General features: G+C 45.3%; 1 protein-coding gene and 1 long non-coding RNA gene across 5 annotated transcripts; one reads left to right on the top strand and one right to left on the bottom strand.

Moving 5' to 3' along the window:
• Positions 1-41993: 41993 nt before the first annotated feature.
• Positions 41994-55303, bottom strand: LOC124234765 (uncharacterized). Of its 4 annotated transcripts, XR_006887396.1 has the most exons (5): positions 53176-55303; positions 46655-46713; positions 44858-45066; positions 44566-44760; positions 41994-43103 (listed from the first exon to the last, which is right to left on the bottom strand). It is a non-coding gene; the product is annotated as an uncharacterized LOC124234765 (long non-coding RNA). The 4 variants fall into 4 exon arrangements; XR_006887395.1 differs by lacking the exons at positions 46655-46713; positions 53176-55303 and having other exon boundaries at positions 41994-42489; positions 42635-43103; positions 44858-46234; XR_006887393.1 differs by lacking the exons at positions 46655-46713; positions 53176-55303 and having other exon boundaries at positions 44858-46234.
• Positions 55304-55506: 203 nt separating this feature from the next.
• Positions 55507-132798, top strand: NID1 (nidogen 1). The gene is made up of 20 exons (XM_046652181.1): positions 55507-55892; positions 74789-75088; positions 77188-77414; positions 79813-80186; positions 82773-82922; positions 86204-86455; positions 88696-88896; positions 90933-91178; positions 92181-92324; positions 97541-97666; positions 101203-101352; positions 102417-102539; positions 116421-116648; positions 118295-118467; positions 122434-122560; positions 126249-126420; positions 127390-127547; positions 128790-128913; positions 129637-129749; positions 130732-132798. Exons 1-20 carry the CDS (start codon positions 55668-55670, stop codon positions 130851-130853), a joined length of 3735 nt encoding a protein of 1244 aa, XP_046508137.1. The 5' UTR covers positions 55507-55667; the 3' UTR covers positions 130854-132798.
• Positions 132799-144179: the final 11381 nt, after the last annotated feature.

The raw sequence follows: 144179 nt of genomic DNA, 5'->3' as shown, positions 1-144179 counted from the left end.
TTACACCCCAGGGCGCCTCTCTAGCATTACCTGCCAGTGCCCGGAGTTGTAGAGTGCGCTGAGCAGAGAGGGGCCGCCGAGCCTCCTTCTGGAAGCATTGCTAGGTAAGTAATTCAGGTAAACAAAAGAAAGGAGACCAGAATCTCCAAGCCTCCAGTAATTTCTTGTGGTTTATTTTCTCATCTTAATAGTCAACTTTGTGCTAATTGCATGTTCTTTTTCCTAAAAAGCGTCCCGCGGAGCCTGGATGCAGCCCTGCTTTTCCTCCAAATTGTTTAATGTTTACACCTTCCCGGTATATTTCTGGTGCTTTCTCAGGGCCAAGCGCGCCTTTGATGTCAAGCTCCTTTCCTAGTTCCTCTGTCCTTTCCCTCTCTCCCTATCACTTTTGAGAGAGAAAATATGCAATTGGTCTCCCCACCTCTGCTCTTGTTCCCCTCAATCAATTCTGCACAGAATGATTGAGCTGGAATGATCTTTCTAAAGAATAAATGTGACCGGGTCAATTCCATGCTCACGTTCCTTTCGCTTGCCCCTGGTTGTTCTGAGGATAAAAGTCCAAACTCCTACCCTGGCTTACCTCCCTGACTTGTCTCTTAAGAAGTGTTAAGGAGTGTTGACACCTCTTAACTCTCCTGAGCCAAGACAACTCTTTCCATCCCTTGCTGCAACAATTGGACAAATCCTATTCATCTCTAAGGGGCTTACTTCCTCCAGAAGGTCTTCCCAGACCACACCACCCACCATCCACTAAGGATTAGGTTAGGTGTATCGCCTGTGTGCTTACAGAGCCTCCTCTCATAATTGTGGATCACTCCACTTGTTTATAAGTTTCCTTAGGACAGAAACTATGCCTTGTTTGCCAGTGTCTTCCCTGTGCTTCCCTGGACGTTCAGAAAAATATCTATTTATATTTTATTATACTGAAAGAATATAGTTTATCAGCAGAGGCCCAGCTCTGATATTTCTCCTCCGCCATGTAAGACCTCTTATGATCCAAGATAGCTACTGGCTCTCCAACCTCTTCATCCACCTCCCATTAGGAGGAACAGGGGAGGACTAAACGCTATTTCTCTCCTGTTTGTGGAGCCTTCCCAGAAAGACACAGTGTGTCTACTTTCACTTCATTGGTAGAACTTAGTTACCTTACTAAGATAGTTACAAGATTGGGAAATGTAGTTTTTAATCCATATGGCAATATGCTCAGCTGAAAGTCGAGGTCCTGTTATTATGGATGAAGGGGAGGTGGATTTGGGGGGAACTAGCAGTCTCTCCCATACTTCCAAAGCAGCCCAGAAGAAGGTCAACAGTAGTCTGTCCCTTTGACTGCCCAGCATCAGATGTTTCTCACTATTCTCACAATTCTGAAAATAAAAACGATATAAAAGTGCTCCCACTTAATATAATGCAACATCCCTGTACAGTTGAAAATACCTTCACTTTCTCCCCAAAAGGGGTCACACTAAAGGATCATTTTCTGTGTCCAGCTCAAAGTCCAGGATCTCTGGATGATAGTCATTCCTCCTTTAACTCTGTCACTGTCCCATCTCAATATTCTCATCTCACAGATTAAATTGTTAAGATATCTATCACTAATTTATCCTATATAAAATAGAAGAAAATTAAAAGTAAGTGGCAATTAGTTAAAACAGGTATACATAAACAAATGACACAGCAAGGAAGAAAATATAAGTAGAAGTTAGAGTTCCTATTTTTGCAGCTGGCCACAAGGCTGTAACTGGTGTATAATTATACCAATTTATGACTCCTCTCTTCAATGTACATTACCAAATCCCCCTTTCCCTTTATCAAGCGTCTCAGCTAATCAGGGGGTAAGCTTCATGTCTGAGGGACCTGAGTAATTTTTTTCCTCCCCAAAGCCCCAGTAAATAGTTGTATATTCTAGTTGTAAGTCCTTCTAGTTCTTCTTTGTGCGCTGCTGCCACAGCATGGCTACTGACACACAAGTAGTGGTTCTGCACCCAGGAACTGAACCCAGGCTTCCAAAGCAGAGTGCACCGAACTTTAACCACTAGGCCATCAGGGCTGGCTCCGCTAATTTTCTTAATAAAAATTCTTTTCCACCGAGTAGGCCAGTAACAAGAGGCACCACCATGGATGGATTCCATCTATTGGCCTCCTTTTGCCCATGATATAACAGCAACCTTATGTCCCCTTGATTGTCACTATCATCACAGTCAACTCTATAATACGCCTTTTTGCAGTTGCACCCACTGGCATGAGGAGTCTGACATAGTCACCGTCTTAATTTCAGTCTCAAGGGTACTGTGCTTGAGTGCCCTGGTGGAAGAATTCCTTGTTGGTTGCCAAGTAAGACCTTCAAACTAGCAGAGTGCAGAGGTGAAGGGAACACAAATAAAAAACTTGCAAGTGAGTCATTGGGTGTATTAGTGAGAGACGCCTTCCTCTTGGATCCTGTAGCCATGTATCCTGGCTGCAGGAGGAACAACACCCTATACTGGCCTTGAGTCCAGAAGATATTCTCCATACTATAGGGCAGTCATACTATCTTTACAAGCGTGTCTGCCAGCAGGCGCTATAAGTCTACAACTGGGCAATCCCCCATTCTGTAAGGCCAGCCGCTACTGAGGAACAGAAATTAGCCCACCACATTTCTTCTTTTGATGTAAAGTGAGGTCCTTGGTCAGAAGTGATGTTGTGTGGGATACCATGATGATGAACAAGGCGTTCAAAAAGCCTAAGGATGAAAGTGTAGGCACAGTGGGAAAAGAAAGTACATCCAGGTTTGGAAGCATTGACTGTTCCAGTGAGGAGAAAGCGCTGATTCCCTCCATGGTTAAAGAAGTCCAGCCTATCTCATCTGCTTCCAGGTGGCTGTCTAGGACGTCCCCTGAATTTGGTACCTTTCAGAAGACTCATAGTTGTTTAGGGATGCTGGTAAGAAGCCGGGTCAGCCTTGGGAGGAGAAGTCTAGATTGTTAAAAACTATCGTCTCAGTCTCTGGCTGCGGTCACTGTGTCCATGAACCCATTGAATAAGTAGTGGCCTAGCTGGGGAGAGAAGTTGACTTGCATCCACGGGGCAGGTTAACCTGTCCTCCTGAATATTGAGTCTCACTGTAGCTGGGTCTTTTGGTGAACCTGACTTGGTGGCTTGCTGAATCAAAATAACATCCAGCTCAAGATGAGCAGCTCAGACTGCATGGTGTTCTGACTTCCTTGATCAGGCTTTCAGTCTCTTCCATGGCCCAAGAGCAAGCCAAGTCTCTCTCGAAAGGAAATAGTTATTTGACAAAGAAGGCATATATTTGCTCCACACTAATAGTTGACACTGTGATTCTTCTAACAGGGCTTGTCACAGGCACCATACACCTCTCCAATCTGCCATTGACACTTGGAACACCATTGGATCTACTGAGTCATAGGTGGCAGAACGAAATTACACTGTAGCCTGAGCCAGATGGAGAGTCTCTTCTCTCTCTGGGCCCTTCCTCAAAATTGGCACCTCTTTAAGCCACCCAGTAAGTGGGTCAGAGAAGCACACCCGAATGGGACCAATGTTGCTTCCATAGAGAGCACCTCCAAGAATTGGGTCTCCCTCTCCTGTAGGAGGTGGTGTAGGGTGCAACAGCTCATCCTTCCCCGTGGGGGAGACAGCTCAACCTAGATCACTAACCCTCCTAAGAAGCTGCCCGAAAGCCACAAGCCCCTGTTGATTCTTGAGATTTATTTCCCACACTACAATTTGCATGTTTCTCACTAACATATCTAGAACAACTACTATTCGTGCTCTTGAGGTCCTCATAGCATGATATCATCAATGTAGAAGTCACTGTGATGTCCTAAAGAATGTTGAGATGACTAAGATGTCTACAAATCATATTATGGCATGGAGTTAGAGTTGACATAACTCTGAAGCAAGATGGGAAGCCATCCTTGCCAGAATGAGACAAAGCAGCTTTTGGAGTTCTTTGTTTATTGGGAATGAGAAAAAAGCATTTTCCTCCAGAGGCTGTGTGGGTTTGCTGTATTGAAGTCACCACCTTATTAAATTTATGATAAACCATTTCCACTTTCCAAGTCCGGTCCATCTCCTGCGTTAACTGGACAGTTAAATGGGGATGTTGTAGGAATTTGCCACTTCTATAGCATTCAAGTTCAGGTCTAAGAAACGGATATGGTCACAAGATTGTCTGTTGATGACTTTAAGTCAGACCTAGAGAGTTTTTGCTTTTCTTCTGTCATGTGGATTATGTAGGGCCGTAGAAGGCTGCCCATCTATTTCAGTCTAAGGGGCTCATGACCAACTAGTTTCTACCAAGATATCTGATGTACAGACAATTCTGATTCCCAGACTGGCCCTGGGAATGGTCATGGCATGACTTCTACTGAGAAGATCTTGCCTCCTCTAGTGCTTGTGCCACCACGGGCCTCTGGTACCAGGGATCCTCATGAAGGAGCCTGACTTCAGTAGCTCTCAACGGCATCCCTGATGTACATAAAGTAGCTGTGACAATGCTTTTGAGAGGCGGTGGCACTTTCTCACCAATGTATTTCTCAATGCCTTGATGAAGGGAGCGTCTTCTGGTTCCTCTCGGGGGACAGTAAGGGATTGGTGAGTGGGTCATACACAATATATTCACACCAACATGCCTATTTCCTTGGATTCTTGCTTCAGAATTATGCCAAAGAAATTCAGATATCTCACCTTCTCTCAGTATGGGCCACTAGGTTTCATTCAACAAACCAAATGAGCAAATAGTTAGAACCAGGGAGCACATTGAGCTGGAGTCTCTTGGGAAGGAAACACCCTATTCTTACCTCCCTGGTTTAGCACCCCCAGAATTGATTCCCACATGTATTCCCAAGACTTTTACTAAGAGAAAGAGCAAAATCTTGCAATTACTGTGGTTTCTGTCTCCTCCATCCAGGTTTGGCTTTGAGACACGAGGAACATGTTGGTATCGAGCTCTGGTTTTGGTCTGAAGACAATGAGAAGAGGAGAGGTAAGAAGGGATTCTCCTTGCAAAGTGACTTCCTCAGGCAAGAACATTATAGGTCTTCAAGCATGTAAGTAACGGCGTCTTTACACAGGGAGAAGGGGTTACCTCCTGTGACAGGAGAAGCTTTGTGTTCCCTGAGTCCTCAATCCAGTCTGACTCCATTCAGAATCTCCCAATTCTCACTCTTTCTAGTCAGTCTTCTAACCGTCCATGAGAGACAAGAGGAGGCTGTGAATTTAACAATGTTGTAAATCAGGAGCCCACAGGATCTCCCTTTTGGTTTAGTTGTGGTTGCAAAAGATAAGATGTTCCTTTAGGATAGTCAGTGAAAGTCCCGGGTTTTCAGACTGCCTTGAACTAGAATTTAAGACCCTGCCATTCGCTTCTTAGGCTTTCCAGCCATTAGCATCAACCACTCCACCCCACAGTTCCTGAATTCTTTGTGCCCTTCCTACAGTTGTGCTGGCAACAACCACTTGGTTTCCCAGTGCCTTAACTTCACGGGACCTTCATTATACTGCATGACCTTCACTGCAAGTGACCACGAGTGATCATTTGTGCCACAAACTGTCTTAACACCACTTGAATTTTTGTTGTCCTTAGATCCAACCAGACCAGATAATTAATTGCAAAGTCTCTCCCATTCCCTGAGGGTATGTTGCTGCCACCACTCCTGGTGTCGATTTCTGTATTTCTCAGGGTTCTTGATTGCAAGCAACAGAAATAAACTTTGGTTAATTTTTTTTTTTTACCTTGATCTCTGCCTTCATCTTCACATGGCATTCTGTGTGTGTGTGTCCCTGTGTCCAAGGTTCCTCTTTTTGGAAGGACACCAGTTGGATTAGGACCCACCATAATAACCTCATCTTTTTTTTTTCAGTAAGGAAGATTGGCCCTGAGCTAACATCTGTTGCCGATCTTTCTCTTTTTGCTTGAGGAAGATTGTCACTGAGCTAACATCTGTGCCAATCTTCCTCTGTTTTGTATGTGGGACACCACCACAGCATGGCTTGATGAGCAGTATAGAGGTCCACACCCAGGATCTAAAGTGGTGAACCCCGGGCCACTGTAGCAGAGCACGCAAACTTAACCACTATGCCACCAGGCCAGCCCCAGATCATCTTCTTTTTTTATTAAGCCTTGGTAAATTTAAGCAGAAAAATAATGTATTAAAAGGCACAATACATAGTTCACAAAAACTTCAGGACTTCTAGAGGAGTTTGGAGGCTAATAAAGAGGAGTGACACCGAAAATAATGCTGCAGAACTGGTCCTATTACAACACTACTGCTGCCGCCACTGGCTCTCAAGTGGTAGTTTGCACCACAGACCACACCAATGCTGGACACTGGAAACTGCCCATATCGGTTAGGAATGAAGACAGTTGCAAATGACAGAAAATCTGGCTAATAATATGTTAAAAATAAATGCTTATTTTTTTCACATATCTAGATGTCAGTTGTTGCAAGGGTGGATTCAACTATCCAAAAAAATCTGCCAGGGACCCTGGCTCTTTTGATCTGCTTTACCACCCTTAGCATATTGGCTTTCGAGTTGTTCCCTCATGGTTACAAGATGGCTGCTGCAGCCCTAGATATTACATTTGCATTCAAGACAGAAATTGGGAGAAGACAGAAGGGGTGACCCCCGTATCAGGAAGGCAAGAGTTTTCCAAAAAATCTCAAGACAGGCCTCTGCCTGAATCTCCCTGGCCAGAAGTGTGCTACACAGCCATCTAGAGATTTACAGGAAGCTAGGAACTCACGTATTGGGGAGAACCAACCTCTATAGTAGGGGCAGGCAAGGGAAAGCAGTTGTAAGGGTGTTGGGTGAGTGAATCCCTCTCTAGAACAGATTATGCAGTCCATGCTTCTTTGGGTCTGGGGCAGGGCCATCTGATTGGCAGAGCCTAGACCATGTGCCCACATCCTAGCAGCAACAGTGGCTGGGAACCTGAGAATCTCTCATCTTCCACTTATGGGGTGGAAGCTTCTACTTCCTAGAGTAGGAAATTCCCCAATGTATGGAGTTCAGATGCTGAGGGGGCCAAGATGATGACAAATACCTTCCCATGTTGTTAGAGATCTTCCCAGATGATTATACGCATGTGGTTAAACATTTAGAACTAACTTTTAGGATATAACATTTGCATGGAGTTATCTTTTTTATTAACTGTCAGCTGTCCTCAGAAATTCTTTCAAATGTTTATGGGCTGAGGAGAAGGCAGGCCAAAGGAGGAATTTCTGTTTTGCCCCTAGGCTGGTTGTTGAGATCCAGCTGCCACCAAGCATCCCTCCCAGCTCTGAACTTCGTGTCTTGACCGAGCACCCAGGTGCCCAGGAGCCCTCAGCTGTGCTGCTGCCCCAGGGCTACTGTGCACAGCATTCCTATCCTCCAGACCTTTGCTGTGCCCTGACTGTGCTCCACACCAAGTTAAACGTGTCTGTCCGTGTTCCACTTCAGAGGACTAGAACTTCCAAGGTGGTGAGTAGCTCATTCCAATAAACAAATCCTTGCTGGTATTTTCCAGGGAAAGAGCCCTCTGGACTATCCGGTACTGCTGATTCCAGCTAGAGAAATGTTTGAGAGTTAGAGACAACATAACTAGTCACAGCCTGCTCAGTCTGGAATAGTAATAAAGACACCTGCAAGGGACCCACTGACCAGGAGTATCAGTCAACTAAAAAGGGCAGGCCCCCTGGACAAAGGAAACTATACTTATTCATATAAGTGGATCTAAATTGTTAGATGACACTCCTCAGCAGTTACAGTAGCCACAGTGTTATCGCTTTTTTACATTTTTTTAAATTCAGCCTCTGAAGACTTCATGTCATGTGGCCTTCAGTCTCCAGAAGCCATTCCTAAAGACTTATGTTTTGCTCTAAGCGATGACGTATCCTGCTTCACAAACCTAAAGCGATAGAAAAACGTGGTGGTCTCTTCATTTCCATGATCAGCACATCTCAAGTGTTTGATTCATTGTTGAATGAGCAGCCGATTTGCTGGCTGTAGTTTTTGTTCTTAGCCATTTAGGACAAAGTCAACTTTCCTTGTGGCTTTTGGGTCTAAACTGCAATCTTAAACTTTAAATGCTAAGGGTTTCAAAAGTTTCAGGACTGCTGAAAGATACAAGGGGGAGGAGGAGAGATAGCATAAGTGATAAGAGTTTTGCAAACTTACGATTATTCTTGTGTAAAGGATTTTGCAAACTATGATTATTCTTGTCTTCAAGTTCCTATTTCAACAAATAAATCTTACTTTTTTGAACTCGGAATGATTTATATACCTTTCTTTTTTTGTTTCATGCTTGTAATTCCTAAATTTAAAGACCATAAAGCATATCAGGTTTTTTGAGGAAGATTAGCCCTGAGCTAACATCTGCTGCGAATCCTCCTCTTTTTGCTGAGGAAGACTGGCCCTGAGCTAACATCTGTGCCCATCTTCCTCTACTTTATATGTGGGACGCCTGCCACAGCATGGCTTGACAAGTGGTGCCATGTCTGCACCCGGGATCCAAACCGGTGAACACCAGGTCACCAAAGCAGAATGTGTGCACAACCGCTGGGCCACCGGGCCGGCCCCAAAGCATATCAGGTTTTAAAACAACTTTATTGGATTGTAAAATTCACCCATTTCAAGTGTCCAATTCAGTGATTTTTAGTAGCTTCACCTAGTGGTGCAACTATCACCGTAAATGTGTGTTAGGATGTTTCATCCCCCCAGTCACAAGCATATTAGATTTTGATTCCGTCACGTGGCCTTAGTGGAGTCATTTATGACAAACTCCAAATCTAGGATGATGCTTAACCACTATCTAAGCAAACAGGGGGATGCGGCAGCCCTCCGAGGGTTGCTCAGACGTGATGATTCAAGACGGGCTTGCATCGCTTCATGTTGGGAACGGCTCCGAGAAATGCGTCTTTAGGTGCTTTCGTCGTTGTGGGAACATCCCAGAGCGCAGCTACACCCACCTGCGTGGTATAGCCCACCTCACACCTAGGCTGTGTGGTTCAGCCTGTTGCTCCTGGGCTGCACACCTGTACAGCATCTTACTGCTGAATACTGTAGGCAGTTGTAACACAGTGGTAAGTATTTGTGTATCTAAACACATCTAAACATAGAAAAGGGACAGTAAAATATGATATAAAAGGAAAAAAATGGTGCACCTGTACAGGGCACTTACCATGAATGGAACCTGCAGGCTGGCAGTTGCTCTCGGTGTGTCAGTGAGTGAGTGGTGAGGGGGTGTGAAGGTCCAGGACGTTGCCGTACACCACTGTGGACTTTATAAACACTGGACACTGAGACTACACTAAATTGATAATAAAATATTTTTCTTTCTTCAATAATAAATTAACCTTGGCTTATTGTAACTTTTTACTTTATAAACTTTAAAATTTTTTTTAACTTTTTGGCTCTTTTGTAATAACAGCTTAAAACACAAACACATTGTACAGCTGTACACAAATATTTTCTTTATATCCTTATTCTATAAGCTTTTTTCTATTAAATTTTTTTTTAACTTTTCAGACTTTTTTGTTAAAAACTAAGACACAAACACACACATTAGCCTAGACCTATGCAGGGTTAGGACCATCAATATCACTGTCTTCCACCTCCACATCTTGTCCCACTGGAATGTCTTCAGGGCAGTAACATGCATGGAGCTGTCATCCATAACAGTAACTTCTTCTGGAACACCTCCTGAAGGACCTGCCTGAGGCTCTTCTTGAGGAGTTGTCACTCTTTTCAGAAATGAGTCCATGGTGGTTCGCTTGGTTCGTTTCTTTTTTCCATCACAGATTTGCTTGTGAGCAGATAATGCACCATGAACATTCCACTCTATTAATGAAAACCTTTCAGTGTTGGGGTCGATGTTTTCAAACTTTCTAAGGAGCTTGTTGAGGTCTGCAAACGCTTCTGCTAAATCCTTCACTGTGAATTTTCTTCGGGGTTCTTCTCCTTTTTCTTCTCCTGCCATTTCCTTTTCTCTTGCCATGATGTTACAATGGCTACGATATCACTAGGCAATAGGAATTTTTCGGCTCCATTATAATCTCATGGGACCACCCACCATCATATATGTGGTCCATCGTTGACTAAGACTTTGTTATGCGGAGCATGACTGTAATCTCATGAAAACTTTGGTATTAAGTGGATCTTGGGTAAAAAAGGAACTTATTATAAATTGGGAGCCAGAGTGGTCAAGACCATGGAATATTGCTTACTTACCTGAAAACAGAATGAAGTGTTTCCCACCAATGAATCCCCAAAAGGGTGTTAACATCATCCTCTGCTCCCTGGAAGTCATTGTAAGTGGTTTGCTCAAGTTTGAGGGAGGGAAATGTAGATCCGGTTCTTTCTAGGAGTTCTTGGAAAGGCGTTGAAGCTGCCTGCTACTGCTCTAAGTCCTTCTTCTTAATAGGTTCCCATTTTCATCTCCAGAAAAAGTAGTGCTTCAAGTAGCACCTTCAAAAGAGGAAGCCCATTCCACCCACGGAACTTCATTATGTCTCAGGGCCTGAGAATGACCATGTCTTATTTTCAGGAGTGGAAGGTTCCTGCACAGCAGAGAAAATGAGCTGTTATGATCGCACCAGGTGTCTCCCTGGCTCACACATTTTAGCCACCGAGAGTCGTTGGAATCTGCAGGTCCAGAAAACTGTGCACTGATAGCCACAGGGCAGAGCAAAAGGGGTGAAGGAGAGGTGTGTGTTGACAGCTGTTCTGAGAAAGCAGTTCATGAGGCCGGGCCAGATCCAGGTTTCGTGGATCCTGAAACTTATTCGATGTCGAAGACCCTCTTTAAGGATGAAAAACAAAACTGCAAATACAAAATTAGGTACTACCGTGAATATTAATTTAGAACAACAAATTACAAATCTTAAGAGGCTACCCAGTGCTGTAAACGTCACAAAATCTGGAAGAATATTGCAATATTTTTACTCATTAATTGTCTGAGGCATCTCTAAATACCCTTTTCCCTATATTTTTTGGCTGCATATGCCTCTTCTTATAAGAATGATACTGCAGTATAATTTCCTGTAGAGAGAAGACAAAGCAAATTCTTTTCTCTGGCGCAATTGATCAAATACTGTTTTTATGATTGAAGTTCAGAACAGTTTCAGCTTCCCAGCTCGTTATGGTTAGGCATGCAGATTTTAGGATTGGTGTCAGTCTGGGAAAAACTGAATGAGCTTTTCTTTCACTTATGATCTGTAGCTTTCCGGGCATCTCGAGTTTTCTTGTGTGTGATTAATCTTCAGGTGTCTTTGAATCGATGACCCTCGTTACATGGTTTTTGGTGATGTTCATGCCGTCGTGTATTGAGAGTTTTGAGTTAGCTGCATATCTGAGGCCCAGAATGCTGAAAGGGAAAACAAAGGCAGCAGTAAGAAAAAATGCAGGCCAGCACTTGGGGCCGGGACGGCCACACCCAGAGCCTCATCTGCATTTTTCCTCTGGGAGGCGGTGCACACTGACTGCTTTGTGTCTAGAAAGGGAAGAATGAGCTCCCTGCCCGTGGTGCCAGGGAGCCGCCTCCTGCATCCTCTCCTCTGGAGACGAGGGAAAGAGGGAGAGAAAGCGGAGGCAAGAAAGGCAGACCGAGGGGCCCTGCAAGTGGGAGGGCTGGGCTCCTGGGAGTCTAGGGGCGCTGGGTGGGTGCCATTTGACCAGCAGAGGCCAAGATTCGGACAGATGCCCTGAGAACGGACCGACCCTTCTAGAGTAGATAGAGAATTTAAACTTGGTCCAAGAGCATCTAGAAGCAGACCTAAACAAAGTGCTTGCTAACTGTCCTCTCAAACTGTGAAAACAGCACCAAGGATAATATTCCAACACTAGTCATGTCTCATGTCTCATATTGGACTGAGAATAAGGAAACTCATTGTCTTAGTTTGCTAGGGCTGGCATAACAAGGTACCACAGCCTGGGGGATTAAGCAACAGAAATTTATTTTCTCAGAGTTCTGGGGGCTGGAAGTTCAAGATTAAGATGCCAGCATGGTGGGGTTCTGGTGGGGGCTCTTTTCCTGGTTTGTAGACCTGGACACACCTCTCTGTGTCCTCACATGGCAGAGAGACAGTGAGCTCTCTGGTGTCTTTTCTTACAAGGGTGCTAATCCCATGATGATGGCCCCACCCTCATGTCCTCATCTCCACCCAATTCTCTCCCAAAGGCCCCAACTCCAAACACCATCATATTAGGGGTTAGGGAGACATGATTCAGTTCATAGCACCAACCAAGCAGAGGGAAGGGGAAAGCCCAGGAAATCAGACGAGTTTGGGGAGCCAGTGGGTGGGTAAGCAGCTGCTCCCTTCTGCCCACAGTCAGAGCACAGAGCCACACCGTGGCTGCCTCAGCCGTGGCCTAACCACCATGTGCTGCCTCAGCACATCTGAGTCGTGGGAGCACTGCCAGCATTCTGCTCCTACGACCTCAACAACCAAGCTTCAAAGCAGCCTCCCATGAGAGTGCAGCGAGGGCCCCGTCAGCTCAGGGCACACAGCCTGAGCCGGGTCCCAGCAGCGAGCTGAGGAGCTGGCGGAGCTGGAGCGCGTGGGGGTCCCCGCGGAGGAGGCGGGCCACGGGCATGCCTGGTGCTAAGCCACTGCGGCAAGAAGTGGGTCGCTCTGGGCTTTGTCTGGAAGAATAAGTGCTGTGCCTCACTGATGAAAACACAGCCTTGCTGATAACCAAGGCTCTTCTTGTCCACAGCAGGTGATCCATCTCATAGGGCTGCTGTGAAAATGAATTAAAACCACACACCTGAGCGCTTAGCCCCGTTTCTGGAGGAGCCCACCAACTGGGAGCGGGGAATGGTCACCGATGGTGATGGTAGACCGTGAGCCGTCTCCACGCTGGTCGTGAGGGGTGTACGCTGGTTGTCTGTCTCCTCCTATCTCATCTTCCACTGTCACAGAAGTGACTCAGCTGCACATGGCCCTGAAACGAGCAGTCACTTAGTTGATGCGCAGTTCCCCCGCTCCAGGACTGAGTCAGGAGATTCAGATGGAAAGAGAAGGAAGTGTAGAGTGAGGGCTCACGGGACAAGTAGGAAGTAGCAGTGTGAACGGAAAAAGAAAGGCTTGGTAAATGGAAGAGTAAAGGGGTCGAGGGGTCAAATGTCCCAGGCTGCGTGGGCTGTGAGGTGGGACAGCAAGCAGATTCGGGATTATCCTGAGGAGACTGGGGTGCCGTGGGCCAGGGTCTGGAATCAGATAGGCTTGAGGGAAACCAAACAAGCAGACAAACCAACAACAATCAGCTTTAAGGTGTTAGAAGAAAACATTTGCAAGTGTAGTATTTCATTGATTCCTACGTATATCCCCATTAATTTATAATACTGTTCTCTATTGGGTGATGAAAGGCTCAGAGAGGTCAGGGGCCTTCCCTATAGGCGCACAGCTTTCTGAGGGCAGATTTGGCCCAGGAAGCCCTGTGTCTGGCTCAGAGCCACTGCACAATGCTGCCCAGAGAGCACAGTGATGACCTACCCCCGCCAACCCAAATCAGACCACAGCCAATTCCATGGACCACTGGAGCTGATGACCTTATGAACTGCAACTTCCCCGTCCAGACTGCTGCCCTTTTTTTGATTTTTGGTGAGGAAGATTGGCCCTGAGCTAACATCTGTTGCCAATCCTCCTCTTTTTGCTTGAGGAAGATTGTCACTGAGCTAATGTTTGTGCCCATCTTCCTCTATTTTGTATGTGGGACACCAACAGAGCATGGCTTGATGAGCGGTGCGTAGGTACGTGCCCAGGATCTGAGCGAACCTGGGAATCCTGGGCTGCCGAAGCAGAGCAGGTGAACTTAACCACTATGCCACCGGGCCAGCCCTCAGACTGCTGTCCTTTGATGTGCAGCCAGGCGCTGGTTTCTGGTCAGCCCAGCGAGGGCAGCGAGCCCTGGGGCCAGCAGGCTGTTGGTTCTGCTCCGCTCCAGCAAGAGCTGCTTGAGTGACTGCTCCGCATGGCTGGCTAACCATGTTCTTCTCTATACGTTTGGTCTCCGTCTGGATCCCACTTGACTGTGCAGTAGCAAGTTGTAAGACCCTCGATGCTGGCCTGCGGCTGCCTCCTCCACAAGCACTGCTGGGCTCTCGGGAGCTGAGGGCCAGACGGCTGGACCGAGAGGCCGAGAGTCGCACAGACTTCCCAGCCAATTAAGTGCATCGCACATGCCAGCACCCGGGCAGGTTCTGGGAATGCCGAGGGGTTATGACACAGGCCTTGGCTTGAGGAGCCCAAGATAGACACGCACGCACACCTGTGACGGGGGGAAGCCCAGGGAGGGGTGCTCTGCTCTGGGTGGGGAATCTGAGCTGCAACGCTGGGAGAGGAGGTTTGGTGGGGTGTCAGCAGGCACTGCCTGGCCCAGGGTGGCCGTCCCTGTCGGAGGCCCGGGAATGAGGGAGGACCCCTGGGCCCTGGAGCATTGCTGCACTACTGGGGCAGCCGTGAGGGGGCGTGAGCCTGGCCAGCAGCCACTGACCAGGAGCTGCTGAGTTAGGACCTTACTCTGTAGAGACTGTATTCATCAAGACCTCTGAGCTGCAAACATGGTCGCAAACTACCTCTAATTTACTTAAGCACAAAAGGGGACGCGTTAGCCAAGGATTCAAAGCTCAGGGAGGGCAGAGGTGGGGCTGGCCTGAGACGTCGGGAGGAAGGCAGGACCCAGGCGGGCTCTGCTGTCTCCCCTCCTTGAGGGTGGGCTTCTCCCCGTGGTGGGCTGTGGCTGCCGCAGCTCTGCACACGCACCTTCAAGGAGTTGGTGGGGAAGGTGGCTTCCAAACCCGGGCACAGCTGGGGGTCCCGGGGTAGACGCTGAGTGGCCCACCCTGGGGTGCAAACTCCTTCTGCCTCCCTTCTGGACGGAAACTCCTTCACAGGTGGCTGGTGCTCCTCTGTTGGCCTGGCTCTAAAAGCCAAAAACAAGGAAACTTCTCGAGTTTAATATGTTTGGGAAGTGAGGGATTAAGCAAGGTGTCTTAGTTTGCTGAGGCTGCCACGGCAAGTCCCACAGACTGGGGGTTAAACGATAGAAGTCATCGTCTCAGGGTTCTGGAGGCCAGAAGGCCCAGGTCAAAGCGTCGGCAGGGTTCATTTCTTCTGAGGTCTCTCTCCTTGGCGTCTGGACGGCCATCTTCTCCCTGTGTCCTCACACGGTCTTCCCTCTGTGTGTGACTGTGTCCTCATTGCCTCCTCTTATAAGGACACAGTCATAGTGGATAAGGGCCCCCACTAAAGTCCTCATTTTATCTTAATCACCTTTTTAAAGACCCCTGTCTCCAAATACAGTGGCATTCTGAGGCGCTGGAGGTCTGAATATCAGGGGGACAGAATTCAGCCTATGACACAGGATGAACATGTCGTCTGATGTGAACTGTGGCGAGGAGGCAGGAATGTGCGTGACAATATTCCAAGTGCTCATCCGGGTCTGTCTTTGTGCCAGACGCTGCTCTAAGCCCTTTTCATGAAGTAACTAATTTTGTCCTTGTAACAATGAATGAGTGGAGATTCCCCAATAAACCGCTTACATCCATTAAAAAACAAAAACGAAACAGAGGCCCGGGTGCAGGGGTTGGTCTTGGCTGGAGCGGGAAAGATGCAGGCAGACTGCTCACTGGACAGTCCATGCTCACATAGGCGTCCAGCCATTTTTCACCACATTGCAAAGTCATGTTCCTTCCTGTCCAATTTTTTTGTTACAATACCTGCTAGTTAATCAAATTCATCAACATATATCTGCTGAAGATTCGCTCAGTGTGGGGCACAGAGCAAGGTAGCTGGAACACTTACAGGTGTAAGACGTGACCCTGTGGGGGAAATATTTTCATGTTTGCTTGTACGCGGACAAAGAAACTCTGGAAGGCTCCAAAAGAAACCAATTGTAATGGTAAGCTGTGGGTGGGCAGTGGGCAGATGGGGACAGATGAGTGCGGGAGGGTGGTCTCTGTATACCTTTTTGTATATTTTGATATTTTTTGAACCCTGTATCTGGATGGCCCATACACAAAAATTAAGTTTAAAAAAAAGGGAGAGAGAGAGAGTTAGACAGGAGCCCGGTCCCTCAAGAGACTTATAATTAGTCATATTTGTATCAGGCTCTAACTGTAACAACCCCTAAGTCTAAATTATCCGACCTTCACCTAACAGCCTCTGAGAATGTGTGGGACTGGCCTCATTATTCCTGCTTTGCAAGGAAAGAACTGAGGCTGAGGGAGTGTGTGCACATGACCACTCAGTGAGGGGGTTGCCGAGCCTAAACAGGGGCCCAGTTCTCCGATTCCTAATTTGGGCCCTTCACTACACACATGGCTGGTCCTTAGACAATGATGATAATAGAAGCTACTAGTATCATTCATTCAACAGATATGTTTTGAGTCTCTGTTGAACCAAATGCACATTTCCCTGACCATTGGGGCTTATATTCTAGGAGGGAAGACAAGCAGATACTTAGATGAGCATATAATTACATGTCATACTAAGTTCTATAAAGGAGAATAAAGAGATGCCATGAGAAAATAGCAAAGTGAATCTATGCACAATGTGGTATTGTGATAAACATTCCTAAATTGCTAATAAGTACAAGATAAACCTTTGACTTTTTTGGCCTGGAAAAAAATTTCCCAATAAATATGTTTAGGCATATTAAGTGTCAATGTCCACTGACACGCTAAAAGTCTCTTCCTAAAAACCAAACTGTCACAGAGCAGGTGCCAGCCCCATTGCTCCCTTGGATGTAGACAGACCCCAGCACCTCTGGGGTTGATCTCTGTCGACACTAGAAAGGGAGGCTGCTGTCCATGGCCGTGGCCACTCGGGACAACCAGGAGCTTATCAGGTAAACACCGAAAGGAAGGACAATCCAGACATACTGTAGGGGAGGAAACAAGCTTTCTTCTACCCATCACAGATTCTCAGATGACACTGTATAATAACGGACTAACAAGACAAAGAAACAAGTTTATGAGCATGTGTATCTCATGCGTACATGGGGAAGAATAACTCAAAGAGGTGGCTTAGAACTCTGTTGATATGACATCTTCAACAAAGAACAATAAATTATAGAGAAATAAAAAAAGGAGAGAGAGAGAAATGCCGTGAGAAGGAATAACCAGGGATGACACCTGACATTGGCTGGTCAGGAGGGTTTCTGGGGGAGCGACATTTCAGTTGAGATCCAAAGAGCTGCAAAAGGGTCTTTAAAACATGAGCATGATAGGGGCCAGCCCCGTGGCCGAGTGGTTAAATTTGCGCGCTCCGCTTTGGCAGCCCAGGGTTTCCCAGTTTGGATGCTGAGCGCGGACCCACACACCACTCATCAAGCCATGCTGTGGCGGCGTCCCATATAGAAGAACTAGAATGACCTACAACTAGGATATACAGCTATGCACTGGGCTTTGGGGAGAAAAAAAAGAGGACGATTGGCAACAAATGTTAGCTCAGGGCCAATCTTCCTCACCAAAACACACACACACACACACACACACACACACACACACGAGCATGATTGTAAAACAGAAAGAAGTTGAGGCCACAAAGAGAAGAGTCATTCTACCAGCCAAAATCCATGGTCTTGGAACAAAATGTCATTTGTGGGTTCTCTGTTGTCCCATCAACTAGCACACACATAGTAATGTGCCCAGCTTGCTCAAAAGAAGTAGGAGACATGTTCCCTGACCTCAAGACACTTACCACCTGGTTGGGGCAGTGAAAATAATCCCTGAAACAGTCACTGAGGGTTTTAGAGAGCCGTGGGATTGGGGAGACAGACGCGGGGGGGAACTGGGTGTGGATTGTTTGGTAGATGATGCAGTGGGGAAGGCCTGGCGGGCAGGGAATTGAGGCAGGTGCATCTGGTTACTCAGAGCGGCAGAGCACGGTCCTGGGTCAGGTGCCGCTGTGAATCCGGCTCTTCCATGTGCCAGCTGGGTGACACTGGGCAAGTCATTTTTTTCTCTCGTGCCCTCAGTTTGCTAATCTGGAAATTAAATCTTAAGTTTTCTGCCCCTTTTGTGGTTGTGAATGTTAAATGAAGTAAGATCCATGGAGGACTTTGGAGAATGGAACGCCGAGCCCCATGGCTTTTAGGACGCGGGGGTGGGGCAGCTCCCAGGGGCAGCGCTCGCTGAATTTCCAGCGGCCGCTGCAGCCACCAGCTCAGCCTCCTGCCTAATAACCGGCCTGGGGGCTACAGACAGCCGTCCAAATCTGTGCCCCCTAATTAACAGTCTTCACTAAATGATAGGTGGGTTTTGTGGAAACCCCACACAACCACTAAGGAAACCATCCGGGTTTGTAACAGGAAATCGGTCTTTGGTCTCTGGTCTCTCATCTCTCTCTCCGCCCCCTTTCCCCCTCGCAGGGGCTCAGGGCCAGATCGCGTGCCATATAGACATCTTTCAAAGAACTCTGAGCAGGACCTATCTCACACGCACTCATCAAATCTATTATTTACTTCAACGCATAACATATGAAAGTAGTTAAAACCAAGAGTGCAACTGAAGTTCTTTCTTCTGGAGAAGCGCCTCGAATAATTCAGGCACTTAAATATAAGCTACGTCATCCAGAGGCCGCTCATGGTCACAGGGAGGGGGGCGAAGTCTGCGGCTGCCGCCCTGGGAGACGGTTCCGCCACTACTCTGATGCCTCGGAAAACGTGGATCAGTTTAACCTTAAACGTGCTGAACAATCTTGAAAGGCACATGTGTCCTCTTTCTGAATTTTAGAGTTGAAAGAGATCTGAATCTCCCTTTAGGGCTCCTTCGCATTATGAGGTCACATAGCCAGTTAGCGGCAGATCTGGAAAAACTCAGGACTCAAGCATCCTGATGTAGACAAGAGCTGTCTCCCTGCACCGCCCTGCCTCAGTCTCCCGCGGGCTCGCAGGCATTGGCCGGCTCTCGCAGGCTGCGAGACCAGGAGGACCCGGGGTGCACGGAGAGACGCCCCTGCCGCCCGCACGCCGCCTGCTCTTCCAGGACATTCCGCAGGAGGCGGGAGGGTAGCTCCCTCCAGCGCCTGGACTTCACTGTTGCAGCGTGGCTTTATAACGCCATCCATAATTAATGTCTCCCTTTTGGGGTGTTTGTAAAACGTCTTTCGGTACTAAGTCTCTCCGCTTTAGTCCAGGATTACAGCACTTCCTTTGTTTCCTTATTTTCCTAGGACCATTCGAGGACTGCTTCCATTTCCTCTCAGCATCTTGCCCTCCCTGGGAGGACCCTCAGTAGTAAGGATGTTTACAAAGCGGGAAGGGACAGGCCTTTTCAAGACCTGACTTCCGGTCCTCGCTGTACCCTTAATGCTTTTGAGATCTTCGTCAAGACGTTGATATGTTTTCCAGAGCTGCTTGTAGTTATTTATTGTCCAACTATAAAGTACTAAACACTGAGATATGAAAAGGACAAGCAAGATCCCTGCCCCCCAGGAGCTGTCCCTGTAGTGGGAGACAGGCACACAAGCAATTAGAACACAAGCTCTAGAATAGAGCAACCACATGTGTGAAGATACTGAGGCATAAGGCAGCCTGGTTTTCCAACACTCGAACTACAAATGGTTCTATACTACAGACTATAAAGAGGTGAGGGTGAGGATAGTGTTAAGAGGTCATCAGGGGTCAGATTACAAGGAGCACTCCATATCTAACTAAGGAGGTTAGATTTTATCCTGTCAATTCAGGCCACACTTGTAGACTCGAGGATCCGGTTTCCTTGTTAGAAAGATGGCATGGGTTGAAAGGGCAAGCCCAGAGGCAGGGACACCAGCCAGGTGGTTCTTGCAACAGTCCAGGTGGGGATAAGTTCCTGAGCCAGGAGGAGAAGACAGAAGAAAAGACCCAAGAGATACGAGGAGACCCAATAGAGAGGGTCTTATAGAAATTGTGGGAGGAGAAAATGTCTAGGAGGATTGGAAAAGAGAATTGTCCAATGCTGCAGCCCAGATTCAAGATGGCACCAGGAGGCAGCCCATGAGATTTGGCCACCAGAGGGGGCTGAGGGCCTCAACGGAACCAGTTCCCATTCCTTCAGCCAGACTGCAGGTGTTGAGGAGAAACAGGAAAGGGAGATGAGGGGAGGGGAAGAAAGCCTTAGTGACCTTACCTGACCAGTAATACAATGTGTTATGCGACTGTCGATTCAAAACCTTTCTGATGGGATGATAAAAACGTCCTGGAGACGGAGGGCGGTGCTGGTTTCACAACAATGTGAATGTACTTAATGCCACTGAACTGTGGACTTACCAATGGTTGATTTTATGTTCTGTATATCTTACTACAGTTTTTAAAAAGATTTTTTAAAAGCTTACAGAAAACGATAGCATTCTGCACAAATTTTGTTCATTTGTTTAGAAGGCTTCGAGGGAGAAGCTTGCACTGGCCTTCAGCTCAGATGTGGCTGGGAAAAGGCTGGACGACCAGGAGTCTGCGGTGTTGAGAAAGCACGACCCCTCCTAGGTCCTGTAGGACGTGAGGTCCGTGCAGTCTGGACGGGGAAGCGGGTCTTACAAGCAGCACACCTGATCAGAGGGTGGCTTTGAGGGTCAAAGGGGGAGCTACGCATGAGGACCCTGGGTGACATACTGCGTGTGGAACAATCACAGGTCTATCCTTACTAGTGCCCTCTGATCTTACGAGTTCGTATTATAGTAATGAATACAATTTAAAATCATTTTTATTTTCATCGAGAAGAATTTGGAAAATATAGAAAACTATGAAATAAAATAAAAATTCCTCACTGTTTCACAACCTGAACATAGCGTATTATATAATAGGACTTTTAAATAACTTTTCTTATTATCGTTGATATTCACATTTGTTGTTGAGAATCTGGAAAATACAGAAAAGGGTAAAGAAGTACATACAAATCTCCTAAAATCCTACAGTCTAGAAATGTTTTCACATATTTATTCATAGTCTGTTTTCCATGCCCTTTAAATTAAGTTATATTGTTTTGACAACTGTTTCTTCCACTAAATATAAAAAACATGAAATTTTCTCACATTATGGAATATTCTTTTAAAACATTTAAGTGACTGTATAATATCCCATCTTATGTGTGTAATTCCCCTTTTGGACAATTAAGTTGTTTTTAGTTTTCAGAAAAAAATGAACTATTTTTGCTTCTTAAAATTAATTATGATGGTTCTGTGCATCAAACATAGAAAAACACAGAAACAGAGAAAAAGCCACTGGTAATCGCACCACATACATAACTACTATTAGCATCTTGGCCTATTCAAGTTTTTTTTCAGTCTTTTCCTATTTACACATGAACTTGTGTATATATATATTTTTACTTAAAAATCTATTCTGAAGATTTTCTCAAATCAATAAATATTCTACAAGACGATTTTTAAAAGCTGCTGGCAACATGGTATTTCATGTTAAGAATAGACCACAATTCTCTCAATTAATTCTCTATTGTTGGATATCTCAATTATCTGTCATTTTTGCATATTATAAATTATACATCATATGAGAGGATACCATGCACTCATTAAAATAATTTTCTAAAATAATATTTCATAACTTGACAACATGCTCATGCTACATTATAAAGTGGAGAAAAAATAAATTACAAAATATTATCACCATGATGACAAGTTTATACATATGTCAAAACTTATCAAATCGTATGCTTTAAATATGTGCCGTTTACGTCAGCTATAACTCAACACAGCTGTTTTTTTTTTTTTAAAGATTTTATCTTTTCCCTTTTTCTCCCCAAAGCCCCCCAGTACATAGTTGTATATTTCTCATTGTGGGTCCTTCTAGTTGTGGCATGTGGGACGCTGCCTCAGCGTGGTTTGATGAGCAGTGCCATGTCCACACCCAGGATTCGAACCAACGAAACACTGGGACGCCTGCAGCGGAGCGCGCGAACTTAACCACTCGGCCACGGGGCCAGCCCCTCAACGCGCCTGTTTTAAAAGTAAGATAAAATGCATTTCTTTAAAAAGTTCATCTTGACATGGTGAGCACCTTAACGAGTCCATCTTCATCTGTCCTTCGAGCAGGTTCTCAGGAGCGGAACTGCGGCCTCGGGTCCTGGACAGCCCCTGACAAACTGCCATCTATTCTGGAAGTTCAATCGGAGATAGGAGGACTGAAAATTTTTTCACTTACCAGACTGTTAAATAGAGAAGAGGATATGATGATTCTTTTCAACAAATACAAAAATATTTTAAAATATGTCTTCGCTTTGTGTTGGGTCATAGTGAAGAAGAAGAGGGAGAGAAGGCAGAACCACGCGCGGAGACGGGAGAGGATCGCCGGGAGCCCCAGAGACCCCCGCCTGCCCGAGCCTCGGCGCCCTCTCCCGGTGAAGGGGTGCAGGTGCACCATTTGCAGATGCAGCTGCGAGCCAAGGATGCCGAGATTGCGGCCCCCGCTAGAAGCCGGAAGAGGCCAGGGAGGATTCTCCTCGGGAGCCCTCAGAGGGAGCATGGCCCTGTGGACGCCCTAATTTCAGACTGCCAGCCTCCAGAGCCGTGAGAGAATACTGCTCCGTTGTTTCAAGCCACCCAGTTTGTGGAACTTTGTTACCAGAGGAAGCTGGTACACCAGCAAGCCTGTCTTCCCCTCTGACTAGAACACAGAGTGCTGCCCTGAAACAGGAGGCACACTTGCACTTCGTGTATTGTTTGTGTCACTGAGCTAACCTCAGTCTCCCCACTAGACCATAAGCTCCATGAAGGGAGGAAGACATTTCCCCAGGGCCTAGCATGTAACATTAGAATAGCTGGGAATGAACAAGGGCGTTGTGGAGCAGGTGTCCTGTACCTGCCATGTGCCGAAGTGCAGGTGACACAGGAGGGGACTTGAAGTCCGTGTGCTGCTGTCCACCTGTGGTCCTGAAGCTCCGCCGTGGCACTGTTTGGTGATAGTGACACCACTGAGTATGACCGATCCAGCATGCCCAGGGACCAGCTGCTCTGCTGAGCACTCTACCAGCATTGTTTCATTTAATCCTCACACGGGCTCTATCCAGTTGGTCCCTATCCAGTGTGGTTCCTACTTTACAGACGCAGAAACTGAGTCTTTGCCAAGGTGGCACAGCAAAGCCACCACTGGAGTCTGGGTTTGTCTGACTCCACGTCCGGTGACATGAACGTCAAGCGCATCCCAGAGCTCTCACTGGGCTCTCTTGAGCGGGCCAGGTTATGGGAGTGACCACGCGTGGTTAAACTTGAAATTTACATTTACAAAGGAAATGTGCAAGCGGATCCTTCCTGGGCAGGGTCCCTTATTTGTCCTCCATTCTGCATCCAGGATGTGGAGCCATCTAAACAGCAGATCCCTTCACGTCAATCACCTGCCCCCAGGGTAGATCCTTCAGTGCTGCGCCCACCACCGACTTCTCCTCTGCTCTCAGCCCACATGTCTGGCCCAGCACACCTGGGCCCTGTTCTAGCCACCCGGAGCCGTCTGCTGTCCCCAAAGGGCGGCTGTCAACACCTTCTCACAGCAGGTCTCTGCACTGGCCTCTCCTTCAGCTCTGTCCCCCTTGGCGGGTTCAGAAGTCACCTGCTCCAAGAGTCCCTGACCCAGTCTGAGCTGGGTGCCCTTTCTCTGTGTTCTCACATCGGCCTCAGCAGCCTTAGCATGCTGGACGCGAGAACTCGCTTATCTCTCACCAGACATGCAGGACATCTGTGTGGTTGGAAAATGGGGCAACTTGAGGGAGTGGGGGAGAAGAAGCCTCTGGACTCAGGTACCAGCAGACCTGGGAGTGCATCCTGCTCCTCCAGCTGCTGGCTGGGGAACCTTTGGGCAGCCACCAGACTAGCTGAGTTTCATTTTCCCATTTTAAAATGAGCTTTCTCATACTCATCTCATAGAGTTGTTGGGAGCATTGAATTAAATACAAAAATAATTGTGTATATTAATAACGCCAGGCACATAGTACGCTTTCATTCCCTGCATCCAATTCCATGTGGTGGACATCTTTAACCAATAAGATTACATCTGCCTGGAAGTCCCAGACATGACTTTATACTCTTCTGCATCCTATAGACCTTGGCAAGTCAGATCCACACACCTACATCTGTGCCTTCCAGTGCGGTAGCTGCCAGCCCTGTGTGCCTGCCGAGCGCTGGAACCGTGGTTCGTCCGAATTGAGATGTGCTCTCACTGTGAAATGCATGTGGGATTTTGAAGACTTGGTGGGAACAGAAGAATGTAAAAATATCTCAATAGAAATTTTTACTATTGATTACATATAAAATGATAGAATTTAGGATATATTGGGTTAAATAAAGTATATTGTTAAAATTATTGTCACATTTCTTTTTACTTTTGTTTAATGAGGCTGCTAAAAAAACTTTAAATTACATATATAGCTCACCTTTGTGGCTTGAATTATATTTGTATGGACAGTGCTACCTTAGACTCTCAGAAAGAAACCTGGAAGCTTATGTCAGTTCACTCACTGTGCGTGTGTCTGTGTGTATGCGTGTGTGTGTAGGGGGTTAAGCCTCATGATCCACAATGTTCTAAGGAGCTAATCAGATTGTAGCGATAGGTGCCCTGAGCAGGGTAACCGGCTATGGGCCATCGGTCACAGAAGAGGCATCATAAAAAACAAACAGTCTGATTCACTGGTTCTGATGTTTGGCTCTGCTCCTGTGGCCTTTCCCTGTGCACTGTCCAAGGTTCCACATCTTGGGAGGCGGCTCTGAAGCATCACCACCTCCGGCCCCACATCTATTCGCTCATGTGCAATGTAAAGAGTCAAGTGTCTGCTGAGGTTGGAAGGGCTTCAGATTTTCCAAGATGTTTTCAATAAAAAATAGTCATCAAGCAAGTTGGGAGGATGTCCACTTGGCAGATGGAAACACTGAGGCCAGAAGGGCTAAAGCCTTTGTATTAATAGTACTGTACACTCCATAGAAAAAACTCTTACTTCAGTCCGCATCGAATAAAGAAAAGAATGTTCTGACTCCAGGAATGATGGCTTTGAGGAATTATGAGTCACCCTTGGAAATTTCTGAGAAAATCAGTTGGTTGAGACCAGAGGCAAATGTGAGAAGAATATAATTAAAGAGGCCACTGATTGGGATAAAATACTTATTTACTTCAGGAGTCTTTCAAAGGGGAAAGTCAAAGAAACCAAGCAGTCAGTTGAGCAATAAAAAAAAAAAAAATCAAAGAAAAACTACCATACTAGAGTAAGTAGAGACATCAAAAAGTCCAAAGATGATTAAAGATGAGACTCTAACTGCAGAGCATATATGTGTAGACTAATAATCCAAAGCAAACACATTCAGACAGAGAGGAAAGATGATACCGAATTAGAGAAAGACATCCAACCAGCTCTGTTCCTTCATCTCCCCACCCCTCAGTTTCTTCACATATGGTGATCGCTAAGCCTCCTTTTAAATCCAAATTTAAGATTATATATGATAAATAGCTAAATGAAAATTTTGTATTTTTTTTAACTAAAACATTACATGGCAATTTTTGTAGAAACGGTAACAATTACATCTGAGCAAGAAAGGAAACCAAAATCATTTATCTTCCACCTAGAGAAAGCTACTGTGAATATTTTAATGTATGTTCTCCCAGATTCCTATATATATAAATATAGGTAATTTTGTTATTACCTGTTTTCAGTCAACAGAATATTTCAAGGATGTTTTCTTGTCCTTGTTTTGCTTCCATGACATTGTTTGTGACGGCTACTATGTGTTATGGTTCAAACGAAGGCATGAGAATATAATATTAGCTGCAGGCTGTGTTATAGTGCAAATGTGAGCGTGTCCAGAATGGAAGAGATGAAGAAAGTTGAGGAAAAAAACAACTTATAACACCTTCTAGTTTACAAACGACTTTTTATATAAAAGCTTTATAATCTACAAAGTGTTTTTATATCTTTTCTTATGACTGCCCAGCTAGCGCAGTGTCTAGCATATAGGAAACATCAATAAACATTATTGATAAATGAAAAAATTAAAAATATGCATTACTTTATGTATTCCCCGTAACACTGGGATAAAATACAAAGCAGCAGCAGCATTTTACAGATTTTACAGGTTGCCTCTGTCGCCTTGGTAAAATCTCTCATGGCTTATGTAGCATTTTGCACAAACCCCTCTCATTTGAGGCTCATAAATGCTGTGTAACTAGGATTTTAGTCACATTTAATGACAGTTGGAAACTGAGGCCCAAGTCGTCAGAGGCAGACAGTCAATGAATGGGAGCGCTTGACCTTGAATCCAGACCCATGATGCTTTCCATTGCTTCTCAAGTGTGAAATGTCCTGCTCCACCTTTATTTAAGCAGTTTGCGTTGTGGTGGGACAGAATCACCTGTGTGCTGGGAAATGGTTAGCATTCAGCTCTGGGGGAGGTGGGAGCCCTGATTTGTAGTGTTTGCTGATTTCACTGGAGTAAATGCCCCACCGTGGCTAGTGTGAAGCTACTGATGTGATGTCACTGAACACAGAGATGGAAGATGTCCACAATCAGTGCACAGGCGTCAGCTGGCTCTAATATACCCCTGGAGGAAACAAACTTTCTTTCCACCTAATTATTAATTCCTGGAGGCCAGGGACTGTATCTCTTTTCAGTTTTCACAATGCCATGTGCACAGACAGCAATAAATAGACATGTTGGCTTGGCATACGTCTGTAGCCTGGCTCTGCTGTTCTGGTTCCTCATTCTTACTGGTTTCCTCTCCTGCACAGCCCTCTTCCCCTGCACTTGGGGGAGGACAGGAGATGGTTTCCCTTTTCTTCATCTTCATTTCTGTCCTGGTCATGGCCAGTCATGGGCCTCATGAGAGAAGGAGAGGCCTGGGGGTCTCAAGATCTCCTGCTTTCTAGTCTGTTAAGACCCTGATTAGAGTCTTCTTCTGTCCCAGGGTCCCAACACCTCGCTGTTTCCCCAACTTCTGGACTGTTGCTTAGATGGGAGTCAGTGGAAGGTGGAGGTGACAGGTGGGAGGTGAGGCTGACCTTCACCTGCTGGGACATTTCTTCAGAACTGCACTTGCGCAAAATCCATAAACAATTTGGAAGCCTGGAAGTTGCTAATTATACCAACCAAGGCTACAACTCTTGGGGCTTTTTCTGCTAAATATCTTACTGGGGATTTTCTGCTATGGATCTTAACTAAAATTGGTCTGTGCTGATAAAGAAATTCCATTTTATTGAAGGTGAAATGTACTACCAGTTAAACAGTAAAGAGTGACTGAAGAAGAAGGTGGAGAAAAGACAGACTTTGGTGCCATCTTCTGGAAGCTTCTATTTTTACATGCATGCATGAATTGAATAGAATTGACAAAATAGAAATGTATTCTGTTTTCCAATACATGGTTGATTTTGAAAATCTCTTATAAGAAGAAACGTGGAAAACATAAGTTTAATAATGCATTAGTTAAATGCTAGCTTCTCCCCTACTAAAACATTTATCAAATCTGCTATCAGATTGAATTCTAACTCCACTTATTTCCCCCTCCAACCTGACCTCCCTTCAAATACTAAAACCCAGTAGAAAAGCTGAAGACTGGAGAAGGGACGATGAGAAAGGCAAAGGCTGGGAAAGGTCCTTGGTCTGGAGAAACTGAGAAGGGCTTCTATGCGTAAGCCCACCCAGCCCTGTCTCTGAGGAGAGAGAGAAATGTACTTCCAGCACCTTCTAAAGTCAGGTCACCACAGCAAAATGGAAACGAGAAAAGATGTGACACCACACGCACCAACAAGCCACACACCTAGCACGGCTCTGCTGTGGAGCTTCCTGCAGCTGCAGTCTGGGGCCAGAGCCGGGACCTCCTGGGTGGGGGCAGAAGCCTTCACCACTGCCCCGGGCACGTTACACCTCAGAGTCTGATCCGCGGTGCCAGGCCCCATGGCTCTGTCTCCACACCAGGGAGCAGCTTCAGGAAAGCTCGGGGTGCTTTGCCCCTCTTCCTCTTTTGAGTTTTACTTCCTTCAAATTCGTTTTCAATGTTTATTTGTAGGCCATTGATAAACAATTTTTTCTCTCCCCAAAAAGACTAGACCTATTTCCACAGAAATATGACCTAGTACGTGCACATGATTTGATGCTTTTCAAAGGCTGTCATGGCTGTCACCTCACAACAGCCTGTGAGGTGGGTAGGAAGGTGCTGCTCCTAGTGCCAATGATGAGACACTGAGGCTCTGAGAAGCCTGAGTGTGTTGTCCGGACCCCTCAGACCAGCCCCTCCAGCTCCCGGGCCCAGCTTCCAGTCACACCCCTGTGCCGTGGAGGGACCCAGGGACCAGGTGGGGCTTCCGTCATGTGGAGTGGCCGCGGGTCACCCTCACCAAAGCTGGGTGAGTGGCTGTCACTACCCCCACCCCAGGCCGCCTGAGCCGTGCTCTGTGGAGCTGAGGGGAGCAATGTAGAGAGAGAAGACACGCCAGGGCCTCCGCAGAGCCTGGAGCGGAGCACGGGGGACTCCCAGCAGGCGACGAATGTCCAGCACCCACTATGTGCCGGGCAGGAACCCGAAGCCAGACTGAGTCCTGTGTGGTCCTCAGGGGACTTTCAGTCCAGTCAGGCAGACAAGACAGGTGTAAATGACTACAATACAATGCAGGAAATGGTCGTATGGTAAGCTAGAGTGTGCTAGGAGACCCCAAGGAGAGGTGTCCCTTCCGCTGGTGGGGAGGGACGGGAGTGCTCAGGTGGCCTGCAGCGGGGCCTTTAAATGGGAGAGTAGCTGTGAGGGATGGTTTGAGATCAGAAACGGTCACACTCACTCACACTCTCACTCACACACACAGTACTCTCACACACTCTCACTCCCACAGTCACATGCACATTAACAGAGAGAGACCCCAGGCCCTCTCCACCCTCAGCTTCCAGGGCTGCCCCAGGGTCCCGCTTCCCCCTGAAATCCTGAGGAGCAGGTCACACAGGTCCTGATGATGCTGAAATTCATGAAAGTTTTCTCCAAAACTGAGGGATGACAAAGGGCCGTCTCCTCCCACTTGCCCACACTCTAGGCTTGGTTTCAGCTTTGCTGGGCCCAGGCTGTGGGAAGCCCAGAGCCATGCGATGTCATTGGCTTGGGTCAATGTGGCAGCTTTGACTTGTTTCTGGAACCAAGGGGCTGGTGGTGAATTGCAGGCCTGGGAGCTATTTCTATGTTTCCTGGGGCCTCCCAACCTTCCCGGAGATGGGACAGCAGTCACGGAAACTGTCCCATGGTGGAGCTTGTACATCTCAATGGCAGAAACTCTCCTCCCAGCTCAGCCCAGAGGACACCCCACCTGTGACCCGTCCCGTCATCCTCACACTCCCTGCTTCTTCCTCCTCCCTCCGCTAAGAGCTGCTCAACAAGCTCGGTGGAGCCTTCCCACAAACACTAGTGAGGAATTCCTTTTGGGTTTTTTGAACATGAGAACCAAGGAAGTAATTTCAGGTGTTCAGAAGTGAACCGCAGGTCCCATTGTGATGTTAAAGGCTTCACTGAGGTTACCAATATGTTCTATTGGGAGGAGAAAGCAAAATCTTGCCCTTCCACAGCCTATAAAAGTCCTATCCATTGACACCATGACCATAATGATTTTATCTGGATTCAAGCCAGGGGCCCCCAAATAGATTCTGTGGGGTCCCATCACTGCCCTTGGAGCGCTAGTTCGGAAAGTGTGCTTTGGAATTTTCTTGGAATTCTCTGTGGATGTTAGTTGGAGAGCAGGAGTTCAGGCTCACAGTAGGAATTTTATCCTCTCTCCTCACTTCTCCTATTTTCAATGCATAAATTGGATCAGAAGTAGAATTCAGGTTCATTCATTCATTTGACAATTATTTAATACTTGCCCTGAGCACACCTTATATTAATCATTGGAAATACATATATGATTAGAACGTGTCCACACTCTATGAGATAAGCTACACGATAATAAAAGTGTATTTAACGTGGACTCCCAGCTCATCAGTGCCCGGGTCCCTGTCTTACTCATTTTCCACCTGTTGCACTGAGCACAGTGTCTGAGATTTAAGTGAAGGAGTTCAGTAAGAGATTGTTGAATGAAGAAATGGCCAGTGATTAAGAATCTACTTGTAACAATGGCAACGTGTCCATGTCAGAGAAGGAAAGGCATAGCATGTCATCAGCAAGGACTCTGTGGTAACACGCACATAAAGGAATTATTGCTATTGCTTATTAAAGAAATAAAATAAAAGTAATGTAGGCATGGGGTGAGAACATTTAATTCTGCCTAGGAGCGCTGGGATGTTGAAAGGAAAAAACTCAGTGTTTCTCCTTACTCACCAGTCTACTCTCAACACTTCCGGCCACCAAGTGTGTGGAGGTTATTAGCACACCAAGCAATCACCCAACACCCGCTGGGAGTCCTACAGTCCAACTCAGTTCTGACACTGTCTACTGGAAATAGCAGCAGATCCCACAGGTTAAGGGTTCAGTCCCACAAGACTGAGCCCCACCCCCCACTTCAGCCGCTAATCACAAGTCCAACTTGTTACCTGTGCTTCTGACCAACTATAAATCGGGGTTCCTATATCCCGCTCCTTGGGCTCAATAATTTTCTGGAGTGGCTCATGGAACTCAGGAAAACAGTTTACTTACTAGATTACTGGTTTATTATAAAAGGATACAACTCAAGAATAGTCAGATGAAAGAGATGCATAGGGCAAGGTATGGGGAAGGGGTGCAGAGCATCCACGCCCTCTCTGGGAGCACCACCGTCCCAGCACCGCCACTTGTCCATCAACCCAGAAGCTCTCCAAACCCCGACTTTAGGGATTTTTATGGAGGTTTCATCACATAGACATGCTTGATTAAATCTCGGACAATTGGTGATTGATTCAACTTCCAGCCTCTTCTCTCCCTGGAGATCTGGGGCTGAAAGTTCCAACTGTCTAAGCAAATGGTTGGTTCCCCTGGCAGCCAGCCTCCATCCTTCAGGGCTTTCCAAAAATCACCTCTTTAACGTGAACTCAGGAGTTGTTGAAAGGGGCTTTTTATGAACAACAAAAACACTGCTTTCACCTTAATGCTCACTGAGGAAATTCCAAGGGTTTTAGGAGTTTTGTGCCAGGAACTGGACAAAGACCAAATATATATTTCTTGTTATAAATCACAACATTACCAATGTCTTCATAGGGAAACTGCCCTTTGAGCTGAGTTTTAAGGGACAAGTAGAATTCACAGATGGGTAAGATAGAAAGGCCAGTCCCACAGAGAGAACAGCATGGGCAAAATCCCTAAAAGTGAAAGATCATGACCCATCACTTAGTAGATGACAATACAGGACATGTGTGGGCAAGCAGAGAGATGGTGCAAAATATCTGAGCAAAGGAATTTGTTTTCCTTTTGCTATGCTTAAGAGGTCAGGGTTTCTCCTGTAGGCAACGCCAAACCATTGAAAGTTTTAGACCTCACTGTGCTAGCAACGTGGAGGTGCAGGCTGGAAGCTGGAGACATCAATAGACAGTGGCATTGGTCCATGTGAGAAATGATGCAAGTACAAAAAGGGATGACCTGGGAGATGGAGAGAAGGATGCAGAGGTGAGAGGGTGGTGCAGGGCAGTGATGAAGAGCTCGAGCTCTGGAATTAGACAGACCCAAGTTTCAGTCCAGCTATCTGTCTATTAGCTCTGTGACCTTGAGCAAGCTCTCTGTGCCTCAGTTTCCTCATCTACAAAACGTTGCTAATAAGAGTACCTACCGCATATAATTGGTGTATTAAATTAAAATGTTAAGGATTACTATGATGTCTGGCACATAGGATGCCCTCAATAAATATTGGCTATAATTATTACTACTGACTAGGCATGGGGGGAAGATGGAAAGGGAGAAGTCGAAGAAGACTCAGATTTCTAGATGGAGTAAGCAGGCAAAAGATGATGTCACGGACCTAGATGAGGAAGCCAGGTGGAAGAGCACTCTTGAGGGAGATCATTGGAGTTCCAGTTTTGGAAATGTTGATTTTAGATGCCTATGAGACATCAATGCAAATGTCCATTAGGCAGTCAGTGGAGAGATCTGGGCTGGCGTTGGACATCTGGGGGATTCACAGCACAAACGAGAAAGTTTAAGCCAGTGGAGGACATGGCATCATTTGGAAAGGGACCTTCGATTAGGAAGAGGACACCCGCATGCAGAGGGGGCAGGAAGAAGGGCGCCCAACAGGATGCTGGGATTGTCGCAGGCGGAGGAAGGAGGCCCTCCAGAAGCCATGCAGCCGAGGAGGAAGAGAACTCACTCAGAACCCACTGTGTGCCTGCGTTCTGCTGAGCAGCTCACTAAGATAGGTAAGACACCAGCCTGGCCCTCCAGAAGCTTACAAGAAGGCTCCAGGAGCTCCAAGAACCTCACTTTAATGGGCTGCAATTCTGTTAGTTGTCTCTTTTCTTTCTTCTCTCCTCCTTATGAATAAATAAACTTCACTTGCAGTTTCGCTGCCCATCTCTGTCTTTGCTTATAGGGTAGTGGCTGTGTGAACCCACGGCCTCAGCCCTTGTAGAGAGGGCAGGTCTGCTGAATGCATTACGTGGGTGGACCAGATGTCCTGTGTTGCCTTCCAGCTCTGCAGAGCTTCCTCCCAGCTGCTGTGGCACACAGTCTCAGACAGTCAGTACTTTGAGAAGTGAGTTAAATACTCTGGCCAGGAAGAAAGGAAGTGTTGGAAGTCTGTGGGAACATAATGCAGCTGCTTTACAATCTTTGGCATTGCAAAAGATACGTGCATTTCAAATTAACTTTAAAGCATGTCTAGTTTTGCAACGATGCCATACATGCCTGGGGCAGGCAAGAAGCTATCTTTATGCAATTCGACTGATTAAATATAACCACGTGTTAGGAGACTGACTGAGTGGGAACTCATGGGTGGGAACCCTCAATATTTGTTTACACCCCAGCAGGTTATTGGGAGCTGTAGCTCTCCGGCCTCATTGCCTGGCAAATTCTACCTCCACCAGGACGAAAGGGTACCCCGATGCCAATCTGCAAAAGATGGTCCTGAGCTCGCTCTATGAATTGGACAGCTCTGTCCTAGAATCAAAGACTGGGGTGCTTGCTATGATGGCTCTTGCCCACCCCCCTACCCCCTGCTGAGGGTGCGCAGATTCTGAGAACAATCTGAACAGTTATTTTTGTTACAGTGCAAGGAAATCTTGGCGTGCCAGTGAAATCCAGTTTAGTTAGCGGATAGGTACCTAGTGATGAGTGATGAGGATGATGGCAAAAGAATGGCAAATACATCCCTAGGGCTTAACGGACCAGACATTGTTTTACACACTTTACATGCAATAACTTGATCCTGACAACAATCATATGAGGTGGGTGCTATTATTACCAAACTCGATATATAGGGAAACTGAGACAGAGAAGTTAAGTAGCTTGCCCAAGATTGCACAGCAGGTAAGTGGTAGAGCCAGGATTTGAACCCAGACAGCCTGCCTCAGAGTCCATACTCTCAGACTTTTTAGTTGCTGTATCTCTGCATAATCTTATATGTCTCGATTAGCTTTGCACAGCTTTTTTTAAAACTGAAATCTCTTTTATCCTGTCCTATTCCCATATTCACTTCTTTCTGAGAATTAGCTTGCTCTAATTCCCCCCTTCAGTCAACCTTGGTGCCCTTCTCTCCCTAGGGCCTCAGAGCTCCCTGGCTGCTTCTTTCAGAAGTCCCTGCTCTTGGCAGGTCGCTTCTCACTCACTTCACTTGGACTGTCCCTTCTGTTTCCATCAGGGTGAGGAGGGCTGCATCCAAGACCATCCTCCAGAAGGAAAGGCAGAGAAGCCATCTGCCTGGGTTGGAGGGGAGTCAAGGAGACCAAGGACAGGTTGGAAAGCCATTGAAATTGGCCCAGAATGGCTAAAATGAAAAAGACCAATAATATCAAGCGCTGGCGAGCATGTGAACAACTGGAACACTCATATGTTGCTGGTGGGAATGCACAATGGTAACCCCCCTTCGGAAAACAGTTTGGCAGTTTCTTATGAAGTTCAATACACACCTATCACACAGCCCAGCACCCCTACTCCTGGGTATTTGCCCAGGAGAAATTAAAACCTATAATCACATAAAACTTGTATGCAAACGTTCACAGCAGCTTTATTTGTAATAGCTAAAAACTGGAAACAACCCAAACGTCCACTAGTGGATGAATGGATAAACAAATTTTTGTATATCTATACAGTAGAATAAGACTCAGCAATTTAAAAAAAAGAAGAAGAAACTGTTACCAAACCAAAGTGGGTTCCCTCCTGGTGAGTTAAACCAGACTCTGCACCGGAAGTAGTTGTCTCACGAAGTAAAGTATATTTGTGGCAAATAGGAGACCATGAGGAATCATTTCCAGAGTCATGGTTCCCTGAACAAAGGGAAGCAGGGACCTTTTATTTCTGATGGGGGGTGAATATTCAAAAGGCAGAGGTGGGTATTCGCTTGCACAGGCTCAGTTGGAAAACACGACTCCGCGTGCACTGCAGGTTATGGTAATAAGACCTAAGGTCCTCCTGGAGAGATCTTCGCATGGAAAATAAGGCAAAGGTCAGAGGCAGAGCTCTGGTGGGGAGGCTTGGTCTGGTTCAGGGAGCATGGTGATTGAATCTCCCTGACATAACAAAAGGAAAAAGAACAATTTGGAAAAAGTTAAAATATCCAAACCCACCCTTGAGTGCCTTGGGGTCACTAGTTGGTGACAAAACTACAAATATGTGCAACAACATGGATGAATATCAAAAGCAGTATACTAAGGGAAAGATGCCACACACGAAAGATCACGTACTACATAATTCCATTTTTGTGAAATTCTAGAAACAAAATTATAGCAACAGAAAGCAGATCAGTGGTTGCCAGGGCTGGGTGGAGGAAATGGATTGACCATAAAGAAACACAAGGGATCTTTTTGGAGTGATGAAAATGTTTCCTATCATGATTGTGATGGTGGTTACACAGCTGTATGCATTTGTTAACACTTGCCAATTGCGTACGTAATGTTGGTGAATTGTACGTAAATAGTACCTCAATAAGGCTGATTTAAGAGAAGAATGAATAAGGAAAGCTTTCACAAAGAAGCAGAAAAGAGAGAGAGCAAAGCCTTACCAGCTAGGTGAACTAGGCAACGTGTAACTGCTCAGTGCTGCTATTTCCACACACATAAAGTAAGGATGATAATGCCCAGGCCTCAGTAAATGTTCGGTTTCTGCCTCCTTTCCTTTCTTTTTTCCTTTTTCCGTACCATCAGACTAGGCTGGCTATAAATCTAGACGATCATCTAGCAGTGGGATGGGGCTTGTTGCTACAGCCTCTTTCCTCAAGGTCGTCAGATAGAAATAGTTCTCTCCAAAGGGGCGATTTCTCCCCCGCAGATAAAAAGACATGAAAACTCCTGTGTATTATAAGGGGAGCACAAATTGATACAATATTTTCAGAGTGGAATTTCCAAATATTAACAAAATATTAAATGCACATGCCCTTTTCCTTAGCAATCCAATGCTAGCAAAAAATTGCAAAAAATATCCACGTAGAAGGATGCACATTGCAGTTTTGTTTATAAAAGCAAAAATCAAAAACAACTCAAGCCCCATCAATAAGACTTGGTTCGGTGAGTTAAGGGACCTTTATTCCTTGGAATACAATGAGCTGGCGGACAACATAAAGTAATCTGTATGTACTGACCCAGGGAGACCAACTCAAGATATTGCTAAATGAAAAATCCACTTGTAGAGCAATATGTACAAAATGATACCATTAAAGACAATGTGTCGGGGGCAAAGAGTGCTGGCTGTTTCTCAGCATCCCTTCTTTACTTCACTTAGCAATAGAATTCTGGCCTCCTCCCACCCCTGTCCATTTTAAGTGGGCAGCTAAAGACTGCATGAGCTTCGGTGGGTGTGAAGATTGCAGGGGGTGGTGGAGCTGGATCCTATATGTAAGCTGTACACAAAAGCTTCCTTTTAGCCAGGTTTGGCAGCGGGCCTAAATTCTGGCCAATGGGACGTGAGCAGAAGTGATATGTGCAACCAAATAGTCACATCCTTCCAAAGGAAGCCAGTCCCCTCCCTGCAGCTGGACCCCAGAGATAGCACTTTGAGGCAGACAAGGACCCTGCTAGGGGATGAAACTTCATGGAACAGAGACAGCTACGGGCTCAGTCCCACTCCTCCAACCGTTTCCAGAAAGGGAAAGAAATGTCTGTCTTGTTTGAGCTACTGTAGTTTGGGGTCTCTGTTACAGCAGCTGATCCTGTGTCCTAAGTAATACAGTGTGCGTTTACAGTATTACCACTACTACTAATGATGACCAGCGCACATCTAATGCTTATGATGCGCCAAGCATGGTTCCAGGCCCTTTACATGGAATAACTCACTTAATCCTTACAACAACTCTATGAGGTGGTTACCGTAATTGTCCCCATTTTACAGATGAGAAACTGGAGTTCAAGGAGGTCAAGCAACCTGCCCAAGGTCTTCCAAGGAGAGAGGCAGAGCCGGGCCATGCCCCCAGGCAGTCCAACTCAGAGGCTATGTTCCTAAGAGAAATCCCAAATTACTTCTGGAGTGTGGGATACAGGGAGGCGAAAGGAGAAATCTTCCTTTTTACGTTGTACATTTCTGAATGTTTGAATTTTTCGTAACAGTCGTGCCTTATTTTTATAATCTAGAAAGGGGAAGACATTTGTAAAGTCTAAATATTTTAGTGAAAAATAAACACAACGGAGAGAGGTAACGTTAACTTAAAATACAACTGAAACAAGAAAAAAATCCACTTATAAAGCTTAATTGCTCCCTCGGCCTCAGAGAGAGCAGGAAAGCTTCTCTTGTGATATTACAAGACGGCAGTGCGGGATGGATTGGATGCGAGGCGAGCGGAACGGGCATGAAAATGCTCCGCAGACGGGCCAAACCAGCCAGCTAATGCCGTGTTGTCCAAACAACCGTTGAACGCATTTCTCATTTTTCATCATTTGTTTTGCCATAATATATCTTCAATGTAAACCCAGAAAAGAAAAAACCCCTCTCAGTCAACCACTCCTCCCCAGAGAGGGTCTCAGGCATACAGTCCTCTTTACATTCGTAAATATTTACCACTCTGGTTCCTGGAAGAAGAAAAGCACTCAACTTTCGTAAACCTTCCTGTCCTGCATGACAGCCCCGCGGAGAGGGTGTTCTGAACCGAAATGTCGCACCATATTTGGACTGAAATGAGTGGACTGCTGGTTGTTTTCGTTTCAGATCTTCTAACTGGAACGAAGGATGTTAGGTCCATACAGTTACCAGGTCCGCAAGAATGAATGGACTCAGGGGTTTCTGCCAGTCTGTTTCTCTGCAGTTTCGTGGCAGAGAGGAAATGCATTCACATTACACAGACTGCCGCATAAGCCGCAAGCCCGCAAGTTTTAAGTGCAAAGGGCATTTTACATCTCAGTTAGACTACTTGTAGAAAATAATATCTGAACAAGTTTTAGGTTAAAAAAAAATCCACCCACAATACAATGTGTCCTGTTTTTTTTAAAGATGATATGTTAGTAAGAGCTCCATAACCGTTGTTTTACTCATTGTTTTTAACGATGTAATAATCAGCTGTGTTTTTCTCCTTAATATTATCTGTGGAATGTTATGTGGACAAATGAAGACTCTACTTTGAGGGTAACGATTTTGAGTTATATTTGTTTTAAACACATACCTGCAAATATCATCTCTCCCTCAGGATCTTTCTGAACACAGACCAATGACTTGGTCTCCCACTTAGTGTTTGATGTCAACACCCCATGGAGGTGGCTTTGTTATCTAGTTGGCTTATGTCTGAGTCATTCTCGTTGAGGACACTTTGCTTTGAACAGGATAGTTTCTGCTCCAACTCCATTCAGTGAGGTAAGGATTTCATGAGCACCTTCTCTGTGCTCCCTCCTGTGGCAGGACAGAGAGAGAGACAAAGAATGCAGCGTCCAGTAAGGAAGAAGGACGATTTTTCACCAACATGATGACAGAAGTATAAAAGTGAAACTATTCTAAGGCATGAGTGATGCAGTCTGTCTTCTAAGGGGCAAGAAAAGGAGAAAGAAAACTTGAGGAGGTAACAATTGAGAGATGAGTCAGAGGTCACACAGCAGCTAAGAGGAGGAGAAGGGGGTGAGGCTCAGGAAGCAGCAAGGGGTGCAGAATGGCCGGAGGGTGAGGTCGGGGGCTGGGAGGGCCTTGTGGGCCCCGTTGCAGAGCCTGGGCTTCCTCCACAGCCATGGCGCCTGAGCACAGACCTGGGACCAGCTTTGTTCTGTGACAGAGCATTCATTAGTCTATGGTGAAATTGTTAAAAGTTCCATGTATTATAACTACATACTATATATATAATCACACCTATATAATTATACATACATACATATATACTTCATATAAAGTGAATTTTTCATAGTTAACTATATTCAATTAAATGGACTCTTTTATTTTGACACTGTGTCATTCCTATATTTTGGTGTGAAAATGTCCTGTCATTAATCAAGATGTGGCAGCAATAAAAAGGGGGTGATTCTATGTTGGTCCCCTCAATTTTCACTTAAAACTTCATAGGCCTAGGGGTTCCACAGTTCTGGGAGTCACTCAAAGGGAAAACAGGGGACAGCTGAAGGACTGCGGGTTTGAACTGTCCTTTCTGAGAGCTCAGGCTGGCGGTGGTAGGCAGGATGGGTGGGTGCAGGCCAACCGGAGACCACTGAGGATCAGGACAATAGTTCATGAGGGTTCCAACTCCCAAGGCCCATTTCTGTTTATATCTCAGCGTAGAAATCGCTCAACGTAGAAATCTCCCTCTTAAGCCTGAATTCAGGCAACCCAAGTCACAGCTGTCCTAGAGTTGCTGGAGATGCCCCCAAACAGAGAGAGCCATCTGCATGCCCCGCCTCTTGATATGCATTGACTGGGGGTGGAATGGGGAGGTGGGGTCTTTCCTTTTTCAGGAAATGGTTCATTTTTCCTCTTCCAGTAAAGATCCAGATAAACAACCACTAAAAACATCCAACCCTTTCCCATTCGGTCCTTTCAAAGCCTGAGCCTTTCATCTCTAATAGGAAATCCTTTATTTTTTCCCTTCATTTCAAATCTGAGCAGTTACCTGAATGTTCTAGTAGAGTTTTCAGCTCTCCCTTAAAACTGAGGCCCCCTAATCAGCTTGTATTCCCACCTCTGGCTCTTCCCCATGGGTCAGGAAGAGCGAGTGACAGGCCTGGGTCGAGCCCGGCAGGGACTTGAGAGAATCAGGCGGAATGATCCAGCAGCTGCTCTTGCTGCTGGTGCCACATTTGGGAACCACTGGTTAGTGTCCCCTCCCAGAGGTCTTCCTAGATGCCCCTCTCCAGGTAGCATGCCCCATCTCCTTACCCGCAGCTCCTTCTCTCCATCCCCTCACTCTGCCCCATTCTTCTTCCCAGCTCCCATCAGCACCAGACACTGTAGGGGCCTGTTTATTATCCATCTCCCCACTTTTAGGAAGCGTCATGAAAGGAGGGACTTTATTTTGTCTCCTACTGTTTCCGCAGAACTGTGCCTGACATATAGTAGCCACTCAGTAAATATTTATGCAATGAGGAGGGCACACAAACGCAGAACAAATATAACACAAAGCAGAGTAATCGTGCTATAAAGGAGATAGAGACACAGGGAGGAATTCATAGTCATGGGGGAATGAGGAAAGGCTCACCGGGGTTCAGAACACTTGATCCAGACCCAGAAGAATGAGGAAGAGCTCAACAAAAGCCGAGAGAAGAGTAGACAAGCAGTGCAAGTTATTATTATTATCAGACGGATACAGAATGCAATATAATGAATAAATGGGTCAAATAAGAGTTACATAATTCACAGGGCTTCCAACTGGGGTTTGTATCGGGTACACCCTCCAAGGGTTGCACAAACTTGGGTAGTTTCAAAGGAATTTGTTTCTAGATCCTCAAGTTCCATTGCATTCCTTCTTAAAAAAGATCCGCCTACTTCTTGTGAGTCTTAAGCTATTTCAAAATAAAAGCTTATTTTAAAAATGGGAAAAATAATACAAATATGTTGTACATTTTTTAAGTAGAGGAGATAAAAACCATTTATAATAGAATCACCCAAATACATAAATTATTAGCATGTTGCTGATTTCCTTCTAGTCTTTTTCTCCTGGGTATATGTTCTTACATGGGCATAAACATAATGCACAGACTTAAAAAAATCTGCCTGAGAATACTTGAAAAGTTGAGGTGTCACACTGTGTCTTAGTTTGCTGGGGCCACCATAGAAGCATGCCACACACTGGGCAGCTTAAACAACAGACGTTTGTATCTCACAGTACTTGAGGCTGGAAGTCCAAGTCAAGGCATCAGCAGGGTTAGTTTCCCATGAGGCCGCTCTCCTTGGCTTAAAGATGGCCGCTGCCTTGATGCCCTTTCACATGGTCTTTCCTCCATGTGTGTGCACCCCTTGTATCTCCTTTGTCTCCAAATCTCTTCTTCTTATAAAGACACTGCTCATATTGGATTAGGGCCTATCCTAATGGCCTAATTTTCACTTAATTTTCTCTTTAAAGGCGCTGTCTCCAAATACAGTCACATTCTGAGATACTAGGGGTTAGAACTTCAAGGTATGAATTTTGGGAGAGACACAATTCAGCCCACACACACTAGTTTCCCATTTCTAGCATTTTTTTCAAAATTACCCCCTTCTCACTTTACAAAAGAAAGTCATTGTCTTCACCCATGCCAAATCTTGCTGTGCATTGACTTGGGGTGTGAACACCTTCTGGGCTCCAAATAAAGAAATAATTCAAAATCCTGGTGTGGTGTTGAGAAAGTCTGCGAGTTTAATTACAGGTAACAAATTCATTTGTGCATCAGATGGTTTGCAATTCTTTGACAGAGGACCTACTCAAATTGTCACCTGACATCTATTTTCCGTCCCCCCGCCCATCACAAAAATTATCCTTTGCCTTTCCCCACACACTTCAGGCTGACTTGTGCTTATGAATTACTTTTTCTTTCAAGCCTGCTCTTAAGTTTCATATTAATCTGATTTAATCTGTAATCAAATATTGAAAAGGGGGTTAACAGGAATGTGTTGATCTCACACCCTCCTATATCCTTCCATAAAGGATTTGAGGAGACTTACAATGAAAATTACTACAAATTCAAAAAATTGAGAATGAGGATCATATAAATGGGGACAGAAGATCAAGATGAGGGGAAATGATAAGGGAGCTAATACAGCCCATCGGGTCTGCACAGTTTTAAAGGTGAACTTTATATTTTGCTCTGATAGCTCCATGAGTGGACAGTCAGTCAGTTAAATTTTTAGGGGAAAACCTATAGTACCTTAGGGAGGGCGAAACTTTTCCTGGCATTTGGATTTGATGACAATCTAATGCTCTGGGTAATATTGTAAGCAATGTCCTCAACAATCCACAGATGATAAATGAGAGTGTTCCTTACAGCTTTCTCTTCCAGAATCTCCTTTGGTGAGCCAAGGGCAACTTTATGTGAGCCAAGATACAACACAGTGTGAGTAACTCTGAATGGGGCCAATAACCTGGTCAAGGGATACAGCTTTCTGATGTTCCAGAATGTTCCAGGGTCATCAGAAGGATGAGTAGACTGAATGTTTCAAGCAACCAGCCTTAAAACCATAACTTTCAACCAGGCTTTTGCTGACTGTTAACCAGAAAACCAATCTTTAGGAGAGACTATAAGTAGCCCTTGAGCGCTACCCATTAAGGATAGAGCCACGTTCTTTAATTAGTTCCATAATCCTATGGATTGAGGGTCAGCATGCAGAACTTTTAGGATGTTTTTGCCTATGAGTAACTGAAATCCCTACTCAGAATGGCTTGAGCCACAACGTAATTTATATTATCTCACATAATGAGAAATCCAGAGGTAGGGCTGGTTAATTCAGTGGCCCAACAAGCTATAGGGGTCTAAGATCTTCAATGAACTGCCTTATACTCGCTTCACTGCTTCCAACAAATTAGTGGAAACTGACCAGTAGTAACCTTTCCAAATTGCTTTTATTTGTTATAGGATTGTTCAAAATAAAAATTTTCTAATACAGAGTTACTTAATCTATCTAAACATTTTTATAAATATACATGCCACGCATATAATATTCCTTTTGGGTATAGGTTAAAAGGTCCATACTACCCAAAGTGTGGTCAACAGACCAGTGCTGGTCTGTGGATTGTTACCAGTCCTCAATGAGGCAAGTACAGAACCTGAGAGCAACTGTGATGAGAAATTTTATAGCCATTTGACAGAGTTATTTTATGTCTGTTCAATCTAATAATTAAAAATATGAGATTCATGTCTTTTTTAAAATTTCATTTTAATTGTATTTTACTAAAGTATCAGCCCACGACAGGTTGGACCTTTGAAAGCTGGTCCTTCCCCATGGGTAGATTGAGAAGCACGCCTCCAGGCAGGCACCTGCATTAGTCTATCAGTCAAGGAGTAGGCGTAGATGCTGCTCTCCCCAGAGGCTGCCATGTCCTCATCTGGACCGGAACCTGTCCGAGCAAAGTCCAGATTCAACCTGCAGGCACCGGGAAAGCAGAGAAGCAGAATGTGTCCTGAAGGGGAACCTTGTGCCATCAGCTACGTGAGGGGTTGGGGTTCTCATACTCTGTAGAGAGGGTCTCTCTTTCTGGAATGGGTGCCCTGAAGGTGTCGTGCTTTACCCTTCAGCATGATTCCTCTCTCACAGGGTGGAAGTCTGGAGGGCAGCAGTTCAGGCAAGGGGGTGGCTCCACGCAGCCATTGGGGACCCTTGCAACTCACTGCAGCATCCTCCCTCGGTGTGCCCCATGGTTCAGGTAGACTGCTGAGCTCCAGTTAACACACCTGCATCCCAGACAGTAGACACAGGAATTAAGAGGGGCTTCCCAGAAGTCCCTAACTAGGGAAATATGGAGGATACTTTTAACAAAACCATTCACTTCAAAGCACCCGTTGGTTTGTGAGTTCATTGGCACATATGGTTTCTAGGCCGGGTCTTTTCCCACTGGGCCACTCAGCCATTAGTAGGACGTGGGTCGAACTGCTATATATTTCTTCTCAGGATTAGAATGAAGAGAGCATTGAAATGTCCTTCTCTTATCCGTTTCCATCATCTAGGTTTAAATTTTCTTTATTCTCCTACCTTTGTGCCTAAGGAATGGATAGTTTGTAATCAGAATCAAATGAGCTGTATACAGGAAATCCCCTTGTGATAGGAATTATCCCAAACGGAACCAGGAGAGAAAGTCCAATCCTGACATCAGCAGATCTTCAGCTTTGATCAGTGACTCTCCATCAGGGGTACTTTCTGGATTCTGTTTCAACTTTCAAACTGCACTTGCCTTCCCACCCCCTCCCCAGATCCTGGCACACCCCCAGGCTTATTGGAACCCAGGGAAGGTCATTCTGGTTCTTCTGCCCCCTTCCTCCCCTCCCACCCCTCAGTCCACCCTGGTGGGAATCACTGTTCTGGAACACAGCTGGATGTGCTCTCTTGAACCTGGTGGAGTTTCTGAAAGCTGAAGAGGTTGCCTGGCCATGCGGAGAAGTCAGCATTATTTCAAAAGCCAATGTCTCCAACTCTCGGGACAGCAACCTCTTCGGACAAAGACAAAAATTTCACTAGTGATATGAGTTGTCCATTTTTAGCTGTGTAATGGAATGAACCCTGTGTTTGAAGACTTGGCATTGTCTCCTGCTAATTGAGTGTCCTTGGGCAAGGCATTTACTCTGAGTCTCAGTTTCCTCATCTATAAAATTGAGATAAAAATACTGCAGATTAAATGGGGTTGTAGATGTACTTTGTAAACTAAAGAGTTCTCAGCCGAGATGAGGCGTTGTCATAATCACTGATATAATAGGGTGTAGGAAAAGGAGAGTTGAATTCTCCTGGGGGATCTGGGAAGGATTTTCACATAAGATAGATGAGAGCTGGATCTACGATCTACGTGTCTTTTTTCCCCAGTGGGTAGTGATTTCGTCCATGTCCTATCTGTCTCAACTCCCCTTGCCCGCACTCACAACAGAGGCAGCATATATCAAGGGACACAAAAAATATTCACATCCTTTGACCCAGTAATCCCACTCTGGGGAAGAGGATTTGAGGAACAAATCCCCAGAGAGAAAGAGCAACATTCCCTGCAGATGTTTCTTAATAAGAGCCCCAAAACTGGAAACAGCCTAGATGCTAACAGTAGCAAAATGATCAGATTAATTATGCTCTAATACACGCCACGTATGTAAAATAATAATGAAAGCTATGTCACAACATGAAAAATAATTACACTGTCATGCTAACTGAAAGAAAGTGAATACAAAATGGTGTATGGATACAATAGTGGCAACCCTGTATAAGATATTTGCATATTAGAACAGATTAAAATACAAAAAAGAAAAATACTTGTATTTGGGTAATAATCTTATGTTGGTTTAAAATTTTTTAAATCAACACCTGACTATCGTTACATTGGCAGAAAGAGTATTGTGTTTGGAGTCAGAAGATCTCACTTTAGCCTGAGCTATGCCATTTATTAGCTGTTGAGACCTTGGGCAAACATTTAAATACTTTCAGCCTCAGTTTCCTCACCAGTCAAGTGGAGACTGTCATACTTACCCCACAGGGCTGCTGTGATAATTAGACGACATCACCTATGTGATCACATACTTTGTAAGTGGTACAGATGTGACGATCCTCTTTGCCTCTTGGGCAGTGAGGGAGTCAGTCCCAAAACCTCATCCATTTTCTTGGACCTGTGAAGGATAAAGGGAGGGAGCAGGAGCAGGGAGGGTGAGCCATCAGACCTAATGCCTGTGAAAAGAGAGAGAGAAAGGAGGATGGGTAGGAAGACACTCAGGCAGCAACGTGAATTTTGGCCAGGCCAGTGGGGACTCCTTGGCAAAGTTACCTGATGGAGGAGCCTGCATGCTGCAGGAACGGACCTGTGCAGTGGCTCTCTGGGCTCAGGAAAGTGAGGCCTCGGCGTGATGTGGTGGTGGGTGCAGAGGGCCAGCAGCAGGGGCTGTATGTCAACTATGCTCACTGGATCCGGCCTAAGAGGCACATTTTCATGGCTACCACATTTCCTTCTTCTTTTTCTCTTTATCGATTCCACCTCTGTAATATATGGATACCTTCTCCACTGTCCCTGATACTTCCATTTTCATGCAATTTCTTGACTAATTCCACCTAAACCAAACTGACAGAGTAACCTTCACAGAACACAACTCAGCTTACGTCACCACTCAAACACTTTCAGTGGCTTCTCATTGCCTAAGAATACATCATGTCATGTCTCTAACCTGGTGAGATAGGCTGGGCCAGGCCTGTCCTTCCAGCCCCCTCTACGCCTTAACCTGACTTTCCGTCTATGGACTGATCATCGTTATATAGCTGCAATGCGACTGTTCGCGTAATTACTATTTCACCTGTGGAAAACACAGAAAGTCGGTTACATAGTCAGAAATTGTACATGGACCCTGGATTTTATGTCCAGGGCACACAGTTTGCTTTTGCAACCCAGTGGAATTTCAGGAAATGTGACTGGGGGTACAAGAGGCTTAATAAGCCCCCACTTGGGGTTTTCTGCAACCCAGCAGCATTTTGGCAGAAAACCATTGCCACCAGCCCAAGTAGTTTTCCTTGAGGCAGGGGGGAGCCTTGGGAAGTCCTGCTCCAGAATATTCCTCAGCCAATCATGCCCCCAAAGATTCCTCTTAGAGGTTATTCCAGTCAGCTCTAACTTGTATAAGGTTTCCATGTCAAAAACCTCACTGTAGGCAGCCCTCCCACCTGTCCCTTTGGACAGTCACAGTTCTGTCGAGTTTATCCTTAATTTCATCTCCAACCTTGTTTCCACTTGATGACTTCCGGTTACCCCTCCTTTCTAATGAGTTCCCGGCTCACTATTTGCCATCTAAATGGATGACTGTGTGTGGTTTCCAGTGGGCAAGAAGCCAACGGCTGGAGCAACTCTGAGGGGAGATATGGAATAGGCATGATGCTTTAGAAAGATCTGGAAGAGGAAATCCCTGGCCTTCTGTGGGGAGACAAAGTTAGCCCAAAGGGAAGAAATCAGCCAGGTACCCTTCAGTCCTACAGTGGCCTAAATGTCATCACTCTCAAGGATGGCATTGGCAGATCAATTTTTCCTAATGTGAATGACACTGGAGAGAAACAGGTAGATCCAAGGAAATCTGCATATTACTTTTTTTTAAGATTGGCCTTGAGCTAACATCTGTTGCCAATCTTTTTTGTTTCCTTCTTCTTCTCTCCAAAGCCCCCCGGTACGTAGCTGTATATTCTAGTTGTAGGTCCTTTTAGTTCTGAAACGTGGGACGCACCCTCAGCGTGGCTTGATGAGCGGTGCTGGGTCCACGCCCAGGAACAGAACCAGTGAAACCCAGGGCCGCCAAAGTGGAGCGTGGGAACTTAAACACTGCATGTTACTTCTGTTGCGCTGATATCTGTCGCTGAAATGTGACAGGTTCTGCTAGATTGCAGCACATGCATCCCTGAAAATCTCAGCAGAAATGAAAACCATAGGGCTTATGGGGAAAAGGGGGTTAGGGGCACAACATGCCAAAGCTTCAGCTGTGAAATTTAAAAACAACACCATAGGCACCAAATGAAAACGGTAGAAAAGGTTAATACATGTTGGATGGTTAACAAATGCACACATACTACAACAACTATGGCTTTTCACCTTGAAAAAGACCTGAAGTTCACTTGTGAGAGTGTGCACCCAGCTCCCAGGCCCGCCACCTGTGTGCGAGAGGATGAGAACAAAAAAGAGAGAAAGGAGAGATAAAGGGAGAAAAAGAAGTGAGAACAGAGAGCAAAAATACGAAGTAGGGGGGCTGGCCCTGTGGCCGAGCGGTTAAGTTCACGCGCTCCACTGCAAGTGGCCCAGTGTTTCATTGGTTCGAATCCTGGGCGCGGACTTGGCACTGCTCATCAAACCACGCTGAGGCAGCGTCCCACATGCCACAACTAGAAGGACCCACAACGAAGAATATACAACTATGTACCAGGGGGCTTTGGGGAGAAAAAGGAAAAAAATAAAAAAAAAAAATACGAAGTAGGCTGAGCGGGAATTAAAGAGAGAGGTTGGCTAGGGCCACAGGGCCAGGATGGCCTTTGCAAAGGTGGCTGCTTGTGAATCAGTGTGAAGGGGTGGAAGGAAGAGTATCTGAGATCTGACACAAAGTTGTAACCCAGATGGGGATGGGTGTGGCCCCTCGTCTTAGGGAGATCCATGCATGTGTGCGTTTTACATGTTCCTAGAGAGCTCAGTTCAACTAGGTGCAGTTTTCTGTGTTCATGTGATAGTTCTCTTAGACAAAACTTTGCATAAGCAAATGCAAAAACACATTATGCTGAAATGGTTTCCTAATATAGCTTTCATGTTGGAAGAGATTTACATTTTTGAAACAAGTATTATAGCAGAACTGACTGTACTTGAATTCGAGGAGAAGACAATAGAATTTTGCTTTTGGTATTTCTGCCTTTCCAATGACAATGTCTGATTTAGTCTCATGCTGCAGTCGTTTCTCCTCTTGACTCTCTTCTACTAGATTTGTACAGATTATCTCCCACGTTTTCCATAACCAGAGGCAGCCATTTAACTCCGTCATGAAAATACATATTCCGGTCATTTGGTTGATCCTTCTGGTTTTGATATTGCCTACTGAACTATTTTCAGGTACTTGCTAACTGGCAAAAGTCCTTGTTGGGTTTACCCCTTGCTCACCCAGCTCCACCCACCTGGACCGCCGGCCATTCTTGGAACAGAGCGAGCCCATTCTTGCTAAGGAACTTTACAGCTGCAGTCTCAGGGCCCAAATACGGCCCCATCCAGACCTCTGCCTGGAATGCTCCTTTGCCTGACACACATGTGGCTCGCTCCCTCACTTCTTCGGGTCTCTACTACAAAGGTACTTTCTTGAAGGGGACTTCCCTGGTCTTCCTAAATAAAACTGTCCCTTTTACACCCACCCACATCACTTTGTAAACTCTAACCCTAGGTTTTTTTTCCTAATTTATTTTTATTTATAGCACTTTCACTCATCACAATCCGACAATATATAATTGCTTATTCATTCCTTTACTGCCCACCTTCCCCTACTAAGATATTTTGTTCTCGAGTGTGCCCCGATGGCTAGAACATTGTCAGGTCCATAGCAGATGCTCAATAAACATTAACTGATGAAGGAATGATGAATGAGGTTATTAGGTGATTAAATTAACATGTGAGAATCCATTGCTGGAATAAGAAAATTAAGAACAGGAGCTGAGAAGCTATAAATATAAGCTTTTTAGATTAATCCTCTAATAGTTTCCTGTAACTATTTCCTATAACATCTTGTCTTGGGATGAACATTGTCTTGGAACATAATGTAGCTATAAAAATATTCTCACAAATGATGTTGGAGAGGAAAAAATAGAGAAGAAAATTGATATTACATGAAAAATTTGAAAAATAGTGATTGGAAATGGAATTGAAAATATATGCAGATGCTTTACAAATTCTGAAAACGTGAAAGATAATAAGTCTTTGTTAATAATAATAGTAATAATTCTGGTGCTTAGGGAAACATTACTAAGTAATTTTACTTTCTAAAAAAATTAAGTGGAGAAATCTGGCAGACACCACCTTAGTCAACTGATCAAAGTTAACATCACCAATAATGGGACAAAAATGACATCATGTGCCTCATGATGTATTGCACAGAGAAGGACACCATGTCACTTCCACTGTATTCCTGCCAGATTGCACAGCCTTACTCTAATCATGAGAAAACAATCAGAAAAACCTAACTTGAGAGACAGTCCATGAAGCTATTGCCCTGTTCTTTTAGCAAATGCCAATAACATGCAAGACAAAGAAAGGCTGAGGCCCTATTCCAGATAAAAGAAGACTAAACAGACAGGATAACTGAATACAATGCATGATCTTGGATTAGGTCCTGGATCATAAAAAAAATTTACTACAAAGAACGTTATTGGGACAATTGGTAAAATTTGAATATGAATTGTATATTTAGACAAGGGAATTTTGTCAGTGTTAAATTTCCTAACTATCATTATAGTACTTTGTTTTTAGGAGAGAGATGCTCAACTGTGTAGGCCTGAAAGGTCATGATACCTGTAATTTACTCGCAAATGGTTATGCAAATAACAATAACAATAATATACAAAGAGAGATTGAAAGAGATAAAGCAAATGTGGCAAAATGTTAACAAATGGTGCCTGTGGATGCACTCTCTAACAAATTTTCTCAAGTTTCGAAATTTTTCATAATAAAGAACTTTAAAAAAAAGACTACCAACAACAAAAAACCCAAGCAACCCAATTCAAAATGTGCAAACAACTTGAATAGGCAGTTTGCCAAAGAAGATATACAAAGGCCCAATAAGCACATAAAAAGATGCTCAAGATCGCTAATCAACAGGGAAGTGCAAATCAAAACCACAAGGAGACACCGCCTCACAGCCATGAGGATAGCTACTCTTAAAAAAACATAAAAACAAAACAGAAAATAACAGCTGTTGGTGAGGATGTGGAGAAATTGGAACCCTTGGGAATGTAAAATGGTGCAGCTGCTATGGAAAACAGTATGGTGGTTCCTCAAAAAATTAAAAAATAGAATTACCATATGATCCAGCAATTCCATTTCTTGGTATATATCCAAGAGAATTGAAAGGAGAGGCTCCAACAGATACTCACACATTCATGTTCATAGTAGCATTACTGGCAATAGCTGAAACATGGAAGCAACCCAAGCGTTTGTTGAAGGACGATTGGATAAGCAAAATGTGGTATATACATACAGTATTATTCAGCCTTAAAAAGGAAGGACATTCTGACACATGCTACAATATGGATGAACCTTGAGGACACTATGCTAAGTGAAATAAGCCAGTCACAGAAGGACAAATGCTATATGATTCCACTCACATGAGGTACCTAAAGTAGTCAAATTAATAGAGACAAACAGTAGAATAATGGATGCCAGGGGCTGGGGGGAGGGGGAAATGGGGAGTTATTTGTTTAATAGATACAGAGTTTTGGTTTTGTAAGATGAAAAGAGTTCTGGAGATGAATAGTGGTGATGATTGCATAACAATACCAATGACCTTTAATACCACCGAACTGTACACTTAAGAATGGTTAAGATGGTAAATATTATGTTATGTGTATTTTACCATGATTTTGAATAATTTGTAAAAAAGACCATAGGAAGAAAAAGCATTTGGCAACCATCACAATAATAATTGATTCTGCAAGAATCATCAATGGAGTTTAAATTAAAGGGTAAAAGCTTGATGAAAAACAGGATATTTACAGTCTCAAATTACTCCCTACAACATACTTATTAATTACAAAGGAGAATACAGTAATTTTATAGTGGAAAAATCTAGGAGATGTGAACGTACTCCATGATCAAAATGAACACCACCAGGGGCCGACCCTCTGGTGGAGTGGTTAAGTTCGGGTATGCGGCTTTGGCGTTTCAGGGTTCAGATCCTGGGCACGGACACGGCACTGCTCATCAGGTCATGCTGGGGCAGCGTCCCACATAGCACAATCGGAGGCACTCACAACTAGAATATACAACTATGTGTTGGGGTACCTTGGGGAGAAGAAGAAAAAAAGAGGAAGATTGGCGATTGGCAACAGATGTTAGCTCAGGTGCCAATCTTTAAAAAAAAAAAGAAATTCTAATATTCCATAACAAAAGAAAATGAACACCACCTGCATTAGGACCAATTGATTTCATGTGCCTCCTGATACGAGATGTGCTGAGAAGGAGACCCACGACCTCTGTGGTACTCCAGCAAAATTTATGCAAAAATCTGATCTAATTATAAAGGATAAGTCAGACAAATCCAAATTTAGAGACAGTCTACAAAATAACTGGTGTGTACTCTTAAAAAGTGTCAAGATCATGAAGGATAAAGAATGACAGAGAAACTTATTCAAATTAAAGAAGGCTAAAATGACAACTGAAAGGAATTTATAGTCTGGGATAGTCTTTCGCTATTAAAGGACATCCTTCTGACATTTGGTGAACTCTGAATAAGATCTGTAAATTAGATTATAGATAATAGATTGTATATAATATATAATTGTATCAATGTTAATTTCCCTTTTTTGGCCATTGTATTGTGGCTATGTAAGAGAATGTTCCAGTTTTTAGGAAATATATGCTAAAATATTCAGAAGCAAAGAGACATCATGTTCGAAACTTAGCCTCAAATAGTCTAGATAAAACTATGTGTATGTGTTTGTGTGTGCGTGTGTGTGTGGGGGGTGTGTGTGTGTGTGTGTATAGAGAGAAGAGAGAGACAGGGAGAAATAAAGCAAATGTGGTAAAATATAACATCTGAGGAAATCTGGGGGAAGGGTATATGAGAATTTTTTGTGTTATTCTTGCAAATTTTATGTAAGTCTGAAAACTACATAAATCAAGACAAAATATTAAAACAACAACAAAAGGCAAGTGAAACCTAGGCAGCTTCTGCTGGAGGTCTGATGATAATGAACAGCAAAACATCCAGAGGAAAACAGGACGTAGAAATAGAAGGATTAAACTCTATCCTGAAAACTTCAGCATCTTCCATACCAAACACATAGATGGACATAATTGTGTTTCCCCAAAGTACCTTTTATCCAAATCTTCTTTGAAAATACAATAAGTTGAGTACCAATCCTCCTGATTCTCGTCTTTTGTTAGAAGATGGTCATTTAATTTACGTTATCCTTAGCTGAGATAAGAATTGAGCTTAAGTTGTTTAAAAAAGCGATCATCTTATTCATGAATTAAGTGAATTCCTCTGGAATTGAACACACTTAACTCTACATGACATCTGGTAAATAAAGGAATCTTCCATGGCCATATGTGGTCAGTGGCCAAACCTCTCAGGAGAGTGAGATTAGAACGGATGTCTCCTTCAGTGAAATCTGTATTGCCTGGAATTCTGTCTGAATAAACCAAATAGAAAAATTACCTTTGCTTCTTATAGATATAGCCTGTTTCTTAAATTTTGTCTTCCTGACTCATCTAAATGACAGCAGTCAATGAAAAATTACAAGTCTTAAAAGAGCAGGGTATAGTTTTTTTTAAAAAAAACAAAACATAACTGATGTATTATGTAATTGTGGGTGCACATATCAAATGATTCTGAAAAGTACTCAAGTTCTTAAACTGTTAACTTTTACTAATGTGCACACAGCATTGGGCTAGGCTCTGTGTACCTTAGAAAACAAATAAAACACATGATCCTTGTCCCAAAGAGCTTAAATCTGGGGGAAAAAACACACGAAGTGACTAGAGAAAAATACCTAATTATTATGTACACTTAGAAAATGACCAGAGCACAATATGAAAATAAGTATTCTATGATGAAGATTATGATTATACACTAAATGTATATGAAACTAAAAATTCTAAAGGAGTGGCCGGCACCCAGCCACTTTGTCCTGGTAAGAGACACAGCACAGGTGTCACGTCCCCCAAGCACCAGGCAATGTGCATTGAGTACAGGCTATGAATAGGAAATGACAGATCGCTTACAGTATGTACTAGACTGACTTAAGCAAAACGATACCAATGAAATTAGGAAACAGAAGCATATGTAAATAGAGCATGAACAGTATGTATAAACAACGGAGTAAATATATCTTGTGAATGGAAATTGAGGGAGAAACTTCTACAGAAAGGCAGGAGGTGTGGTAAAAAGAATATTAGCTTTGGTTTCAGACACACTGGGATTCAAATCCTGGATCTTCCACTAAATGTGTGAAACTGGGCCAATTATCTAACTTCCGCAAATCTCATTTTCTCTACACCTCATTTCCTTACATCCCCACATCCCTACACCTACTATGAGGCTACTAGCTTGTGCAATTGTTACTAGTATTAAATTCGATGCTCTATAGAGCATCTAATAGAAGCAGGCGTTCAAGAAGTGGTAAAGTGGCATCCATTGCTGCTCTCCGTGTATCTATTAAGCATTCCGCTATGTTGCTGTTGTGTGTGTCTTCCCCAATAGACTGTGAGCTGCTCACAAAAGGGATTATGTCTTAATGGTCTTGATATTTCCAGCTCCTAAGGACAGTGTCTGACTCATGATGGATTCTTAGTAAACGTTTAAATAATAAGAATCATGAAAACTATACATTTAGATAATAATGATGGCTAAATATTAACAGAGTACTTACTTTGTGCCAGCTCTGTGCTAGGAGCGTTTCATGGATTACGTTATTTAAATCTCATAACAATCCTTTGACTGCAGGTATGAATATCCCATGCCAATGAGGAGGTATTGAGACTTAGAAACCTGCCCAAGTTTATAGGGCTAGTAAGTGGTGGACCCCAAGCCTCAGCCAGGCTGGACTCCAGGAGCTACTCTGAATCGGCAAAGTGGAGAACAGCTCTTGCTCCTGTATCAGCAGAGAAAAATTCCACGGACCAATAGGAGTTTCAGAAGCTGTCTGAGTACCAAAAAGGGAGAGAATTCGTGAGAGGGGTGAGAGCATTCCAGGCACAGGCAACGGCTTCAGAGTCGGCTCTGATGTGAGACAGAAGGTGGGATGGGGGTTTTGAAGGAGGAGAGGTCTGAGGCGGAGCACGCTGGGAGCTATGGCCACGCAGTGTGCAGGTGAGCACAGAGGACAAAGAAGAGCCTCCATACGGAATTCTCCGCCGTTGGAACCTGCAGTGCTGGAGCCCAGAAGCCCAGAGATGGTTGGTGCCTCAGTGGCAGCTGTGGGTGCCATAGCTTGAGCCAGGAAGTGCTTCTGGCGGGGGGATGGGCGTTCGAGCGCTGCAATTCCGGGAGGGAGCTGAAGGAAAAGCCACCGGACTTGGTAACAGATGGCAGGCAGCATTAGTCACTCTTTAACAACGTGGGGAAAAAAATGTAGCCATACGGAGCCACTTAATGTAGTGGTCAAGGCGGTCCTGGAGTTCGACCACCTTGGGTCCACTGCAGACTTCCAGCTGTGTGACCTTAGCAAAGTGATTTAAACCTCTCTGGGTCTCCAAGCCCCTCTTCTGTAAAGTGGGGATGGTCTCTGTTTCCTGGGGTTATGTGATTGCAAAACGAATTAAAACCTGTAGAAACTTGATAAATGTTATCTCTGATGGCTAATGAATGTAAAAGAAAAAGAAAAGGTGTCATGAGGAGATCAAAGACTTTATGTTCAGAGGGTGTGTTTCATTTGTTTTTTTCTTCACGTTTTCTACTGACTCAGGACTCACACTCTCTAAATATTGCATAAAATTTGCTGTTTATTGGGAGATTATTCCGAATTGGGTCCCAGGTCCTTAATTTTAGCTGGTGACAGGCAATAGGGATGCCCTGTTCACTCCTCCAGGTTAACAGGTCTGAGGTTAAACACTATCCAACTCCCACAGTCTCAGCTTCTCTCCCCCGACTTCAAAGGCAGCACTGGTTTTGCAATGCCCCGGGCTCAAAACCTTGCACCCAATTTTACTTATTTTCTCCCTCCCTTCTCCCCGCTTATCAAATTTATAATCGGGTCTTATTCCTGCTTTCATTGTAATGCCTCTTAGATTCATTTCTTCTCAACGTCCACTTTTCCTTCCCCATCTCTACGCTTTTTTTTTCTATTCAACAGTCCTCTGATGACCTCCCTCTACTTTTAACCCAAGGCCAAATTAATGATCAACTGATTATTCAGAATGCCGCTTACATCGCTAATCTCCGTTTGTCAGGAACTCTCAGTAGTTCTCCGAGTGTTAGGGCGAGCTCAGATTCTTAGGTTTGGTATTAAAGGTTTTACTTCGAAAAGTCTTTTCCCAAATTCTCATTTGGGGGATGGTGCCTTGAGTCCCTCCACAGCTCACGCCCCCACTTTCCAGAACGTCCCTTCTCCAGCCTCCCGATGAAATTCCACCTCTTCCGAAGACCCACTTTGCCTCCTGCATCCCACACGAAGCTCTCCGTGGCCAATTATTCCAGCCCTGTCCTCCTTTATCACATGGCGACCTCACCCCACCTAACACTGAATTATGTTATACGCTTGTGACCTTGTCTCGAAAGATGGGACTCGATTTCTGGCCGAACTTCCACACTACCGAGCACAGGATCCCGCACTGAATACAGTTGAAAGAACGGACAATGAGTAAACCAACATGCTCCTGGCCCAGTCCCTTCTTGCTAATTCCCAGCACCACCCCTCCTCCTACCAGAGTGTGACCACATCAGCCCGACCTCCGGGCGCCGCCGAGGAGCACTGGGGCGGGCTGTGCTCCTGAGTCCAGGGCATTTCCACGTTGCCCGCTCTCCACGACTCAGCCCTGACCCGAGGACAATGGTGCAGAGCCCTGCTCTCCTCTCCCACCTCCTGAGGGGCTGTTCGGTGGGAACTTGGTTGGTTTCGGGATTGCGACCACCAGCGCCCATCACCCGGCCGGGGACGAGGTCGACGCAGCCAGAAGGGGTGGAGGATTCGGGGTCGCCCCTCGCCGTCCCCCTCGCGGCCATTGGGCAGCCTCCGCGGCGCGCCCTGTGGACGGGGCGGGGCCCTCCCCATCTCCCCTCGGTTCACCTCCCCTATTTCCCGGGGTGGGACCGTCGGGAGGCGGGAGGCGTGGAGGGGCTGCCGAGGGGCGTCCGGTTACGTCTCCGCCTTCTTCAGCCTCCGGCCGCCGAGCCGCTGGGTTTGCGGGACAGCAGTTGGGGAACATGTTGGCTGCGATGCGCCGGAGCGGGCCTGCGTGGACGCGGGCGCTGCTGCTGCAGCTGCTGCTGGCGGGGCCCGGGGGCTGCCTGAGCCGCCAGGAGCTCTTTCCCTTCGGCCCCGGACAAGGGGACCTGGAGCTGGAGGCCGGGGACGACCGCATCTCCCCAGCCCTGGAGCTGAAAGGGGCGCTCCGCTTCTTCGACAAATCCGACATCCACTCGGTCTACGTGAGTGCGATCCGGGGCAGGAGGTGGCGGCACTCTGGGGAGGGCGTGGGGGCCGAGCGGGCGTCGGAAGGAAGGCTGGGGCGGGCCGGGGGCGCCCGCGAAGCCGGATGGACGTGGGCGTCGTGGGCGGAGACCGGGACCCGCTGGCCGCGGGGGCTCCGGGTGCGGCGCTTGGTCTCCAAGCCCGAGGGGGCTCCCGCCTCCACCAGGCCCGCCGGCGACTCCCTCCCGCCTGGTCACTGTCGCCCGAGGAGTACGCGGGTCTGGGGAGCTCGCCCGTCTGCGCGGCCCGCGCGCGCCGCCCGACTCAGGGACCCCGGGACCCGGGACCCGAGGCAGAGTTTCCTTTCCCGTTGCTGTGGACGGCAGCGCCGCCGGGAAATCGATCTGCGTCTCGCCATTGTCCAGTGCCCTTGGGCACAGGACTCGGTCCAAATGGGCACAGGCGGGGCGCGGAGCCTCGGCAGGGCAAAGGCCAGAGCTGGGTCGCAGCCGGCGCGCGGGCCCCGGGACTCCCGTAGGTGCGGAGGCAGGAAAAAACCGCCCAAGTGGGCTCTCGGCCCCGGGAATTTAGCCGACAGTCCCCTGCATTTGTGTGTGTGGACTCTGGATATGTCTTGGCAATGATTCTGTTCTCGAGTTGAACTCGTTTCAGTCCAGAGTTCACGGCTGGGAAGGCAGGGTGCCCCGGTGATCCAATTTCCTGTAGCCGAGCATTGTCACCGTGGGGGGCCCCCAATGGGGAGCGGGGCCAGGTGACCTTTAGCTCTCTGGAGCCTTCTCGGAACTGGCCGGCCCGGGGACACTGTCAACTTGGTAGTCTTTTCGTGCCTCCGCCTTCCCCAGCCGCGCACCATGTGGATTTCATATAAAGCTGTGCGCATTCCAGGAGTGGGGGGAACACCACAAACAGCGGCTGGAGCCTGTCCTGCCCTTGAAATGGCTGTGCTCCTCTTCTGGCCGGGGCACTGCCCGGACAACACCCACGTGGAGCTTCTCGGCTTTGCCTAAGAAGAATGAGTCCTTAAAGTGTCCCCCCGCAGAGAGTGTCGCCCTTGGTGGTTGACTGCCCAGACTCGCGTGGGCAGTCTGGTGAAGCTTATGAGACCCCTTCTTAGAGTAATGTTTTTAAATGCAAAAAGTAAAATCCACAGGATTGCCAAGGAAATCAATTAGGTTGAAATGCAGATCAAAATATTAAAACAAAAATTGTATGAAGTAATTTTTGCGTTTATTTTTAATCACATTAAATAACAAGGTGTAGCAGTGAACCCAGGGGTGGGTCAGCTAATTACTGAACTTTCAAGATCATGAGGACTGTAAACAACGCTCAGAGAGAACTGCCCTGGCTATAATGTGATATGAGAATTTGGGTGACTTCGAAGAGTGGCAAGGTCATTAAGTGCTTTGTTGCTTATATTCATAATCGGAGGAAATGCTAATTATCAGTTAGGGGTTGTTGAAAATAAAAATGAAATATCTTGTTTCCCTCTCAGTTAACAGACCCACTGAATTCTATTCCTGAACCCCTATGGGGGTCATTGGACCCCAAGTTAAGAACTCTTGTGTTAAATTTGGGGCCTCCTGCCCTCCTTTGCTTGTGGCATCAGACTAACCATATTACATTTTAAAGACATAGGAAATCCACTGTTAAAAGTTGATTCCTGTCAAACCATGCCTTCTGGGTCTATTTGGGTTGAATCTGCATTTCAGAGAGAAAGAATCCCAGAGCTCTCTTTGGGTCTTATATCTATGCTACAGGCTGGGTTCCAGGAAGCTGCCTCTGAGATGCAGATTAGCAGGCAGGTTTAGGGTGAGCGCCTCAGATCCACACCTATACAAGGGAGGGAATGAAGAAGGATTGAGCAGAGGGAGGAGCTGAGCTGCAATGGGGTCCCAATAAAGGTCTCAGCCAGGCCCTCAAAGGTGGGATGGCCTTTCCGAGCTGTCTCCAGTCTGTGTGAGAGAGCTGGGCCTCTGGGCCCTCACAGCAATCAGTCACTGGGTGACGGCTGCCCTGGAAGGAGGTGTGACCCTGGGTGAGGCAGTCTTTTCCAGGGAGGCAATCTTCAAAGAAGGCTGACAATTGAGGGCTGCATTCCCAGGAGCTGAAGAGGGATCTGGTGACACATCACAGCATCCGTCATTGTCTGTGGCTGTGTGGATGCTCTTCGGAGCTGAGGGAAACCCTCAAAGGCCCTGAGTGAAAAGGTGAACTAATGGGGAGTGTGAGCATGAACTAAGTGGTCTCTACTGTTCTGGAACCCCCACCAAGAAGGAAAACAATCAATGGATGAGTATGTCTACGTGTGTCCGAGACTTGCTAGTTTTACATTATTTAATCCTCAAAACAACTTGCCCCTTTTTTCAGATGAAGAAATAATAATAATAATTATTATTATTATTATTATTACCCAAGGGCATACCACCAGTTAAATGCCCAAACTAGGATTCCAGCCCAAGCCGGTGTCTGACTCAATGCTTTCAAGCATCAAGCTTCAAACGTGACAATAAACGTGAAGGATTATTGTGGGCTAGAGGAGTGAGGGAGACCTTCACAGGGGAGGTTACATGTAAGACTTGAGAGACAGGTCCCATTTCAGTAGGTGGAGGGGGAGTGGCGAGGGCGCTTCAGCTGGGAGGTGCAGTGGGAGGTACTGCAGGGGCAAGTGCTGGAGGATGGGAACAAGCTTAGCAAATGCTGGCAGAGGGAGGAGTCTGATCGGACTGGAGCAGAGTGTTTCTGCTGGAATAGGAGGTTTCTGTCTGGATAGGCAGGCGGGGGTCAGGAGATAGAATGTATCAGCGTGCTTTTGCTGTGTAACAGGCAACCATAAAACCTCAGTGGCACATAGCAATAAGCATTTGTTGCTCCTGTGTCTGGAACCAGCAGGTGGTGGGCTGATCTCAGGTGGCTTTAGCAGAGGCATTGGGACGATTTGGTTCTGCTCCACGGTTCTCTCACCCTCCACAGCCATTTTGTCTAATATGGTGCCCATTAGCCATATGTAGCTGTTTAAAATGGAATTCGTTATAATTAAATAATATTAAAATTTCAGCCTCTCAGTCACGCTAGCCACATTTCAAATATTCAACACTCTCAAGTGCTTTTTCTAGCCTCTGCTTGGACCATATCTCCTAACATCTCATGGACTAAAGCAAGTCACATGGCCGAGCTGAGGCGATGCACGGTGAGGCAGGTCACCCTACCCATAGTGGCAACAGGCATGGATACAGGGAGAGGTGAAGATGTGGGGCCAAATGATGCAATACACTGCATGGAAGGTCGTGAAAGATGGCCAGAAGGTCGGTGGTTGGCAGGTTAAGCTGTCTATAGCTGGTCTCAAGGCATGCCCATCTCTAGTAAGGTAAGTCTGGCAGCGGTTTGCAAGACAGTGTGGACAAACAGGGAGAGCCGGGGAGCAGGAAGCCAGTTCCATAAGCTGCTGGTTTATCCAGACATGTGAGGATGAGGGCTAACAAAAAGATGGGCAAGGAGAGAAGAGGGGGAACCTGAGAGGTGATCTAATTGGCATCAATAGGACTTCTGACCAGTCACCTGCGGGAAGTGAGGGAGAAGGCAGGAGGGAGGGGTTCTCAGTCTTGAGGAGTGAGAGAGTGATGAGATGGCTGGGAGGGCTGACTTGAGGGAAAAGGTGTCAGCCCAGATTTGACGCTGTGGCATTGGGGACCAACGAGGGGACCAGAACATGAAGATACTCTGTAGCCAGTAGGTCTTGAAGGGAGCAACCGGGCTGGGGAGGCAAGTGGAAGCCTTGAGACACTGGTTTACGGGGGGAACTAGGATAGGAAGAAACGAGCTGAGAGCTGGCTTTAGAGCCCTTGGAAAGGATGCCACTAGTGATGACCTAACGTGGCAGTTCTCAAAGTGTGGTCTGGGGTCTCCTGGGTGTCCTGGAGACTTTTTCAAGAAATTCACAAGGTCAAAACTCTTTTCCTGATAATACTAAAATATTATTTGCTTTTTATACTCCCATGCTCTCATGTGTATGCAGTGGAGTTCACCAGAGGCTACATGATGTGTAATATCTATCACAACAGATCAAATGTAGAAGATATGAGAATCCAATTGTCCTCCATTAAGCCGGGCATCAAATTGATTTGCAAAAATGTGACACAATGACACTTCTCTCCCTAAGCTCTTTCGAGTTTTATTTTCATAAAAAATAATGTTATTTATGTTAACATGTATAATGAGTTCATTATTAACTATTATAAATATTTAAATTTTTCTCAGTTTTAATTCTGATATGATAAATATTGATTGGTATGATCTGTATAAACACAAACTTTTGAGGGTTCTTTACTAATTTTTAAGAGTGTAGAGGGGTCCTGAGACCAAAATGTTTGAGACCTTCTGATGTAATGGTATCTAGACATTACATACCTCTGCCTTAATATGAGAGCTGTTCAAAGGTGGGAGAAGGGTACTGCTGGGGTAATGTTCCCTGGATGAGTGAGGAGCCATCTTGGTTGCCAGACTTCCTCCTGTGGCCCAAGGCAGACCTCCTACGTGATAAGGTCTGATTCTCTTCAAGAGACAACCTCTTATTTTTGGATGGTAAATCAGCACAGTTCCAGCGATGAAGCCAGCCATTCTTTGAACCCCATCCTGGGTAATGAGTGACGAATGGGCCAGTCTGTAAATCTACTCATCCAGCCCCCTGAGCCATTGGACACGTCACATGAGCTCTGCTGCCTTGGCCGATGAACTGACCTCCCTGGGCAAGAAATCTTCAAAGACATAATGAGGTTGTACAGAACAATAAAAACATTTTCTTTCTTTGACTGGAATTTTATCATCTTGATTTACTAATGCTGGTTATCTCATGCTGATCAGAAGCTCTGATCAGCTCTGCAGACCAATAGAAGAATTTCTAGAACATGGTTTTCTTGCATATTAAATTACTTGTCTTGATTCATAAAAATGGAGAAATAAATTAGTTATTATTTAATAAGTTCAGTTTGTTTTGGAAATAAAACCCTTCATGCTATGAAAAAACAATAAAAGGAAATCCCTGATAGCAAAAAGATTCTATCTTGATTCATCTCCCTGCCTCTAGTCTCTCTCATTCTCTCTCTCTCTTTCACACACACACACACACACACACACCCCGACACACACACACACACACACACACCTTCCACAAACAGATTTCCATCATACCACTTACATACAGGAATCTTTCCTTAAGTAGGGTAAATTTAACTCATCCTTCAAGATCTTCTAACTTTCTATTTTTACCCTAACTTCTCTGCCAATACAGGCCACTCACTTTCTTCAAAACTTGATTCATTCCATCAATGTTTATAAAGAGATTCTTGTATGTGTAGAGGGCTGTGTTGGTGCTGAGGCTATAAACTGTACAAGACACAGCAACTGAGTATGACCAGGTCCGTGCCCTGCAGGACGTCTCAGTGCCGTGAGGGAGCCAGAGATGAGCAGCTGATTCCAATGCCCTGTACTATGAACCGTGATAGAGGATGGACCCCTAGAACTTGGGGGAGCTCAGAGGCTCCATGAGGAACTCCATGCAACTGGGTTCATTCCCTGACCCCTCTGTAGACTGGAGCTAAGTCTATACCATACTGTGATCAGGGCAAATGTCTCCTTTGCTGCCTGTCCACAAATAGACCGTGAAGCCTCTGGAGTCATAGAATATAGTTTGTATTTCTTTTGTCAATTTTTCCTTTCTCTAGAGATCTTGCCAACCTCTATGGCTTTGCTGCCTGCTGCATGGCAGTGTCTCTGCCTGTGACCTCTTTCATGAGCACTAGTCCTAGATTTTCAAAATCATACCAGATGTTTCCACCCAAATGCCCATCTGTCACTTCAGGTTCCACGTGGCAGACTGGGAATTACTCACCTCCCCCCTCCCCTCAGCTTTTCGCTGCCACTTGCTTTTCCTTGTTAATGGTACCCTATGAGGGTTTTCACATTGCCCTGAGGCTGCCTGGCCCCCTTCCCTTCATTCATTTATTCTACAAATACTTATCAGGTCTACTATGTGCCAGGCACTGTTTTAGTCACTTAGGATACAAGTGAACAAAACAAAGAACACTGTCTTCAAGGAGTTTATATTCTAGCAGGGGAGCAGGAGCCGGAAAATAAACAGCAAACATAGTAAATAAAGTAAATTATTGTTGTGCGCCACATATGGATGATTTGATCAACAACGGACAATACATACAAGGTGGTCACATAACATTAGCATCATACAACCTAGGTGTGTAGTAAGCTATATCTTTCAGCTTTGTGTAAGTATGCTCTATTATGTTCACACAATGACAAAACTGCCTAGTGAGGCATTTCTCAGAAGATATCCCCGTCATTAAGCGACTCATGGCCGTATAGTATATTGGTAGGTGGTACACTACTCAACATCAGGGGTCTGGGGTGAGTCTGGAGTTTGGAAGACAAGGCTGGGCTTTGGATATAAATTTGGAAGCCATTGACACATAGATGGCAGTGTTTAAAACAAGAGAACTAAGTGAACTCCACCAAGGGAGTATGTGTAGCTAGAGAAAGGGGTCCAAGGGAGCCTCTAACAGGTCAGGGATAGGAGGAGGATCCAGCAATGGAGACTGAAAGGGGGCGGACCGGAAGCCAAGTGAAGAAAGTGTATCAAGAAGGAGGGAGTGAACCACCATGTTAAATGCTGCTCATGGGCCAAAAAGATGAGCACTGAGGCTTGACCACTGGGTTGAGTAACATGGTGGTCATCTTGGCAAATCACCAGTTCTCCACTTAACCTTCACAGCAGGCCCTTGCATCTGCATCTTTCTCTTCACCTTGGAAATAACACTTTCCAACTGCATTCAGTTTCTTTAGTTCCCTCCCCCATCCTAACTTAGAGGAAGGTGGACTCCTTGGCCTGGATTCAGGGCCTCGCCCTACCTTTCCAGCTTTATTCCAGCTTCGCCATAACACTTCCCAGAAAAGTAAAATAGGTCTTACTTTGGCTCTTTGCTCATTCTTTTACACTACCCCTTCCTCCATCTCTTACCCCTCAGATTCTCCCGCATTCTCCCAGGGCCAACCCGAATCCTTCTTCCTTCCTAACTGACCAGGGCCACCAGACAACATTGATCTCTGTCCTTAGAATGCTCTGTAACTCTAATATTGTCTTATTTGGAGGTTAATATATTAACAAATGTTCATCTATCTTAATTTTAACTGTTCAGTTAGATTATCAGCAGGTAGCATGGAAAGAGCGAGGTCTTTGGAGCCCAAAAGATGTGATTTTGAATCTCTGTTCTGCCACACTAGTTGCGTGATCTTGGATAAGTTATCCAACCTCTGTAAGCCTTAGTTTGTTCATCTGTAAAACAGAGACATCGTTGCCTTCCTCATGGAGTTGAGAACATTCATTGAATTAATGTCTTTAAACAGCTCACCGCGTGGTAATGTGCTCCAAAAGCGTGGGCTTTCTTCTTCTCTTTATTCTATACTTTCCTCTGTAGTACTTTGGTATTAGATTATTGATATAACTTTTGGGAAAGATGTTCCATATGCAACAAGCTAATGCTAGCTCTGCCAAAGACATCTACAAAAATATGTTGCTCATATTTCTACACTTAATAGACCAAACTACAAAATCTGTCAAGGTGAAGGCTCCCTGGAATTTCTTAATGTATTGGAAAGTATAGCAAGGCAAAAGAAAGCATTGCATACAAATAGTGTTTAAGCATTCTGACATATATAGTGTTAGTGTAATTGGAGTGCAACTTATCTATACGTACGCACAAAATATTTCAGAAGCAAGTGAAGTAAACAGAAGCACCAGTTCTTTAAATGAGTCTTTAAAGTAATTTAAATTACGCTTGATTGCATAGACAAGCAAGTCTCTGATAGTTCATCCTGTTCCTTCGAAGCAACACTCATGCCAACAGGACCTGTCGACACTGTGGTAGTTCTGTATTGAGATCAAGACGTTTCTTGAGGCCACTTGGTTTTGTGGTGGTGTTGGCGTTGTAGTGCTACTCATTGTGTCTTCCATTTGTTGTGTTTGAACATCCAGCATTTCCGATTGGTGTCCACATTGGTCTGTCAGGGCAAAATCTTTTCAAGGTTCCTACCCCTCCCTGTAGCATCCATAGACCTAACCACACGGCCGTGGACTTTGTTACCTTGCTCATAGTTCGATCTTCTGCTGCCCCAGCATCAACCCTGGCACTTACACTCAGGATTTAATTGCCTGGTTCTTCTGGCAGATCGCATTTTTGGTGTGTATTCTTTTTTTTTTAAAGGTGCCAATCTTTTTTTTTTTTTTTCCTGCTTTATCTCCCCAAACCCCCCCCTGTACATAGTTGTATATCTTAGTTGTGGGTCCTTCTAGTTGTGGCATGTGGCATGCCGCCTCAACGTGACCTGACGAGCAGTGCCATGTCTGTGCCCAGGATCCGAACCCTGGTCTGCCGCAGCGGAGCACGGGAACTTAACCACTTGGCCACCGGGCCAGCCCCTGGTGTGTATTCTTGAAACTTCTGTATTGTTTTTCTGAATGGCCGTTTCAATCTTGGTCTTTTCAGCCTTTTCTTCTTTCTCATATTTTTTGGCATTCCTATTAAGTTCTTTTACAGCAAACTTCAAGTTAAATATGTGTTTCTCCATGTTTGACGTGGTTCTGTGACCTATCTTGGGAGGCAATACCCAGGTTTGATGGAAGGGTGCATGGGGTCCTGTCCTCGTCCTGAGCTGCAGGCTGGCCTGGCTCCTAGAGATGGTATCTTATTCCTCTTAACATCCCTCGTAGAGCTGTCACACTTAGGGAGTTTGTGATCTGCCGATCCAGGCCAGGGCTGCCACCGTGGTTCTGCAGGTTGTTTGCAGCACAAGGCCTCTCACCTAGGGGACAAGCAAGAACTAAAATCTACGGGCCACTCAGCGAGCCCTGAGCCTCAGAAAAGGCACCCTTTTCTAATTTGCCCAAAGGCACCCTGTGGTCTATCAGTGGCCCTGTTGAATCACAGAATACTTAATAAAGTATTAATTTCCAGTGGAGGCTAAAATGGAATTGATTAATCGTGTTGACCAGCTTATAATTGAGGTCAAAGCACTTCATATCTCAGCCTCGTGTTATTCCGGGTCTCTTTTGTTTATAAAATGAAGAGGTTTGACAAGATCATCTCTAAGGCCCATTTTATTTTGGATCTTTGATGTTCTTTGACTCAGTGACCAGATGTTGAATAAGTACATTTACTGTTTCAGGACACTGGATACTATTTCTCATAAAATGCAGTACAATGTTAAGACACGTCATCTAGTCTTTCAACAAATATTTAGTCTGTTGCCTAGTATGCCAGGCACAGTGCTAGGCTTTGGAGATACAGACGGAAACCAAACCAGTGTTGTTTCTGCTCTGGCAAAGTTTACAGTTTACTGAGGAAGACAGACATTAAGCCAATAATTACACCAATAATTGACCAGTTGCCACTGTGATGAGCGCTATGAGAGAGAAGTTCAGAGTGGGGATATCTCGTGGTGAAACCTGAGCTAGTTGGAGGGGTCAGAACCTTCCCAACCTAGCTGGAACCAAAGGATGAGTAGAGGTCAGCTGTGTGAAAGAGCACAGGAGGCCAGACGGTGGTTCAAACGCAGGAAGCATTGCTGGACATGAGACCGTGAGAGTATGGAGAGGAGGAGCTGGCATGTCACGGGAGCGGAATGAAAGCCAATGTGAGTGAGGACGGTGGTGCAAGAGCTGAATCAGACCTGGCCACTCTGGCTCAGAACCTCCTGGGATTTTCCTTTGCTTTTAATGACATCCAGACTTCTCACCATGCATCCAGAAAGCCCCCCGTGGCCCAGCCTAGCTGGTCTCTCTGACCTCATCCCTTACCCTGTTCCCCTCACACGCCAGGCTCCAGCCACACCAGCTCTCTTTCTCTCCCTTGACCACAGCCAGCTTGTCCATCCAGCTCTTAGCACTTCTCTTCCTCTGCCCAGGACTCATGGCCCTGATTTCCCAGTGGCTGCATCTTGCTGTCATTCAGGTCTCGGCCCACACGCAGACCCCCATTTGTGATGGTTGGTTGCAGTCTATCGTATTTTCATCACAGTGTATAAAGCTACCTAAAAAATTAGCCTATTCGTTTGTTTACCTGTTGTTGCCTGTCTTTTCCATGAGAGTCTGAGCCCTGTGAGGGCAGAGCCTGGTCTGCCGCACTCACACCTTGTCCCTGGTACTGGGAGTAGTGCCTATGGCACAGGGCGGGTGTTCTGCCATGATTTGTTCAATGAGTGAATGAATGAATGCTAGGTATTTTTTACTTTATTCTGTGAAGCAGTGGGATGCCATTAGTGATTTCTAAGCAAAGAGTGATGTGATTTATTTTTAAAAGACTCCCCTTCTTCAACAAATAAATGGCATGGAAGAAAAAGAAGGAGGGAGAACTGGTATAGATGAGAAGAGATTTAAGAGCCATAGTAACCAAATGCAAGATGAGGACTTGGCTGGATCCTGATGGAAACAAAGCGATGGTAAAAGGACATCTTTGAGACAAACTGCTTTCAAGAAGAGATGAAGTAAAAATATTTCAAGAAAGAAAAGTACATATGCACATGTGTGGAAGGAACAGATGAAACAAGAACTGGAGCATGATTGTGGGAGCAGATTGATGAGGATATGGGTGTTTGTTGTACTATTCTTCTGTGTGTGTTTGAAAATTTCCCTGCACGACACCACTCACACCGCATGACGTCACTCACCACTACATGACGCCACTCAGACTGCATGACACCACTCACCACTACATGATGTCACTCACACTACGTGATGCCACTCATACCACATGACACCACTCACACTGCATGACATCACTCACACTGCATGACATCACTCACCACTACATGATGTCACTCACCCACATGACACCACTCACACTGCATGATATCACTCACACTGCATGACACCACTCACACTGCATGACATCACTCACACTGCATGACATCACTCACCACTACATGATGTCACTCACCCACATGACACCACTCACACCACGTGATGCCACTCACACCACATGATGCCACTCACACTGCATGATGCCACTCACACTGCTGCTATGAATGTTCGTGTACAAGTTTTTGGGTGGATGTCTGCTTTCAGTTTGCCTGGGTATATACCTAGGAACGGAATTGCTGGGACATATGGTAACTCTATGTTTAACATTTTGAGGAACTATCAAACTGTTTTCCAAAGTGGCTGCACCATTGTCTATTCCCACCAGCAATGTATGAGGATTACAATGCCTCTCCATCCTTGTCAACACTTATTATTATCTGACTTTGTGATTCTAGCCATCCTAGTGGGTGTGAAGTAGTATTTCATGTGGTTTTAATTTGCATTTCCCTGGTGGCTAATGACGTTGAGCATTCTTTCACGTGCTTATTGGCCATTTGTGTATCTTTGGAGAAATGTTCATTCAAGTCCTTTGCTCATTTTTTAATTGGGTTATTTGTATTTTATTGTTGAGTAGTAACATTATTTAACAAGAATACTTCAGGAATGAAGCTCTATGTGTCATATTGTATAACATTAGGAGGGAACTGATGTCCGGTGATTGCTCTGCTAGCTGCTGGTGATAAGGAGATGACAGCTAGATCATGTCTGTAAAGTTACGTTTTCCCCCTTTGGAACAGTAAGCAAGCTATGGGGTGACACTTTGGCCTTATGCTGCTGCCCCTTGCCCACTGACCTTTTACCTAATGTTTTTAGCCTCCATTGATGATTTTTACCTGAATCAATTATTAAACTAAAGGTTGCTGAATGGTGTTTTATTTCGTTTTGTTGTCTCCTTGTTTCTATCTTTCTACATTTATTAGCTAGCATACTTCTGTAAAGTATTTCTCTCACAAATTGGGCTTGTGGTTACACTGACATATGGTTCGTTCTGGAAAGGCAGATGAATGCTTCTTTCCCTATAATTCTTGATGTTCAAATTAAGGGATTGGTATAATCTGAATTAGGGGAGTACTGTGCTCCAGTTGGCACAGGTAAATTTCTGATACCTACATCCAAGGTGTCAAGGAGGAGCACACACTGCTCCCCAGAGGCTCAGGGTTCGGGCGAGGCCATTCCTCCCTTCCCTGATAGTCTCCTGTTCTGGAATACTGAAGGACACCACTCCCTCTTGTTCCATACATACACCAGAAGTTAAAATTTAAAGACCCCAACCATTTTCAAATGTTGGAAGGTAACCCCAGGTAGAAATTTCCTACAGAAGAGATTGGTAACTGATCCAAAGTCTCTCATTAGACGTTAACTAGATTAAGCTGAAAATGTCGACTCATCTCTTAACTATTACCCATAGGTTGTCCCTTGTTTTTATCTGCTAATCCTTTTGTTTTTATTTCTAATTCAAGCCAGAGCCATTTCCCTGGCTCAGTGGGGTTAATGGAAAAACATTGCAATTTGAACTCCAGAGTTGTGTTCTGGCACCTCTACTGTGTGATCTTAGGCAAGTCAAACAAACTGAAACTCATTTTTTCTCAGATGAAGAATTGAGATGATGTTATTGCCTACTTTACTAGGTTTAATGAGACAACTGGAGTAAAAATGCTTTGTAAACTGTTAAGTACCACACAAGTGGGTCAGGCCCCAGGTCCCCTCTGGGCTCTAGGCTGAAGTCAACTTCTGCCTTGATTCTATCATGGATTTGGCTATTTCCTGGACTTCTTTATCAGATTTTTCTTTTCTTTGGCCCTTGTAGTTTTCCAGCTTTGTCTAGCTGTCCAATTTCTAACTGTGAAGCCATGTCATGAAGCTTTGCAACTTCCATGACTTTTGCTCCCAATATCTCTGAACTAGGCAGCTGACTACAGTAACAGAAAGAACACAAGTTATGGACTCTAGCAGATGTGGGTTCAAATCCTGGTTCCATCACTTGCTGGTTATATGACATTAAGCTAAATTAAGTCTCTTGTCATTTCCTTGTCTGTTTCAAATATGTGAAAAGAGGATGGTTGTATTAAATTTTTTTAAAATGCAAACAGTTTTAGTAAAGAGCCTCAAACTTAGCAGACACTCTGTAAATGCTGCTTTTTCAGTCTTTACCCTAAATTATTTCACTTTAAGTCTCTGCTTCCTCCTACCCGAGAGTTTCCTTTTGCAACTCCATGCAATTTCATTGTCTTCTCAGCACAGCTATTTGCATTTCTCAAATGTCCCCATTTGTTTCCTATTTGTGTCTACCTCAAGTATTCTCTAACCACATCTGTTTTGAAGAAGGCTTTCCCCGACTATTGCAGCAGCTTTCTGCCCTTGGGACCGCTACTGGCTCATGTAAGCCTGAAAAGATGCTTATTGTTTCACTTCTTCAGTGTGCATTTGAATATAATTTTAATTTATTGACTATCTGCATTTAGACTTTCTCCAGTGCTTCATGCTGTCTGTGAGTTCACTTTAAAGATGAACACGAGACAGGAAGTGCTCGTTTAAATGGGGAACACTCTCCCATTATGAGTTAGTGGCTCTGTCCATCCTCTTCTTAATGTCAGCAGAGTTGAAACAGTTGTACATAAGTGGCTCCAGCTGTTGGCCATGTGGTGCTTGGCATTTTCACCCTGGGGTGTTTTGTGATATAATGGACCTGTTCTTCCCCATGCAGCTGGATAAGCCTGTTGTTTGCTGTGTCCCTTGTGGTGAGTGGACAGACATGTTCTGTAAAGGGGCGTTAAATTGTGCTAGTAACACACTGAGCTGAAGTTTAACTTTGCTAATGGAACTTCTTTTTCCCAGTGTAAACTGTAAACAAGATTTCATTTACATTATATAATATAACAAGATTATATTTACATTGGTGAACGTGCTGGAAGTAGCTGTTTTTCAATAAAAAAAGTGGTGTATTACTTACGTTACTGAACCCGGTTCATCTTTGCCTGTTGCCCAGAAAACCAGCCGCTGACACGACGAGATTGCAGCAGAGAGAGGATTTGAATCACAAGGCAGCCAAGTGAGGAAGCGGGAGAATGAGTCTCAAATCCACCTCTCGAAAATGGGACTCCAGGATATTTATGGGGTAGAGGGCAGGGTGTGGAGACAGATGATTGGAGGGGAGGAAAGATGAGGTGATTGATGATCTGCACAAGCGTAGTCGGATTTCATTCCTCTTCATAAGACGCCTGTTCACAGAATGGTGGTCTTAGCATGATCTGAGGGTGGAGTTTTCAGCCTCTTGATGTCAAAAAGGTCAATTGTCAGGCGTCTGTGTGGGCCCAGTTGATGGGCTGGTGGTTTCAACTGGCCTGAACTGGACAAGGGGTCCTAATTCCTGAAAAACAGCTCAAATATCCATTACCTTGGTGACCCCGGGTACCAGGGAGATGTTATCTGTAGGAACCTAGTGGGAGTTAGATAGCATATTGCCTAAGCAGCACAGTTCACAAGGGGTGGGTAAACAACTAAAAGCTATAGTTAATAACTGCAAAAAAACCTTAGTTACTAGCTACCTAATCATCAATGGCTAACTGTCTACTGGTTTCACTTAGTCCACCAAGAACTTCAGCTAGGCAATATTTGGTTAGTGTGAGTTACCTTAAGAAAGTAATATTGAGGCCAGTTCTGTGGCCGAGTGGTTAAGTTCGTGCGCTCCGCTGTGGTGGCCCAGGGTTTGGATCCTGGGCACGGACATGGCACCACTCATCAGGCCACGTTGAGGTGGCGTCCCACATCCCACAACTAGAAGGACCTGCAACTAAGATACACAACTATGTATAGGGGGGTTGGGAAGATAAAGCAGAAAAAAAAAAAAGAAGATTGGCAACAGTTGTTAGCTCAGGTGCCAATCTCTAAAAAAAAAAAAAAGAAAAGAATATAACATTATTATTATTGTTATTATTATTAGCTCTCTCATGAACTCCGACAGGCTTTCTTAGGAATACATTCAATCCACAAGGGTTTTGCAGAGTGATCTATACCGAGGGATGTGCTGGTGCCATTGGGAGTCAAGGTACCTGAGTTAAGCCTCCAAGGTGCTAATTGCAAAGACAGAGAGAGGGGCAGACATAAAGGACCTAGTGTTAAACTCTGCTGGGGAGGTCAGGAAGGCTTCACAAGGAGAAATGAGACTTTGCCAAGGACACGAGCTGAGTAAGGATCTTTGAGGCAGAGGGGACCACAGATGCAAAAGCCTGCAGTATTAAGTAGGCGAAACACCATGGTGAGTTTGGAGAAGTGCAAGTAATTTAAAAGTTTTCTTCAGCACTTGTGTTTCTAGTCCAGCCTCTAGTCACCAATATTCGCATCTTAACTAAACTCTGGTCCCATAAGCCATGTACTTTTTAACTAGCAAAAATGTGGTGAACAGAGAATAAGACTGGTGGCTGCTGTGTAATACTCAGTTTTAATAATTGTTTCTTTCTGGACTCAGGGTGCTGCACCCGGTGCCTCAAGGCTCTGTAACTTTTGATTAACTTTAATTGTGTAATCTGCTTTTGCCAGCACCTTCTGCTCATTAACACAGTCTGGCCCGCCCCATGCAATTAACACTCCTGAAAATCCCTAGTGGGGGAGGGGCAGGGGCTGCGACAGGGGGAGGGGTGGGCAAGTCTGGGGAAGGGAGGAGTTTAGACAAGGAACCACAGAACATTAGTGTTGGCTGATCTATAAAAACCAGCTGCCCACTTTTGGTAAACTTTATAGATCAATCATGTTCATTATCTATTTTTTTTTTAAAGTTTTATTATGGAAAATTTCAAATGTATGCAAAAATAGAGAGACTATTAGAATGCACTCCTATGAATGCTTCAACAAGCATCAAGTTATGGCATATCTTGTTCCATTTCTATCCGCACCTAGTCTTCCTCTTCCCCACCTCATCTAAACTGGATTGTTTCTAAGCAAATCCCAAACAGTTAATTTCATTGTAAATATTTCAGAATGATCTCTAAAAAGTGACTTCAACTTATTATTAAAAAATAATAATTCTTTAACATAATTCAATGTCCACACAGGCTCATAAAAAGTATCATTTTACTTTTCAGTTAATTAGTTTAAATCAGAATCTAAAGACCACATGTTGCATCTGGTAGATATGTTTCTTAGGACTTCTTAAATCTGCAGGTCCTTTGCCTCTTTTTTCTTGTGATGTGTTTATTAAAGAAACTGGGTATTTGTCCTTCAGAGTGTCCTGTTTTCTGGATTGTGCTGATGGCATTCCTATGGTATCATTTAACATGTTCTTCTGTCCCCTATATTTCCTGTAAACTGGTGGTTAGATCTAGAGACTTGCTTGGATTCGAGTTATCAGTTCCTATTTATGCAAACCCTTTGTTTTTGTAGTCGGTGTCCCACTCCAGTGGGAAGAACCGCAGTAGCACATAGTGCTGGGATCCTTCATGTGGCTCACCCTTGGAGCTTGTGCACCTTCAGGCGTTATTTCTAAACAACCCAGGTTTACGGGCCCTATCCTCTATGAAACTACTGCCCCATTTCCTGGAGGAAGTCAGGAGAGGAGGGGACTAACACGTGCCAGCAGCATATAAGCTCTGCAGCTACAGTGGTGACCAAGACAGACAGGGTCCCAGCCCTGAGGGATACAGTACTGCATGGTGAGAAGACAGCCGGCGCCAGCAGGCACACAGTAAATGAGATCATTATGTTAAGTGACTTTTAGGCCCTTCTCTTTGTCTCCTTGCTTTTATGTTGAATTGCTTGATGGCACTTTAAAAAGATGGGGAAAAGGAACAAGGCTAGGAGAGGCATCATGTGCTTGAAAGATATGTAAAGTGAGACTGGTATCAAAACGAAGGGAATATTGTTCATCATCTGCCACTAATTGGTATATCTGAAAAAAAAATGTTTACTGGGGAGAAGTTTAAAGCTAAGAATCAAATGAAACTCCTGTGTGCTCTGTATATGATGTATATGATGCTCTGTACATGACATTTATCTTTGATGTCGTTCTTCTCTATTATCACAGTTGAGTCGAATGTGCCGTAAAATTGGCTGAGAAACAATTTGCCAGCACTAAGACTAATGAAGATCCTCTGGTCTTTGTCCAAAGCATTTGCAGTTCTTCATGATACTTGTCTAAAAATCAGTTCCTAAAGCATTCCTTGTGAAAATAGAAACATTCCTGCGCCCAGACTCTCAATAATAAAGGACACCGGGAGTGTTTTCAAAGTTGTAGGACTGACTTAAATTTCACTGGAAGACAGCTTTTTAAAACGAAGTTGTCTGTATGTGGCCTCCATGTGATCACTTCCCACTAGCAGCTGGTAACTGCCAACTTCTGGCGGCTTGAGAAAGTGAGCTGTTTCCCACGCTCCCACACGGAAAGCCAATCGGGATGTTTGTGCTGGGAGATGTTTGGGGGGTTAGTGGGGAGAGGAGGGTGAGAGACCAGCTGGGTGAAGCTCCTTCCCTGACTGCCTTCCAGAAAATCATTGCTGGTGCCAAGTGATGATGGAAAATATGTCACCGACACAGTTAACAGCCCATGACATTGGGTCAAAAGGGAGGGTTTTGCTAAGTCCACACTTAACTCCCAAAACTCTCCTTCTTTTCCCATCCGGGGCCCAAATCAGCTCCACCACATTGAACCCTTTTATCCGGCTCTTGGCATATTGCAAGGTTCGGTCTCGAGTTCCTCTCCTTTCTTTCCGCCCCTGCCCCCTAGTAACAAGGTCTGAAGGGACTGAAGGATACGACCGTGGAGGAGGAGGAGGAAGGGAAATAAGTGCCCTGGAAAACCCACAGGCCTCCTAATCAGCTCCTGAACAGTTGAAAGGCCCTTTTTGGGATTCACGTTTTTCCAGTCTGCAGCCTCTTAAAATGCAAACTAAGGTGCCATTTGCACCATCTCTCCCATTTAATTAGTGTTTTTTTTTTTTAATTCACAGATTCTCAAAGTAAAAGGACCACTGGAGTGGTGTTCTATGTCATCAGTGGACTGTGCACTAACAAGAAAGTGGGGGGATCAAAGCCTCATTCTTAGCCTGGCCTCACAGGAGGCCCGGTACCCCTGCCACCAAGGGGCTGTTTATCCCTTTCCCATTTTCCCAAGGAGTGTGGGTTTTAGCTGGATAAGCACAGTATATATCTTTTTATAGGCAGTTATAACTGATTTCAAGAAGGCTGTACGCATAGTGAGAAAGAGGACCAACTTTGGAGTCGGCTCCCTGGGTTCAAATCCCAGGGCTACCACTTATTGGTAACTTGGGAAAAATTGGTTCACTTACTTCATTTTCTCCATCAGAAAAATGTGGATAATGGAAGTCCCTAGTTATATGGAGTACTTCTGAGGATTAGATGTTAATAGGATGCCTGGAACATGGTAAACAGTCAATAAATGTTAGCCATTATTCTAACACGTCGAACTATTCAAAATAATTCATGATACCCTAATGCCCCATTCAGATTTACTTCTTGACACTTTACTTCTTGTATCATTCTCCGTTTGTGTCCATCCTTCCTGTCTCCTTCTGGATTGTGGGTTCCTTGAAGGTGGAGACTGCATACTACCCTTATGGACCCACAGCACTGAGCACAGCCCTGTATGTAGTGATTACTCGGTTTGTTGAGTAAATTAATGAGGGTGTTAATAATGACTCGTGTTTGAATGGTGCTTTGCAGAATACGAAGCACACACACACAGGAAGCCTGAGACTCGAAGTTTAAGACACTTGCCCAAGGTCCAGTGACCTGTCTATGCCAGAGTCAAGTCCTGCGATTCTTTCCCTGTGCTCCTCCCACCAGGCCATCCTGCCTAGGAAAAGATGCTGAGTTTTACAATTTGAGACCATGTCTTTCTCCAGTTCTGTTGTATTTGACATACTGGGGGTATCTGTGTCAGCCTTCTATGAGTGGGAGCTTAGTCCCTCGGAGGAAGAAGTTGTTTTGCACGCCTTTTAACTCTGCCCTGGTTTTGCGCAGGTCACCACAAATGGCATCATTGCCACGAGTGAACCCCCAGCCAAAGAATCCCATCCTGGGCTCTTCCCACCGACCTTTGGAACAGTCGCGCCCTTCCTGGCGGACTTGGACACGACGGATGGCCTCGGGAAGGTTTATTATCGAGAAGACTTATCCCCTTCTGTCACTCAGCTGGCAGCAGAGTGTGTCCAGAGAGGGTTCCCGGAAGTCTCTTTCCAGCCCAGTAGTGTGGTGGTTGTCACCTGGGACTCTGTGGCCCCCTACCAAGGGCCCAGCAAGGACCCTGCCCAGGAAGGCAAGGTAAGCACCGCCCAGGTACAAGTGCAGAGGGGCTGACAGGTTGGCTTTGCACGCTTTGGTCTTCTGGGTGTGCTGCTATGATGTACATCATTCTCGTGCTATTGATAAAGACAAGACATCCAAAGCAAAATCCGATAGACTGGTTATTGCAGGTCTGAAACTTCCAAATCCTTATCTGCAAGGCTATATAACTGTGTGTTTTAATGATGATTAGAGGTAAAGAAAGCCAGTTCCTGAGATGACTGATACATAGCAAGAAAAGGGTTGATAAACTGCATCCTCTAGCTGCTGCTTTGGTGGTGGATGGTGGGAGGTAATTTCTAGTTAAATAGCGAAGTTATTAATATGAAGTGATAGGTTAAAATAACCAAGTGGTCCTGGGGAATGTGGAGAAATAAAGACAAGACCCACACTCTAGTTGGGGAGGCAAGAACCATTTGCACCATGTGAGTGGTTCCGAACCAAGTGTAATTGTTCTCCAGGGGTGGGCGTCTCTGTGGGCACAGTGGTCAGGAAAGGCTCTAAGGGTGTGGGCAGCTGGCACTGTCCTTGAAGGAAGGGGAATATTTGAGTAGGTCGAGAAGCCATCTCTAGATCTGAAGTGAATCTTTGGGACGTGCCTCAATTTCTCCTTGGAAAAATAGTTTCGCTCCACCATTATTTAATTTTTATAGGATTACAGGGTAGGGAGAAACTTGAAAGGTCCCAGAGACACCACCTAAATGGGAGATGTTCCAGGCTGGTAGTTCCCAAATTTGTGCACCACAGAATACTAGTCCTACGAGACAGTCCTTGAGAAAAAGGCCTCTCTGGCCAAATAAGTTTGGGAAATGCTAAAATTAATATCCCCCTCTTGGTGACTCACTCTGAAAAGCCCTGCAATAAAGAAACCTGCTTAGTTTTCTTTAATTTAGCAGTCCCCAAACATTTTGGCAATATCCTTTTTTCCCTCCCAAATAAGACACATCACATCCCATAAAACACACTTTGGGAAAGCCTGTTCTGGGCCTGCATGACACATTTTGCTTTGCCACCTATATCTGACTGAGTGCTGTGCTTGAAAACTGCTTCAAACGTTAAATTTCTCAAGTGTGTCTCCCTTTCGCTTGAGTGATGAACACCCAGCCCCTCATACAGAGCCCTTGCCTGCCTCTCGGGCCCAATCTCCCTTTGCCTTACCTCTCTGCACACCCTTTGAAGCAGCCGAATCAAATTATTTGCAATTCCCTAATCATGCTTATTTATTCCTTTGTTTATCCACCTACAGTATCCTGCACTTGCTGTCCTCTCTGCTTGTGACCTCCTCTCCTGACCCTCACTCCTGCTCGTTCATTCAAACTCGACAGCCTCCTCCACTCCCACCCCTCGCAGCATCGGCCATCTTCTGATGGCTCCTATAGCACTTGCACACGACTCTATTTTAGAATCTATCCCCTGGTTTTGCAATGTTTTGTTCACGTGTTAGTCTTCCCATCTAGCCTGTAAATTCCCGAGTGCAGGGAGCATGGCCCTTGAGATGTTATCTCACAGAGTCCTCCTACCATTTCTTTGCAATAGGTGCTTTTATCTCCATCTTACAGATTCAGGAGTCGAGGCTTAGAGAGCTTAAGTAACATGCCCAAGATCCCATAACCAAGGATGAGTAGAGCAAGGATTTGGATCCAGATGTGTTTTGCCCAAAGCTCATGTTCTTTCTTACCGTATGATGCTTGGGCTCAATGAATATATGCTAAATGATGAGTGTGGTTGAATATGTTTAATGGCCTGGAAACAAATTCTAAGGGTCAGAATTTGCTAAGTTACATGAGATTTAGGGCACCATCTAGAGGTACCATCTCTATAATTTTTGGTTGACTTCAGGGTCACAGTATGCAGAAGGTATTCATTAATTAATTAGGAAATTTCATGTTGACATAGCCTTAGAGAGATTTAAGGGGAACTATCCTGGAATACTTGATCTTTACTACAAAAGTACTTCTTTTAGAATAAAATGAGAATACTGCCATCTCTGTACTTTTTTATATATAGTCGGGTGAATAGCACATTTTAAGATCTGTAGATATTTTCCTGAGTAACTGAAGTTGAACTCATCTTCACAGAGAAACACATTCCAGGCTGTGCTGGCCTCCTCGGATTCCAGCTCCTACGCCATTTTCCTTTATCCTGAAGATGGTCTGCAGTTCTCTACGACATTCTCAAAGAAGGAGGAGGACCAAGTTCCCGCTTTGGTGGCATTCAGTCAAGGTTTAGTGGGATTACTGTGGAAGAGCGACGGAGCTTATAACATATTTGCTAACGACAGAGAATCAATCGGAAATTTGGCCAAGTATGCTTTCTTTGTTCCTCACTAGATTCTCCCCTTAATAAGATTATCATTTTATCATTTTATTGAGGATAATGTAATGGGCATTATAGAACATTACCTAAAAATGTTCCCACGGATTTAAATTTTACATATAGTTTTTATATTATGTAGTACTTTTTTTCTAATGGACTCAATGGCATATACTCTTAGAAAGAACATGTATCCTATTTTTTAGATATCATCCTCATTTGAAACAGTTTCTACCATCTCTTCTACAAGTACAAAATTAGAAATAAAAGTTATTAAACCTGTCTCCTGCTATGAACCCAAGGCTGAGAAAACCCTTTTCCCCCCACGTTGACCAGGGGAGAAATTCTTACAACAGAAACAGGCAGTTTTGTAGAATTTGGCAAAAGGAGAGAAAACTCAGACTGCTTTTCTAAAATTAAAATCTTTCCTCTCCCATTATTCTTTTAAAAATAAAGAAAGAGCCTCCTCCCGATTTCCTGTTGTCAAACTGAGTCTAAAACTCCTCTGCCCTTTACTTAACTGTGGGCTCATAAACGCTTAACTACTGGCTTTGCGGAGGTGGGGGAAGCCCTCATTATAGCATTTGCCTATTTCCATGGTGTAAATACTCCTACCATGGCCAGTTTCCGGATACTTTTGTCATGTTGCTCAACGTGGAGTTGAGGAAAGATGAACCACTATATAGTATTCTCACCATACAGTTGCAGTAGACTTAAACAACTTCAAAAGCATAGATAATAGTAAAAGAATTCAGATGCGATGTTTTGAGTATTTACTGCCTTTGTTTTTAATATAATTTAGTTAACTGTAAGTTTATATAGTTTAACTTTTTTACCGGCTTGCAAAACTGCTAAAATTTAACAACCGGCTCTCATGAGCCGGTGCAAGCAAGCTCTGCCCACCACTGCCTTCACTGAGGTCCCGGGCAGACAGATCGATTAGATTCGATTTCTGCAGGACTTTCTTGATTCCTCATCCCCCATCCCACCCCAATTTTTCGCTCAGTGATCTTCACGGAGTAATGTATGTCCGTTCTATCGTGTAATCTGGTGATTTTACTTAATTTCTGATAGGAACACAGACACATAATAGTAAAAAGGGAGCAAAGAGTAGAGGTTAGGGTTATTCTATTGTATTTTACAATAATAAAATGCCTTTAGATTCTGAATCTCATTTGCATTTCATTACACCCTTGAGCATAAAAAGGTAAACTGAGACCTGTCCAAGAGTCACAGTTAATAGAGTTAGGATTTCTAATAAACCATCTCTGTACTGTTTTCACTTAGAACACTTCTGACACCAACTGGGTGTCCTACAATTCAATTTAAGTCTGACACTAACTGCCTTGAGTTAGCACAGACCCCACAGGTTAGGGGCTCAGTCCCATCAGAGTGCCCCTACTTCAGATGCCAGTCACAAGTCCCAGGTTGCCACCTGTACTTTGATCAACCAGCTGTAAATTGGGTGTTCTTCCCATGGCCCCCTGCTCAGGTTTGATAATTTGCTAGGATGGCTTATAGAACTCAGAAAAACACTTTACTTACTATTACTAGTTTATTATAAAGAATATGGCTCAGGAACAGCCGAACAGAAGAGATGCATAGGGCAAGGTATGGGACGGATCCAGACGCGGAGCTTCCATGCCCTCTGCGGTGCACTACCCTCCCAGCGCCTCGATGCGTTCACCAACCCAAAACGTCTCCCAACCTCATCGTTTAGGGGTTTTTATTAAGCAGACGTGATTGGTTAAATCTTTGGCCATTGGTGATTAACTCAGTCTCTGACCCCTCTTCCCTCCCTGGAAGTCAGGGCACGGGGCTGAAAATTCCAACCCTCCGATCATCTTGGTCTTTCTAGTGACCCGCCCCCATCCTGAAGCTATCTAGAGTCTCCAGCCACCGGTAATCTCATTAGCATACAAAAAGACACTCATCGTTCCAGAGATTACAAGGATTTTAGGAGCTATGTGCCCAAGACAAAGACCAAATATACATTTCTTATTATATCACACCATGCCATGGAAAGAGAATAACGGAGAATATGAGTGACTCCAGTCAACAGGTTACTCATACGGTAGGGCATATGACCAGCGATTAGTATAAGTCATATTTTAAGGCCTGGCAGTGTCCCTGGAATGCACCTCTCAAATGGCTGAGGGTAAGCCTTTGCTAGTGTTCTACTCATTCGGATACAACCTCACTGGATGGTCTCAGCTCTGTGATGACCAGACATGACCGTGTCTGCTCTCTCACCCTCCAGCCTTGGCTGTAGGTGGAAGCAGGCAGTGGGTTTCAAATTGACACAGACCCCCAGGGCTCCTTCTGCTTGGTTGGTGGGGGTCGTTTGTGGGTTGCTGGCCTGTTTCTAAGAAGCCTGTCCTTCCTTGTAGGAGCAGCAACTCTGGGCAGCAGGGTGTCTGGGTGTTTGAGATTGGAAGTCCAGCCACAGCCAGCGGCGTGATATCTTCAGACGTGAACCTCGGACTGGACGATGGAGCAGAATATGACGATGAAGATTATGACTCAGTGACACATCTGGGCCTGGAGGATGTAGGCACCACATCCTTCCCCTATGAGACTCCAAGAAGGGGAGACACTGGCACACACAACAGGCCCAGTGTCCTCTCCCCCCGCCACCTGGCTACCGAGAGACCCCTGGGGCCTCCCACAGAGAGGACCAGGTCTTTCCAGTTGCCGGTGGAGAGATTTCCCCAGCAACACCCACAGGTCATAGATGTGGATGAAGTTGAGGAAACAGGAGTTGGTAAGGCCGTTTAAGTTGCAGTTGGTGTGCTCTTGGACACGGGTTTCCAGATGGAGGAGACTGAAGGGGTGTTGGTTGTGTGTATTACATGGTGGTTTGTAAGGATGAGAGCCCAGAGAAATGGGGTTGGGACCTCCCAGCTTCAGAGCGTTGGTGGCTGGGCCCGATGGCCTCAGAGACTCCAAGTGGTCTTTTGGGACTAGGGCTGTAGTTATGGAAACTGTGGAGCGTGTCCTCTTTCAAGTTTCCTGTTATTCCTTTTTGTCTGTTTTAGAGAGAAAAGTGCTTTAGAATTATTTTGAAAGTCAGATTTTCTTATTTGTGACTTCTGAGATCAGAAATCTATTCACCCACCTGAAAAAACATTTTAGAAGTTCCTTTGGCTATTTACGCAGTTTATCTTTGACATTTATTTCCTCTTGGTTTTGGAAGGAGAATGGTTGATTATTTTTCCTCCCAGGTCCTGTCAGTTTCAGAGTTGCTTTGTGAAGATTTAAAAATACAAAATAAGTAGATCCCCTTTTTAAAGATAAGTTTAAAGTACAATATCTTCTACTCAACCATATTATATCAGATTTTTGCTACATTTTGAGGGAAAACCATTTGAACCCCAGCATGCTTTGATTTGTCTTATGAAAGACATTCAAACTAAACAGTGTTCATTATTTTTTGCTCTTCTGGTTGACATATAATCCACTGAGATCCATTTAAATGGCATGGGCCAAGCCTTTGAATGATGTTTACTATGACTCTTTACTGCTTCTCCTATGAAATTATCATAAGGCCTTCAGAAAAATCTACTCCATTCTACATTATTCACTCATTTTTATTTTTCCTTACTTGTTCTGATTTGTCTCATAGCAATAGGCATAAATGTTTGTTCTTATTGAGTATCCCAAAGCATGGACAGGATCTCGTGGCCGGGGTAGTCTGCTTACTCACTTCTGAGGCACAGAAATGGAGAACATTCGCTTTAGTGGTGCGATGCGGACAGGGCTCATGTCTCAGGGCTCCCCCTACACACACCGTACCCTGGATTTCCTGGGGTGATGCTGACATCTCTTAGCGCGTGGCACTCTGCTCTTACAGCTGGGTTTCTGAGTGATCTCCCCCCCAGCTGTGTGGGGTAGGTTTACTTGCAGGTGATGAGATTTGAATCGCATCCTGCTTTTTACCCTGTCCACGTGTCTCTGAAATTCTCATTCGTGAAGCCATCACTTTGAAATGGGATCATATCTGGCCCCAACAGCTTATGGTGGTGTATGACTTGGTACTGAGAAAAGCCTAGATTTGAACCCAAAATGTGTCTTAAACAGATGTTTTTATGTCCCTCTTATCCTAGTTATTTCCCTGTTTTTATTAGAAAGGTCAGTGTCTTCTGTAGCCAGCAATGCATTCCTGGTGTTATGTGAGCAGTCACCCACAGATACACAGGCCATAAGGGACCCACTGGGGCTGGGCCCACAGCTGGGATGAAGCAATCCGTGGGTTCATCTCAATCCGTGGGAACATCTCAAATGTGTTCAGCTCAAGGCCCAAGTGTTCTTGGCTCCAAACGCCATCTTTATGCCCACTGGAAATTCTGCATATGTAGGACTAATTGAATCTATCTGAGCTAAACTTTACTTTTATCTTCGCCCATAACAGTCAATTATAAATTGGATCATTATCTCCTCTAAAAATGCATCCCCTCTGTGCTTTTGAACTTCATTCCAAATTAATTTGCTCTGGATTAAGGTTAATGAGCTAGTTCATAATTTTTATAAAATGAACCTGGGCAGTAGAAATTTGAAATAGGGAGAAATTCTTTTTGTTTCTTGTGTCAAAGGCTTTTAGACTAGGTGTTACTTAGGAATTATTTCTAATCAGCTTTTCAGCGTAAGAACTTCTGTGTTATACTCCGGGGAGAAGAAAGGGGCAAATGGGTTTTAAAATATTTTAAGGTCATTAAAATGGCAAATTTTATGTTATATATATATTTTACCACAATAAAAAAGTAGTAAAAAAAAATATTTTAAGGTCCCCCCAAAATGTGAAGCTGATCTTTCTGACTATATTAGATGGACATCATATTAAGATTGATTTTGCATGGCTGTAACCTAATATGGACTCAGTGACACTGACTACCTTGGATTATAGCATTTTTAAGTAATTCACCATTATGATTTCTCAAGCTCCTTTTAGACCCATTTGCCTTGGTGATTTGAGTCATGGAGCCACCACACTATAGTCATGTGCCACATAGGGACGTGTTGGTCAACAACAGACGGCCCGCACATATGACGGTGGTCCCATGTTAGTACATGTAGCCAAGGTGTGCAGTAGGCTGTACCATCTAGGTCTGTGTAAGTGCACTCTAGGATGTTCGCACAACGAGGAAATCGCTTAACGGCACATTTCTCAGAACATATCCCCCTCATGAAGTGATGCATGACTGCATATAAGTAGCCTCAGGTTGTGAGTCCTGCCCCTGAACTGCCTAAGCAGATGGGAATTCCTGCAAGGCTTTGGATGCACAATGTGTTGAAGCCCCTGGTCCCCAGTCCTGTGAAGCATTTACAGGTGTGCTGTGTTTTCTCTGGGCAGTTTTCAGCTACAACACGCATTCCCGCCAGACGTGTGCCAACAACCGACACCAGTGCTCCGTGCATGCAGAATGCAGGGACTTCACTACGGGCTTCTGCTGCAGCTGTGTTGCAGGCTACACGGGGAATGGCCGGCAGTGTGTTGCAGAAGGTACTTGCTTCGATGTGTTCAGTTTCCGTGGGGAGAAGGAGGAGGAGTGGACTTTTTGTCTGGGTACTTGTTTGCAAAGGTTGCCTTACCCGGATCTCTAAAGGTGGGGAGTGTTTATAGTGGGATGAGGATACTGATTCTCTCATTCTCTATTCTTCCTCATACTTCTCCAATGGGCGTTCCTCGGAGAATGCCCATTTTCTAATAAGGCGAGGTCTCCTTCTTTCCTGTGCTGTTTCTCCATCTCTGAGATGACTGCCATTGGGAGCCCATCTTCACGAGTGCCCCTCGCCTGAGACAAAGGCTGAAGTGTTGAACTGATGCAGCCTGGACCAGGAATTGTTAACGCCTCTCATTGTCCTCAGTTTCTTTCAAACCTCTTATTTGGTCTCACTCACAGACTTGACTATCCTACTGGTTATTAGCCCTCAGCAGGGCCACTGTGGGCTGGTGTAGACCAAAGTTTGTAGTGGGTGGAATCTGTTCCAGTCCCCCTTCCCCTCGGGTTTTCCTTTCCTCTGGCCCTGAAATCACAGCATGGTAATGGCAGAGCATAAGGCGGGCACCACAGTTAATTTTAGAGCACCAAACCCATTGTGGGGCCAAGTCCAACACGGATGCAGCTGTGGGCTGACATCAGTTCTGAGTTCTGCCCCCAAAGGACCAGCGAGGCTTGATGTCCTCAGAGGTCAGAAGAATCTTCTCAGTGAAAGTCTAGGTGGTCAGGATATCGGTTTACTCAGAGAGTGAGACCAGTGGGAGTCCAGGGCCATAAACTGGAATTAAAATAAAAACAACAAGAACCCCACCGTACTGAACCTGTGTTCCTTCAGACGCCAAGTCACCTCACTTCTCACCAGTCGTTTTCCTTCTGTGTTTAATGAAGAACCGCAGTTGCTTTGCAGAATTTGCCTAATAAATAAGGCTGCGTTGAAGGAATGTTTTCTGTTTTTCAGATCCCCTGCCATAGCTATAGTTAAATCAGTTATTTTAATTTGCTAGAAGAAAAAATAGTTTCTTTCTGGGCCACAATTAGATAAAGTGAGTTTTGTTAAATATTATCTTCAGCAATGAAAGGAAATTTTGTGTACTTTTTATACTTTTAATTTTTGAGGATGTTTATGTGTTTTCTGTTTTCTTCTCAATCCCACCACCCCAGAGGGTGTGCCTTTGCTCCTTTGTTTTAGATTGGGCTTTTCTACTTTTCTCACCCAGGGAGAAGCTTCCAAAATCTACAATGAAAGCTTCTTCTCAAGAGCAACCTCATTAGCTCTTTCCACGTCAAATATCAGAGCTGGAAATGCTGAGATGTTTGGGTTTGGTGGCAAGCTCAGATGTGCCAAGCTTTTCTGCTACGTAATGATATTATATACACGCCCCGTAATAGTTTTGTGGTTTAAGTATTTGTTGGATTCTTGCTGCTTTTGAAACATTTTTATAGGTCAAAGTTTGGGAGAAAAAAATGTGTTTGCTTTCCTTAACTTGGCTTTCCTGCTTGTTTCTGCAATTGTTTGGGAGATGCATTTTTTCGATATTAGTCTTCTAACTTCACAGCATTCCCCAGTGTAATGACACAGTTTGAGAGCAGAAATATTCTGTGTGTTGAGCATGCCTTGGCTTCTCCATGACCCTGTTCAGCAGCTTGGACACATCGAACGCGGCAAAGCTCTTCAGAACGTGGGTGATGGCGCCCAGGTGTGAGCCTGTCTGTCCAGGGTTATTCAACAAACTTTCCTGAGAACTTGCTGAGACTGAGCGAGGGAGTTGGGTGTGAAAGTCCTGTCCCTAGTAATTTGTCATCTAGGAAGAAAAACAAGATATATACAATCAATAACTGATAGAATTTAATTCTGCATCAAACCTGAACAGTCCAAGGTGACATTTACCTCTTCCTTCAGTTTTTTTTAAAGATATAACTAACACACTTGATTAAAGTATACCATTTGGTGGTTTTTAGTATTTTCACTAAGATGTGCAGCTATCACCTCTATCTAATTTTAAAATATTTCCATCGCTCCAGAAAGAAACCCTATATCCATTAGCACTCTCACTTCCCCCGGAGTCCCTCGGCCCCTGTCCATAGCTAATCTACTTTCTGTCAATTTGGGTTTTCCTATTCTGGACAATTCATATAAATGGAACTGTGCAATTTGTGGCCTTTTGTTTTTAATTTCTTTCACTTAATGTTTTCAAGGTTTGTCTATGTTTTAACATGTATCAGTACTTCACTCCTTTTTTCTAGCTAAATAATGTTCCATTGCATGGATATACCACATTGTGTTCCATTCATCAATTGGTGGACATTTGTGTGGTTTCCCATTTTGGCTGTTATGAATAATTCTGCTAATAACATTCATGTACATGTTTTTGTACAGACACATATTTTCTGTTCTTTTGGTTATATACCTAAGAGTTGGAGTATGTATAGTATAGAAAATGAAAGTTCACTATATTGCCCTGACTGAACCACTGTTAACAAATTTCTGTACATCTCTTCAGATATTTTCCCATAGGTATAAGCTGACATTTATTATTAAGGTAATTTTAAAAACAAAAACAGTATCCTACATATATTATCTGGCAATTTATGAAGAAAGCCTTTAAATTTGCCACAGTAGGTTTCACATCTTTCCCAGTTGTCTAAATGAAACAATCCACAACAAACACTCCAGTCCACAAGCTGGTCCTGGGTCAGAGGGCATGTTGTGTGGCCTGTGATGTCTGCCATGCCCGGGCCTGCTCTGGCTTGGGCTGGATGAAGCTCCAGGACTCAGACTGGCGTCCCAACCCTGGGTAATAGGACTATATTGGAGCCAGAGATGCTTATTAAGATGTATTTTAGATCAGTCAACCAAATGTCCCCGATTTCCGGGACCATCCAGTTTAGCCCCGTTGTCCCAATGAAATTACTCGTGCTGTCCTTTATACTCTCAAAAGCTGTCAATTATATAATCACCTAGTTCTAGATGACCAGTGACACTGTTCTTCTCCTGAGATTATTTTATTTCCCCTGAAGTTCCTCCATCACACGATGGCTCTCACTGGAGCTGCTTTCATGCTGTCCATTGTCAATCAGCATGGAAGAGGGGTAGGACGTTGAAATTTCTAAGGCTCATGGCCACAGTTGTAGGTACTGCCTTCTTGGGAAGAACAACCACTTTCGCTTATCCCCAAACTCTTTACCCCAGCGCTGTTTTGCCTCTTTGCTTTATAGGTACAGCTCCTATCAGTCATGTTATTCTTTTTTGAAAGGCTGGCTTCTTTCTTTGTTCCCTGCTCAGGTTCCCCCCAGCGAGTTAATGGCAAGGTGAAAGGAAGGATCTTCGTGGGGAACAGCCAGGTCCCCATCGTCTTCGAGAACACCGACCTCCACTCCTATGTGGTGATGAACCACGGGCGCTCCTACACAGCCATCAGCACCATTCCCGAGACTGTTGGGTATTCTCTGCTTCCTCTGGCCCCTGTTGGAGGCATCATTGGATGGATGTTTGCAGTGGAGCAAGATGGATTCAAGAATGGGTTCAGCATCACAGGTAGTTTATGTCAGACATTAACATTAATGGGCCACACAGTGGTGCCTGGGGGACCCGGGAGTAAATGAAAGGGAACTCCATGTCTGCAGGCAACTTACTGATAAGTATTTTTTGGCTACAGAAATAAGATGTTGAGGTAAAATTATCAATAATTTTTTCTCTAATATATATGAGCTAAGACTGTCTAGAATTGTGTTTTGATCAGGGAGCAATTTCATGGTGGAGATTTAGAAGTCTCCGGCAGAGCAAATGATGTCGTCTCATATCCTTACAACCCAAAGTGTGCGGCTCACAGCTTCCCTCCTTCTGTTTATCAAGCCTGCCTCCAAATTCCAAACCAGTCTGAAAGTGATATTTGACATTTCTTCAGTATCTGCTCGGAGAAAAAGAACCTGTCATTTCTAGCTAAATTAAGCCTGATAAACATAATCCCCATGAGTCTTAGGAAACCTGAGTTTTCTTGGAGCTTCTTAGAGACTGTGTCCTGTTCAGTCTTTAGTGGACGTGCAGGCAGATGGTCGGGGGACATTTCCCTGAGTAGCGTGGCCTCCCGCATGCTCTGCCGAGGCCACTCCACCTGTGCGTGCTCGAGGCCCTTTCCTGGGGGCAGCTCGGGTGGAGGAGCCTGTGTCCTTCACCTCCAACCACTTCTAGGACCTGGAGTCTGTTATGCTGGGAGGCAGGTACATAGCCCTGCCTCCGACCACCGGGATCTGCCTTCTCCACCACCAGCAGCCTCGCTGGAGCCTCAGCCACGGCTTTTGTGGAAACACTGCTGAAAGCAGGGTCTGCAGGCTTTACACGGGTAACCCTCCAAAAGTTATAGCACGTAAATGCACGACTTCCTGAAGCGTGGCCATTTTAAGAAAGGAGGGGCTATATATTTGAAAAAGGGTGAACTTACCCGTAAGATATGCTAATTTATGGCCTAATGTTTTTTCTCCATATCCCTCAGGCATATATATCCTGCGTATTATAACCATGTTCATGTTCTAGTGCAAACACGCTCTTTCCTTTGCTGACATAGTTGAACTTTGCAGTCAGACCCACCTACCCTACTCCTTCCCTCCATAGCTTTTTACATGCGTGTTGCCTTGTATGTGGGTTAATTTGCCTTGGTGATACTTTGTAACATACATCAACTTCAGCAGCGCTGAGAGAGTCTTTACAAATTGCCTGCATAGCGCATCTTTGTTTCTACCACAGTCCTTTTTAACTGCCTCAGGACTTGTGTTATCAGTTGGGTATCTGCCTGGAACTTGCATACTGTAAAGCAGGAGTTGTCAAACTTCTTCTGCAAAGGGCCAGATAGTACATATTTTAAGCTTTGTCTAAACATTTTAGGCTATACCATCTATGTTGCAACTGCTCAACAGAGATAATAGGCAAAAGAATGAGCGTGACTGTGATCAATGAAACTTTGTTAACGGGCACTGAAATTTAAATTTCATATCATTTTCACCTATCATGAAATATTCTTTTGACTTTTTTAAAAAAAAATTGTAAAATGTAAAGACTTTTCTTGGCTCCAGGGCTGCTGACCAGATTTAGCCCTGGGGCCCTAGTTTGCCAGCCCCTGTTGTAATGGGAGCGTGCAAACATGGGAAAGGGAAGAAGCTGGAAGAAGGGGAAAATATTTTTTCTGCCTGTCTGGGGCTGCTGCTCTGCACAGAGCACAGGGAATTCCTGCTCCCAGGGTGGTTTCTGGTTCTGGTGATGGTTTGCCTTGAACTCACCAATCCTGAGCAGGGCTTAGCTGTTATAACAGTCATCACCTTAAATGACATCTGGGAGCCATTCACATTTGGCAGAGCACTTTTTAGCATACTTTATCTCATCTAATTCCCACAAGATAGATTGTATCCCATTTTTTATCATCAGGAAATGGAGGCTCAGTGGAGTTAAGTAGCTTGTTCAAGTTCACCCAAGCAGTACTGGGCACAGTTGGAGTCAAACCCCAGGCCCCTGCTTTGCCCAACACTACGCCTGAGCCAGCCCGTCTCAGATGCTGCTGTGTAGCTGGGAAGCAGCTTCTCTCCTCTGTGCATGACTCAGTTGGGCCACATGGATATCCCAGCTCTGTCCTCAGTGTCACCAGCCCCATTTCTATCAATCACACTGAAGCATCTGCAGAGGAGGTGTGGGCCCACCCCCACTTCATGGTGCAGCACTGTGAGTCCAGGGCAGGCATGAGGGCGTCTTCTCTGACCCCAAAGTGATGGACTGACCTTGCTTTCCAGGAGGCGAGTTCACCCGCCAGGCCGAGGTGACCTTTGTGGGGCACCCGGGCAAGCTGGTGATTAAGCAGCAGTTCAGCGGCATCGACGAGCACGGACACCTGACCATCGACACGGAGCTGGAGGGCCACGTGCCGCAGATCCCGTTCGGCTCCTCGGTGCACATCGAGCCCTACACAGAGCTCTACCACTACTCCCGTGGGGGTGAGCCTGCCGCGGCCGGGACGGCCTGGTGACAGCCACCTGCTCCAGCTGCCCGCTGCGGCAGCCCCGCACGGGTGCACTCACCTGGGCTTCCAGAGGGAAATACATGGATGAGACCTTATTAGTGTCACCTTTCCACTGATTATAGACATAGTGCACACTCATCAGAGAGAATTTAGTGCCAAAGAGAGAATAAGTGTAACTTACAGTCGTAAAATCAGGACATTATTATTCACTTTAAATGTATTTCCTTTCAGCCTTTTCTCTGTATATATGTATAAAATATCCCAACATATATATAATATCCCAATATAAATATCTCAACATATTATGTAATTTCAAAATCAAGTAATATAATTTTATTATAATATACACGTATATATAGTTAACTTTTTATTTTAAATAATTTCAAACTTACAGAAAAGTTGAAAATAGCACAATTTTAGCACCATTTACCCAGGTTCAACAATTGTTAACATTTTGCCACATTTACTGTATCATTCTTTCTCACTCATATATACATATATATGTATATTTAAGAGTAAGTTGTAGACATCATGATCGTTCACCCTCTAAATACTTGACGTGTTTTTCCTAAGTACAAAACATTCTCTTACATGGCCACAGTACGATGATCGAAATCAGGAAATTTAACATTGATGCGATACTATTATATAATGTCCAGTCAGGTGCATAGTTTTTATTTAAATAAAATTGCAATCATACCACATTATTATATCTTCGCTTTTCCAATTAAAGACAAATCATGAATATTTTATATTTCATTAGGTAGGCTTTGAAAACACTTTTAAATGAATCCATACAATTCTATTGTGTGGCTATTAAGTTAAACTACTCTGTTTTTAAAGCTTAGGTTATTTCCAATTTGTCCTCTTAATGAGTTGAAATGACCATGTTTGTCATAAATCTTGACCAAATCTCTGATTCTTTTCTGACTTAATTCCTAGAAAAAGAAGTGCTGAGTCAAACAGTAGGAACTTTTTAAAGGCTCTTTTTAAATTGCCATCTAGAAAGTTTGTACCAATTACCAAGGCTTCATGGCTTAACTGTGGGGGAGGAGAGTGAGTGAATCGGAGATGGAATGAACAGGACCCCAGTCTGCAGTCAGCCTGCGACCAGATGGTGTTTCTGGCAGCCCAGCACGTGGGAGCTGGACAAGAGGCAGCTTACACTAATCTTTTATTTATCCTCTGGCTTTTATTATGAACTACAGCAGAGCACACAAATATAAAGAGTCTTTCATCCTTTTTTTAAAAATAGGAAGCTGAGAGTTTTGTCGTATGGCTAAGTGGGGCAGACCGCCTCTCTTCTCCCCTACTGAGGTTTGCTCACAGTAGTAATTTTCCAGAAACTGGCTACTGAAACCCATTTAATGTCTCATTTTTTTAATATCAGAAAACTACTTAATCTAGGGTTATACATAGCAACCACTATTTCTTGAATCCTAAGTGAGATAGCCTACATAAAGCAGTTAGCGCTCTGCTAGTCATGTGGTAAATGCTTCATAAACGATAGTTTATCTTAATGATAGTATTAGCCTGCTTGATTCCAGAAGTTTTACATACATTGTCTTATCCTCACCCCATCCATGTTGTAAAAGAAATTGAGGCTAAAGAAGTTAGTCACCGGCCCTGTGATCACACAGCTTGTGAGTGATGGTGCCGCCTGAATTCAGGTGTATCTCCTGCCACGTATGTGCTCTTTCCACCAGACCTTAATCTCTGGGTTGATTCTGGGCGGCTTAGGAACTTACAGAGAAGCACCTGATGAGAAAAAGCAATAAATATTACTAATGCGAGTAACACCAAGAATAGCATGGGAAATCTATGAGTGGAGTGAGTCCCAACACAGAGATAAATGGCCTTATTTGACCCATTCCATCTGATCCCTCGTCTGGTAGCATTGTGGGCAGGGAATACTGCGGCTGGTTTTAAAGCCCTTGATTAAGCCCCTTGCATCCTTAAGATCTCTCCTTTGTCTCCCCGCCTCGTCTCCCTCCTTCTTCCCCATCCCAGTGATCACATCCTCCTCCACCCGGGAATACACCGTGACGGAGCCCGAGCGAGATGGCGCTGCCCCTTCACACGTCCACACTTACCAGTGGCGCCAGACCATCACCTTCCAGGAGTGCACCCACGACGACTCCCAGCTGGCCCTGCCCAGCACCCAGCAGCTCTCGGTGGACAGCGTGTTTGTCCTGTACAACCAGGAAGAGAGGATCTTGCGCTATGCTCTAAGCAACTCCATCGGTCCTGTGAGGGGTAAGAGATGGCAGCTCAGACTGGGCATCATGTATGTGCCGGCACATCTGTCTCTGTGCCCTTTGACGTGTTATTTTTCATCTCTCGGGAAGAAGAAAATTATGCTAAAATATCTCCTGGCAGAAATAAATGTCTTGCCATCTATGATTCTTAGAAAACTACCTGTCTCTGTTCTGCTAACCTAAGGCTTCTTCATTATCCGATTTGGGCTAGAGCAAAGAGTGCTAACTCGTTGAGTTACAGAGTGGACCATCCAAAGGCGACAGCTGGTTTTGGCAAGGCACTTCAAACACTCTGATACTCAGCCTTGAAAGGAACGTGTGCTCTCTGCTGTGTGACAGCACATCGCAGTGCTGAGGTCTGGTCTCTCAGTGCTTCTGGCTGCATGGAAGGAGCTGGCATTTTGGGAGCTAGCATGACATCTGTCTCAGATTTCACGTCATCCAAATCTTAAAGCCCCAGGGGTTCTGTGTATTTTGAGTCTGGATGTTAAGATCTTTCTCTTTTTCAGTTATTTATGGTTCTCCTTCCATATCCAGGTCGCTTCTCCAGCTGCCCAAGGTTGTCCTTGCTTGACTCCAAAAAGCAGAAGGAGGGCAGGTGCCTTTCTCCCTCCTTTGACAACTGTAGCTCTAGGCAGCAGAGGTTGGCGCATCTTTTGCTTAAAAGGCCATAGAGTAAATATTTTAGATTTTGCTAGCTATACAGTGTCTGCCACAAGATCTCAGTTCTGCCATGGTAGCACAAAAGTGGCCACAGACCGTATGCAAGTGAGTAGGTGTGGCTGGTTTCCAGTAAAACTTTATTAACAAAAACAGGCATCAGTCTAGAGGGATGTAGTTTGCTGATCCTGCCCCAGGGTGACACAGGAGTCGGCTGGTTTCCTGTTCCAGGACCCCTGCTGCTCTCCTGGTCATCAGCTATGCCTTACTTTCTGTGGAAGGAGGAAACCTGCAAGACTTTCTGAATACTCACTTGGTTTCAATGGCTCTGCCTTCACAGATGGCTCCCCTGATGCCCTTCAGAATCCTTGCTACATCGGCACTCATGGCTGTGACACCAACGCGGCCTGCCGCCCCGGCCCCGGGACACAGTTCACCTGCGAATGCTCCATCGGCTTCCGAGGAGACGGGCGGACCTGCTCTGGTATGGCCATCAGTTGTGACTTGTAGGGGCTGGGGGAAAACAGCCTAGGAGGAATTATCCAGACTCTGTAAAGCAGAGATCTGGGTGAGGCGAGGAAGCACGGGTGAGGTACTTCCTGGTGGGCAGGCCATGCCCGGGCTGTTTAAGCCCCGCACTTGGTGTTCCCTTGGTAATGTGGGTTCCTGCCCTTTTCTTTCATCTGATCAGATGGACTGACTCTGAGCAACAGAGTAGGATGTATAAGACCACACTCCACTTCACCTTAAGAACACACAGGTTTACAGGGAAACTAAAGTCAGCACTGTTTATAACACTTAACAAGATGACGGTAACTGTCACGGACCCAGGCGCTGTCTGTTAAGCACTTCACAAACACCGTCTCATTTAATTTGAATTGAATTAAGTTGAGTTGAACCATCTCTGATGAGATAGGTTCTTTCAATTCTGTCTTTTTAAAATTATTTTTAATTGTGGTAAAATACATATAACATAAAGTTTAACATTTTAACCATTTTAAGTGTACAGTTCAGCAGCATCGAGTTCATTTGCATTGTCATGCAACCGTCACCACCATCCATCTCCAGAACTCTTTTCCTCTTGCAGAACTGAAACTCTATTCCCGTTAAGCAGCAGCTTCCCATTTGCCTTCCCCCCAGCCCCTGGTAACCACCTTTCTATTTTCTGTCTCTGAATTTGACTACTCTGGGTACCTTGTATGTGTGGAATCATACATATTTGTCCTTTTGTGACTGGCTTATTTTACTCAGCATAATGTCCTCACGGTTCGTCCACGTTGTAGCATGTGTCACAATTTCCTTCCTTTTTAAGGCTGAATAATAGTGCATTGCATGTGTATACTCCATTTTTTTCAATCCATTCATCTGTCTATGGACACTTGGGCTGACTCAATTCTTTGGCTATTGTGAATAATGCTGCTATGAACATGGGTGCACGAATATCAATGTTTGAGTCCTTGCTTTCAGTTCTTTTCAGTATATTACAAGAAGTGGAATTGCTGGATCCTATGGTAATGCTATATTTGATTTTTTGAGGACCTGCCACTCTGTCTTCCATAGTGGCTGCACCATTTTACATTCCCACCGACATTACACAAAGGTTGCAATTTCTCCTTTTCCATGCCAACACTTGTTTTTTTGTTTTTTTTGATAGTGGCCATCCTAATGGGTAGGAGGTTCATTCCTGTATTTACAGATGAGAAAATTGAGGCTCATTAAAGTGAGCCAGTGATGTTGGAACATTGCAATTTGAGTCTCTGACTCAAGCCAGTATATTACTGTGCTTTCTCATGGCACTGATTTTATTACTTATAGTTTAACTTTGAATAATTTCACATAGGTGGCTTGATATTTATATGTTTCTTACTAAATTTTAACCCACTACCAAGGGGCAGTTAGTTGACTCCTGACTCAGTGAAGAGTCCAGACAGCAGAGGCCACTAGTGCACGAATGTCCCGTGCTTCAACCAGTGCTGCCTAAATCTGCAGCAGACGGCTCACTGATGAATGTAAGGAATGCCAGAAGTAAGATTTCCTCGTGACGTGAATGTGTCCGCACATATGTTTGGCCAGAAAGATGACCAGCCCCCTTTAAGGCCTGGGGTAAGAATCTAGGGAGCCCAGCAGCCTTGAATTTGGGAAGGATGCCTTGGGTCTGGAATCCAGGGCCTCCAATTAATGGCAGATTTGGTGTGCTGATTTACCGTGAAGGTTAGCAGATCCTGCTGTGGGGTGTTGCTGTAACTGCTTCAGGGTGAAGCTTCAGGTAAGCTGCTCACTGGAACGTCTGACCTGATGGAGAGCAGGGACTTCGCTTACAGGAGCAGGCTGCACCGTTGCTTAGCCAGCTTACTGATAACTTTGTACATGTGCTAGAATTCAATCCGAGACTCACTTTCCTTGTACCATACCACTGGGGAGGGGACATAGTTCCCACTCACCTCTGATCATCAGAGTTCCCCAGATTTCCCCAAAGAGCCCAACGGCCTCAAATGGCTGAATTGGCTGAGGCCAGTTTGAAGCAGCATGATACTTTGTGTGTGTGAGCGGAGCCCTCCCTGGGCCATGAAGATGCGATGCACACCAGGCAAGGATGGGGCTCCCTCATTTCTCCAGCAGAAGCCTGCACCTCCTTAGCCTTTATGTAGCCCTGTGTCAATTTCCTAAGCCAATCGAAGCTTAGTCCAACATGGAGCTACCGCAGTGCGCTGCTGCTGAACCCCACCCTGGCTAAGTCCACTCTTGGGGTCGGAGCTTGTCATAGTGGGAGTGCTTGCTTCCCTTCACAAAGCATGACCAGTCATGCTTTCTGTAATCTGTTGCTATCAGAGAAAACCCTCTGAGGTCCTCACCCGGGAAGACAGGTGGTCGTGTGTGGACTTGCCTTTGTCCTATGGTTAGTCCTCGTTCCGGCAGATTAGCGCCATGGAATGTGGGTATATTCCCAGTCAGGCTACGTTTTGTTCCGGGTCACTAGAACGTGCTCCAAAGTGTTAATGCATTGAGACACTAGGCTGATGATAGGAAATTGCATTAAGCAGATCACTTCATGTATTATTTTGACCTGGAAAGTGCCTTAGAAGAGAATGAGGATGAGCCTTTGTAATTCAGTGTGCATGACGCTGATATAATGATAGATGACATCCCAAACAAGGCCGGTGTTGGTTAGACACCGCAGAGCGAGCCTCCAGGGTAATTAGGAGAAGACTTCCGGTTGGCTCACAGAGCTCTGGAGCCTGGCAGAATGGCTTCGTAGATTTCTCAGTTGGGAGTCTGTGGAGAGAGTTTTGGATAATCTCTCGCTGAGTAATTTTGAGTACACACAAGGCATTTAACAACTCAGCCATGAGACTCTCATTCTTAAAGAGCCTGATCTTTAGAAAAGGGACAAATTGGAGAAACTTAAGAGTTGTTGGAAATATGTGAAAAGTAGCCACTCTGGAAAACAATCAGAAAGGAAGCAGTAATTACAAGAATAATCCAGGATTTTCCTATTGGGGTAGAGAATGATTTATATGAAAGGAAATCTCTCCCCAGAGAAGAGGTTGACTCGATGTTGAATAATAAGAACAATAATCTTCAAACAGATATTGTGATATTTTATGAGGAACAGTTATCACCAATTCACTACTTCCACCAAAGAAAGGATTAAAGTCTTAGCCTCAGTTTACGGAAGGGAGGATTTAAATGAGACATTAGGAGGAATTTCTAAACTGTAAGCACGATGAGATCTTAGCGGGGAAATTGCTAGGTCTAGCTCTGAAGAAAAGGGGTCGCCCAGCTTGGATTATATGTGTAGACCTGCATGGAGGTGGAGGTTGTGGTAGGGGACCATCCGCTCCCTGATCCCGTGGGCCCCCAGGTCCTATTTTCCAGTGGCTCTCCAGGTAGGGTGTGAGGGCCACGCACCCTTCTAGTCACCTAAGAAGCTTTTTTGAAACACACAGCTTCCCTTTCCATAAACCTTCCAGGGGGGAATGGAATTCGGAAAAGTTCCCCTGGTGATTTTGTTCTGTCCCTTTGACTGAAAACTGTTGCTCTGTGCTCTGTGCTCTGGCACTTGAGTGTGAGCCGTGGAGCCCTGCAGTCTGCATGGTGTGTCCAGACATCTGTGCTGGGAGTGTCTTCTGAGAGTTGTGGCGCAGAGACAGTGGAAGCCAGATGATCTTTTTCTCGCATGCTGTTGGAGCAGCAGCTGGTGGATGGAGTGTAAAGTCCACGCTTGCTGAATAGCCCCCACACCCACCGCAGCGCCAGCCCAGGGAAGAGGCTGCCTTGGGAGGTCTTTGTTCCATAACCTTACAGCTGTGCCTGGAGCAGTCCCCTTGTGTGAGATCTTGTATCTTAAACATTTCACAGAAACGTACATTGCAGTATATTTTCAAGAAGCTGGATACCATTGGGTTTGGGTTTTGCCTGGCTATAGGTCAAACCATGCAGCTGGTGTGGCAAAAATGCTTGTCTTGTGCAGTGTTGTCCAATAAGCCAGCAGGGCATTTGTCTCACCGATGGAGAGACTGGCTAGATTGCCCATCAGAGGTGTACCCGTGAGCTTTTGTCTCCCGAATGTGAAAGATTCCCATTAGGGCATTAAGGAGGGGTGGTTGAGATGGGGAGGGGAGTTGTGTGGTCTCAGCCATTATGAACTCCTCCTCATCGCCGTCTTAGAGTTCTAGAAATGACAGAAGTAACTGTGTACACTCTGAGAATAAGCTTGGCAAGGAAGGACCTTACCAACTTACCAATCCATCAGTGGTCAGGTAACCAGGGTAATGACAGGTTAGCTTGGTTTCTTGTCTGGGCCACCAGCCTTCCTGTAGTGGTAGCCACAGACTGGCCCCAAGGCCTAGTGGCCATCTGAGGACCATGTTTCTAGAATTGGCCAAATCTGTCCCCATGGCTTGTGGTGTAGGATGAATCCCTAAAAATTATAATAATAGTTACATTTTTTGAGCATGCTAGGTGTTCCTCTGGCTTACATCCATTTTGTAACCCTTAGAAGAACCTCTCAAGATGAATAGTATTATGTGTATTTACCAACAGGGAAACTGAGGCTGAATAGTTAGGTAACTTGCCCAAGACCACACGAGCTGTAACTAAAGGAGGCAGGATTTGAATTTAGCTATGTCCAGCTCCAAAGCATAGGTTTTTGGGTTCCATAATATCCCATATAGTGGCTGTAGTGTTGTTCTGTGAGGGGACATCACCCCACTAGCTCATTTACAATCTTATGATTCAATGGCTTTCCTTTTAGTGCAGTCAGCTCCAGATATTCCAAAATTCACACTTAGGCTTTAAATTGTTCAGCTTTTCTTTGTAACTGTCATTGGAGAAAGGTAATATTTCTGAACAAGGCATGTTTAAATATGCTGTGTAGTTTCGGAACCTTATTCAGAGTCTGGACACTTGTCTGTACGTCTTCCTAATAAGTATTTGCCAGTCGGATGTTAGGGGGCCCCAGGCTCAGCAGCTGGCTCCGGGAGAGGCGGGGGAGCACACGGGTACTTAGGAGGAGGGCCTGGGACCACTCTCTAAAGTGAGGCACAGAAAGAAAATCTTATTTAACACGACTTTTGGAATATAGAAACGTTTGTTTTAAAATTGTCCATCCACAGGCCAAAATGCTTTCTATTTTATTTTACTTAGTGATGTTTGAAGAAGTTTTTTTAAAAGTCTGCATCTTTTGAAAACTTGCTGTAGATATCGATGAGTGTTTAGAACAGCCCTCGGTGTGTGGGAGCCACGCGATCTGCAATAACCACCCGGGAACCTTCCGCTGTGAGTGTGTGGAGGGCCATCGGTTTTCAGAGGAGGGAACCTGTGTGGGTAAGTTCTCTGGGTGACTTTTCAAAGCGTTTATTCACAGGGTGCATGTCAGTGCCTGTATAAAAGGCATTGCCCAGGTGATTGTCCTGGCTTCAATGGAAGGTGCCGGCTTCTGTGTGGGGCAGGGCACTTTACAAAGATGAATCAGATTTTCTTCCTTCCCTCCAACTACCTGGAAAGTCACATGGACAAGGAGTAAGGAATGTCGTCGTCTACACTAGTAAGACCATCACCTCGCCTATTACGAGCTTTTGCATTACATCTCCTTATAAAACTTTTTAATTCTTTTTGTTATTCTTTTAATAGCTATTAAAACAATTAGACTTGTTTCTCTTTATAGCTGGTGGCCTTGGGGTTCATGTGGAGGAACCACCTTATATGCGCTTGTCTCATTACCTGCTTTAGAGTAAAATTTTGTTGATTTACATGTAAATTTCCATTTTGGTCCATTCTGTTTATGGATTTCAATTTTAGAAGCCACGAGTAGCAGCATAACTTCCTGGCCTTACTGGAGTTAAGTGAGTTGAGGCTATTAATTAGGCTAATTATGCTTTAGGATGATGATGCTTTTGGTGGTGATGATGTCGGGCCAACCACAAAGAGCCAGATGGTTTAAATTTTTCCACTTTTTCCTAGTGCTGCACTTTGACCTGTTAGTTGCAAGAGTTTTAAGTGCAAAGATTCTTGTGGATTTCCAGGTCTAGAGGGCAGCGTGCTGAATGGGCCATCTGAACTCCACATTTCTTCCCAATTTCAATCAGATTCCTGTTTTACGGCATAGTGAACCGTCTCCTTGCCCCTTCCTTGCTGTTTACTAAACCCTAGCATGCTTTCTGTTTGCTCCATCTATCTGTTTGCTCAGATGAGGCCGCCGAGGTCCCAGGGTGAGGTGATGCCTTGAGGGCGGGAGGGAACAAGCAGTTCTCATATTTTGAGTATGACCCAAACATCTGTGAATTTAGCGAAGCCAGTCCCCTTTGCACAGAGTCGAGATTTCAGCTCTGCTAAAGTTACTCCTACCTTTTTTTTTTTAGTAGAGAATAACAATTTCTGTGTTCTTTACTTTTTGAGATGAAGGAGATTCAAAGGTTTATTTTTCAGGGCAGCACCATTTACATTACATTTCAGCTCAAATTTGGGTAATGGATCCTTTACCCTTTGGGTGGTGAAGTGTGCAGTCCTGGGTCAGATGTGTGTGAGGCATGATGTCCTGGGCTTCTGTATCCAACCATTCCTGATGTCCACACTCACTGGAGGGGCAGAGTGGGGTGCAAGACAACTGGTGTGCAAATGTCTACTCCTAGGCATTTGATTTTGAGGAAGACACTTAACCTCTCTGGCCTCAGTTCCTCGCCTGTAAATGGGGTGATTAGACTGGATCATGGGTTTACTGTGTCCCATGGAGATCCCTCAGGAACTGCCAATGAGGACATTAGGGAGACGTGGGCAGACTCTTGTCCTCTGTCCCGACCTCCCACCTTTCGTTTTCTACATATCCAACTCTGCTTTGTGGACTTCCATATTTGGCATTTTCTGTAAGCCTGTGACTTTCTCTTTTCCACTGGGTGAAACTTTTACAGCTAATCGGAATGTGCGAAGTGTGTTTACACCAAGGAAAGTCGGCCTCGGCTTGCCCGTAAATCACCTTTATGTGAAGACGTAGACACTCTCTCTGAGTGGACACGGCCCTATGATACGTGGCCTGGTGGACGGAGCGTGGGGAAATTTGAGATCCCACTGAGTCCTCACATGGGCATCCTTGTGCAGCGCACACACCGTGCACCTGCCCATCTGTCAGGGCAGGAACAGGGCTGGGCCTAGGCTTTAGTCGTGCCTCCCCCAGTGTTCCCATTCCCCCTCCCTTGCCTGTCACAATGTTAGGAGAAATCATTGTAAAGCATTCATTTTTGTGATCTTATTCTCAGAACTTAAAGTAATTAGAGGCTGTATGAAACCACTCGACTCTTTATTCCCTGCCCGCTTCTCTCCCTATGATGCGTGACTTCACTCCCTTGGTTTGTCCTTCCCTCTTGACATCTCCTTCCTTCTCCCTTGTTGCCTCATTTCCTGGCCCAGTCAGCCTACAGGTGTCTCTCAGGGACCACCGTCAGGTGGGTGGCAGCATCTCAGAGCTGGCCACCCTCCTCTGCTCATTCTGGCTCAGGGCACCATCCTTTTTCAAGGTTCTCTTCAGAAGGGAAGGAGCTAGAACAGTGCAACCCCAACTTACAATTTAATTGTAATTGTAATTGATTTTTTTTTCCTGAGGAAGATTGGTCCTGAGCTAACATCTGTGCTGATCTTCCTCTATTTTGTATGTGGGTCACCACCACAGCATGGCCACTGACTCCCGGTCTGTGCCCGGGAGCCAAACCTGGGCCACTGAAATGGAGTGCACTAAATTTAACCAATAGGCCACAGTACTGCCCCCATTAATTTTTACTTCGTATTTTGAGCCCAGTTTTCTCTCCTTTCCAAAACTTGCCCCTCCATTCCTGGGCCACTGAAGTGGAGCGTGTAAACTTAAGCACTCAGCCACAGGGCCAGCCCCATGCTTTTTCTTATATAAGACCATTTTCCATGCCAAAATGATTTTCTTCTTAAAGAAGCTTTAAAAGTCACCTTTGCAACTCCAAACAGTTGAGTTTTACCTTGGAACCCCGGAGAAACTGAACCAGCCATTGGAAATCACCTCCTAGACTTCAGCCCTTGGCTTCCATCTTGAAGCAGAAGATGGGGTATTATTGACTAGCTCTGTCACTCCCCCGCTTCATAAGCCCTCACTCCATGAATTCTATCATCAGGACCCTTTAGAAAATAATAGTCCCATTTACTGGGCCTGCCTGTGCTTGGCATGCTGGAAGTAATTCTTACTCTCCAGAGAGGCTCCAAGAAGTTATATGATTTACCCAAAGCCACGTGGGGGACACGTATACCTGGTAGAAACCCAGGGCTTCCTACCCCAAAGGCCCACAGCCTTTCTACCAAGCCTGTCTCATTGACCTGGAAAGGTTTATTTCTCCTTCTTTGGTGGGAAGTGGGTGACTTTGACTTTGCCATTTGTAGTGGCTGTTCCACCTTCCCAGTGGGCCAAGGTTAAAGACACCGCAGAGGTCTCAGATCCTTAGCTCCAAACACTCCACCAACAGAGTTGCCGTAGGAAGCACGTCCACTTTCAGATGGTCCACATCCACATCCAGATGAAGGGAAAGTTGGGTTATGGGGACCTGGTGTGGAGAGTGACTGAGACAGAGCCCTGGGGTGAAACTGAGGTGGAAAGCCAGGCTGGATGACCGCCCGGGTGTGAGTCTGTGGAGACTATGCAGAGGCAGAATCTGGGTGGGAGAAAACGGGAGGGGAGCCTGGGGTACAGCCCAGTGGGGAGCAGGGGTGAAGCCTGAAGAGATGCCTGGAGGTTGGGGTCCGGGGACAGTCGCCCCAGTGGACTACACTGCTGGTGTGGCGGAAGTTTGGAAGGGCACCGGGACCATTCAGGGGACTCCCTTCCAAACACTGTGTCACTCTCTTGTTTGAAGCTGTCGTGGACGAACGCCCCATCAACTACTGCGCGAGTGGCCTCCACGACTGTGACATACCCCAGCGGGCCCAGTGTATCTACACGGGCGGCTCCTCCTACACCTGTTCCTGTTTGCCAGGCTTCTCTGGGGATGGCCGAGCCTGCCAAGGTGCGAAGTTGCTCTGGGTGTGTTCTCTGTGTAGCCTGAAAAAATTCCCCAGGTGGTACTTATCATGTGCGTGTTACCCACTCACCGCCGAATTTAAGAGAATTATTCTCTCAACTCTACGGGGTAAAGGGGCTGCATTTTGTATCTCTCTAGTAGTTTGAACTTTGGGTTTCCTTTGGGGGGCTGTTCTCATTGGGGAAGACACTTGGCCTCCCCCTACTATTTGATTCCGTGTGACTTGCTTATACAAGCAACAATTAAACACCAGCTGTCTGCTGGGAACCAAGGAGACTATTTGTCTTTTTGTGTCTATTTTCACAAAAAGACAAATGATCCTTGCATATATGAAGGTTGAAGTCCAGGCTTTTATTTAACAAGATATGTGTATCTAGTCATTCACCTGGCCTGCTCTAACCTGCTGCAAGAGAAGTGAAGTCCTCTTAGTGAATAAGTGATTGCAGAGTCAGAGAATAAATGAGCCCACAGAATTCTTCCAGGCCTGCGATCAGCCCATCACTGGCTGCCAGGAGGATCTTAACAATGATTTTAGGTAAGATAACTGTGAACACAGTACCACAGTCCCTTGGTTTGCAAAATTACTTCACATTATACCATAGATTGTTTCTGAAAAGTCCAAGCTTTTCTAAGATAGATTATAATTTCTGATACTTTGTCTTCATTGCTGAACATGTGAATTTTCTCTTGTCGCTGAGGTTTTTCTGACAAGCTGTTAATAATCTGTCTCCAAACTCTCAGACATTTTTAAAGCTCTCATTTATGCTGAGAAGGGTCATTTTATGATGCAAAAGAATCCTGTTTTCCTTTTGCAAGCTTGATTTTTTATGAGAACATTATTATCAAAGTGAAACACATTTGTAAATGCACGAGGTAGAAATTAAGGAGTGAGTTAATATTTTGATAATTAAGGTTTAGTGAGTTCTAAATCACTGTTCCCAGATCAGAAACACTGTCCCACAGCATTGAGCAAGTGGCTTAAATTATTGCGTAAACTATGAACTCCAGAGGAAATCTCATTGTCCCTGGGCTTGGTGGCTGTTTTGCAGACGTGGACGAATGCCAGCCAAGCCGATGTCACCCTGACGCCTTCTGCTACAACACTCCAGGTTCCTTCACGTGCCAGTGCAAACCTGGATATCAGGGAGACGGCTTCCACTGTGTGCCTGGGGGTAAGATGTTGGGGACACTTGGAGTTGGTAGGTCATTGCCATATCTGTGAGTACTGAGGACATGGCCCTCGGAGAGAAGGTGAGGTGGGGGAGTGGGGGGCTCCATGAACAGTCCTAAAGGTTGTTGAGCTGGGAGATGAGAGCTCAGGTGACAGTGTAAAGTCACGCAGGTTGTGCAATGCACAATTCCGGGGGTTGCCACACATGGACCATAGCTGTGCTGGCAGCCTGGAGTCTGGTCATCCTTGTAATGTGAGCAAGCTGTGCAGGGTACGAGCTGGTCTATTTTAGTCAGAGTTCACCAGAGAAACAGAACCAATAGGAGATATATATATATATATAGAGAGAGAGAGAGAGAGAGAGAGAGAAATATGTATAAATACATATATGTATTTATATTTAAAGAGGTTTACTATAAGGAATTGGCTCACATGATTATAGAGCCTGGTCTGTATTAGTCAGGGTTCTCCAGAGAAACAGAACTAATAAGATATGTGTGTGTGTGTATATATATATATATGTATTTATCTACAAAGAGATTTACTGCAAGGAATTGGCTCATGCGATTATAGAGGTTGGCAAGTCCCCAGATCTGCAGTCACAAGCTGGAGACCCAGGAGAGATGATGGTGTCATTTTAGTCTGAATGCCAGCAGGCTTGAGACCTAGGAAGAACCAATGTTTCCATTCAAGTCCAAGGCAGGAAAAAGCCCAGGATCCAGTTCACAGGTTTTCAAGAAGGAAGAATTCTCTCTTACTCTGGGAAGGGTCACCTTTTGTTCTATTCTGGCCTTCCACTGATTGGATGAGGCCCACCCACATTAGGGAGGGCAATCTGCTTTACTCACTTTATGGAGCTGAAGTTTAATCCCATCCCACACACCTTCACAGAAATACCCAGAGTAATGTTTGACCAAATATCTTGGCACCCTGTGGCCTAGTCAAGTTGATGCATAAAATTAACCATCACAGCTTCCTAAAAGTCATGGGGAATGGAGCTAGGGTGAGGGTGGCAGGTGAAAGACCACTGGCTGGGGACAGATGCAGGCTGAGGACACCACAGAAGTGTCCATATTACCTATTATACTTGGACTGTGCAGCTGCTAGAGCTGCCTGCTGACCTGACACTTGAGTGGCATCTCATTAGATCGTAAGGATAATGCCAGCCCCAGGTCAGTACCCGGAATGAGCCCAGGAACTTAGGAGTCTCTCAACAAATGCTGGTGAGTGCATAAGTATAATTGGCTGCCACTTGTATAGAACCTACTATGCGCTAGGTGCTTGACCTGCACTATTTCATTGAAGGTTCGTCATCGTCTTTTCAGAGTGAGTGCTGTCACTTACAATCTCTATTTACATGGAGGATGCTGTAACTTAACAAGATAAAGGCACAATCGGGCTCCCACGGGTAGGAAGTACTAGAACTAAGACTCAAAGCCAGGTCTGTTGGATGGACTCCAATCTGGATTCAGTCGTCTAAACCACATGGTATCTGTCATGAGATTAAGAATATATTTGACACCTCAGACTGGAGTTAGCCAGTCATATTTGTTTTTAATTACTGCTGTTGTTGTTGGCCAGATATATTTATGCCACTATAAATGTTTCAAGAAGAGAGAAGTGAAAATTTCTGTTTCATCACTTTTTTAAGCAGTGTTTCTATCTGTCTCCTTCACTAGCCTGTGAGTGCCTTGAGGACAGGCTGCATGTGTATCTCATTTTTTTGTCCCCAGTATCTAGTGGAGTATGTGGCCCATGGTGGGACTCACAACTATTTATAGTTGTTGAAGAAATACAGTTTCGACTCCTACCAGCAGTAGATAGAAGTGTTTATTTACCCACACTCAGCAGGACTGAGTGTGACCAACTGTAGGCTAGTTGCCCATCTAAAAGGAGAAAAATATCAAATTAAAGTTTACATTTTGATATATAACACTATATGTTGCTGGTCTAAATTGTTTTCTTCTGCTTAGCACAGGGGTCAGCAAACTACAACTCACAGGTCAAATCTGGCCCACTGTCTATTTTTGTAAATAAAGTTTTATTGGAACATAACCATGCTTGTTAATTTACATATAGTCCATGGCTGCTTTCCTTCTGCTAAGTTAGAGTTCAGTCGTTGTGGCAGAGACCATAAGGCCCGCAAAGCCTAAAATATTTAGTACCTGGCCCTTGACTGAAAATTTTGCCAACCTCCAGCCTAGATCAACTCAGGCAGGGCCAACTTTTTGTTCCTGAAATTATGGGTCAAAACTGTAGCACTGTCCATAGATTCTGAGAGGCAGGTTACATAGAGAAAAGTTCATGATAATTTGAGTCAAGACATTCCAGCAGCTATTAAAAATGACTAACATTCATTATTTCCTTAGGCTTGCTTCACAACTCCAGTTCAAAAAGAAACAGATGTTTCATTATTTTGGTTTTTTTTAACCTGACTCCTTGCCCTCTCTTTAAGGCTGTTGACTAAACAGAAACAAATCCAGACCTGTAGGCTGGGGTAAGAAGATGAGACAAGGATAAAACCAATAAGAGCTATTTGCTAGGATTGTTTATATGTTTAATTCTATTCCCTAACAAAATTCAACGTCTAGTGATATACTCAAGAGAGAATGTGCACGAGAAATATATAAGAATGTTCATTAAGTATTGTTTGTAACAGAAAAAAATCTAAATGGCTATCAACAGGAGGAATGCACAAATGAATTTTGGTACAATTCGTACAATGAAATAATATACAGCAGTTAGAATGGGGGAACCAGAGTTCATGGATAAATCTCAAACACGTGTTGAGCAAAAAAAAAAAGGCATGAAAAGATATCTATGCTATGATCCCATTTATATAAAATATAACCCTGCGTGAAAATAAAGCTACATATGCGTGTACATACGCAAGAAAACTATACAGTGCATGCATGGGAATGAGAAACAAAAACTGCAGGGTAAAGGTTACCTCTGTGGTGGGAGGGAGGGCACACAAAGGCTGCATTTGTATTTCTAATGTTTTCTTTTTTCAGCCAGAATATGAACACAGAGGTTTTCATTATACTTTTCTAAATTTTGTATGACTAAAATAGTTTATGAAATATTAACAGAAAACGTGTAGTGTCATCTGGACTCCTCTTGCCAAACGTAATGAAGGGCAGGAATCAAGCAGTCGGCACTTATTTGGTCCCTGCTCTAATCAGAGGGGACAAGTTTAAAAAATAAAACTGAGCTGTGCTGAGGGTGAGTCAGTTAAGGTCATAGAAAAAAATAATCAAAAAAAATATCGAAGTATGTACAATATATGGAGTAGGAGTGAGTATTGTTTCATGAATAATACTTGTATACATGCTTGTGTACACATACAATATATGTGCATGGATGAGTGTGTGTGCGTAAGTGTGCGCATCTGTACTGAATTGCTGCGTGAAACGGATTTCTGTGGTTCACAGTGAGAAAATTTGAAAGCCACCAAATTAGTTATCTATTGTTATGTAACTAATTATCCCCAAAGTTAGCAGCTTAAAACAATACACTTATTATCTCACAGTTTCTGTGGGTCAGGAACTCAGGAGCAGCTTAGCCGGGTGGTCTTGGTTCAGAGACCATGAGGTAGTTGTCAAGACATTAGCCAAGGCTACAGTCTTCCCTGAGGTTCATCTGGGGTTGAAGAATCCACATGGTTGTTGGCAGGCCTCAGTTCCCCACAGCATGGGTCTCTCCCCAGGGCTGCCTAAGTGTCTTCAAGATCTGGCAGCTGGCTCCCTCCAGAGCAAGTGGTGAGAGAGAGAGAGCCCCCACGATGGAAGGTGGCACAGTCTTTTTTAACCTAATCTTGGAAGTGACAATGCTGTCACTTCTGCTGGTACTGTTAGTCACAGGCCAAGCCCTTGAAAAGGAAGTATGTACGTGTGAGACTCCCAGGAGGTGGGAGATTGGGAGCCATCTTGGAGGCCAGCCACCGCAGCCGCTGACCTTGCCTGGACCATGTCTGGGGGAATATAACTGACTAGATTTTTGGAACATAAGAGAGCTTATTAGAGGATCAAAGAGGCGTATAAAAAGTCCTGGGCTGGAGATGTAAACCCTGGTCCTTAAGGGCAAATACCAAGCCTACGGATGTTTGATCATTTCCCATTACGCTTGGCGCCAGTCACACCAGCATCCTGCATCTAGATGCACACCGCACATCTCTAGAGAGAAAGTTAATTAAAGAGTTCAGAAAGTAGGGCTGCAAGGAGAGATGAAAACGTTTGGGAAATACAACCCAAAGGAAAGAAAACTGAGGAACAGTTTAATGTCCGCTTGTTGTTATTGTGTCTGTGTTGCAGCTTGCACCTTGATTCAAACAAACCCAATGTTAGAAAACTTGAATTTCCCAGTTGGAGCTGGAAGGGGCTCTAGAAATTCTGTAATTCATCTCCTTTGTTTTATAAATAAGGAACATGAGCCCTGAATAATTTCTTGGTTTACAAAAACGTTCCTTGAACTCTTTATATAAAAGAATTTTCTATAGCAATTTTCCCCCAAATTGAGTAAGACTCCTTTCAAAAGAAAAAGATTCTTAAAGCCTCCAGTGTTGGTTTAGATTATTTTTACTATAGATAAATCTAGGTACCAACTTCTTCTATAGCTAGAAAATTAAAACACATTTGCAAATTAAATACAAATAAAATTATAAATCATAAATTTCCTATTAACATCAATTTAACGTGCCAGAATGTTGTTTGTCTGAGATGAAATTGACATTCCTATGGTTGCCCCCCACCCCCACCCTGCCATGGTCACCCTTTCTGTCTCTACCGGATAATTCCAATCGACCTGCAGAGAAGCTGTGACATTTCTCATCTGAAAGACCGAAGTGAAGACTTCCCTGGAGCCTACACCCTCTCTCGCTGCTGTCCCATTTCCCTCCTCTCTCTTACAGTTTAATTCTTCATAAGGGCTGTCTGGAGTGATGCTTCCACTTCCTCTTCTCCCATTCTCTCTTTCTTTCCTACGTTTTTATTATAAAATAAAACAGACACAGAAAGTCATGTAGAACAAAGGTATAGCTCAAGGAGTCAGTCTAAGATGAACCCCCTTGTAACTACCACCCAGATGGAAAGTAGAACTTTGCCAGCCGCCTCAGAAGCCCCTCCACTGCCCTGTCCCTGTCATAGCCTCCTCCCTCTCCCCAAAAGCAGCCCCCAACTTGACCCTTACAGTAGTCAATTCCTTGCATTTCTTCATAGTTTTATCGCGTGTGCATTCCTAGACACTGTAGATTCAGTGTTGTTCATTTTTCTGTCTGTAGTTCCCTCTTCCATCCCTTGCTTTTCCTTGTAGTTTGACTATAAAGAACCCAAGACTGAGCTGTAGCGTTTCCCACGGTCTGGATTTTGCTGACTGTGCACTCATGGTGCAACTCAACATGCTCCTCTGTCCTCTGTATTGTCAACAAACCGGTTGCTGGGTCCAGAGGCTTGATCAGACTCAGGTTCATCCTTTTGGCAAGACAATAGGTGGTGGTATTACCTTATATCAGGGACACATTAAAGTCTGCTTGTCTCATTCTTGGTGGTGTTAGGAGCCATTAGTGATTATGGCTTAGATCTGTTAACTTCTAGGGAGTGGAAATGGTGAGATTCTAGCTCTATTATTTCTTTCTCACTTATTAGTTGGAATTGATGCTCATTGCTTGGGTCCTTTAATTTCTAGTGGGAAGCAAAATGGTGCTAGTCTATTCTATTATCGTATTTTTTTTCATTTCTTGGTCGGAATACTTACAAAGAAATGCTTCCCCTTATCTACTCTTTGGATTCCCAGCGGTACATTTCATAAAGGAAAGGCAGGATAAATGCTTGGATCTTTCCCTTATTTACTAGTTGACAAGATAACAGATTAATTCCTTACCAGCCACTGAAGATGACTAATTAATTTTTAATTTTTAATATCATTATGAACTAGTGGACGTCAATTGGTTGTAGTTATTTTTCTTATTGTAGCTGAGAGTCCCATCTTTGGCCCGTGGGAACCTCTTCAAGTTGGCCCCAGGTCCTTTTGACATGATCCTAGTACATAGTCTTTAATAGTTTCCTTGCTCTCTGGTATGACAAGATGTTTTAAGTCCGTGTATATTTCCTGCCTCAGAACTAGAACCAGGCATTTCTCCACGAAGCCTGATTTCTTTTAGTGGGAAATGAATGTTTCAGGACCACAGTCCAAGTCCCTGGGATGCTCACACGGAGCTAGGAATGCCTTCTGAGTTCATAGGAATATTCCCAATTCAAATTCATGACGATTGGAATTTTCCTTAACCTTTTCTAAATTATTTCCATATCTCTTTTCTTCCACACTAAGATACTGGTTCTCAAGGGCACAGTGATGATAAGAATTAGAATAGACCCTAATTCCTTATTTGCTTTATCCCATGTTACACATAACAGTCTGAGAATAATAATACCACCACCGATATAATTTCTGAGAACAATTAAAACATTTTTTGCTTATGCTTTCCACATCTTCCCCCATTTTTCTAGTTGTATGTACATTGCCTGACTTGTAATCGTCACATAGTATCTTCTCTCCCTTTCCGCCCTCATTTATTCTTAGCTCCAGGAGTATCTGTATATTTATCACTTGCTACCAGTCCGTATGTCAGTTTCTCTAGTTATTTGGTTGCCAGAAGCTTGTTCTTTAGCAGATTCCTAAGGAATGGTTCATGGAAACAAATTCCTTGGCTCGTTTTCTTTCCTTCACTGTCTCAAATATTCTTCTGACATAAAGCATGGCTGTCAAAAATGCAAATGATAATCTGAAGATGATTTCCCCTTTTTACCTAGATGCCCAAAAGATTTTTTCTTTCTCTTCCATAGTTCCCTTCAAAAGCTCAATAGTTTTACCAGAATTGTCTTGGTGTTGGTTGCTCTGGGTCCATAGTCTTAGTTACATGGTGTGCTTTTTCAGTTTATTATTTCAAATCTTTTTTTTTAATTTCAGGACAATTATCTTGAATTATAGTTTTGGTATTTGTCCTCTTTCCTTGCTTTGGTTTATTTCTTCAGGGGCTCCCATTTTACGTTTCGAATCTTCTTTGCCCGTCTCCAGTGTTTGTCCCTTTCTCTCAAATCCACTTGTCTTCTTTCTTTTTGGCTTTAAACATTTCGCCATCCCCACCTTCTGTTTCCCCTAAACCGTAATCTGTTCTGTTTATTCACTTGTGTGTTCCTTCCAGTTTAGTCTTCATTTCTGAAATGACTTTTTTCTTTGATTTCTACTGCTTTCCTGAATTCTGTTGTCTCATTTCTGAGTTTTTTGAACTCTGATTCATTTTGTTATTTTATGTTGTATCATTTGTTATTGTCTTTTTGCTTATTTTGAAATGGAAGATTCCAGTGTGATCTGTTCTGTTAGTGCGTCTTTCGGGCAAGCCTGCACTGTCTGCAGGGCTGTTGTCCACTCCAGTTAGCCCTTCTATAGCAACTTGGTATTGGGGTCCACCTCCGTACTTTCCTGTCACTTGTTTTGATGTGTGTTTTAGTTTTCCTGAACTTTCAGAAGGAGGCCTGGTACAGATAGCTTTTCTGACTACACAGAGCTTCCTCTTCCATTCTTTTGGTGAAGTGTATAAAAATATCTCAGCTTACTTTTGAGATTTCCTGGCCTGCTCCCCTCCCCTACTTTATCTGGGCCTTCCCTTTCCTTGTCTCTATCGTCTCCATCCTGCTTCATTTTAATTCTGTTCCCAGCACTTTCTCCCCAGCGTGGGGTCCAGCCAGCCATGTCAGTTTTGAGAATTCCTGGGGGCTGGATCTTCCACCCCCTTAGGCTTTGCATCCATCCCAGTGTGCATCCCCCCAGTTTCAGCTGCTGTTTGCAAATTGGCCCACTGTGCTTTCTAGCGAGTGCCTGTCAGCTCTTTGGGGTTCTCCTGTTCCCAGGACTGCTGCGTGCCCTGTGCTTCCCTCGCCTTTCCCCACAGACACGGATTCCAGGTGCGCCTTGTGGCCCTGGCAGTGTGTCCTCATCTGCTTGTCTTGGGGCTTCTTCATAGGACTAACTCGTCACCTCATTTCATTGTAACTGTTATCCATGGATTTCGGGGTTTGCTATCTTGTTTCTCTCTCTGTAATTAGATTCTAAACTGGGCTGTTTCCTTCTTCCCAGAGTCCCCCATTCCCTCTCAAACTATTCAGCCCTTGCCCTACACCCCCAGCCCGGACCTGCTCCTGTCAAAGCGCACAGTGACCCTCACTCTGAGAACTCAGGCATCGCCTTTCTTGTATCGCCGGGTACAGTTGGTCTCGCCTTCCCGCCTGAAACACTGTCATCATTTGATGTCCAGGACACCACACCTCTTGCTTTTCTACATCACTGGCTGGTCCATGTCACAGGTGGTACGATTGGCCTCATTCAATGGATGAGAGCTTAGGGAGACTACCTAACTTGCCCAGGGCACCGGGATGACTAGTAGCATAGCTGGAATCAATCGCTACTTGTGTCTTAAGCACCTACTCTGTGCCCGCCACTGTGCTCGGCACATGAACAATAACGCCTGCGCTCTGGAGGAGTTTACACTGTAACTGGGCAGGAAAAGGGACCCTTTGAAAGTACTAGTGAAGCCGTAAGTGGTAACTAGCAGCTGGAGATCCGGGTGGGTAGAGAAGTTAGGGGAAGTGTGAGGAGACAGGCTGGGAAGGGAGTGGTGGAAATAACGAGGAGGAGATGTGGTCAGGCAGTTAAGGTGAGGTTGGGGAGTGGGGGATCCCGAAAACCAGGCCCCCCAGAGGCTTGAGAACCCCCATAGTCTTGAGGCCATGGTCCCCTCTGACCTCCATCTCCCCCCTTGTAGCTCTCTCGTGGCCTCATTTCAAAATCAGCAGAGCCGTTGCGGAGCCTTGTGGCTCCTCATCCCTCCTTTTTCTCAGTCTTCTCACCTAAACTCCAGGGAGCATTGTGCCAACCACCCTCACCAAGACCCTGAATTTCTTGGCTCCTTTTCCTTCCTCCGCTCACAGCCTGAACACATCCAGCCTGCGGTCGGTCAGCTCGACACCCAGGCTGCTGGGCTCAGCCATGCGCTGTGCATACTGGGGACACCGTAGATTTATCACACTGGGTGTCGCGCAGCCCTTGACTGAGACGGACTAGGCGCTCCTCCTCTCAGCTCCCCAGCAGCCTCTTCAGACCCACTGCCAGCCACTACTCACACTGCATCAGCCTGATGAGTCCTGTGAACTCCCAGGGCCCTCTCACTTAGCTCTGATCCCTACTGCTGGCAGGGCCCCTGGCTCACGGCAGGTGTCAGTAAATGCTTATAACCCAAACCCATAAATGATTCAAGGCTCCATGGGGTTCCTGATCAAAGAAATATAATAAATACAGTGATTTTAGAAGCCTATACTAGTAGGATACTGAGAGAGGACAGACACAGAGAGATGCTCTAGGTGACAGGGACAAGTGAAACTCAAAGAGGCAGTTTCACACCATGAGATGACACAGACTGGAGATGCATTTTCTCTTCCTGCTGTTTTATGACCTTTCTGCTTTCCCCTCCCATTTTGCCCTTTTTAATTGCTAGTTCATTTCCCCGTCTCTGGGCATTCTCCTTCCTTTCCAGTCCTGTAAGGACTGGGGTAAAAATGCTGGGAAGGGACTTGAAGAGAGTTCATAAGTAGAGAGATCTTTATCCTCCTCCTCGTCATCATTATCATTATTATTAGTGGTGGTGGTGTTCTTATAAACGCCTAGGAACACAAGGATAGAGACCACATCAGAATGACATTGTCTCCTTTACTTGTAGATTCTCATTCTTGGAAATATGGCATTCTCAGACCAACAAGTGTCCATTTGGCAGCTAATGAGGCCAGGCTATGAGCCAGAAAGTGTCAAACCCAGCAGAGACCAGGCATCGTCCACCACACCCGTCTTAGCTCGTCCTGAGATGTGTGTGTGTGGAAGTGCCACTTGGGGCAGCCAGCCCCTACTAGGGGTGGACTGTGCAGGAAGAGGTTGAATAAATGGCGCGTCCCCAAACTCATTCCTCCATCCCACTGAGTATATCAGAGGTTACGATCGTTGTTTATTTAAATTAACACAGAGAGAGATTAATCAGACAAGGGATAGAATGGAAATCAAGAGATAAAAAATGTGTGTTTTTCTCTCACTTCTCCCTCTGTTTCATTTTTCTTTCATTCTCTTTGTCCTCAACCTCGAGAAAAGTCACTCCAGACATCCTGCTGTTCCCCAGATAAGAATCAGGTCTTGAATGCTTCCTTCCCAGAGCAGATCAAACTAGAATGAGTAAAAAAATTTTGCTTGAGTTATCATTTTATCAACCAGAAGCAAGGCCAGGAAATATGTCTTTATTACCCCATCCTCACCCCACCCACAGTGGAAAATGCCCTGTGGGGGCCTGGGGCCCTCTGCAGGGGCTCCCACTGGAACTGCTCCCACTGCCTGCTGGCCAGGCTAAGAAGCCATCCCAGAAATCCAATGATAACACAGCTTTCCATAAACACACTTGAAATTCCATTTTCTGAGTCACAATTGAGGTTTCCTCTCATTTTTGTAAGTTCAAGACATAGCACTTAAAAGTTCCACTGTAGGGGCCAGCCCAGTGGCATAGTGGTTAAGTTTGCATGCTATGCTTCAGTGGCCCAGGGTTCGCTGGTTTGGGTCCTGGGTGCGGACATATGCACCACTCATCAGGCCATGCTGTGGCAGCATCCCACATAGAAGAACTAGAATGACCTACAACTAGGATATACAGCTATGTACTGGGGCTTTGGAGAGAAAAAAAAGAAAAGAAAAAAAGAGGAAGATTGGCAACAGATGTTAGCTCAGGGCCAATCTTCCTCACCAAAGAATAGAAAAGAAAAGAAAGGCTCTCTTTGACAAAAACCAAAAGCTTCACTGTAAATTCTAGATCACTTGAGATTTTATATATTGGCCAAATACTGTGTCAACACAAAACCCTTCCAGCCACGTAAAACAGAGCCACCCCTCTTCCCTTAAAAGTTTGGTTTAGTTGTCAGTACACAGAATACCAGGCCTGTTTTCTAGTTGGAAAGGCAGCACTGTATACAGACATTGATGGAAGGAAAATGAGTCTGTGGGCCACACATAATTTCGGTGCATGTGTTATGCTACTGTGTGTATGTCACCGTTGATGTAACAGGTCCGGTGTGTGTGAGCCATCCTGGGCACTGGGCCTGTGGGTGCAGAGGAGCAGGGGCCACGCTAGGAATCCAGAGACCCAGGTTCTAGCTTGAGCTGAGCCACGTTCAAGTGCTGTGGCCTGAGGGAGCCCCTTCACCAATCTGAGCTTCTGTTCTCTCGTTTGATGTAAAAAGCAGAGTTGCCTGTTGCATAGGATTATAGTGAGAATTAAATGAAACGTCTGAATGGAGACAGCTTATGTAGAAACTCTGAAATCCTGTACAAATGTCAGACATTAAGGAAGTAAACAAGTTCTACATCCAAGAGTGAACACAGCCCAACATTTTTATTCTGCACCAGATGGCTTATTTGTATCTTTGTTTGGCTCTTTCTAAATCAAATGTTTTGTTTTTTTAATATTAGCCTCAGGGACAAAAGAAAAAGCACACACTTTTCCCTTGCCAGGTTTGACAGACCCTTTCCTGGCCTGCTAACTGCTTCTGATCAGGGAGCAGCCACATCTAGCAGCTAATGCGAGAACCAGCAGCGCATGCGCTGACTGTCACGGCGAATGCCGTGTGCACATGCGGCCACGGATGAACCCTGAGTGCAGAACTGAAATCTCCCTCTGTGTGCACTGTCTCGTCACATTCCACTCTCTCCTCAAAATAGCGCTGAGATTAGCTGCTGCTGCCTGCACTGTTCCACAGCTCAGGGGTGCAGCTTCATCAGCATTGTTGACGTGCCCGAGATAACACCAGAGGTGGTGGAACTGAGGATCAAAAACACTTTCAGACACAAAATTCTGTGAAATATATATTATCCATTCTATCATTACAATATATATTATTGTGAACACATTAATATATTAATTGACATATATTAATATATTAATTAGCAAATTTATGTAAAATTTTCCTAGAGCGGGGACTGACAACTACAGCCGCCACAGGCCAGCTCTGGCCCACGGCCTGTTTCTGTAAGTAAAGCTTATTGGAACACTCACTCACTGATGCATCGAACTTGGTTGCTTTCGTGCCACAACTGCAGAGTTGATTAGTTGTGACAGAGATCGTGTGGCCCACAAAACCAAAAATATTTACTCTTTGCGCCTTAACAAAAAGTCGGTGGAGCCCCACCCTAGATCCACCTAAACAAAGTCTTCCAGCGAAGGTCAAAAGAAGCGCTTGGCGCTCCTCTGCTCTCCGAGCTCTAAGGAGGGGCTCTCTTCTATGTGTCTCCTGTATCCTGGGCTCCTTTGTCAACCCCCTGACTGGATTGTAACTGTGCTTACTCGTTCCCTTCCCTCCAGACTGGGAGCGTTTTGAGGGCAGGCCCCGTGCATTATTCCCTTGTGTATCCCCATTCCCACCCAGTAGTTGCTTCCTAAGTCGAGGTTAAGGAGATGCAGTCACTCCTTGCCCTTCAGAGCCTTGACTCTCCTCAGGGAGACAGGCAAGGAAGAGCCCCTTAGAATCTGAGCATCCGTGTGACAAGAGTGATGGGGCGGCCGAGCCCAGAGTGCCCTGGGAGCTCAGGGAGGCACACCAGGCCCGGCCTTGGAGGGCCCAGAAGGACTTCCTGAGCGGAGGAAATGCCTGAGCTCATTCTTGAAGGATTAACTGGAGAGGAGGAGGGGGTCACATAATGAGCAGCAAGTGGAAAGGCCAGGAAGAGAGCGCCAGCCAACGTGATTCAGTTTGGCTGGCGTGGAGCTTTCCGCAGCCAGTGTGGTTCCCGCCGGGGTCTGGGCATCGCTTGTGTGGGAGATGAATGCAGAGGTGACAGCCACACTGGCCTGGCTGGATGCCGTGCTGGCTGGACTCCAGCTAGTGTGGAACTGGCTACAACTTTGCATTTTTGGGAGCTGTTTATCCCAGGCCGACACAGCAGTATTTCCCTGCTTTTTGAGTTGCACCGTTAAGAGGCCACTTTTCATGCCAAACACTAGCACGTAATTAAAGGGGAACACACAAATGTTGGTAAATGTGCCCTGTGGGCTTTGGTCCCCCAAATCATTCACTTTGACTCGATGTGGATAATCAAGAAGCTGGAGATGATAAAAAGGACAAATTTAAGAAAAACTTAAAATTTCTTAAAACAAATTTCCAAACTGTCCGTCAACTGATGAATGGATAAACAAAATGTGATGCAGCCATACGATAGAGTATTATTCAGCCATAGAAAGGAATGAAGTGCTGACACATGCTACAATGTGGATGAACCTTGAAAACATTCTGAGTGAAAGCAGCCACAGGCAAAAGGTCACACATTGTATCATTACGATGATACGAAATAACCAGAAAAGGTAGATCCGTAGGGATAGAATGCGGCTTGGTGGTTGCCAGGACTGGGAGGAGGGGACGTGGGGGCAAGTACTTAAAGGGTCCGGGCTTTCCCTTTGCGGGGAGGAACGTGTGTTGGAACTGGATAGAGGCAGTGGTCCCACAGCAGTGTGACTGTACCAAATGCCACTGAATTATTCACTTTAAAATGGTTAATTTTATGTTGTCAGTTTGGTCTCAATTTTTAAAAACTGAAAAAAAATTGCCTAGGAGAAAGAAGAAAATGGTGTAATATAATCTTCTTGACCATCAAATCCATTAAATAGTAACGATGTTTTAAATTTTAAAAAATTAATAAAACAAAACCCCTGTTGGGGTTCTGAGTCAGGTGTGGGGACTTCTGCAGCCACAGCCAGCGAACACTGGGGGATGACACAGCTGATGGTCTCTCCTTTTGCTTGTCTCTCCTGTAGAAGCGGAGAAAACCCGATGCCAGCATGAGCGAGAACACATCCTGGGAGCGGCTGGGGCAGCGGACCCACAGCGGCCCCGGCCACCAGGGCTGTTTGTCCCCGAGTGTGACGAGCACGGGCACTACACGCCCACCCAGTGCCACGGCAGCACTGGCTACTGCTGGTGCGTGGATCGTGACGGCCGTGAGGTGGAGGGCACCAGGACCAGGCCCGGGATGAAGCCCCCCTGTAAGTGAGAGGGCAGCGCCATGCTTGGGCTCCTGCCTGAGAAAGGCCTCAGGGACCAGAATCCCAGGACCATGCTCACCAGCAGGGCTGGGGGCCCAACCAAGGACACAGTAGTGCTTTGTGCCTGCATCCTGAGCTGCTGCACTGGTTCAAAGCCCCTTCTCTGTTCCTTTCTCCCCCTGCCTCTCTCTTCTCTGTCTCCCTCATCATTCACCCCACTCCTCTCATCTCTCTCCCCCCTCACCTTCTTTCTCCTCTTACCCTCTTCTCTTCCTTTTCTGTGCAGACCTGTTCTGTGCAAATGACCAGTGCGACCTGCTGCACCAATCCTGCAGTTAGTAGCAGAGAGGTGTGTGTGCTCTGGGTCCCCAGGGTAAACTCTCTGCAGTGGGCCACCTGGCCTTCGAACGTCTGTATGCTGGGACATTGCAGGGATGGTGGAGACCAACGGAAACCCTTCCCCAGGTCTCGTTTACTCAGGCGGTGGAGCCTGTCCTCATCCTTGCATACTTACTTCCATCACAGCCATGCCCTCGGACTTTTAGGTTTTAGGTCCATTTAGAATGCAAGGAGCAAACAGCCACCAAGGTTTCTGCGAGCTGGTCTGTGACAGCCATGGTAGTGGGGAGGGGCCATGCTGGGCATCCTGTCTGAGGCCCAGCCGGGCTGTGTGGCTCTGGACAGAGACTTTCCTCAGTCTCAGCTTCCTCAGCCTCAATAAGACATGAGCAAAGTAATCTCTAGGATGGTTCTCAGCTCTAAAATCCTGCTTCTGTCATAAATGTTGAAAATGGTAATTGTCACAAGTTACCAAAATCTAATGCAATGAGTCCTTGAATCTCCATTCTCAATTTAGCCCATAGTCGTAGACTGATCCCTACCAGATATTTTCCCAAAGCTGCTAAGTGAGTAAGAAGTGGTCACTCACACACTTCGTTAATTCATAAATTGGTTATTCTGGGACCCAGGTTTGCTGACACCCATTCTGCGCTCCTTACCCTGCAGTACAGGCTGCCTCCTGGGACATTCTCCGGCCAGGTGAGCCAGGGAGCCGTGCCAGGCATCACGGCCAGCAGTTAGGAGGCCAGGCTGAATCGGAGGGAGAATGAGCCTGAGCATCATTTTGTTCTTGAAAGCCCGGAAGGGGCCTGTTCCTGCTTGTCGGGGTCTGAGGCTTGCCCACCCCCTGGGACAGGGCATGTGGGGCAAGTCTGCTCTGACTGTCTCCTCTGGTGCTGAAAAGTTCAGCACCTTTCCACAGGCACGTGAGCCACTTCAGGGTTGCCGCAGTTGGTGTTTTGGTTCACTGCTGTCTCCACGTCCAAGCAGGGCAGAAATAGCTAGGTTATTTCTATTTCTATTAAGGGGGAGGCTAACCCTTTATTTTCACTTGACCTTTAATGTTAAACTCATGCCCTGCATTATCTTCTTCACACATTCCCTTTATTGACTGAGGCCTTTCTGCTCCTCGTGCTTTCAGATATAAAATGGGCATCATGTGCCTGTGAGGTTTGTGGTGCCATGAAGGTGACGAGACCTGGTGTGTGGGTGCATGTGCATGTGTGTGTGTGCCTGCAGCCACATGCATGCATTTGTGCCTTCCTGCTTCACGCAGGCCTTGCTCACCGATGTCTCCTGCCCCCTAGGTCTGAGTACAGTGGCTCCCCCGATTGACCACGGACCCTCAGTTCCCACCTCTGTGATCCCCCTGCCACCCGGGACCCACTTACTCTTTGCCCAGACCGGGAAGATAGAGCACCTGCCCCTGGAGGGAAGCACCATGAAGAAGACAGAAGCCAAGGCATTGCTTCATGCCCCGGTGAGTGGTGGCTTACTGCGCTTGGTGACAACTTCTGCTTCGAAGACCTGGAGAAACAAGCAGAGCATAGTCAGACCAGGGACCGGGGCCTGACCCCTGGAACCAGGGGCCTCTTCGTTCTGTGTGACCCCAGGGTCCATCTCTAGATGGGGCCCCTGGATTCCTGAGCTGCCTGTGCGGCTCGAGGAGGACGGGAGCAGAATCAGTAAGGCCTTTCAGAGTCCACTTTGGTAGCCGACTCCTTGGGTGGGGGTGTCATGTGCGTTTGGTATCTCGTCTGCGAGCATCTGCTGGCTTTGATCTTGCCGTTCCTGCTAAATTAGTGTAGTGACTCATCTTTCGGCAGCTGCTCCACTCGAGCCTCGTATCTGCCCAGAGGCAGTTAACAAGCTTTGGCTTAGAGCTTTTCAAAGCTTCAGAGATGCATTCTGGGAGCTGGGGAATTTTTGTCCATTAGATAGAGGTTGGACGCTTCTGAAAAGCCGTTCTGTTTTATCTGCAATCCTGACCTTCTGCCAAGAAACCAAACCTGAGACCTGGGGGCTCCCCGCTGTGGGATTCGGTCAGGATTGCCGCAGTGGGGGGTCGTCAGGGTCCCCTAAGGAGTGACAAAGGAGCAGAGAGCCAGGCCCATGAGCTCTTGTGGAGGAGTGTCTAGCAGAAATCCTTATCATTCATCAGTGCTGGTAGCAAAGCCTGCTTAAAAATTGGGGGTAAAAATGCTGCTTGTGCCTTCTTCTCTGCCACAAACCCAGCATCCAGTTCTTCTTCCCTTCCTCCTTTCTCTACTCCACTGTCCTTCCTACTTGCCGTATTTTTCTCTTCCTCCACTGATTTCCACATCACAGACACACAGACCGCCACACCTCCTTCTTATTTGTGACCAGAGAGGAAACAGGAAGAAAAGAATCTTCAAAATAAAATTGCTTTTCAAAAGCTTCTTGCAAAGCAACCATGATTGGATTCATGTTCTTTCCCTGCACACAACCCTCCAATGTGCTCCCCCTTCACTCAGAATAAAATCTAGTTCCTTCCGTGACCTCCAGCTACCTCTCCCATCTCGTTCCCTACCACCATCCTCTGCCCTCCCCGGCTTCAGCCCTCTGGCTGTCTGGCTGGTCCTCAACATGCCATGCATGTTTCCACCTCAGGGCCTTTGCACATGCTATCCCCCCTTCCTGGCTATCTCTTACTCCCAGACACTTGCACATTTCACTGCCTCACTTCATTAACATTTCTGCTGGTACATCTGCCTCAGAGAGGCCAGTCCCGGCCCCGCTGTCCAGATGGCAACCTCTACTGCTCTCTGCCTCCTCATCCTGCTCCTCATCTTTCATCACAGCACTCAACACTCCTTGATACACTGTATGTCAATGTATATGTCCTGTATCTGATTATATCTTCCCTCCGAGAATATGAGCACACCACAAGACCAGAAACTGCCCATCTATTTCATGGAGGTGTTTGTTTCACAGTGCTGTTCCTAGACCCAAAACGGTGCTTGGCACTCAAAAACTATTTGCTGAACAAATGCATAAGTGATCTTTGTGTTCTCCTGTTGCCTCATGGAAACATAAAGCCCTCAGAGAGCAATCCTCATTCCTCCTTTGTGTCCCCCAGCACGCACGCTCAGGTAGTGGCAATGAATTACATTCCCTGTGAAAGTAATTTTCCCCCGAGACCCAGGGGAAAGGCTAACTGTCAGGAGAGGCAATGGAAAGCGGAAAATTGAGGGCGGATGGGTGGAGGGGAGGGTGCTGAAACAACAGGATAAATATTCACTGTGTCCTTTTTATTTCTTTACTCATTTTTACCATTTTAACTATTTTTAAGTGTACAATTCGGTGGCATTAAGTACATTCACCATGTTGTGGAACCATCATCACCATCCATCTCTAGAACTTTTTTCATCACCCCAAACTGAAACTCTACCCCTTAAGTAATAACTCCCTCCCTCCAGCCCTTAGCAACCTCCATTCTACTTTCTATCTCCATGAATTTAATATGGTACCTCATATAAGCAGAATCATACAGTATTTGGCCTTTGTAACTGAATTACTTCACTTAGCATAATGTCCTCAAGGTTCATCCATGTTGTAGCATGTGTCAGAATTTCCTTCCTTTTTAAGGCTGAATAATATTCCATTGTATGGATAGACCACATTTCCCTTATCCATTCTTCCATTAATGGACACTTGGATTGCTTCCACCTTTTGGCTGTTGTGTGTAACGCTCCTGTGAACATCGGTGTAAAAATATCTGTTTGAGTCCCTGCTTTCACTTCTTTGGGATGGAAACCAGACCTGGAATTGCTGCATCATATGGTAATTCTATTTTTAATTTTTTCAGGAACTGCCATACTGTCTTCCTTAGCAGCTGCACCATTTTAAATTTCTACCATTACAGCACAAACATTCCAATTTCTCTGCCACCTTGTCAACACTTACTATTTTCTGTTTTTTTAATAATAGCCATCCTAATATGTGTAAAGTAGTATCACATTATGGTTTTGATGTGTGTTTCTCTAATGATTAGTGATGTTAGCATCTTCTCATGCACTTGTAGACCATTTATATATCTTCTTTGGAAAAATGTCTATTCATATCCTTTCCCATTTTGCAATTAGATTGTTTTTTGTTCTTGTTATTGAGTTGTAGGGGTTCTTTATATATTCTGGATATTAACCCCATATCAAATATATGATTTCAAAATATTTTTTACCCTTCCATGGGTTGCCTTTCACTCTGTTGATTGTGTCCTTTTATGCACAAAAGTTTTTGATTTTGATAAAGTCAAATTTATCTATTTTTGCTTTTCATGTCATGTCCAAGAAATCATTGCCAAATCTGATGTTATCAGGCTTCCCCTATGTTTTCTTCTAAGAGTTTTTTAGTTTTAGCTCTTACATTTAGATCTTTGATTCATTTTGAGTTAATTTTTGCCTATGGTGTGAGGTAAGGATCTCTGTGTCCTTTTGTGACCTCTTGAGGGGGAAGTGTCTGCTGATAGCCTGATTTTCCCAGTAAAAGACCATCCTGGTCCTCTACTTCTATGGTCCCCAGAGCCTCAATTTTCACTTCCACATACATTTTACAGTAATCTGTAAGTGTCTGCCAAAAAAAACCCAAAAAAGCCTGCTGGGATTTTTATATAGATGACATTGAATCTTTGGCTCTATTCAGGGAGAATTAATATCTTAGCAATATTAAATCTTACAATCTATTAAACTAATTTATCTCTTCATTTATTTGGGTCTTCTTTAATTTCACTCTGCAATGTTTTGCAGTATTCAGTGTAGAATCTTGCACATTTAAAAATATTTACTTTAAATACTTTGTTTTTGATGCTATTATAAACTTTATTGTTTTAATTTTTTATTTTTTGCCAGTATGTCGAAATGCAATCTCATATTGACCTTGTATGCTGCAACCTTGCTATATTCAATTATTAGTTATAATAGTTTTATAGATTCCCCAGGATTTTCTACATAAACAATCATATTGTCTTAGAATAGAGTGATTTTATCTCATTCTTTCCAATATTTATGTCTTTTATTTCTTTTTTTATGATCTTCAGGTAGACAAAGATTTCTTAGACAATATGCAAAAAGGATTAGCCATAAGAGAAAAACTAATAAATTGAGCTTAATAAAAATTAAAAACTTTTGCTCTTCAAAAACATCATGAAGGAAATGAAAAAGCAAGCTACACGCTGAGAGGAAATATACATAAACGTACAGACCCACAGACACATATTTATGTATACGTATATGACGAAAGATTTTTGTCTGAAATATATAAAACCTCCTACAACTCAACTATAAACATTTTAAAATGAATAAAAGACTTGAAGGCACCTCATAACAAAAGGTATCCAAATGGCTGTAAGCGCATGAAAGAGTCCACTATCATCAGTTACTCAGATGCTAGTGGGTGGACCACTCTCACCACTGGTCTGAACTTTCAGGATAAAGTCATCATTGGACTGGCCTTCGACTGTGTGGACAAGATGGTTTACTGGACCGACATCAGTGAGCCGTCCATTGGGAGAGCCAGTCTGCATGGTGGAGAGCCGACCACCATCATTCGACAAGGTGGGCAAGCCAATATCATTCTTCCTTTTTGATTTTGCTTCTAGCAGCCAAGTGGCTCTTGGGGAAGAGCCAAGGAGCGGAGTGTATGGTTGCTTACAGGATGTGGTGATTTGAGAGAAGCTGGTCCTCAGCCTCCGACACTGCCCTGTTGCACCTTCTCTGAAGAGTCTTCCTAGGACTCATCATTAAATCATGAACACTCCAGCTGGGAATTGTTGCTAGCTTAAGAAGGATAAAATTAAAACGAGTTAAGCGCCCATGCCTTTCTCTAACAGCTTATGTGGTCAGTTTTAATGAACAATAAAAGCCAGACTCAACCGTCCAGTCTGGATACACATTTGTCCCTCCGGCTGCTGAGCCTAGAATTGACCCTCAGAGTGTCTGCCCCACGGTGTGCTCCATTAGGGTCTTCCCAAAGGCAACCGGCAGGTGAGTCTAAAGTTGGGAGGGTCACAAGCATATTGGCAAATATTGTCCCTGAGAGTTGAGTCCATGCCCAAGACAGCTTTCAAGTTAAAGGGTTGTCACTTCAACCTGTAACATCGTGGTGGGAGGGGTCTCCTCTTTTCTACCTCACCCCTACTGGCACTTGCTCAGACTGCCTGTGCCAGAGGAGCACGGAAAATCAGGATGAACTTTCACAGACATTTCTCAGTATTTTGTTGCATTACGGATGACAAAGTGCGTGATACTTTGGCACAGCCTACCCCTCAACATTTAGCCTCAGTTCCTTAATTTTTGGATGCCAATTTAAGTCAAGGACTCTCCACGTTATTTTAATGCCTGCATTCAACAAGTCAAGACTGTTTTATGTGGTTACGTTTGATCAAGATTAAAGACCATTGCAACCAAAATCCAAGGGCCTGTGAAAATTCCTCGCACAGAAAAGGTCGAATATTACATGTTGCTTATTCAGTGACTCATCAGCTGACTTGCAGATATTTTCAATCAAAAGATATTGTCGTGCCAATGACATTTATTGTGTAAAATCATCTTGCTTCCTCTGCAAAATACTCAAATCAAAGATTCATCTTTAAAATATAGGAGGCTTGTTTGGTGTTTCTCTTCACTTGGGGCTGAATGTAGCTTTTCCAGTTTCCAATTTAATGTTTCCCTAACAAGTGATGTTTTGAAAGGGTCCCTGTGCCTGTGGAGCAGCCCCGGGGCATTTTTTTCCTTCCTTGGCTCCTTCACAAGGGATGATGCAGCAAGAATTAAACTGAGGTTGAGCTAAATATGTCTGCTTTTGGACATAGACCCCAAATCCTTTTCCAGAAGCCAGTGTGCTATTTAAATAATGTCTGCTAGTTCTCATGGTTTGGTTTAATGAACAGAAGTTTGAAAATATCTTTTCACATCCTCTCTCTCTCTGTTAAAAGTGTTGTTGCTATTATCTATGATTTGACTTCAAAATCCAGTGGAAGAGGGGAGTAGGTCACTGTTTGCTATTTCCTGTTGCTTTTGGCACTGATAACCATCCAAGAAAGCTTTAAGCACAGTAAGAAACATTCCAGGCAAAAGCCTGCTGTGAAAACACAGAATTAAACCAGAATGTGATCTTTGTAGAAGAAAGATCACTGGGAATCTTTTTTTTTTTTTTTTTTGGTGAGGAAGATTGGCCCTGAGCTAACATCATGTCAGTCTTCCTCTATTTTTTGTATGTAAGATGCCGTCACAGCATGGCTTGATGAGTGGTGTGTAGGTCCATGCCTGGGATTGAACCCTGGGCTGCTGAAGCAGAGTACATGAACTTAACCACTATGCCACTGGGTCAGCCCTGGGAGTCAATTTTTTTATTTAAAAAGAGAGAAAGAAACTTCCACTTAAGTCTTCATCATGGTACAGGTTGGGACACCCTTAGTGAGAGAAAACGGCAGTAGTTAGCTCGTCTTTTTCTTTTCTTCCTTGTTTCGTACAGTCTGAATCCTGGGCTTCTCTTTCTTTCCTTGAGTTAAAGTCCTAACCAAGTGTCTTTAATTTAAAGCGTCATAATCCATTGCCTTTCGACATAAGCAGGATGGGCTATAGTGCCTGCCGTCTTCCCGTCTTCTCCCGACTGTGCAGGAAAGGATGAAGTTCCCCAGGCCCTTCCTTTGGTACCGTCACCCGCAGAGAAGCGTTTTCCTGGTTGGGGGAGAAGTTTGGTTGCGCTGGGGTTTGAAGTCGGGACCAGGGCTATTTGTCAGGAGACAGCATGACATGGAGTTCCTTCCAGGGTTCCCCTGGGGTCTTGTAAAGAGACTCACTGAACAGCCCTTCCTCCCCTCTTCCATGTGTGTCCAAACAGACGCCGGCCGGATTTATTCTGGCTTTGTCGGAAAGTTGGAAGGGGCCTTCGGAGGCCAGTCTTGCCATCTCTTCACCTCGAGGGACATGGGAAATATTTTAATACTTTATAAATCTCTACTTTGGTTTGAATAATAAGGACTTTGTTCAACTGCTGTTTCTAATCCTTAATAAGCTTCATCTTGTGGGGGTCCTTTCGGGGGGGACTTTGACATTTCCAGCATCCACAGTGACGATGTATTAGGAGTACAGCGAAAGGAGGCTGAGGGCCCGAATTGCTTGTGTATACGTGTTGGGATGATTTCCTCCTTCCCAGATCCCCCAGGAAGGGCAGCTTCCTCCTCAGCCTCCTCCCCTTCCAGTTACACTTCCAGCCATGCTAAATGGCCTTCAGTTCTCTAATCAGTGGAGAGGAAAGAATCCCAAGTGACAAGAGTAAAACCCTGGTGGGGTTTTAATTTTTAATTTGATTTTATTTATAGTCAAGAAACCATTGCAATCTCGAACTTCTGACTAGGTTAGTTGGGCCCTGAAGGTTCATACCATAGTCAGCTTACCCTGTGGCAACCCCTCCTGGCTTGACAATCAGTTACTTATAACCAGTAAAGACTTCTGGGAGTGTTATTTGTGATCACTGACACCCTTTCTTTGTACACTTAATACTTGTATAAAAGTTATAACAGCTATGATTTCTTGCATATATTATTTCTCTGAAATGACCTTTTTTCCCCAATAATTAATAAATAAGATAAATCTATTTGTTCCATTTCCCATCTTAAGATCTTCCTATGCCTCCTCTTTGCCTGTGGGATAAACTCAAAGCTCATTAACACGGGCATCCTAGCTTCATCTCTGGCCACTCCCCCACCTTCGTGGTCTCCAGCCATACAGAATTACATACAGTTCACTTCAAGCCATGTTCACTCCTCCTTTATACGTATGTGCTTGTTCCACTGCCTGGAAAACTCTCATCCGATCTTTGCCTGACACACTCTGCTTGGTCCTTCAGGAGTCATTTGCACGAGGTATCACCTCCCCCAGGAATCCTTCCCTGGTCTGCCCAGGCTGAGTCCAGTGTCCCGTCTCCAGGCTCCCATAGAACCCAGAACTCAGTCTGAACTGTGGTTGGCTGTGGACTCATTGAAGGCGGGGCCACAGCTTAGGCCCCGTTATGGGCCTGGTTCCCAATGTGGTGAACAGGTGGATGCCCACCAAGTGAATGAGTGGTGATGGTTAATTTGTCACTTTGAGTGTTGCTTTTCTTATAGACAACAAGCATTTCACATTCCCATTTGTTTTCTCAAAGTGCAAGGATTGGGCTCCATGTGAAGTAGCACTAAGTAATCAGAAAAACCTAGTCTTGCCTGCTTGAAAAATGGAAGTGTTCTGTGTTTGCTTCTAGATCTTGGAAGCCCAGAAGGCATTGCCCTTGACCATCTTGGCCGCAACATCTTCTGGACAGATTCTTACCTGGATCGAATAGAAGTTGCAAAGCTGGATGGCACCCAGCGCCGGGTGCTGTTTGAGACTGATTTGGTGAATCCCAGAGGCATCATAACGGATTCCGTGAGAGGGTATCTTTATGTAAATCTGTGTGTGCATCTTCTCTGTTTGCATCTGCCCGTTTGGATAGTCTCAAATGTTAGGTTCTAACTCCGGCATTGCTCTCCTGAAATGAGTGAGTCCAGGATAAATGAATCTACAGCTGGTGGCTTATAGATATCCACAGTGAAATGCCAGAACATTTATTATAATACCCTGTGATCATGGACTTGGTCCATGCCGTGGTCCACTTTCAGATCTTTTACCAAGAGACTTTGTTAGTTGACAGCTCAGAAATTGGGTATTTCCATTGGGTTGAATGGAAATCAACACCCAAGTTGTATCAACCCTGGAAGATCATCAGAGTAGCACAAATGTACCCCTGGGACTCTTCCTGGGGGCCAACCCAGTGTGAACACCTTGGAGACCCCTTCCTGTGGGTTTTGTCAGCACATCAACGCTTTCTCTCTCTTTCCCTTACTGCAAGCTCTAAATCGTACACACCAGGCCCTTGGCTCCTTGACACTTGGATTCCTTCCCTTTGAGACCACATCCCTTGTTCTGTGGCCACTTGGCCACCTCCCTGAGGGCAGGCACTGTGACCACCGCCTCTGCCAGCATCCCCTTCTGTGCCTCAGCCCCTGGGTCTGCTGTGCCTCCCTGTATGGTGGCAGCATATGGGAGTTCCCATGTGTTTATATCAGTTGTGTTGTTCTGTTTTGTTTGGTTTTTTAACAGCTTTGGGGAGACATCATATGTCAGTTATGTTTAAAGGGAGTGAATTCATTAGTAACAGAACAAACAAATTTAAATGAAGAACCAAACTCAAGTGTCTTAGTAAAGGAAAATGTGTCTTATCACCTCTGGATCCTTTTTAAGCATTCTGTTTCAGTGTCTGCTAACGTCTTCATTGCAGGTTCTTTTAAGTGTTTTTTTAATGAACTTTTTCTCATGCATCTTCATCATTTCTCTTTTTCTTTTCCTTCCTTTTCCTCCTCCAGGAACCTTTATTGGACAGATTGGAACAGAGATAGCCCCAAAATTGAAACTTCCTACATGGACGGCACAAACCGGAGGATTCTTGTACAGGATGACCTGGGCTTGCCCAACGGGCTGACCTTTGACGCCTACTCGTCTCAGCTCTGCTGGGTGGATGCAGGTGACGCAGAGCCCCAGGCCTGACTCCTGGGGTTGGAGCAGTGCTTTTTTTTTACCAAACAATTATTGTTACCCACTGTGAGCTACGCCAACCTGTATGTCAAGCGGATCTGTTACGGGGAAGAGGGCATAAGAGAACCGTTTTTCTTCCTTGTACAAAAATAGCTGCATATTTTTGCTCTGAAATGTATTGTTTCTGTAGGCTTGATGCTGTCCAGGGAGAGTTCTCAATCTTCTAAGTCAGGGGTCAGCAGACAACAGCCCGTGGGCCACATCCAAGCTGCCCAGTCGGTTTTGGTATAACCCAGCAGCTATATACGGCTTTTACATTTTTAAATATCACATTTTAAAAGGTAGTATTAATGCCTACATAATGTCCTTGATTTCTCACAAAACCTAAAATAATTGCTATCTGGCCCTTTAAGGCAAAGTTTGCTGACCCCTAGAGCCTGTCCTCATCCTGATACCCTATTAAGCAATTCATGGCTTACATTCCTGCAGCTCCCGCTTATCCCCTAGGGCTTAGCAGGACTTGAAGCAAAAGAAGAAAAAGTAATGCAGTCCTGGTGTGTGCCCTTGCCCTGGCAGATTTGAGGTGTCCCTTGGCCAGGAATGTGGGCAGGATGCTCAGTCGCGGAGGAACGTCACACATCCGTCAAGTCTCTATTGAGTACCTGCTCTGTTCCAGTCACTGTCAGGTCCCTTGCAGGATGCAGGGACTGCATCTCACCCTTGGGGAGGACAAGGAGTAGAGCGCGCACAGTTAAATGAAAACACAGGTCTTACGGTAGTCATAGTGCAGGCATTGATGCGAGGCTGTGCACAGCTGCTAGACCAGGGGTGTAGTTTAGCACTTCTTAAGGGCTCTCAGTTCTGGGAGGGAGGGTCTGGAGCTTCAGGGAGCGGGGACTTGAGCAAGAGCTGGAAGACGACGCAGTTCCTACTAAGTCCCCCGCTGGCCCGGGAATGGGTGAAGCGATGTGAGGTTCCTCTGCCTTAGTTCACGTCTCCCCTTCACAATCAGGTGTGTGTGCCTGAACCGAGGTGACTGTGACCAGTGACAGGGGCAAGAGAGGATGAAGAGACAACTTTTGGATTTTGAAGAGCAAGTCTCATGTGTTCTCTAGGATCTGTCACTGTAACGCTGAATTTCTCTCATTCTTGTCCTCGTCACTCTTGTTTTTTGATACAAAGGGGCCGTTTCTTGTATGAACAATGAGTGACTTGTTTTCTCTCCACATAGGCACCAATCGGGCGGAATGCCTGAGTCCCAGTCAGCCCAGCAGACGCAAGGTTCTTGAAGGGCTCCAGTATCCTTTTGCTGTTACGAGCTATGGGAAGAATCTGTATTACACAGACTGGAAGACGTACGTTCGCTGCTGCAGTGTGGGGGCCGGGGCCCGCCCTGCCGCCCTGTCTCTGGAGGCCAAGCCCTTCCCATCTGGCCTCTTGGCTTGACCTTCCAACCTCCAGAGATGCCCCGTCTGCCTCGCCCTTCTGGTTGTCAGGAGACGGGAGACAAGGGTGAAGGAGCGGGAGGGCAGGGCCCCCAGGGGAGCAGAGGTGCCGTCTATCATCTGGATGCTTCCAGATGGGCAGCTTCAAGTCTGTAAACTTGGGCTTCCTGAGCATATCTGTTCTTCACCCAGGAGCTGGCCCAGGGCCGTTTGGCTGTGTGCTCCATGCCTTCTCCATGCCCCTACTTCATTATATTTCTTAAACTGCAATATTCCCACAGCCCCTTCTTGCCCACCCCTTCTTGCAAAAGGTGCAGGCTGGCGGGGGGGGGGGGGGGGTGGTGGTTAAACCGAGCAAGAGCTGTGGCCAGGGGCATCTGTATAGAAGGCAGGTTTCCCAGCTTGGAATTTCGAGCCGGCAGGGAGAGCTAGCTGATCTTTGTCCTTTTTTAAGAAGCCAGAGAAATGCAGGCTTGATCCAGCCCGGGAGGCAGGAGGGGTGTCTAGGAAGCAAGGCCAGTGTATCTGTTTAGGGCCTCCAGTTTATCCCCAAAACCACAAAGGAGGCTGCCCTGGGGAGAAAAGTCCAAGCATCACACGTGTTTTTACCTTCTGCCCTTTGGTGCTTTGTAGGAATTCTGTGGTTGCTGTAGATCTCGCTATTTCCAAAGAGACGGATACCTTCCACCCCCAAAAGCAGACCCGGCTGTATGGCGTCACCACCGCGCTGTCTCAGTGTCCCCAAGGTAACTCACCCAGGCTCTTCCTGGGTAGGGGCTGAGGGCACCCTGGGGCTCGGAGCCCACACCCAGGCTGCTACCTCCACAGCCTGTAGTAGTGCTGATCACATGGCAGGTGAGACACAGTCCCTTCCATCAGGGTGTTCATTATTTAGTGGGCGAGCCAGATAACTCAATAGAAGACATTAGGGAATGAAGTGGAAAGTTGGTGGATGAGAGAGGAAAAGGATTGACTCTTGGGCTGATTCCAGAAGAATGTGGTCTTCAGGTTCCAAATAGGGACATCAGTGTCAGGATCTCTGCTACTTTAAAAGTCCATCCATTTGGCCTAACAGCAACAACAATAATTAATAATAATAGTAATTGCAAACATGGATGTGGTGCTTACTGTGAGCTGGTAACTCCTATGCTAACTAACTAAGAGCTTTGTATTCGTTAGTTCATTTAATCCTCATGGCAACCCTAGGAGGTAGGTGCCATTATTATGCCCATTTTATAAATAAGGAAACTGAAGCCACTTGCCCAAAGTCATACAGCTGGTGGGGGCAGAGCCGGAGGGAAGCTGGGCAGCTGCCTCTGGAGTCTGTGGTGTGCTCCCTCTCCAAGACCACTCCTCCCACCTGCTCCCCTTCTTGGCTTCCCTCCTCCCCAAGTCAAGTGTGAAGCCAGGTGGGCAAGCTAAATAGAGAGTACTTTGTGCTTTAAAATTCCACCTCGCTGTTAGAAGCAGAGCTGGACGGCCCTCCCTGTGATCTGTTTAGTCGTGTTAGTGGTAAATCTGCATAGCCCCCAAATCAGTGTTTTTGTCCACCTGGCAAATCCTTAATGACGAGGAAACAGCCAGTAGATAAGCTTAGCTGAGCGCCTAGTACAGCCTTCCCTGCTCCCCTGGAGCCCTCACAAGCCTGGCCTCACAGAAACCAAAAAGGGAGCTAATACAGAGGCCACTCACTTAGATGGCTGTTGAGCTGGTTTCTGCCTTTTCCAGGTCACAACTACTGCTCAGTGAACAATGGTGGCTGCACCCACCTCTGCTTGGCCACCCCAGGAAGCAGGACCTGCCGTTGCCCTGACAACACCCTGGGAGTTGACTGTATCGAGCGGAAGTGAAGACAAAAGTGCCTTGTTCCCTCTCCAAGTATTTCACAGCAACACCTACTTGAAAGGGTCCAGACTGAAAACGGTCTGACCTGGTGGCTGAGTGGCCACCAGGCCCTGGTCAACCCAGCTTGAGCCCCGACAACGTTCCCCTCACTGTTCCCCAGAACATATGCCCTGGGCTTCTGGAATGGGAGTCTCTACCCATACACAAAGACAGAAAACTCCCTTGACCCCAGCTCTCAGATAGCTTATAGAGCCCGAGTGAGGGTTATATGCCCCATCCCAGAGCTCTGGAACCTTTCCCCAACCTTAGCACCCCAGTGGTGAGCAGAACCCCCCCAGGCCTGAGTTGCCCCCTTCTGTGGCCTTATGAGCTCAGCCTCACTCTGAGCTACCGTCCTGTCAGCTGCTCGACGTACCAGCCAGGGCCACCCAGGCAAGGCTGTGAGTGAAGGAGGGAGTTAGCCCTCCCACACTTTTTCTCTTGGTGCTCTGATTTCCCTAGCTCTTTATCCCCGAGTTCCATACCACCTGCATCCTGCTCGAGGTCCCCATTATAGTAAGCGCGCCTTGTCTTTTGATCACAATCCATCCCATCCTAGGGACATATGGGTGTGTGGTAGATGAGAATGAGTAGCCCCTCCCAAATGATTTATTGGCATTTCAGCTGTAGCCTTTGGTAGTCAAAGGCTTCAATCAAAGGAGTATCCAGTGGTACGACTTTCAAGGTGTAGAGTCAGATGTTTGAGGGTAGGGATTCTTTTGATGTGCCTTAAATTATGCCAAAGATTACCAAGTTATTCCTCTTCCCCAAAGCACCTGGATCCCAGCATCTGGTCTCCTGGGCAGCATGGCCCCACTGCCGGCACCCATGTCCAGCCTCCTCATGAAGACCCGTCTGAGACACAGGCAGGGGCTGGCACCAGTGATGACCCCCGTCTAGTCCCTCACCTCTGGCGATCACTCACGAGAGCCAGTCTACAGTCAACCATGAGCTTGCCTCTCCTTTGTTTCTCCCTCTATCCGTGGCCCTTGCTGGCTATATTCTCATCCGAAGACACAATCCAGGAGGGCCAAATTGAAGACTTACACTCGTGATCCAGACCCTTGTGTGCTCACTGGTGTGATTAAAGGGACCATTGGCCACATTTCATCTTTATGTTTCTACCATTTGTTTAGAAAACATCTCCTGACCATATGAATAGCTAGTATTATCTTTTTACCAACTGCTTCCTGGAGTCCTAACATAGAAATTTTGGATTGAAAGCTGAGCACAAGGATTTTGAGTGAGTAAAGACTGGGGTAAGAGGGTAGAGAAGAGTCAATGAAAAGCATCACGAAGAGATTAATCAAGAGCAGGAATGGAAAACCCAAGAAGAGAGGCTAGAGGAGGGTTAACAGTAGCAATAAGAAAAACTTTTAAATAACTCCAAAGAGAAAATGGCCCATGTTGCTAAAGAACCGTTATACTTGAGGACATGGAAGAATTTGTCTGACTTTCTCCTTAGGGGAGAGATCCCTCCCCTGCAAGCCTCAGTACACTTAGCCCTCCAGCCCACTGGAACCTGAATCGGGAGAGAGCTTTTCCTTGAATAATTAGCATTTGTTTTGAGAGGCAAATATAGCCCCAAGAACACAAGGTTTGGGGAACACATGGGTCTTTTATATAGCCCAACCCCATAAATCAATTTCACTTTCTTTTTATATTTATCATTCCATATCAAGCCTTTTATATCAAATATTTGTCATGTTTTGTATAATTTTTATAACTACTTTATTCATTTTACTAGATTCATTCTAAAATTTTTTAAATGGTAAATCCTTAAACTGTGGAAACCACTGAAGGTGCTTATTAACTGTTCCCCCAGATTTATACAAGTATTGGGTGATTCCTTGAGTTTACAGCTGTATAAATATTAGAACAGAAAATAAAAATTTTTTTGTTCGTTAAGAAAATCTTCCTCTATCTTGTTTGAATGAAAAGAGTTACTGTCGGGAGGCTGACTCACAATGGAAAGATAGCCATTTAAGAATCTGCAGGGGCCGGCCCCCTGGCCGAGTGGTTAAGTTTGCGTGCTCTGCTGCGGTGGCCCAGGGTTTTGCCGGTTCGGATCCTGGGCCTGGACATGGCACCACTCGTCAGGCCACGCTGAGGCGACGTCCCACATGCCACAACTAAAAGGACCTGCAACTAAGATATACAACTATGTACCGGGGGAATTTGGGGAGATAAAGCAGGAAAAAAAAAAAAAGATTGGCAACAGTTGTAAGGTCAGATGCCGATCTTTATAAAAAAAAAGAATCTGTGGAACCCCCAGCATTACAAGGAGGGGTGGTTTGTTTCCCAAGTGAGTCCATGAAAGACTTAGGGGCTTGCAATTGATTTAAAAATTAATACTATCAGAGGCCCCAAACCACCCTTTTGGACATTGTTTTCATTTTTTAGAAAAATGTGTCTTAGCTGCAGGCAATAGAGAGAGTTTCCTGATTCAGTTCTGAAGATGAGCTATGTTTATTTCCCCTCCTCACCTTTAGAAAGAACAAAGACACGTCCCTGACACTGGCCGTGGAGTGAGATCCCTGGTCTGTCCTAAGCTGCCGCCAGTGGGCAGTGCCACCCATGCTGGCCCCTGGGCGGGACGAGAAAGGGCCTCTGACTTGGACAGAGTAAAGGGGGCTCAGGAGTTGCAGGAATGAGGTGCCCAGAGCTGCAGTTGTAGAGAAGGGAATTGGTGATAAGGGCCTCCTTTGAAGTGGCACCATCAGTGGAATCAGTTACAGCCTGCCAGTGTGAATTTCTTGAAGGGGACAACTTGTATTAGGGCTAAAACTTACAGCATTTTGGTTAAAACTTAGTTACCTAAAGCTGATATCAGGGATGATGATGGCATACGTAGGATGCTCCAGGGATCTATCCCTCCATCAAACCAGTGACTGAACTGGCAGCAGCTGTCTGAATAAGCCATTTTGGATCTCCAGGTCTAGTAGACACTTGGAGCACCGGGGAGAGAGCTGAATGTAGAGGTTGGTAAGTTTCGGTCAATTGCAGCTTTCCCTTGGGAGTGGCTATGAGACCCCAGCCCCATGCAGTCAGCTATCAGGACAGCCCCCCATGTTCCTAGTGTGGCTTGCTGGAGCTAGGCTGGGCAGTAAGGACCTTCTTCTCCAAAAATCAGTCTTGTGGGTTCTGATTGCTGATTGCTGCTTTTAATCGTTGGGGGGCAGCACATAGGAAAAAATCTTCATGCCAATGAATTTGGCAATGATTTCTTGCGTATGATACTAAGTGCACAGCAACAAAAGAAAAAAATAGACAAATTGGTCTTCATCAAAATTAAAAACTTTTGTGCACCACAGGACACTATCAAGAGAATGAAAAGATAACCAATCCATGGGAAGGGAAAAAATATTTGCAAATCTTGTATCTGATAAGGGTTAATATCCAGAATATATAAAGAACTACAATTTAACAATAACAATAACAAAAACAACCCAATTCTGAAGTGAGCAAAGGATTTGAATAAAGGATTTGAAAAAAGGATTTTGATTTCTGCAAAAAAGATATATATACAAATGGCCAATGAGCACATGAAAAGATGCTCAAGATCATTAATCATTAGGGAAAGGCAAATCAAAACCACAGTTAGATGTCACTTCATACCCATTAGGATGGCTATCAAAAAGATAAAACCCAGAAAATAACAAGTGTTGAGGAGGATGTGGAGAATTGGAACACTTATGCATTGCTGGTGGGAGTGTAAGATGGGACAGCCACCATGAAAGTCAGTTTTGTGGTTCCTCAAAAAGTTAAATATAGAATTACCATATGATCCAGCAATTCAACTCCTAGGCATAATATACCCAAAGGAATTGAAAGCAGGGGCTCAAACAGATACCTGTACACCAGTGGTCCTGGCAGCATTGTTCATAATAGCCAAAAGGTTAAAACAACCCAAATTTTCCATTAACAGATGAAAGGATGAGCAAAATGTGGTACACACACACGATGGACTATTATTCAGCCATAAAAAAGAATGACATTCTGACATATGCTACAATGTGGATAAACTTTGAAGACATTATGCTAAGTGAAATAAGCCAGAGACAAAGGAACAAATACTATATGATTCCACTTATATGAGGTACCTAGAATAAGCAAATTTATAGAGACTGAAAGTGGGTTAGAGGTTACCAGGGACCAGGGCAGGGGAAATGGGGAATTATTAGTTAACAGTTTCAGAGTTTTTGTTTAGGGTAATGAAAAAGTTTTGGATATAAATAGTGGTGATGGTTGCACAACATTACGAATCTACTTAATGCCACTGAATTGTACACTTAAAAATAGTTAAAATAGGGGGCTGGCCTGGTGGCACAGCGGTTAAGTTTGCACATTCTGCTTCGGCGTCCCAGGGTTCACCAGTTCAGATCCCTGGTGCAGACACGGCACTGCTTGGCAAGCCATGCTGTGGTAGGCATCCCACATATAAAGTAGAGGAAGATGGGCACGGATGTTAGCTCAGGGCCAGTCTTCCTCAGCGAAAAGAGGAGGACTGGCAGCAGATGTTAGCCCAGGGCTAATCTTCCTCAAAGAAAAAAAAGTTAAAATAGCACAACCAGAATGACCTACAACTAGAATATACAGTTATGTACTGGAGGGAGCTTTGGGGAGAAGAAGAAGAAAGAAAAAAAAAGAAGATTGGCAACAGATGTTAGCTCAGGTGCCATCTTTAAAAAAAATGGTTAAAATTTTATATTTATTTTACCACAGTTTTTAAAAATTAGTAATGTAATATACTAAAAACCATTGAATGTGCACTTTAAATGGGTGGATTGTATGGCATGTGAGTTATATCACAATAAAGCTTTTTTTAAAAAATTACCGTAATTTTTAAAAAAGAAGCTTGTTACCTAAGATTGGCAAAATGCTGATGTTTGTTGTAGTCAGCTGAATTCTAAAGATTCCAAGATTCTAATCTAGGTATTTCCATGAAGGGACTTAGCAAATGGAATTAAGATTATTATTAATTAGCTCATCTTTAAACAGGGAGATTCTTTATCCTGGACTGTCCAAGTGGGCCCTTCAAAACAAAAGAGGAAAGCAGAAGGGTCAGAGAGAGAAGGCAAAAAAAAAAAAAAGCAGACAAGATGAAGATGAAGGGTAAAAAGGACTCACCCAGCCATTGCTGTCTTTGAAGACAGAGGAAGAAGTCATGAGCCTAAGAATAAGGTCACCTCTAGAAGCTGAGAACATGTCTTGGCTGACAACCAGCGAATGGGGACCTCAGTCCTACAACCACAAGGAACCGGATTCTGCCACAACCTGAATGGGCCTGGAAGTGGATTCTTTCCCAGAGCCTCCAGAAAGGGACGCAGCCTGCTGACGCCTTGATTTTGGCCTGTGACACCCTGAGCAGAGGACCCAGCTGAGCCACACTGTGCCCACCTTACCTACAGAACTAGGAGGTAATCAATGGGCGTTATTTTAAGCTGCATAATTTGTGTTAATTTCTCACAGCAGCAATAGAAACCTAATAAACTTGTTGCAGCTGGATGTTGGTATACGGGATTATGCTGGATACTTTCCATTTACCCATCTCCTCTCCCCATCCTGATCTGGACCCCAAAAGGCCAATCCATATGGAGCACATCTGTGTCTCCCTTGCCCCCTTAGCTTCCTAGGAGGCGATGGAGGGAGAAAGAAGAGTGAGACCAGCTGTTTACCCCCTACTCCCTCTCTGCCGAGTTGCAGAGGGCTGGCTGTACCCCTTGATGGAAAGACACAGCCCCTCTCCAGGTGTCCCCTAGCCTACTCTCTCTGCCAGGGTCCCCGGAACCATTCCATCCCCTAGTCTCTGTGGACCTCAGGGAGGTAACAGCCCCCGGCACTCTGCCCTAGGACTGCTCTGTTTCTCTGAGGTTCCCCACACCCTAGCCATAACTTTAAACCTCCCTCAAATTACCCAGTGTGACTACCTCTGTTTTTTGTTGAGACTTAACTGGCACAGGAGTTACTAACCCTATGATGTCTACTTCTGAGTGTGTTTGAAAATGTCTGTAGTTTAGTTTAAAAAAAACATTAAAAAGTTATCTTACAATCACATCTCACATATACTCATGTCCAATTAGGATACATGTTCATTACAGTACAATTAGCAGGTATAAATTATAGAGACGTACACAAAAATATATCCAAAAAGTCCTGTTTGTTTTGACAGCTCCTTTTGATTGTCAGACTCGGAGCCCTGTAATGGCAGACAACTAAATCTGCTCACACTAGGGGATTTCTAGTTCAATACAGCGATTTCTCAGTCCCCCCAGGGTTCGAACTCAATTGTATTCAGGTGTGTCATTGCCTTGCCCTGCCCTCCCTTGGGTTCTCCTCCAGACCCGAATCTAAACTCCCTGGAGCTTGTGGTGCTGCTGCTTTGGACCCTTCCAGCCCAGCTCCACCCGTCTCTGGCTGACCTTCCACTCCAAGCGACCCGCCAAAGGTGGTGCCTGCACTCATGGCTCTGTCGCCACGGGGGTCTCCCTCCGCGGGTCTCGGGGTCCTTGATGTCCTATTCTCACAGCTCACTCTACAGCCTCCTCATCCCGGCCTCCTGGCCCGGCTGGACCGCGTCGTCTCCTTCAGCCCTTCTCCAGCGGCTCTGGGTCAGGGCAGGGTCCAGCCGTCCTTCCTCCCCGGAGGGATATGGGCGTCGGTGGGCTGCCCCCCTCTCTCGCTCCCCTTTCTTGGGGGCTGCCCCTGCAGAGGTCCATGCAGGGATGGGGAGCCTCCACCCCACCTGCAGCCTCCACTCCCCCTGAATTCAAGAGCAGGCTGACCCCACAGCCCCTGCCTTCCTCCCTTCTCCCCTCTGCCGGCCTCCTCTGCTCTGAGCTCTTACAGGGCAGTGAGGGGTGGGGGCCTCCCCTGCCTGCACGCATGGCCCAGTGAGTCTTTTCTGTCTCACACCTTGTTCACTGCCATTCCAACAACAGTCCCCCTGGGAGCAGGTGGAGGCCCGGTGGTGTAGTCCCAAAGGCAGATCCCCGGGTCGGGGTGTAGAGAGAAAGGACACCCCATAGATTGATGCCTCAAATGGTCAGTTTCACACATATACACACACAGAGTCCAATAAAGAAAGAATAAGGGCATAACTGTTCTAAAAAAGCTTCTCAGAAAGAATGAGATGTTGGGTGTTTTAAAAGACGGACACGTTGTGCAAATGTATTTGCTTCCATCAGCAGTCCCAAAGCCAAATGAATCTCCTTGTCTATTACTTACGCCATTTCACTTCAATACTTACAGCAACTAAATGTCCTTACCTGAGGAATAAAGTTTTGGGATCTGATTATCAATCCCTGGAGGGCTGCCACTCTTTCATTTATCCGCTTGCGGATTTAGTTTAAAAAACAACCACCATGCACTGAGCTCCCCAACTCAAAAAACCTAACTGTTAACACGTAGAATTTATGCCACTACAAGAGGCACGAAATGAGCAGACACAGACTTCCCCTTCTGAGGATGAGAGGGTCTGTGTGTGGCCTGGATAAGTTCAGTGCTGTAAAACAGAGAGAACGTGTGGCGGCCGCTGCAGCAGCCTCTGAAGAATGGGAGGGCAGGAGGTTACGGTAGAGATGTGGAGTCTGTCTTCATCTCAGACCCGAGAGAAGCAGGTAAGGGCCGTTCACCCGCATTCTCTCAGGAGCTGAGTCCTCCGGGTGCCCAGCGCGGTGCTGAGAAGGGGCTGCTGCAAGTGCCAATACAGTCCCTGATTCTGGCATCTCCAACCCCAGGGGAGGGAGGGTGGCTCACGTCTGTGCCAAGTTGTCCTCCAGCTGCTGATCCTGTGGGTCTGTGCTCCTCACTGCTCCACAGGGGCCTCCAGTGTCCTTGGTGCTGACACCCACATGTAAGCTGCAGCCCCCTGGGCCCTCAGCTGCCATCGTGCACCTGAAGGGCTTCCAAAGAGATGACATAGCACAGGGCAGATGTCACCTGCCTGATCCCCTTACTTCTTTTCACGGCACCGCCCCCAGTACTGCATGAGGGTGACAGGCCCTCCTGAAGCAAGCAGGGGAACTGGGAACAAGGGTAGGTAGTCCCTATGAAGGCAGCCTGCACATCCCCCATCCTTGCTCCTCTGCCCCCAAACCTGCCTGCGCTGCAGCCCTGTCTGCACCCTGCTCTTCAGTCCCCACCCCTGATGGGGCTCCTCTGCCCTTCCCCCCACAGGGCACCTCCCTCCAGGATCCATTCTTTTCCCTCAAGTCTGGGTTATTCAGTCCAGGCTGGTCAACAAAAGACTTTCAAAGACAAAAACATATCAGGTTATGAGAACATTTTATAGGGAATGGAATAGAATGACAAAGAGAAAAAGGATGATATTATTCGTGTCTCAAACAGCTGATGGTGGGTATGAAATCACTATTGTATTTGGGCTCCGCTGGATGCACTTGTAAGAGTGATGGAACAGTTTTATTTTTTAAATGCCAATTCCGACAGTACACTTGAAGTTACATCTCTTTGTAACTAAGCAAACCAGTGATGAAAAATGTTTCAAAGACGATAAAATATGTAAGAGGAAACGTGGTTTTGCAAAATTCCTTTAGTGGGTACTCAAGCAAGCACGGTTAGGACGTGGAAGGAGGAGGAGATGGCTAGGAGCCTTCCCTAGCTGAACCATCACTGCTGGGCTGTGGCTCTGAAGTCAAGCACAAGCACTGGCTGCACCCCGCACCCCGCGCCTCCCCCCACCGCCCCCGGCCCCGGCTTGAGTCAGGATTTGGGACACTGCCTGCAGCTGCCGTCCAGAGGATTAGAGTCCCTTTAAAACAACACAGAGTTAAGAGATGGAAGGGCCAAAAGGGTTTAAAAACGGGCTCTAAGATTGGCTTCCTGCTTGCTGTAAGTTCCAGTGGGGGTGATTCAAGGTTTTACTGTGGGGCTCAGAGGCAGTTCCAGAAGTGACCACTAGAGGGCAGGAAAAGCCTCTCAATGCCTGCTGGGGCGGGGCGGGGGGCGGAGGCGGGGTGTGGGAGGGGTGAGGGTGGAGGTTGAGGCTCCCAGGCCTGGCTGCCCAGACAACTTCCCCAAAAGAAGCTGGGTTCAGGCCTTCCCGTCATCCTGCTCAAGAACTTTCTTAATATTGGTCGGTTACCTAACCTGCTACCAAAGGAAGTCCAATGTTACAGTTTCCCAAAAGTGTTCTAGCCTCTTCATTTTAAGGCAGATTTCCCCCAATAGCCCAGCGCTTTTCCTCCGAAGTCATCTCTGACTCAATAAACATTTACAGACATCGGTGGCACTCTGGCCACAGCAGTGTGACCAGCGTTATGAGGAATACACAGAAGTATTCCCAAGTGTACTTCTGTGTACACCCAAGTGTGTTCTCATCTCTTCAGGGACCAGGTTCTGAGTGTATCTAAGTGGAGAATGACACAGAACACAAGGCTAATTCCAGAAAATGCAGCCCCTTTGCAAATAAGACATGGTCCTCACTCTGGATGCTTAGTAGATTTTAATGCCAGGTGGTGCTAAGTGACTGGTTCCAATATTAAGGACTTTAAGAGATGAGCGAGGGGAGAGGGCTCAGTAGGGATCCCAGAGAGAGAAGCTCTCATTTGCCGAACGTACAGGGGAAGCAGAATTTATTGTGCCCCTTGTGCAAATCAGGAAACTATGGCCCAAAGTGAAGTAAATTGGCAGATGTCACGCAGTGAGCGTCAGAGCAGAGTCCAGCTCCAGACATGACCTGCTCTACAGGCCGAGCTCGACACGCCTTCCCACCTCCCTTTCTACAAAACACTTAAAATAGAATCGTGCTTTTATTTTATATTACTTTATTATTTCTTTGTATTTAACACATTTGCATTTAGCAAACTGGAAAATAAAGGTAAGATACGAGGAAATGAAATCACTAGAAATCTCATTATTCAGCAATCATCTCATTAATACATTGATATCTTATCCCAGAAATGTTGTAAGTACACATAGAAAATCTATCCCTAAAAATGGGATCCTGCTGAACATACTTTTTGGTATTTTTGTTTTCCATTGAAATAAATGTGCATATGAACATCACTTTTAATGACTGCATAGTATTGTATTCTAGTATATGAATGGACAATAAACCCACCAACTCTTCGTGAAGAACATTTAGGATGTTTCTTTTCTTTTTCTTCTTTTTTTGGCTGTGGTAAATAACACTTAATCAACTCCCTCGTACTTATGTCAAAATGTCCTTATTCATCTCTCTAGCATAAGTTTCTATTCACTAGTGTTCAACATTTTAAGGCTCTGGTAGATACGGCCCATCTGCCCTCCAGAAAGTTTGTCCCGATTGATACTCCCACCGGCAGGAGGGCTGGAGAGTGCCCACTCTCTGTGTTTTTGCCTTTGGATGGTTCAGTTATTTTCATCTTTTGCCAGTTGGAAAGATAAATGTGGGAGGGGGGGTTTGTTTATTAAAACTTACATCACATCCTTTTTTTTTTCCTGCTTTTTCTCCCCAAATCCCCCCAGTACATAGTTGTATGTTTTAGTTTTGGGTCTTTCTAGTTGTGGGACGTGGGAAGCCACCTCAACGTGGCCTGACGAGTGGTGCCATGTCCACGCCCAGGATCCGAACCAGCGAAACCCTGGACCACCACAGTGGAGTGCATGAACTTAACCACTTGGCCACGGGGCCGGCCCCCACATCCTTTTAATTGAGTTAAACTTTTAAAGTGTATACTTGTCATTTTAATTTCTTTTGTCAATTGCCTCTTCAAGTCCTTAGTTCTTTTTTTTTAATTAGGACCATATTATTGATTGGCTTATTGATTGTATAGAGCCCTATACATTTTAAAGTTATTTAGCTTTTTGTCATATATGCTGCAAATATTATATCCCAGGGTTTTTGTTTTTTTTTTTTTTTGGTGAGGAAGATTGGCCCTGAGTTAACATCTGTTGCCAATCTTCCTCTTTCTTTTCTCTCCCCAAAGCCCCAGTACATAGTTGTATATCCTAGTTGTAGGTCATTCTAGTTCTTCTATGCGGAATGCTGCCACAGCATGGCCTGATAAGTGGGACGTAGGTCCACGCCCAGGATCTGAACCTGCAAACCCCGGGCCACCAAAGCAGAGTGTGCAAACTTAACCACTCAGCCACAAGCCAGCCCCATCCTAGAGATTTTTGAAGTTGTTTTTTGGGTTTCTTTATCATACAGAAGGTTTTAATCTACATGTCATCAGTTCCTGCTGCTTCTGCTGTGTCATGTGCCTCTCTAAGCAGCGTGACCCAGAATGAAAGCCCTGGCCTAGAAGGCCAGGCCCGTCTAGGTTCCACCCTGTGGCAGATCGTATTTTCCAAGATGGCCTCACCTGGTCTCCCATTCCACATTCTTACAATGTTGTGCAGACGTGATGTTGACATTCCTCCTATTGAGAAGTAGGGCCTCTGTTCCCTCTCTTTGGATCTAGGGGGGCCTGTGACCACAGAGGGGCTCCCGTGTGACTTCTGAGGCAGGGCCATGCAAGGTGAAACAGTGCCACCTGGCCCTCTTGGGATTCTCTCTCTAGGAACCCACCCTCCATGATGTGAGGAAGCTCAGGCCACATGGGGAGGCTGCCTGGGGAGCCCCCACTGAGGTCCCGGCCTGCAGCAGACATCAACTACCAGACACGCAGGTAAGAAGACCCCCCAGTGACTCCAGCCTGGTCACTGTCTGACGGCAACCCCATAAGGACAGCCCAGGTGACCCTTGTCAAGGCCCAGGACTGAGAGAGAAAAGAATCGAAGGATGGTTGTTGTTTCCAGTCCTGTGTTTGGGGATCGTTTGTTACACAGCCATGGCTAACTGGCATTTGCTGGAGACAATTGATATTAAACGCCCGGAAACCACACATCTCCCTGGCCCTTACTCAGTTTTCTTATTTGGAAAATGTGAGTAGACAAAATGAGCAGGGTCTCTCTCTGGGCAGCCAGCCGCAGCCACAGAACTTTAACCCTGATCCTGCCGCTGCCGGCTAACACACAGAGTGGATCTTCTCTGTGACTTGTAAGCAACATATGGCCTCTTCTCTCTTGAGAAACAACTTTGATTCCATCTGCTCAACAGGAAAAACCAGAAGGAGGGGAAGAGCAGTCACCTGGTCTCTACTCAGTCATGGAATTCATCTTAGCAGGTGAGCAGATTGGAAACAGCCTTGTGCCCTGCTTCACTCGGTCCTATTGGGAAATAACCCGATTGGAGCAGGAAACGCCTGCGAGGTGTTGAGACACGAGTAGCATCCTTCAGAGGAGGAAAAAGAAAGCGACTGGTGAAGTTTGAGACAAACAGCAACATTTGGTGTGTTTAGATGTTCCATCGGGTTACGGCTTGAGCAGTTCGTAAGTGAGCGTTGCTTTACCAGCCCTTCAGTTACGGCGAACTGGGAGGAGCTATTTGGGGTCCTTCTGCGTTGCCTCAAGCCCGTGTGCGCTGTAGGAGTGACAGGGACGCGTGCGGGAGTCCTGGGTCCGCCACATGTGCCCTTCACCTCTCTGAACCATCTTGTTCTTCTCTGCAGAATTAGGGTATTAGTGTCCATCTCATAGTCGCTGTGGGGCTGCATCTTACGCTGTCTTACGGCAAATGAAAGTGCCTGGCCTACAGCAAGAACACAGCAAATGGCTATTTCTTACAATTGTACAGCACTTAAAAATTCGCAAAATGCTTTCACTTCATTAAGCCTGTGGGGAAAGCAGGGTAAATCCGGCTGTCCGGTTCCTGGGCGATGACCCTGAGGCCCAGGAAGGCGGAGTCGCTTGCTTAAGGTCTCACAGTTAGTGAATTTCAGCTCTGGGACTCAAACTACCTTTCTCCAGTGCCAAAGGCCATGCCATCTCTGTCCTTCCCTCCCAGAGTGACTGGTATCCAGTCACAACTCTCATGGGGACTTCTCCAGCCCTCCGAGGGCACAGCCCTGAGATGTTCTCAGTACGGAGCCAGTAGCTTCTCCTGGCCTTCTGGGGTTCCCACCTTCCTTTCTTGGTGCCCAAACCCAGGTGCATAGTGTGGCTCCTGCCTCAAAGGTCCCGAAAGCAAACCCACAACCATAAAACAGAAGTAACTGGGAAGTTCTGAAATTTATCCTCACCTCCATTAACATCAGTGATCCCAGAGCCTTTTTAAAGATCAAATATTAGAAACCCAGAGTTCTAAGTCCTGAGTCCATAGATATCAGCTGAAATCTACATGCTACAGAAGCAAGGATTTGTGGAAGGCAAAATAAAATACATTAGTTTTCTTAAGTCACAAAAAATCTTGGAATATGAGATCACATCATTAGCCAATTGGAATAGAAGGATGTATACATCATTAGATA

The sequence above is a fragment of the Equus quagga genome, chromosome 2, assembly GCF_021613505.1.
Source record: "Equus quagga isolate Etosha38 chromosome 2, UCLA_HA_Equagga_1.0, whole genome shotgun sequence".
NCBI classification, from domain to species: domain Eukaryota; kingdom Metazoa; phylum Chordata; class Mammalia; order Perissodactyla; family Equidae; genus Equus; species Equus quagga.
This window is presented reverse-complemented; position numbering and strand designations above follow the sequence as displayed.

What these genes read in the sequence shown, in the direction of transcription:
- NID1 (XM_046652181.1), top strand. Translation starts at nt 55,668, where the DNA reads ATGTTGGCTGCGATGCGCCGGAGCGGGCCTGCGTGGACGCGGGCGCTG. An exon ending in AGAGGAGGGAACCTGTGTGG is followed by an intron (nt 97,667 to 101,202) that starts GTAAGTTCTCTG and finishes TCTTGTTTGAAG; the next exon opens with CTGTCGTGGACGAACGCCCC. An exon ending in GCTGTCTCAGTGTCCCCAAG is followed by an intron (nt 129,750 to 130,731) that starts GTAACTCACCCA and finishes TGCCTTTTCCAG; the next exon opens with GTCACAACTACTGCTCAGTG.